At 40.6% G+C, this 144,179-nt stretch overlaps 5 protein-coding genes and 2 long non-coding RNA genes across 7 annotated transcripts in view; all 7 read right to left on the minus strand.

Moving 5' to 3' along the window:
• Window positions 1-11,283: 11,283 nt before the first annotated feature.
• LOC125381005 lies at window positions 11,284-14,275 on the minus strand. Its single transcript, XR_007221588.1, has 2 exons — window positions 13,957-14,275; window positions 11,284-11,881 (listed from the first exon to the last, which is right to left on the minus strand). It is a non-coding gene; the product is annotated as an uncharacterized LOC125381005 (long non-coding RNA).
• Window positions 14,276-26,763: 12,488 nt separating this feature from the next.
• On the minus strand, window positions 26,764-29,340 carry LOC125381006. Its single transcript, XM_048396916.1, has 2 exons — window positions 29,330-29,340; window positions 26,764-27,262 (listed from the first exon to the last, which is right to left on the minus strand). The coding sequence occupies exon 2, from the start codon at window positions 27,250-27,252 to the stop codon at window positions 26,893-26,895; it is 360 nt and encodes a 119-aa protein (XP_048252873.1). The 5' UTR covers window positions 27,253-27,262; window positions 29,330-29,340; the 3' UTR covers window positions 26,764-26,892.
• A 12,703-nt stretch (window positions 29,341-42,043) lies between these two features.
• Window positions 42,044-44,710, minus strand: LOC125381007. The gene is made up of 2 exons (XM_048396917.1): window positions 44,700-44,710; window positions 42,044-42,633 (listed from the first exon to the last, which is right to left on the minus strand). The coding sequence occupies exon 2, from the start codon at window positions 42,621-42,623 to the stop codon at window positions 42,264-42,266; it is 360 nt and encodes a 119-aa protein (XP_048252874.1). The 5' UTR covers window positions 42,624-42,633; window positions 44,700-44,710; the 3' UTR covers window positions 42,044-42,263.
• Window positions 44,711-56,031: 11,321 nt separating this feature from the next.
• On the minus strand, window positions 56,032-58,782 carry LOC125381009. The gene is made up of 2 exons (XR_007221590.1): window positions 58,564-58,782; window positions 56,032-56,630 (listed from the first exon to the last, which is right to left on the minus strand). It is a non-coding gene; the product is annotated as an uncharacterized LOC125381009 (long non-coding RNA).
• Window positions 58,783-65,163: 6,381 nt separating this feature from the next.
• LOC125381008 lies at window positions 65,164-67,847 on the minus strand. Its single transcript, XM_048396918.1, has 2 exons — window positions 67,838-67,847; window positions 65,164-65,760 (listed from the first exon to the last, which is right to left on the minus strand). Exon 2 carries the CDS (start codon window positions 65,748-65,750, stop codon window positions 65,391-65,393), a length of 360 nt encoding a protein of 119 aa, XP_048252875.1. The 5' UTR covers window positions 65,751-65,760; window positions 67,838-67,847; the 3' UTR covers window positions 65,164-65,390.
• A 16,394-nt stretch (window positions 67,848-84,241) lies between these two features.
• Window positions 84,242-95,223, minus strand: LOC124122220. The gene is made up of 4 exons (XM_048396686.1): window positions 95,126-95,223; window positions 88,121-88,201; window positions 86,946-87,106; window positions 84,242-84,553 (listed from the first exon to the last, which is right to left on the minus strand). The coding sequence occupies exons 2-4, from the start codon at window positions 88,175-88,177 to the stop codon at window positions 84,301-84,303; spliced, it is 471 nt and encodes a 156-aa protein (XP_048252643.1). The 5' UTR covers window positions 88,178-88,201; window positions 95,126-95,223; the 3' UTR covers window positions 84,242-84,300.
• A 44,612-nt stretch (window positions 95,224-139,835) lies between these two features.
• The window catches only part of LOC124120735, a 4,758-nt gene continuing 414 nt past the window's right edge, over window positions 139,836-144,179 (minus strand). The window contains exons 2-3 of the mRNA XM_046483620.2: window positions 140,711-140,883; window positions 139,836-140,146 (exon numbers count right to left, since the gene is read on the minus strand). Coding sequence (XP_046339576.2) covers window positions 139,894-140,146; window positions 140,711-140,883 — 426 coding nt within the window. The 3' untranslated portion in view covers window positions 139,836-139,893. The remainder of the gene's footprint in view (window positions 140,147-140,710; window positions 140,884-144,179) is intronic.

The raw sequence follows: 144,179 nt of genomic DNA on the forward strand, positions 1-144,179 counted from the left end.
AAATTGGCGGGGTGAGGCGGATGTTGGTGGGGGTATAAACAATAACACAGCGAAGTGGGTCGGCTTACTGGGACATTGTATGGGCACATGTGTCGCTGAGTAGCATCTCCCTTCGCTTTATGATGTTAGCGGCTTGTGTGAGTGTAGCGTGGTTGTCAGCGGGGTAATCGTGGAAAGGTGGCTTAGTTAACTCTCTGGGTCCAGTTCTACTAAGCGATCCTAGCTCTACGATTATCATAAGCCTGTGTTAAAGTATGGGATTGTCTCAGCGCTAAGATCGCTTTGTGGAGTGAGTGAGTGTGTATGGTTTTACGCCGCTTTTAGCAATATTCCAGCAATATCACGGCGGGGGACACCAGAAATGGACTTCACACATTGTACCCATGTCGGGAATCGAACCCGGGTCTTCAGCGTGACGAGCGAGCGCTTTAACCTCTAGGCTACCCGACCGCCCCTCGCTTTGTGGAACGGGGCCTTGGAAGCCGATGTATATTGTTGATGCACGTTTTTGTAAGTTCTGATCATGAGTGAGTAAGTTGGGTTTAACGCCGCTTTAACAGTATTCCAGTTATATCACGGCGTGTCAGTTTAATGTGGGAGGAAAGCCCGAAGTGATACAGATTTCCGGCGTTTACCACTTCCATGAAACCCACGACCACGGATGTGGTGCTGACAAACCTAGAAACATAATCGGAGCGAACCGGGATTCGAACCCACAATCATAGGTCAGAGATTTTGAAGATTGCATGTCCTAGCTGAGGCTCAAACTAAATGCAAGCATGTGATGAGAGTATTATGTCTTGTCAGATATTTTGTTATTCGTGGAACCACTTAGCATTTATGCTTTTATTCCCACACCGATAACAGGACGAAAATATATATTTGACTTTATGTAAACTGTAAGCGTTGTAAATACTGCCTTATAAACGAACAACCCAATGACAAATAGATTTGAAGTTTTTATATGACGTTACATATTCGATACAAAAAATAGCTTCTCTGGTTTGTTTACAGGCCGCCGACGCATGGCAGTTTAATGCTGATTGTGTGAGTGGCGGGTGATGTCGGTAGTGCAGGGTGTGCTTATGCCCTTTTCGCGAACACGTTGTGTCATCACGTATTTCAGCGATTCATTCATATAATTTCTATCGATATGTTGCCCCTAACGCCCAAGGGAATCAATTTTGGCTGATAATCGAGCCTGGTTATTCTAAATGATGAAAACCATAAAAGTCCAGTTTACACCCTTGCCGAACTAGGCTGGAATTCCTGGGCTCGATCGTAGCGCCACCAGTGATTATTATGCCTCTCCTATCGACCAATCAGATTCCGCCTCTTGTATCACTTGCATGTGCTTCAAAAAAAGGGGATGCCGAGTCATGACGATCTAAACAATAATCAAGATCTATATTGTGATAAAACGGGTCTTACATTGTAAAGTGCATGAAATCTCGTGAGCACCTTGAATAAAAACACGAAATATTTGAAAAAATATCTGTTGACGCCGAGTTGGCGGTGCACATGCTTTGCAAATCCTGCAATTGACTGAAACAGTTTACGAACCGGATTTCGATTTCCTTACGCGATTTGCATTGGACTATGCATAGACTCGTTAGTCCAGCCAAAACATATCTCCATAATACCAGCCTAGTTCGGCAAGGGTGGAAACTGGACTTTAAAAGTCAGTTAACTCTCTTGCCTTAGGAAGATGTCTATTTATGAATGCTTCAACCACTTTAAAATGGTACCAAGAAAAGAGACTGCTCATATTCCCCTGGTAGTCGACTTCGATGTCGGTGGGACCAAGCACGTGGGTGTGAGTTTGTGAACTTTACATGAACCATTTTTCAGCAGCATGCGATAATAAAGTAAACACAAAGTTAAACACTGCTGATATGTTACAAGACCTAATAGCTTTATATCAACTATGGGAAACCATGCAGCACGGCGGTCGAATATTATAACAAATTGCGCCAACACCAGCCACAGTGGTTGGACCGGGAAGCTAAACACTGAAACGTTCAAAATATGTCCTTATAGATAGGTTAAAATTACGAATGACGGTGAACATTGTAGAAAACATTTGAACACCAAAACGTGTTTTTTAAAGAAAAAATTGATTTTGGAAAGTCTGTCTCTGAAGAAGTGTATCGTATTGTCATGCACGAGACCTTTTAGCAAAATTCATGTATATTCATCGCCAAAACCACCCTTTGACGCCGAAGGAATGAAGGTGAAGTGGAGATTAATGCAATTGCATGGTGACGTGTGTGTCTGCTTGTACTAGACTAATGCCGTTTTTATGCCGCAGTTTAACATGAATACCCCTCTCAGACACAGAATACCGACTCTGAGCCGATCACTCCTTGTTATAGCTCCTTAATGCCGACCGCCAGGCAGGGTAACAACAAGTACCATTTTTTACGTCTTTTGGTATTGTCCAAGGGCGTAGATTTCGGCCCTCGGATGGTAGCTCAGGGTGATGACGGAGGACAAAACTCAGGGGTGAAGTTTAGACGACAGCAGCCATATTTATTGTAGATGGTTGAAATGAGTCGAAAAGGTACATGTTGATAATAACGTGACAGAACGCACACCGGGACCTAGTGGCCAATGTTCCCGGGTGTGAGAACCGTTCTGTCACTTACCTTCTGGCTCTTCTCTAGGCTGTCTCCCTAGCCTGACTGACCATGTCAGTCGGGTTTTGTAGAGCGAGGTATTACGTAACGTGTGGCAAGGTCATTGTCCCACGTGTATGTATAGACGTAAGATCCGGCGACGTTAGGAGGTGTTAATTGAAATTTATAGATAGCCCTGGAGATTAAGGGTCCTGCCCGGAGGGGCTTATGATAAGAGGGGATACGTCGAACGTTTGCTGAATATATTAAACAAAGGGCATAGAATTTCGGTGCACTTGGAAACATATTGAACCTGTTAGGTATTTAGACAAATGAAATGTTAAAAAAGTATTGAAATGGTTTGCACTATTTAAGTAAAAGTATTGAAATGGTTTGCACTATAACAATACCCCTGAACGTCGTGGAGCTTTTGTCCTCAAAAGCTTTTTTTAAAATAATGCCAATATGGAGTACAAGTACAAGTACAGATCAATGCAAATGACATCGACAGGTTGACAAGTGGTTGCTTCATGCAGTACACTTGACTGAGATGAATGAAATGACATTAGATAAGATATACAGGCGTGTAAAATTAAATAAGTGAATAACAACATTGTCAATATCGGTGAAACAACTATACACAACATTAACAAGTTGAGCGGAGGTGCCGGCTCGTACACACAAATTACAAAATACAGGTGAGCGGAGATTCCGGCTCATACACAAAGAACCTTGGACGAGTTTCCACAGAGCAGCACATCCTGCTCGCGGTCGCCCTTGCAGTCGGAATACCAGACTGCTAGATCACATGTATCACATTGAAACAGGCAATACACATTGATGAAGTAAAGTAGACGGATGACGTAGGGACAAAAACATAATGTCGGTAAATCGTTGTCGTTTGCATATGAAAGTAATATTTTCATGATAACAGTAAGATCTTTGAAATTGGGAGTCTTATATTGTGAGCCTAGACTCGACAAGGCTAGCAGATGTGAAGTGTGATCTGCGCTAAAAAGTAGAATGTGTATGCAAAACCTAACCAACTTCAAAAGTCTAAACTGGAATGTAATGAAAAATTCAATCATGTGAAATTGTCTCGAAGATATTTGAACGAATCGTATTTTGTGTGCCAGAGACCATTTACGGTTGATCGCACGAATATACATAATTTTCGCCGGTATCATAATTAAGCACAAAATCACGTTGGCAAAACGAAGAAGTAGGATATAGACTGTATATACAATCTCCACTGAATAAGCTTGGCAAGCAACGAGGCTCCCTAACTTATTATACTTCTACAATCGCTGCTACTACATCGATTTTATCAGTTTTCACAAAGAGTACCAATAATTTCAGTGCTCACATACTCAAAAAGGAATAAATGAAGATATAAGCAGGAAATTGTAGGGTATTGGATAACTTTTTGAAAGCTATTGTCTATAGTAATGGTTATAGGGCCACATATTAAAAGAAAAATCCTTGAAACCGGGAGTCTGATTTGTATGGGACGACTCGGAACCCGCAGATATCGTGGATCTGCACTAAATGCGTATAAGCGTAGAAAAGAGTAAGAGCCTAGCCGATTTCAAAAACTTAATCTGATCAGGATGTACCTCTGATAACAAATACATAGATTGCAATACATACTCATTATAGAGAAAAACATGACAAAATTTTAAGACAACGAAACAATAATGACTTGATTACATAACATACCTTATTTGAACAAGAATGTCCGTGAGAATACGTTTGAGCACAATACACGTTGAGAGTTGGAATGAAGGTTCAATTATATTGTCACACGCACATATATCGGTTGGTACTTGCTAAAGAATCTAGACGTGGGTCGACTTGATCTTGAGTGTTCGTAGCATGGTTACATGAATATTGTCTGGATGTCGTTGTTGCTGACATTAGGGTAGGCTGGGCTGCTGTTTGTTGCTGACGTTCGGGTAGGCTGGGCTGCTGTCTGTTGCTGACGATCGGGTTGGCTGGGCTGCTGTCTGTTGGTGACGATCGGGTTGGCTGGGCTGCTGTCTGTTGGTGACGATCGGGTTGGCTGGGGTGCTGTCTGTCGTCTTCTTCGTTTTCCCGTCAAGATGGCGGCTTGACGCTGCTTTCGTCTCCCATCACCTCTGAACTACAATTTGCTTTGCTGCGAGTTAGGGTAAGGGGGATCGTGCGTGAGTCACAGCAAACTCACGCTACCCGGATTATTCTCCATCATCTGTCCAAGGGCGTAGATTTCGGCCCTCGGATGGTAGCTCAGGGTGATGACGGAGGACAAAACTCAGGGGTGAAGTTTAGACGACAGCAGCCATATTTATTGTAGATGGTTGAAATGAGTCGAAAAGGTACATGTTGATAATAACGTGACAGAACGCACACCGGGACCTAGTGGCCAATGTTCCCGGGTGTGAGAACCGTTCTGTCACTTACCTTCTGGCTCTTCTCTAGGCTGTCTCCCTAGCCTGACTGACCATGTCAGTCGGGTTTTGTAGAGCGAGGTATTACGTAACGTGTGGCAAGGTCATTGTCCCACGTGTATGTATAGACGTAAGATCCGGCGACGTTAGGAGGTGTTAATTGAAATTTATAGATAGCCCTGGAGATTAAGGGTCCTGCCCGGAGGGGCTTATGATAAGAGGGGATACGTCGAACGTTTGCTGAATATATTAAACAAAGGGCATAGAATTTCGGTGCACTTGGAAACATATTGAACCTGTTAGGTATTTAGACAAATGAAATGTTAAAAAAGTATTGAAATGGTTTGCACTATTTAAGTAAAAGTATTGAAATGGTTTGCACTATAACAATACCCCTGAACGTCGTGGAGCTTTTGTCCTCAAAAGCTTTTTTTAAAATAATGCCAATATGGAGTACAAGTACAAGTACAGATCAATGCAAATGACATCGACAGGTTGACAAGTGGTTGCTTCATGCAGTACACTTGACTGAGATGAATGAAATGACATTAGATAAGATATACAGGCGTGTAAAATTAAATAAGTGAATAACAACATTGTCAATATCGGTGAAACAACTATACACAACATTAACAAGTTGAGCGGAGGTGCCGGCTCGTACACACAAATTACAAAATACAGGTGAGCGGAGATTCCGGCTCATACACAAAGAACCTTGGACGAGTTTCCACAGAGCAGCACATCCTGCTCGCGGTCGCCCTTGCAGTCGGAATACCAGACTGCTAGATCACATGTATCACATTGAAACAGGCAATACACATTGATGAAGTAAAGTAGACGGATGACGTAGGGACAAAAACATAATGTCGGTAAATCGTTGTCGTTTGCATATGAAAGTAATATTTTCATGATAACAGTAAGATCTTTGAAATTGGGAGTCTTATATTGTGAGCCTAGACTCGACAAGGCTAGCAGATGTGAAGTGTGATCTGCGCTAAAAAGTAGAATGTGTATGCAAAACCTAACCAACTTCAAAAGTCTAAACTGGAATGTAATGAAAAATTCAATCATGTGAAATTGTCTCGAAGATATTTGAACGAATCGTATTTTGTGTGCCAGAGACCATTTACGGTTGATCGCACGAATATACATAATTTTCGCCGGTATCATAATTAAGCACAAAATCACGTTGGCAAAACGAAGAAGTAGGATATAGACTGTATATACAATCTCCACTGAATAAGCTTGGCAAGCAACGAGGCTCCCTAACTTATTATACTTCTACAATCGCTGCTACTACATCGATTTTATCAGTTTTCACAAAGAGTACCAATAATTTCAGTGCTCACATACTCAAAAAGGAATAAATGAAGATATAAGCAGGAAATTGTAGGGTATTGGATAACTTTTTGAAAGCTATTGTCTATAGTAATGGTTATAGGGCCACATATTAAAAGAAAAATCCTTGAAACCGGGAGTCTGATTTGTATGGGACGACTCGGAACCCGCAGATATCGTGGATCTGCACTAAATGCGTATAAGCGTAGAAAAGAGTAAGAGCCTAGCCGATTTCAAAAACTTAATCTGATCAGGATGTACCTCTGATAACAAATACATAGATTGCAATACATACTCATTATAGAGAAAAACATGACAAAATTTTAAGACAACGAAACAATAATGACTTGATTACATAACATACCTTATTTGAACAAGAATGTCCGTGAGAATACGTTTGAGCACAATACACGTTGAGAGTTGGAATGAAGGTTCAATTATATTGTCACACGCACATATATCGGTTGGTACTTGCTAAAGAATCTAGACGTGGGTCGACTTGATCTTGAGTGTTCGTAGCATGGTTACATGAATATTGTCTGGATGTCGTTGTTGCTGACATTAGGGTAGGCTGGGCTGCTGTTTGTTGCTGACGTTCGGGTAGGCTGGGCTGCTGTCTGTTGCTGACGATCGGGTTGGCTGGGCTGCTGTCTGTTGGTGACGATCGGGTTGGCTGGGCTGCTGTCTGTTGGTGACGATCGGGTTGGCTGGGGTGCTGTCTGTCGTCTTCTTCGTTTTCCCGTCAAGATGGCGGCTTGACGCTGCTTTCGTCTCCCATCACCTCTGAACTACAATTTGCTTTGCTGCGAGTTAGGGTAAGGGGGATCGTGCGTGAGTCACAGCAAACTCACGCTACCCGGATTATTCTCCATCATCTGTCCAAGGGCGTAGATTTCGGCCCTCGGATGGTAGCTCAGGGTGATGACGGAGGACAAAACTCAGGGGTGAAGTTTAGACGACAGCAGCCATATTTATTGTAGATGGTTGAAATGAGTCGAAAAGGTACATGTTGATAATAACGTGACAGAACGCACACCGGGACCTAGTGGCCAATGTTCCCGGGTGTGAGAACCGTTCTGTCACTTACCTTCTGGCTCTTCTCTAGGCTGTCTCCCTAGCCTGACTGACCATGTCAGTCGGGTTTTGTAGAGCGAGGTATTACGTAACGTGTGGCAAGGTCATTGTCCCACGTGTATGTATAGACGTAAGATCCGGCGACGTTAGGAGGTGTTAATTGAAATTTATAGATAGCCCTGGAGATTAAGGGTCCTGCCCGGAGGGGCTTATGATAAGAGGGGATACGTCGAACGTTTGCTGAATATATTAAACAAAGGGCATAGAATTTCGGTGCACTTGGAAACATATTGAACCTGTTAGGTATTTAGACAAATGAAATGTTAAAAAAGTATTGAAATGGTTTGCACTATTTAAGTAAAAGTATTGAAATGGTTTGCACTATAACAATACCCCTGAACGTCGTGGAGCTTTTGTCCTCAAAAGCTTTTTTTAAAATAATGCCAATATGGAGTACAAGTACAAGTACAGATCAATGCAAATGACATCGACAGGTTGACAAGTGGTTGCTTCATGCAGTACACTTGACTGAGATGAATGAAATGACATTAGATAAGATATACAGGCGTGTAAAATTAAATAAGTGAATAACAACATTGTCAATATCGGTGAAACAACTATACACAACATTAACAAGTTGAGCGGAGGTGCCGGCTCGTACACACAAATTACAAAATACAGGTGAGCGGAGATTCCGGCTCATACACAAAGAACCTTGGACGAGTTTCCACAGAGCAGCACATCCTGCTCGCGGTCGCCCTTGCAGTCGGAATACCAGACTGCTAGATCACATGTATCACATTGAAACAGGCAATACACATTGATGAAGTAAAGTAGACGGATGACGTAGGGACAAAAACATAATGTCGGTAAATCGTTGTCGTTTGCATATGAAAGTAATATTTTCATGATAACAGTAAGATCTTTGAAATTGGGAGTCTTATATTGTGAGCCTAGACTCGACAAGGCTAGCAGATGTGAAGTGTGATCTGCGCTAAAAAGTAGAATGTGTATGCAAAACCTAACCAACTTCAAAAGTCTAAACTGGAATGTAATGAAAAATTCAATCATGTGAAATTGTCTCGAAGATATTTGAACGAATCGTATTTTGTGTGCCAGAGACCATTTACGGTTGATCGCACGAATATACATAATTTTCGCCGGTATCATAATTAAGCACAAAATCACGTTGGCAAAACGAAGAAGTAGGATATAGACTGTATATACAATCTCCACTGAATAAGCTTGGCAAGCAACGAGGCTCCCTAACTTATTATACTTCTACAATCGCTGCTACTACATCGATTTTATCAGTTTTCACAAAGAGTACCAATAATTTCAGTGCTCACATACTCAAAAAGGAATAAATGAAGATATAAGCAGGAAATTGTAGGGTATTGGATAACTTTTTGAAAGCTATTGTCTATAGTAATGGTTATAGGGCCACATATTAAAAGAAAAATCCTTGAAACCGGGAGTCTGATTTGTATGGGACGACTCGGAACCCGCAGATATCGTGGATCTGCACTAAATGCGTATAAGCGTAGAAAAGAGTAAGAGCCTAGCCGATTTCAAAAACTTAATCTGATCAGGATGTACCTCTGATAACAAATACATAGATTGCAATACATACTCATTATAGAGAAAAACATGACAAAATTTTAAGACAACGAAACAATAATGACTTGATTACATAACATACCTTATTTGAACAAGAATGTCCGTGAGAATACGTTTGAGCACAATACACGTTGAGAGTTGGAATGAAGGTTCAATTATATTGTCACACGCACATATATCGGTTGGTACTTGCTAAAGAATCTAGACGTGGGTCGACTTGATCTTGAGTGTTCGTAGCATGGTTACATGAATATTGTCTGGATGTCGTTGTTGCTGACATTAGGGTAGGCTGGGCTGCTGTTTGTTGCTGACGTTCGGGTAGGCTGGGCTGCTGTCTGTTGCTGACGATCGGGTTGGCTGGGCTGCTGTCTGTTGGTGACGATCGGGTTGGCTGGGCTGCTGTCTGTTGGTGACGATCGGGTTGGCTGGGGTGCTGTCTGTCGTCTTCTTCGTTTTCCCGTCAAGATGGCGGCTTGACGCTGCTTTCGTCTCCCATCACCTCTGAACTACAATTTGCTTTGCTGCGAGTTAGGGTAAGGGGGATCGTGCGTGAGTCACAGCAAACTCACGCTACCCGGATTATTCTCCATCATCTGTCCAAGGGCGTAGATTTCGGCCCTCGGATGGTAGCTCAGGGTGATGACGGAGGACAAAACTCAGGGGTGAAGTTTAGACGACAGCAGCCATATTTATTGTAGATGGTTGAAATGAGTCGAAAAGGTACATGTTGATAATAACGTGACAGAACGCACACCGGGACCTAGTGGCCAATGTTCCCGGGTGTGAGAACCGTTCTGTCACTTACCTTCTGGCTCTTCTCTAGGCTGTCTCCCTAGCCTGACTGACCATGTCAGTCGGGTTTTGTAGAGCGAGGTATTACGTAACGTGTGGCAAGGTCATTGTCCCACGTGTATGTATAGACGTAAGATCCGGCGACGTTAGGAGGTGTTAATTGAAATTTATAGATAGCCCTGGAGATTAAGGGTCCTGCCCGGAGGGGCTTATGATAAGAGGGGATACGTCGAACGTTTGCTGAATATATTAAACAAAGGGCATAGAATTTCGGTGCACTTGGAAACATATTGAACCTGTTAGGTATTTAGACAAATGAAATGTTAAAAAAGTATTGAAATGGTTTGCACTATTTAAGTAAAAGTATTGAAATGGTTTGCACTATAACAGTATGACGCGACAGGGGATCAAACCCTGATCTTCCGCTCTCTGGGCGCATGTTCTACCACTAGACCACAGAGGCGGTCGGAAACGAATGAAAAAGAAAACGTGCAGGCTCGCTCGCAGTGTGTATTTCTACCCCTGAAATGTTTTTCAGTCTCGTCATTTTTGTCTGCTTTGTTTTATATAATTGTTTTTGATTAACATATTGTAGATAACACATGTTTAGGTTTTGATTGGGTATTATTTTCGGTTTATTGAGGTAGTGAGTGAGTGAGTACGGTTTTACGCCGCTTTTTGCAGCAAAATCACAGCGGGCGACACCAGAAATAGGTTTCATACATTCCTTGTCGGGAATCGAACCCGGTTCTTCGGCGTGACGAGCGAACGCTTTAACCACTAGGCTACACGACCCCCCTCATTGAGCTATGAATCGAAAAAAACACATCGGTTTTTCGATTTTTTTCTACAATGAACGTCAAGGAATACAAAATCAATCCTTAATTAAACCAAATTTATGGCTTGATAACTATATTAATCAATGCATTAGAACGTCCATTTTCCTCCCTGTCACTTCTCAAACCAAAGAGAAATAACTCTAATCGTAAGCCTTGCTGATCGACAGGGTAACACACATTGGAATCCCCTCAACAGAGATATGGTGAGTGAGTGAGTTGGGTTTAACACCGCCTTTAACCGTATTCCAGTCTTATCACGGCGTGTCAGCTTAATGTGGGAGGAAAGCCCGAAGTGATGCAGGTCTCAGACATTTACCACTTCATTGAAACCCACGGGCACGGCTATGGTGCTGACAAACCTAGAAACATAATCGGGGCGAACCGGGATTCGAACCCACAATCATAGGTTTCTGGCGTGCCCAAGGGACGCAACTCTGCACAGCGAATCGCGGCGCCTCAGACGACCCCCCCCCCCCCCCCCCCCCCCGCCCCCCGACAGAGATATAGGAGAGTAGGTGTCACTAGTGAGCAGCATCTTATTTATTACAATAACTGAAATTAACAGCACGCATATTTTGTTAGCATGTTTTATTATCACAACCGATATAAAATATGACATCTTTGGTGTATAACATTATACAAAATATTTCAGCTTTTTGTTTGGATTAAAAGGAAGTGTTCTTGGATTTTTCCACTCAGCATACATCGTTTCCACCGTGTCTCGGTGTCAAAGGCGGATGAGCTTGAAAGCCTGTCCCATCAAAGTGGGTAAAGCGGAAGAACCCGGAAGTCCATCCCATCTCAGTGTGAAAAGCGGATGAAGGCTCCGAAAGGCGTTCCCTTGCACTTGACAGCCGGGGTGGCGAGATTGTTCCCCCATGGGACAGTGGAACCAAAAGTGGAGCTACCACACCCAATACTCCTCAGTCTGCAGCCTCTGGTGTCACAGGTTCTGGCCTCACAGCACACGAGTGTCCCCCCATTGCCAGTGACGCTGACTGAGTAGCGGACCCGGTGACCCGGACTCCCGAAAATGGAAGTGTCCGAACTGCACGTCGAGCCGAACACAAACGGAGGGGCCCAGCAACTTCCTCCATTGCCATGGGCGTAGGGCAGCACCAACAGCATGGCCATGGCAACAACGGCGAGGAGTTTTGTCATCTTTGGATAGCTGTGAATATAAACACATTATGTATATGATATACGTGTCATTTCAAGTTTGGGAAAGGGAGACGAGGTGGGAGACTGTTTGTAAAAGCTCCACCTCAGAGTGGACATGAGTATAACGTCAGTCTGGCATCAAGCACAACTGGAGCCGGCAAATCGGGATCACAAGCTGTTATTTTACGACAATGAAGAAAACCTAACTTGGGGAGTGAGTGAGTTATATCACGGCGTGTCAATTTGACGTGGGAGGAAAGCCCAAAGTGATGCAGGCCTTAGACGTTTACCACTTTGGTGAATCCACGGACAAACCTGGAAAGATAATCGGGGCGAATCTGGGTTTCCAACCCACGATCATAGGTTTCTGGTGCGTCTAAGGGACGCAACCCTGTACAGCGAATTGTTGCGCTTTCTAGCGACTACCTGTCGTGTTATGAATTTACATGAGAAAAGTATGACTATAAAATGGAGTGTATTTATTCCGAGACAGTATACAAACTGTTTCGAAATTCCGGAATTGTGACTGTAGAATTCGGTTTGACGTGAATATATAGCCCCCACCACCACCTCCACAAAAAAAAAAAATCTATTAATTAAGATATGTCAGTGGATAACTTTGATTGCTATTTTAGATTAGACTGATAGTTTAAAATTCATTAACAATTTTGCATTTACATGTACGTGCAATTCGTCTCGACATGACATAGTGGGGAGTCTGCTAGCCTGCTAACATTGTTTTAATTTGTCATTTTTCATTTTTCATTATTATAGGTGATTGCTTGATTGAATTATGAGATAAACGAGCTAAATTCAACATTTGAAACCTCACGTTGCGCGTTCGGTTCCAAGTTCAGTTTAGCGAGGTTAAATTTACAGGTAACCTAGCTCAACACTGAAAACACAGTATGTTTATCTCCATTCTACCATGACTATATACGGGGCGGTCGGGTAGCCTAGTGGTTAAAGCGTTCGCTCGTCACGCCGAAGACCCGGGTTAGATTCCCGACATGGGTACAATGTGTGAAGCCCATTTCTGGTGTCCCCCGCCCTGATATTGCTGGAATATTGCTAAAAGCGGCGTAAAACCATACTCACTCACTCACTCATGACTATATACAACGCGAACTCTTTGGTGTTAGCAAATCTATTGAGCGAAGCGGCACGGGTTGAATCTAGTGTTTTGAGTGGGTTGTCGATCAGAACACGGAATCACCGACAACTGCCATTAAACAGAATAGGGCGCTCTATATCACTGTATGTGCTCAAGCAGTTTGTTTACAGCCTAATACTTCACTCGAACCTATGACAGGGACATGAAAGCATGTAGCACGGCAACGTACTAAGCTAACATGAGGGGGGCACCCTGAAGAAAACTAAGCAAGCCTTGGAAAGGTTTTGTTCTACACCACACGTGACTATTATGGCGTCTTATCGCACATTCTGATCGCACATTCAGTCGTTTTTTGAAGAGTTCAAAATAGAAAGGTCTTTGTTGTCCTCAAAACTTGAAAACATTCTCTTTGTAGATTTCTAGAAATGTAGAAATATATTGGTACACATCCTTTGAATATTGAAGTTACCGCATCTTTGCATTTTGTAGCCTACAATTGTACACATGATTATTTAGATATACTACAGAAATAACTGTAAAAGAAGTTCATGTACTAGTCTAAAAATGAAAGATTCCGCGGCGATGCGGCCTTCAAGTCGACTGTTTCAATCAGAGGTGGTTTATTGTGATTTAATACCGCAGATTGACCTATCAAAATCGAGTATTTTCCAAATTCAAGGTAACCGCCTAATTCAGCATTAGGGTGGCTAATTTGTTTCTTAATAATATTTAAAAACTGATGTACACGCATGTCATGTCACTGCGAATTACACATACACGAAGCTACAAAATGGTTTATGCAAAGAAACAATGTAAGTTGTCCTGTGTATCTGATATATCATAACTCAACGTGTTAACGAGAAAAGAATCAACATCCAGGACATGCAGTTTGCCATAGAAACATCACCAACGAGTAAGAAAGAGAAAAACCCGAGCATGTATATGGAGTTGTGAATAAACATATATCTTACCTTGTTCTTGCAAAACGTGAAGTGTTTGTGATGGTGATGCTGCACTAGGGCTATATATACCTACATCTGCAGCTAGAAATCTAGGTTACTGCGACATTTCCTTGTTTCCAAGAAACGAAGTGAAGCCCAATACGACGAATTCAGGCTCACTTGTTTACACGCCCGTTCCGTACACAGTTTCGCAGCGTCAGCAGACTCTATCAACATCCTGGTTGAGATGCTTTGTTGTCATTAAAGTGACAAGCTTCAGTATGACCTTAAGTCTCTGTACCTTTAACATATACAGTCAAGTCAAGTCAAGTCAAAGATGTTTATTGTATCAAAGGCCATCGGCCCATATACAAGTTCAGATAAATACAGTGGGTGAGAATTTACAGATTGGGAGATACAAAAAAAATTATATAAATATAACATTCATTTAACAATCAGTGATAATCATGAGGCCTGGGCTTTCTAGGGTGAGGTAATTAAAATTATGAATTTCCACTCAACATGTTATTTCGTAGTTCCATCCCATGTTTTACAAATAAAGACAGTTTAAACATTACATCGGCATCATTCGATGACAAAATAGAAACAAAAGCTATTCTACTCGTCTTAGATAAGAAACATTCTGGTATATATTTAGTACGTAATTCTGCATAATAAGGACATTCAAAGGTAAAATGTATTTCGTCTTCTATTGCAGAGTTACAGAATGGACAAATTCTTTGTATTCTTTCAAGTGATATATTCCGTCCATAGTTAATCATAAGTTTTGACAAGCCAAGTCTGTATTTAATATATCCATTTCTTAGGTGACTATTTGTTAAAACTGATAGATATTTTTCTGGCTCTAATAGAGTCTTAAATGTTCTGTACAAATCATAACGTGAACTATTTTCCAAGTTGCATTGCCACCCTTGATAGAACATATTTATTGCTATTTTACGAAAATCATTTAGAAATAAATGTTGATCACCAACAGATTGGTTAAGCCATATATACCCATATCCATGTGAGAATAATAGTGTCCTAATATGCGATACCCATGTAACTTTACCGATACTATCTAAATGAAAGAGCATGTTATAAGCTTTTTTCGGAAGCCGATGTTCTGGCATACGGATGATATTAAACCAATATTTTAAACACTTTATTTGTGAATTAATGTAAAGTGGGTATCTTCCACATTCTCCATATATCATATTATTTGGTGTTGCTATTCCAACGCGAAGAAACTTTTTACATGCCAGTAGGTGAATTCTTTCTAAACATTCATATCTTCGGTAACCCCACACTTCAGATCCATACAATAAAATTGGCTGTATTTGAGTATCAAATAATTTGAAAAATACTTTTGGAGTAATAACTCCAAGTTTATGTGAAACAGACATTATATTAAGTGAAGCTCGTTTCCCTCGCAGTGATAAGTCAGATACACATTTGTTCATATTTAGTGTTGAATTAAACATTATGCCGAGATACTTATAACCATTAACTACATTAATTTGTTGTCCATTTAAGTACCATCTTTCCCTAAAATTTAAAGGACCCCCTTTTCTGAATACTATAATTTGTGTCTTATCTAAATTTACAGATAAATTCCATTCCTTAGTATATTTATCTAATACATTCAACTGATTCTGTAGACCAATAACAGTGTCAGATAGTAAAATAACATCATCGGCAAAAGGAGCATAAGAAGTTCAAGGATGTCAGGATACATCTGTATGCCATGCTTGCCGTTACTTGAGATTTCATAATATAATTCGCTTATGAAAAACGAAAATAACAGAGGACTCAGTATACATCCCTGACGTAAACCAGATGGGCAATCGATAAAATCAGTAACACCATAATCACTACGTACACATGACTTGATATTTGAATACATTGATTGTAGTATATTAAACATCTTCCCTTGTAGTCCAGCTTTTCTTAAACAACACCATAATTTATAACGATCAACTGTATCAAATGCCTTTTTAAAATCAATAAAAGCAACGTAAACCTTGTGTTTACGACGTGTTAGACATTTTTGAATTGCAGCATATAATGTAAAAATATGATCTATGGTTGAATAATTTTTTCTAAAACCAGCTTGAACTTCCGGTATCTTATCTCTCATATTCGCCCAGTTAGTAAGCCTGTTATTCAAAACAGAGGTAAAATTTTTCCCCAGAACACTCATTAATGAGATCCCCCTGTAGTTGTCAGGGTTTCTCGGATCGCCTTTTTTATGTAGAGGGACTATTTCTGAACAAGACCAACTGTTTGGAAATATTTGATTATCAAAGAGTTTGTTGAAACATTTATGAAGAAATGGCATAATATCTAATTGGGAACATTTAAGCATTTCTATCAGCACTTGATCGGGCCCGGCGGATTTTCCTTTTTTTAACTTATTTATTGATGATGTAATTTCATGTTCAGTTATCGTAGAATTTAGTATGAATGCATCAATATCTGTAAACTGATTAGGACTGAGTTCATTTTCATCATCTAAGTGAGGAGAAAAAACATTGTCATTTGCAAAAACCTCTCTAAAATGGCACAGCCATTCTGCTTTCGTTATATGATTCTTATCTGTTTCCAAAAGCTAGATTGACTATTTATGCTTCTATGCAATCTTTCAGCTGATTTCTTACGTGAAATGGATTTAAATTTTCTGCAACAAAATTTATAATGATTTCTTTGTCTACAGTACACAATTCTGTTAGCGACTGTTCTTTGTGTTCTAAATCTCCTAAGTGCCCTACGTGTTTCTCGTTTCGCTTGTCTACATTCTAGACTTAGTGGTTTGTGATTTGCAAATTGTGGATTATGTCGTATTGTCTTTTTCATGCAGCTAGCAGAGTCTAATACAATGTCGACAAAGTGGCTAATTGCGTTTTCAATAGCATTATCAATTTCTTTAAGGACCATTTCTTTGTTTTCAGTAAAATTATATCTCAGGTTATCAAGAAACAAACTGGAGTAATGATCATTCCATACAATTTTCTCTGATGCTTGTGGATCCATACATGAATCATTGTTGCACCTCTTACCCATATTTGGAAATCTACACATCAATTCTAATGGAAAGTGATCAGAATCAGATCGATCACCGACAGTGAACATATTGATAAACTGAAAAAAATCTGGTGAACTTATAAAATAATCGTTCACACTAGATCCATGTTGGCTACAATAAGTAAATTCCCCATTAGTATCACCATATACACGTCCATTTACGATGTAAAGTTTAAAAACATAGCATAAATCCAACAACATTTGACCAAATCTATTTACAACTGTATCCTGTGAAGTACGATCCTCAACAGGGTCATCCTCCTCCTCAGGGAAAGGGGAGGTATGATTGAAGCTATCATCATTATTGCTAATATCAGGGTTATTTCTCTCACCTGTTCTCGCGTTCATATCTCCACAGATTAAATTGTATGAATTTGAAAACATTTCATCATTATCTATTAAGAATTCTTCTACTTTTACAATGTTACTATTGGTGTTTACATGATTATAATAAGGAGACCCCATTGGAGGGATATAGGTACATAACAAATTCACATTTTTGTCAATTCTAAATAAATCTTTAGATAACGAGAGACCAATTATGTTGTCTCTATCTGCTTGTATAACATTACAGAAACTACTCAGTGATTGACGTACACACAGACAAATACCACCTGATAAACGTCCATAGTTGGATAACTTAACTGCAGGACAGTAAAAAGTATCATATCCATGTAGCCAATGTTTTCCTGGAATATTTACAACAAATGTCTCAACAAGGCACACAATATCAAATTTACTGATGTAAGTTAAAAAGTCAACATCATTTATTTTGCTGAGAAGACCACCAATATTCCAACACACAAAGGAGAACGCGTCTCTGTTGACATCAGTAACACTGTGAGCGCGAGTATCACCGGTGTGCACATCAGAGGTTCCTTGTCAAATCCCATACATTTGTATACTAATCGTCTATTAACATATTTCCGTCACATGATTTCTTGTTTGTGGCATTAATGTGTGTGCGTCAGTGTGGTGGAGCTAAAGACGTATTCCCGTATTCTGTTTCACAATGCAGGTACATGTTGAGTGGCTGCTGTAAAACAGCTTTGGTTATGTACCATTGCGTTATCTTTTCGTTAATATTTTGTTGCATGCTTCTTTGTCACAGCAACAATATAAATCGCTGTCCCTTCCCACCCCCTCTAATTTGGTATTAGCTTCAAAATATGCAGTACCTTTTTATTTAAAATTAATGACATAATACATCAATAGGATTGGATAAAGCTCAACGACATCTAGTAGTGTCCACACTTATCGCGTGATGAAGGGCGGTGGGGTAGCCGAGTGGTTAAAGCGTTCGCTCGTCACGCCGAAGACCCGGGTACGATTCCCAAATGGATACAATGTGAGAAGCCCATTTCTGGTGTCGACCGCCATGATATTGCAGGAATATTGTAAGAAGCGGCGTAAAACCATACTCACTCACTATCCCGAGATGATACACTGCTTGGCTTGTGACCCCCGAGAAAACGTGTGGCTATGCATTATTTCAGTAGTAATAAATAAAGCGATATTGTGCTTCATATTTTTGTTAATTCGTTTGCAATGTACAGGGACATAATATAATTATATACTGAAATATAAAATTTTCTATAGATGTTTTATGCTTCACAAAATCACTGAGGTAAACATTTGTTTTGGGTACAAAATCACATACACCCCCATGAGTTCCCCTCGGCACATTGTTATTATCAGCTGGTGGTGAGGTTTTTTTGCTGTTTGGATGACATGGGTCAGCATGTTGAAAATAACAACCACTTCTTTGTCTGACCCAATGCTGATTAGGTCTTTCCTGCGTAGCTGGACATGTACAAGCAAACAAACAAACAAACAAACAAAAAGCGTGGGCTGTATGACCTGCCGGATTGTGTGGGATCGTGCCCCGACTTCTCGAATCGTTACTCATGCTGTCAATCACTTGTTTGCCTGGATCGATTATATTTGTTTTTTGTATAACGCTGGACCGTTCAGCTATAAGGCGGCGTTCTGTAAATAATCGAGTCTGGACCAGACAATACAGTGATTCATAAGCATCGATCTACGCAACTGAGCTATACTATGACATGCATCAACCAAGTCAGCGAGCCTGACCACCCGATCCCCTTAGTCACCTCAAACCGCATGGGATGCTGAAGGCCAATTCTAACCCGGGGATGGCTCGATTATAGGATACAGCTGTAAAAATGCCGCTTAACACCTCCCTCACGTTGTGTTGCCATTCCACCCAACGTAAACACATTATTCTGAACAATGACGTATGCCTATTGACTGCTGGTTTTCAAAGTTGTGTTACAAAGTCAACTGTGTCAATTATTTGGAATGTTATCTAAAGAATTTTAAAAATTCTATGAAACTTGTTTTTGTTATTCTAGGAATTATCACAGGATATGTTATGTTATAATCATTGCCTCCGAATTTTCATCTCTTGTTTGACGTACGTCGACAATGAAACTTGATCTTGCACTAATCTTGCACACATTGGTAAACATGTTTATGGCTCTTGTTCCGACCTAGTTTTCTGACGTCCTCGGCAAAAACCAAGAGCATTGCTAGTACTTAAGGTTTTAACGTCCACTTCCGATTTTGAGTGAGTGTGAGTGAGTGAGTTTGGTTTAACGCCGCTTTTAACAGTATTCCAGTTATATCGCGGTGTGTCAGCTTAATGTGGGAGGAAAGCCCCAAGTGATGCAGGTCTCAGACGTTTACCACTTCGGTTAAACCCACGAGCACGGGCATGGTGCTGAAAAAATCTAGAAACATAATCGGGTCGAACCGGGATTCGAACCCACAATCATGGGTTTCTGGCGTGCCCAAGGGACACAACTCCGCACAGCGAATCGCTGTGCCTTAGACGACTGGGTCACCCGTACTCTCCGATTTCGAAAATTTATATTTCGGGGAGGAGGTCAGGTGGGGCTGATTTGATAATAAATAAGGCAATAAGGCAATAGTGTTACACCTGACCCAAAATATAAACTGTTGGGGCTGAGTGTATTGATGAAGAAATAGATTTATGTTAAGTTGTATATATTGAGATAAAAAAGGGGGAGTAAACAGACAAATAAACAAAACCACTAAATACAAACTATGCCAAAAAAACAGAATAGATTGTAGAATTATTATCAGTTAAGGTATTATTGAAATAATATACCTATAAATAAAGAAAAAGAGGAGAGAAAGTATCATTGCCTTAGTTGAGAAATTGGCGGGGTGAGGCGGATGTTGGTGGGGGTATAAACAATAACACAGCGAAGTGGGTCGGCTTACTGGGACTTTGGATGGGCACATCTGTCGCTGAGTAGCATCTCTCTTCGCTTTATGATGTTGGCGGCTTGTGTGAGTGTAGCGTGGTTGTCAGCGGAGTAATCGTGGAAAGGTGGCTTAGTTAACTCTCTGGGTCCAGTTCTACTAAGCGATCTTAGCTCTCCGATTATTATAAGCCTGTGTTAAAGTATGGGATTGTCTCAGCGCTAAGATCGCTTTGTGGGGTGAGTGAGTGTGTATGGTTTTACGCCGCTTTTAGCAATATTCCAGCAATATCACGGCGGGGGACACTAGAAATGGGCTTCAAACATGGGACATGACGAGCGAACGCTTTAACCACTAGGCTACCCGACCGCCCCTCGCTTTGTGGAACGGGGACTTGGAAGCCGATGTATATTGTTGATGCACGTTTTTGTAAGTTCTGATCATGAGTTAGTGAGTTGGGTTTAACGCCGCTTTTAACAGTATTCCAGTTATATCATGGCGTGTCAGTTTAATGTAGGAGGAAAGCCCGAAGTGATACAGGTTTCCGGCGTTTACCACTTCCATGAAACCCACGACCACGGATGTGGTGCTGACAAACCTAGAAACATAATGTAAGAGTTAAAGTTGTTATACACTATCAGAGCCTAGAAGTTCAGGCTCAATAGTGCCTTTAACAGGACATCATGAGAGCGAATCAGCATAGCGTGGGGGGAAAGCCCGAAGTAATGTAGCTCGCGATAGTCCTTTTGGTACTTCGAGGCAACCCATAACTGCAGGTCTGGTGCTAACGGACAATGGGTCAATATTCCAGCTATATGACGGCGGTCTGTAAATAATCGAGTCTGGACCAAACAATCCAGTGATTGATATCATGAGCATCGATCCACGCATTTGGGATACAATGACCTGCATCACCACCTGACAAACCGAACCCGTTAGTCGCCTCTTACGACAAGCATAGTCGCCTTTTACGGACAGCATTTGTTGCTGAAGACCTTTTCTATCCCGGGGGGCGACTCTGGGATTCTGGCGGGTCAGCTTGTACAGTGAGTGGGGACGTCATACACCACTGATGGACTATTATCTGGAGACAAATGCAGGATTCTTTGAGCAACAAGTTCTGTCCATGCTTGCATATTATTTTAGGAACTGGAAATAAACACATGTTTGGTATGAGTCTTCTATAAAATATATCAGGTATCGTTGTTTAGTGCACGTATGACTAAACATTTACACAGCTTTTCCACTGGACGAGAGGTCTGTCACGTGGCCGTGAATCTGATGCTCATCAGCGCACGAACGATACAGTTGACGCTCAAACGTTTTCCACGAGACTGAGGGCCAAACTGAATGAACGTCGGAGCTTCATGTGACCCAAAGATCAGAAACAACGCTTCTGTAATTATTCGTGCAAGGGATGCTAGGGAATCCCCAGGGGTTCCCCACAGGGATGTGTAAGGGATTTTTCAAGAATACAATCTCTATAAAACATATGAACGTCAAATGTGTCCTTCATACACTTATGAAATTCAGTTTCGCGGTCGTGTGACCGACCTCTTGTTTGATGGAAAAGTCGTATATCGTCAAGGCTTACTTTAAAAAAGTATATATATTTCAATAAACTCACACAAAGTGAATGTCATTTCCTAAATAGATAAAGTATATTTTAGTTTTAGAAATTTCACTGGCTGACGCGGAAAAAAATCTTTGTGTTTATGACTCTATGAAGCATAAAAAACATTAAGGAACACCCTCCCACACTTATTCGTCAAATAACTTTGCACACCACAAAGCCTAATCCGTAAGTGTAAGTTCTGGATGTGGTGAGAACAGGCCATCAAACCCGACTCCCTAGCCCCACCCATGCTTTTCTGTTCAGACGAATGTGTAACTCCTACCATTACAAGTATATCAATTAACATTATGTTAAATGTTCCCAGACAAAGGTCGGAATAGGTCTGTTCGTTTCACCATGCCAGCATCAATGAAACAAGTTTGCCAGGGTGGGACATTTGTCACATACGCGTCACGCTAGGTAACCGAAAACTTCTACATTAGGATTGTTTTATTCGTTTACAGGGGGACACTAATTTCGATGTTTATCTGGCAGGCATATATTGTATTTCCACATTAAGTTTTTCAGATTCTGACAATGCACAGATGAAACCAACTGACGAGTTGTTTGTATTTTCTGTATGTTTCTGTGTATAAATACGGCACATTCACGCACGAGATTAATATTTTCAACCGGTATGCTGAACTTCAAACAATGTGGATTGACTGCGTGTTTTACAGGTTTATCTGGCTGTGTGTAGTGGAATAATGCATATACGTCAATATGATATTGTTTACAGCTGGAAATCTTTACATAAATAAAAATAAGATTTGATATTAAAATGAAATATCTAGACATGAGTTGCATAAAGTTTAAATCAAAACAGTTAAGGACAAGCTACTGGTCTCCGTATCTCGGTAGGGGCGGTCGGGTAGCCTAGTGGTTAAAGCGTTCGCTCGTCACGCCGAAGACCCGGGTTCGATTCCCGATATGGGTACAATGTGTGAAGCCCATTTATGGTGTCCCCCGCCGAGATATTGCTCGAATATTGCTAAAAGCGGCGTGAAATCAAAATCACTCACTCACCCCGTATCTTGGTAAGGGAATTTTTGTTATAATGATTACATATTGTTAGAAGATGCAAAAAGAGCTGCTTCGGGATCCTAGAATTAACAGGCATGTTTTTAAAAATTTCATAACATTTTTTGCAAAAAAATTATTCACTTATTGAAATTGCACTTTTTCCTATCAGTATCGTTTGTATAAGAAGTATTTTGTTAGTAAATTGAAAAAAGGAAAAATCATCTTGATGATCACTTAAATACATTGTATAAAAATTAAATACTCACAATTCCATTAACGCCAAGAATCCAAGTTCCAAAACAAATGAACGCTGTGCTTGCAGTACTACCCTTCATGGCTGTGCTGCATCAACACAACGCCAGTATTATATAAAGATCAGGAGCGACGAGATCGACTCTGTCTGCAAGCACCCGGTGACAGCTGGTGAATAGTTTTTTACAAGGAACATGTGGCAGTGTACGTGTGTGTTACGATCTGCCTCGTTGATAACTTACAGACTGTCTATATTATACGTACCTATTACACAGTACAGCATCCAGTTACCGGCCACACGCTGTCCATTCCGTGTATCTGTCCCTGATTCATGACAAGATACAACACGTGTGAGGGTATCCTACTTTCATGAACTGTTGCGATAGTAACCTGTTCCCCGAATACACGCTCAGCTCGTATTGTGATGCGTTGTGCATGTACGTACATCTTTCGTTACATGGGGTGTTGTGTTGATCGTGATTACACTCGGTGGTAGATAACAGGACAAGGACATGAATTGTACACCGCAAACAGCTGCCGAGTTGCTGATTTTGGTGTCGTGGTTAGTTGACTGGAGGATGATAATCGGTTTCTGATCGATAAAAGTTTAACATAGAGGGTAAACAATAATTTTGGCGTCAAAGTCAAAACTGGTAAAACTTATATATATGGATCGATGAAAATCGGTGATGACACCAGGTGTTCTCGAAAAGGGTAAGCATGTCCTGTTCGACGGGTAGCACCGTCACTCACACAATTTGCATAAAAAGTATGTGTTTGTGTTGTTTGACGCCGCACCGCAGTACTCCTGCCATGCCACGGCCTGTAAACACTCGTGTTTTGACCAGACAATCAAGTGATCATGAACCAGACATTCTATCATTTCTAGAAGGATACATATCCTGGACATGGTGTCATGTTTTACTTATCGGCAGTAACAAGGCAGGAACAAGGCAGGAACAAGGCAGGAACAAGGTATAAATGAGATTTTGTCGTGCTACAACTACCAAGACATTCAGCTGATATAATAAAATCAACAACCCAGACAGTGATAAACCAACTACCATCAACTCGAACAGCTTTTGTTTTGTTAAATATCTCGGAATCTATACATCAGAAAAAGGTAAAACATTGATAGAAATCCTAAAATAGCCTAAAATTGACACACAATTGCTCAAATATGAAGTAATGATGTTGTTTTTACTCTATAGCGCAAGATAACCCCCAAAGTAAAGAAAGAAATATTGAACTTGTTATTGAGTGTCGGGAGCCCTTGCGTGCAAGATATAAGTAAGAGTTAGTTCAAGTTATAATGTAAAGGGTAAAAAAACTTGCCTAAACCATGCTCCATGTGCTCGGGCGAAATCACGTTTTACTGTCCAGCGAGAAAACGGTAGTTGCTACCTAACAACATCCGGTTTGGCATGGACAGCGCCAGTCGTGACCACTCGCCCCTTTCCGTAACCTGCAAGAAGACTCGTCCCCCTATCGATGAATGTTATGTGCGAAAATACGACAAACCAATCAGAATGCGCGTATGATTTCAAGTTCTTCGTCAAAGAATCCCTCAGAAATAATTTCTTTTTTTTACATATGTCTTGCATCTAAAATTATACCCAAGAAACAGTTAAATGTGTTCAATCATACTGTATAATTCCGCATGTCCAGATGTGCTTTAAATTGCATCTGAAATATATATAATATATGGGAAAATATATGTGAACCATTGCGCAACGAGTTGAAAATTATTTTAGGTATGCCCGTTTGCGCTAAGACGGAACCCGGTCGCAAAAATTGGCCACGAGAGGGGCACGAGTCGCTATTCGGCTTGTCCCGGAATAACACGAGTTGGTCATGAATGGGACAGCGCTTACCCACTGCGTATTATTTTATTTTACTGTTTATTTTATTAAACATATACGCTTTCATATTTTGTCAAGACAAGAAATTCTTTTAGTGGTGACTATGGAGGCTATGTTCACTATTGCGGAAGCGTTGCCATGGTACCCCGCACTATTGCAGTATTATTGTGAAAGTAATTATTACATTTGTGTTGTGTTCATTGTTATTCCTGCATTCTGATTAGCTGACTTGGTCACGCGTTATTGCACTAATTTCCCAATGAATGTACAAAAATGAAGCCACGCCCACCGAAGCGGACTTCTTTCAACACTGTGACAAGTCGGTGAACCCGTTTGTCGAGGGACTTCCATTTCTGCTTATCTGTATTGTCATGCACGGGACCTTTTAGCAAAATGCATGTATATTCATCGTCAAAACCACCCTTTGACGCCGAAGAAACGAAGGGGAAGTGGAGATTAATGCAATTACATGGTGACGTGAGTGTCTGCTTGTACTGGAATATTGCCGATTGTATGCCGCAGTTTAACATGAGTTCCCCTCTAAGACACAAAATACTGACACTGAGCCGATCAGTCCTTGTTTTAGCTCCTTAATGCCGAGCGCCAGGCAATGTAACAACAAGTACCATTTTTTAACGTCTTTTGGTATGACGCGGCAGGGGATCAAACCCTGATCTTCCGCTCTCTGGGCGCATGCTCTACCACTAGACCACAGAGGCAGTCGGAAACGAATGAAAACGAAAACATGCAGGCTTTCTCGCAGTGTGTATTTCTACCCCTGAAATGTTTTTCAGTCTCGTCATTTTTGTCTGCTTTGTTTTATATAATTGGTTTTGATTAACATATTGTAGCTAACACATGTTTAGGTATTTTACGCCGCTTTTAGCAATATTCCAGCAATATCACGGGCGGGGGACACCGGAAATGGGTTTCCCATGTCGGGAATCTAACCCGGTTCTTCGGCGTGACGAGCGAACGCTTTAACCACTAGGCTACCCGACCCCCCTCATTGAGGTATGAATCGAAAAAAACTGTGCAAACTTTTGTAAGAACTTTTCTTTGCACATCGGTTTTTTCGATTTATACCACAATGAACCTCAAGGAATTCAAAGTCAATCCTTAATTTAACCCAATTTACGGCTTGATAACTATATTAATCAATGTGATAGAACGTCCATTTTCCTCCCTGTCACTCTCAAACCAAAGAGAAATAACTCTAATCGTAAGCCTTGCTGATCGACAGGGTAACACACATTGCAATCCTCTCAACAGAGATATAGTGGGTGAGTGAGTTGGGTTTAACGCCGCTTTAAAACTGTATTCCAGTTATATCGCTGTGGGAGGAAAGTGATGCAGGTCTCAGACGTTTATCACTTGGGTTAAACCCACGAGCACGGGTATGGTGCTGACAAACCTAGAAACATAATCGGGGCGAACCGGGATTCGAACCCAACAATCATAGGTTTCTGGCGTGCCCACGGGACGCAACTCTGCACATCGAATCGCGGCGCCCCAGACGACTGCCCCCCCCCCACCCCCCCCCCCCCCCCTCCCCCCCCCCCCCCTCCGTGCCCCCCGACAGAGATATTGGAGAGGAGGTGTCACTGGTGAGCAGCATCTTATTTATTACAATAACTGAAATTAACAGCACGCATATTTTGTTAGCATGTTTTATTATCACAACCGATATAAAATATGACATCTTTGGTGTATAAACATTATACAAAATATTTCAGCTTTTTGTTTGGAATTAAAAGGAAGTGTTCTTGGATTTTTCCACTCAGCATACATCGTTTCCACCGTGTCTCGGTGTCAAAGGCGGATGAGCCTGTCCCATCAAAGTGGGTAAAGCGGAAGAACCCGGAAATCCATCCCATCTCAGTGTGAAAAGCGGATGAAGGCTCCGAAAGGCGTTCCCTTGCACTTGACAGCCGGAGTGGCGAGATTGTTCCCCCAAGGGACAGTGGAACCAAAAGTGGAGCTACCACACCCAATACTCCTCAGTCTGCAGCCTCTGGTGTCACAGGTTCTGGCCTCACAGCACACGAGTGTCCCCCCATTGCCAGTGACGCTGACTGAGTAGCGGACCCGGTGACCCGGACTCCCGAAAATTGAAGTGTCCGAACTACACGTCGAGCCGAACACAAACGGAGGGGCCCAGCAACTTCCTCCATTGCCATGGGCGTAGGGCAGCACCAACAGCATGGCCATGGCTACAACGGCGAGGAGTTTTGTCATCTTTGGATATCTGTGAATATAAACACATTATGTATATGATATACGTGTCATTTCAAGTTTGGGAAAGGGAGACGAGGTGGGAGACTGTTTGTAAAAGCCCACCTCAGAGTGGACATGAGTATAACGTCAGTCTGGCATCAAGCACAACTGGAGCCGGCCAATCAGGATCACAAGCTGTTATTTTACGACAATGAAGAAAGTGAGGGGAGTGAGTGAGTTATATCACGGCGTGTCAATTTGACGTGGGAGGAAAGCCCAAAGTGATGCAGGCCTTAGACGTTTACCACTTTGGTGAATCCACGGACAAACCTGGAAAGATAATCAGGGCGAATCTGGGTTTCCAACCCACGATCATAGGTTTCTGGCACGTCTAAGGGACGCAACCCTGTACAGCGAATTGTTGCGCTTTCTAGCGACTACCTGTCGTGTTATGAATTTACATGAGAAAAGTATGACTATAAAATGGAGTGTATTTATTCCGAGACAGTATACAAACTGTTTCGAAATTCCGGAATTGTGACTGTAGAATTCGGTTTGACGTGAATATATAGCCCCCACCACCACCTCCACAAAAAAAAAATCTATTAATTAAGATATGTCAGTGGATAACTTTGATTGCTATTTTAGATTAGACTGATAGTTTAAAATTCATTAACAATTTTGCATTTACATGTACGTGCAATTCGTCTCGACATGACATAGTGGGGAGTCTGCTAGCCTGCTAACATTGTTTTAATTTGTCATTTTTCATTTTTCATTATTATAGGTGATTGCTTGATTGAATTATGAGATAAACGAGCTAAATTCAACATTTGAAACCTCACGTTGCGCGTTCGGTTCCAAGTTCAGTTTAGCGAGGTTAAATTTACAGGTAACCTAGCTCAACACTGAAAACACAGTATGTTTATCTCCATTCCACCATGACTATATACGGGGCGGTCGGGTAGCCTAGTGGTTAAAGCGTTCGCTCGTCACGCCGAAGACCCGGGTTAGATTCCCGACATGGGTACAATGTGTGAAGCCCATTTCTGGTGTCCCCCGCCCTGATATTGCTGGAATATTGCTAAAAGCGGCGTAAAACCATACTCACTCACTCACTCATGACTATATACAACGCGAACTCTTTGGTGTTAGCAAATCTATTGAGCGAAGCGGCACGGGTTGAATCTAGTGTTTTGAGTGGGTTGTCGATCAGAACACGGAATCACCGACAACAGCCATTAAACAGAATATGGCGCTCTATATCACTGTATGTGCTCAAGCAGTTTGTTTACAGCCTAATACTTCACTCGAACCTATGACAGGGACATGAAAGCATGTAGCACGGCAACGTACTAAGCTAACATGAGGGGGGCACCCTGAAGAAAACTAAGCAAGCCTTGGAAAGGTTTTGTTCTACACCACACGTGACTATTATGGCGTCTTATCGCACATTCTGATCGCACATTCAGTCGTTTTTTGAAGAGTTCAAAATAGAAAGGTCTTTGTTGTCCTCAAAACTTGAAAACATTCTCTTTGTAGATTTCTAGAAATGTAGAAATATATTGGTACACATCCTTTGAATATTGAAGTTACCGCATCTTTGCATTTTGTAGCCTACAATTGTACACATGATTATTTAGATATACTACAGAAATAACTGTAAAAGAAGTTCATGTACTAGTCTAAAAATGAAAGATTCCGCGGCGATGCCGCCTTCAAGTCGACTGTTTCAATCAGAGGTGGTTTATTGTGATTTAATACCGCAGATTGACCTATCAAAATCGAGTATTTTCCAAATTCAAGGTAACCGCCTAATTCAGCATTAGGGTGGCTAATTTGTTTCTTAATAATATTTAAAAACTGATGTACACGCATGTCATGTCACTGCGAATTACACATACACGAAGCTACAAAATGGTTTATGCAAAGAAACAATGTAAGTTGTCCTGTGTATCTGATATATCATAACTCAACGTGTTAACGAGAAAAGAATCAACATCCAGGACATGCAGTTTGCCATAGAAACATCACCAACGAGTAAGAAAGAGAAAAACCCGAGCATGTATATGGAGTTGTGAATAAACATATATCTTACCTTGTTCTTGCAAAACGTGAAGTGTTTGTGATGGTGATGCTGCACTAGGGCTATATATACCTACATCTGCAGCTAGAAATCTAGGTTACTGCGACATTTCCTTGTTTCCAAGAAACGAAGTGAAGCCCAATACGACGAATTCAGGCTCACTTGTTTACACGCCCGTTCCGTACACAGTTTCGCAGCGTCAGCAGACTCTATCAACATCCTGGTTGAGATGCTTTGTTGTCATTAAAGTGACAAGCTTCAGTATGACCTTAAGTCTCTGTACCTTTAACATATACAGTCAAGTCAAGTCAAGTCAAAGATGTTTATTGTATCAAAGGCCATCGGCCCATATACAAGTTCAGATAAATACAGTGGGTGAGAATTTACAGATTGGGAGATACAAAAAAAATTATATAAATATAACATTCATTTAACAATCAGTGATAATCATGAGGCCTGGGCTTTCTAGGGTGAGGTAATTAAAATTATGAATTTCCACTCAACATGTTATTTCGTAGTTCCATCCCATGTTTTACAAATAAAGACAGTTTAAACATTACATCGGCATCATTCGATGACAAAATAGAAACAAAAGCTATTCTACTCGTCTTAGATAAGAAACATTCTGGTATATATTTAGTACGTAATTCTGCATAATAAGGACATTCAAAGGTAAAATGTATTTCGTCTTCTATTGCAGAGTTACAGAATGGACAAATTCTTTGTATTCTTTCAAGTGATATATTCCGTCCATAGTTAATCATAAGTTTTGACAAGCCAAGTCTGTATTTAATATATCCATTTCTTAGGTGACTATTTGTTAAAACTGATAGATATTTTTCTGGCTCTAATAGAGTCTTAAATGTTCTGTACAAATCATAACGTGAACTATTTTCCAAGTTGCATTGCCACCCTTGATAGAACATATTTATTGCTATTTTACGAAAATCATTTAGAAATAAATGTTGATCACCAACAGATTGGTTAAGCCATATATACCCATATCCATGTGAGAATAATAGTGTCCTAATATGCGATACCCATGTAACTTTACCGATACTATCTAAATGAAAGAGCATGTTATAAGCTTTTTTCGGAAGCCGATGTTCTGGCATACGGATGATATTAAACCAATATTTTAAACACTTTATTTGTGAATTAATGTAAAGTGGGTATCTTCCACATTCTCCATATATCATATTATTTGGTGTTGCTATTCCAACGCGAAGAAACTTTTTACATGCCAGTAGGTGAATTCTTTCTAAACATTCATATCTTCGGTAACCCCACACTTCAGATCCATACAATAAAATTGGCTGTATTTGAGTATCAAATAATTTGAAAAATACTTTTGGAGTAATAACTCCAAGTTTATGTGAAACAGACATTATATTAAGTGAAGCTCGTTTCCCTCGCAGTGATAAGTCAGATACACATTTGTTCATATTTAGTGTTGAATTAAACATTATGCCGAGATACTTATAACCATTAACTACATTAATTTGTTGTCCATTTAAGTACCATCTTTCCCTAAAATTTAAAGGACCCCCTTTTCTGAATACTATAATTTGTGTCTTATCTAAATTTACAGATAAATTCCATTCCTTAGTATATTTATCTAATACATTCAACTGATTCTGTAGACCAATAACAGTGTCAGATAGTAAAATAACATCATCGGCAAAAGGAGCATAAGAAGTTCAAGGATGTCAGGATACATCTGTATGCCATGCTTGCCGTTACTTGAGATTTCATAATATAATTCGCTTATGAAAAACGAAAATAACAGAGGACTCAGTATACATCCCTGACGTAAACCAGATGGGCAATCGATAAAATCAGTAACACCATAATCACTACGTACACATGACTTGATATTTGAATACATTGATTGTAGTATATTAAACATCTTCCCTTGTAGTCCAGCTTTTCTTAAACAACACCATAATTTATAACGATCAACTGTATCAAATGCCTTTTTAAAATCAATAAAAGCAACGTAAACCTTGTGTTTACGACGTGTTAGACATTTTTGAATTGCAGCATATAATGTAAAAATATGATCTATGGTTGAATAATTTTTTCTAAAACCAGCTTGAACTTCCGGTATCTTATCTCTCATATTCGCCCAGTTAGTAAGCCTGTTATTCAAAACAGAGGTAAAATTTTTCCCCAGAACACTCATTAATGAGATCCCCCTGTAGTTGTCAGGGTTTCTCGGATCGCCTTTTTTATGTAGAGGGACTATTTCTGAACAAGACCAACTGTTTGGAAATATTTGATTATCAAAGAGTTTGTTGAAACATTTATGAAGAAATGGCATAATATCTAATTGGGAACATTTAAGCATTTCTATCAGCACTTGATCGGGCCCGGCGGATTTTCCTTTTTTTAACTTATTTATTGATGATGTAATTTCATGTTCAGTTATCGTAGAATTTAGTATGAATGCATCAATATCTGTAAACTGATTAGGACTGAGTTCATTTTCATCATCTAAGTGAGGAGAAAAAACATTGTCATTTGCAAAAACCTCTCTAAAATGGCACAGCCATTCTGCTTTCGTTATATGATTCTTATCTGTTTCCAAAAGCTAGATTGACTATTTATGCTTCTATGCAATCTTTCAGCTGATTTCTTACGTGAAATGGATTTAAATTTTCTGCAACAAAATTTATAATGATTTCTTTGTCTACAGTACACAATTCTGTTAGCGACTGTTCTTTGTGTTCTAAATCTCCTAAGTGCCCTACGTGTTTCTCGTTTCGCTTGTCTACATTCTAGACTTAGTGGTTTGTGATTTGCAAATTGTGGATTATGTCGTATTGTCTTTTTCATGCAGCTAGCAGAGTCTAATACAATGTCGACAAAGTGGCTAATTGCGTTTTCAATAGCATTATCAATTTCTTTAAGGACCATTTCTTTGTTTTCAGTAAAATTATATCTCAGGTTATCAAGAAACAAACTGGAGTAATGATCATTCCATACAATTTTCTCTGATGCTTGTGGATCCATACATGAATCATTGTTGCACCTCTTACCCATATTTGGAAATCTACACATCAATTCTAATGGAAAGTGATCAGAATCAGATCGATCACCGACAGTGAACATATTGATAAACTGAAAAAAATCTGGTGAACTTATAAAATAATCGTTCACACTAGATCCATGTTGGCTACAATAAGTAAATTCCCCATTAGTATCACCATATACACGTCCATTTACGATGTAAAGTTTAAAAACATAGCATAAATCCAACAACATTTGACCAAATCTATTTACAACTGTATCCTGTGAAGTACGATCCTCAACAGGGTCATCCTCCTCCTCAGGGAAAGGGGAGGTATGATTGAAGCTATCATCATTATTGCTAATATCAGGGTTATTTCTCTCACCTGTTCTCGCGTTCATATCTCCACAGATTAAATTGTATGAATTTGAAAACATTTCATCATTATCTATTAAGAATTCTTCTACTTTTACAATGTTACTATTGGTGTTTACATGATTATAATAAGGAGACCCCATTGGAGGGATATAGGTACATAACAAATTCACATTTTTGTCAATTCTAAATAAATCTTTAGATAACGAGAGACCAATTATGTTGTCTCTATCTGCTTGTATAACATTACAGAAACTACTCAGTGATTGACGTACACACAGACAAATACCACCTGATAAACGTCCATAGTTGGATAACTTAACTGCAGGACAGTAAAAAGTATCATATCCATGTAGCCAATGTTTTCCTGGAATATTTACAACAAATGTCTCAACAAGGCACACAATATCAAATTTACTGATGTAAGTTAAAAAGTCAACATCATTTATTTTGCTGAGAAGACCACCAATATTCCAACACACAAAGGAGAACGCGTCTCTGTTGACATCAGTAACACTGTGAGCGCGAGTATCACCGGTGTGCACATCAGAGGTTCCTTGTCAAATCCCATACATTTGTATACTAATCGTCTATTAACATATTTCCGTCACATGATTTCTTGTTTGTGGCATTAATGTGTGTGCGTCAGTGTGGTGGAGCTAAAGACGTATTCCCGTATTCTGTTTCACAATGCAGGTACATGTTGAGTGGCTGCTGTAAAACAGCTTTGGTTATGTACCATTGCGTTATCTTTTCGTTAATATTTTGTTGCATGCTTCTTTGTCACAGCAACAATATAAATCGCTGTCCCTTCCCACCCCCTCTAATTTGGTATTAGCTTCAAAATATGCAGTACCTTTTTATTTAAAATTAATGACATAATACATCAATAGGATTGGATAAAGCTCAACGACATCTAGTAGTGTCCACACTTATCGCGTGATGAAGGGCGGTGGGGTAGCCGAGTGGTTAAAGCGTTCGCTCGTCACGCCGAAGACCCGGGTACGATTCCCAAATGGATACAATGTGAGAAGCCCATTTCTGGTGTCGACCGCCATGATATTGCAGGAATATTGTAAGAAGCGGCGTAAAACCATACTCACTCACTATCCCGAGATGATACACTGCTTGGCTTGTGACCCCCGAGAAAACGTGTGGCTATGCATTATTTCAGTAGTAATAAATAAAGCGATATTGTGCTTCATATTTTTGTTAATTCGTTTGCAATGTACAGGGACATAATATAATTATATACTGAAATATAAAATTTTCTATAGATGTTTTATGCTTCACAAAATCACTGAGGTAAACATTTGTTTTGGGTACAAAATCACATACACCCCCATGAGTTCCCCTCGGCACATTGTTATTATCAGCTGGTGGTGAGGTTTTTTTGCTGTTTGGATGACATGGGTCAGCATGTTGAAAATAACAACCACTTCTTTGTCTGACCCAATGCTGATTAGGTCTTTCCTGCGTAGCTGGACATGTACAAGCAAACAAACAAACTAACAAACAAAAAGCGTGGGCTGTATGACCTGCCGGATTGTGTGGGATCGTGCCCCGACTTCTCGAATCGTTACTCATGCTGTCAATCACTTGTTTGCCTGGATCGATTATATTTGTTTTTTGTATAACGCTGGACCGTTCAGCTATAAGGCGGCGTTCTGTAAATAATCGAGTCTGGACCAGACAATACAGTGATTCATAAGCATCGATCTACGCAACTGAGCTATACTATGACATGCATCAACCAAGTCAGCGAGCCTGACCACCCGATCCCCTTAGTCACCTCAAACCGCATGGGATGCTGAAGGCCAATTCTAACCCGGGGATGGCTCGATTATAGGATACAGCTGTAAAAATGCCGCTTAACACCTCCCTCACGTTGTGTTGCCATTCCACCCAACGTAAACACATTATTCTGAACAATGACGTATGCCTATTGACTGCTGGTTTTCAAAGTTGTGTTACAAAGTCAACTGTGTCAATTATTTGGAATGTTATCTAAAGAATTTTAAAAATTCTATGAAACTTGTTTTTGTTATTCTAGGAATTATCACAGGATATGTTATGTTATAATCATTGCCTCCGAATTTTCATCTCTTGTTTGACGTACGTCGACAATGAAACTTGATCTTGCACTAATCTTGCACACATTGGTAAACATGTTTATGGCTCTTGTTCCGACCTAGTTTTCTGACGTCCTCGGCAAAAACCAAGAGCATTGCTAGTACTTAAGGTTTTAACGTCCACTTCCGATTTTGAGTGAGTGTGAGTGAGTGAGTTTGGTTTAACGCCGCTTTTAACAGTATTCCAGTTATATCGCGGTGTGTCAGCTTAATGTGGGAGGAAAGCCCCAAGTGATGCAGGTCTCAGACGTTTACCACTTCGGTTAAACCCACGAGCACGGGCATGGTGCTGAAAAAATCTAGAAACATAATCGGGTCGAACCGGGATTCGAACCCACAATCATGGGTTTCTGGCGTGCCCAAGGGACACAACTCCGCACAGCGAATCGCTGTGCCTTAGACGACTGGGTCACCCGTACTCTCCGATTTCGAAAATTTATATTTCGGGGAGGAGGTCAGGTGGGGCTGATTTGATAATAAATAAGGCAATAAGGCAATAGTGTTACACCTGACCCAAAATATAAACTGTTGGGGCTGAGTGTATTGATGAAGAAATAGATTTATGTTAAGTTGTATATATTGAGATAAAAAAGGGGGAGTAAACAGACAAATAAACAAAACCACTAAATACAAACTATGCCAAAAAAACAGAATAGATTGTAGAATTATTATCAGTTAAGGTATTATTGAAATAATATACCTATAAATAAAGAAAAAGAGGAGAGAAAGTATCATTGCCTTAGTTGAGAAATTGGCGGGGTGAGGCGGATGTTGGTGGGGGTATAAACAATAACACAGCGAAGTGGGTCGGCTTACTGGGACTTTGGATGGGCACATCTGTCGCTGAGTAGCATCTCTCTTCGCTTTATGATGTTGGCGGCTTGTGTGAGTGTAGCGTGGTTGTCAGCGGAGTAATCGTGGAAAGGTGGCTTAGTTAACTCTCTGGGTCCAGTTCTACTAAGCGATCTTAGCTCTCCGATTATTATAAGCCTGTGTTAAAGTATGGGATTGTCTCAGCGCTAAGATCGCTTTGTGGGGTGAGTGAGTGTGTATGGTTTTACGCCGCTTTTAGCAATATTCCAGCAATATCACGGCGGGGGACACTAGAAATGGGCTTCAAACATGGGACATGACGAGCGAACGCTTTAACCACTAGGCTACCCGACCGCCCCTCGCTTTGTGGAACGGGGACTTGGAAGCCGATGTATATTGTTGATGCACGTTTTTGTAAGTTCTGATCATGAGTTAGTGAGTTGGGTTTAACGCCGCTTTTAACAGTATTCCAGTTATATCATGGCGTGTCAGTTTAATGTAGGAGGAAAGCCCGAAGTGATACAGGTTTCCGGCGTTTACCACTTCCATGAAACCCACGACCACGGATGTGGTGCTGACAAACCTAGAAACATAATGTAAGAGTTAAAGTTGTTATACACTATCAGAGCCTAGAAGTTCAGGCTCAATAGTGCCTTTAACAGGACATCATGAGAGCGAATCAGCATAGCGTGGGGGGAAAGCCCGAAGTAATGTAGCTCGCGATAGTCCTTTTGGTACTTCGAGGCAACCCATAACTGCAGGTCTGGTGCTAACGGACAATGGGTCAATATTCCAGCTATATGACGGCGGTCTGTAAATAATCGAGTCTGGACCAAACAATCCAGTGATTGATATCATGAGCATCGATCCACGCATTTGGGATACAATGACCTGCATCACCACCTGACAAACCGAACCCGTTAGTCGCCTCTTACGACAAGCATAGTCGCCTTTTACGGACAGCATTTGTTGCTGAAGACCTTTTCTATCCCGGGGGGCGACTCTGGGATTCTGGCGGGTCAGCTTGTACAGTGAGTGGGGACGTCATACACCACTGATGGACTATTATCTGGAGACAAATGCAGGATTCTTTGAGCAACAAGTTCTGTCCATGCTTGCATATTATTTTAGGAACTGGAAATAAACACATGTTTGGTATGAGTCTTCTATAAAATATATCAGGTATCGTTGTTTATTGCACGTATGACTAAACATTTACACAGCTTTTCCACTGGACGAGAGGTCTGTCACGTGGCCGTGAATCTGATGCTCATCAGCGCACGAACGATACAGTTGACGCTCAAACGTTTTCCACGAGACTGAGGGCCAAACTGAATGAACGTCGGAGCTTCATGTGACCCAAAGATCAGAAACAACGCTTCTGTAATTATTCGTGCAAGGGATGCTAGGGAATCCCCAGGGGTTCCCCACAGGGATGTGTAAGGGATTTTTCAAGAATACAATCTCTATAAAACATATGAACGTCAAATGTGTCCTTCATACACTTATGAAATTCAGTTTCGCGGTCGTGTGACCGACCTCTTGTTTGATGGAAAAGTCGTATATCGTCAAGGCTTACTTTAAAAAAGTATATATATTTCAATAAACTCACACAAAGTGAATGTCATTTCCTAAATAGATAAAGTATATTTTAGTTTTAGAAATTTCACTGGCTGACGCGGAAAAAAATCTTTGTGTTTATGACTCTATGAAGCATAAAAAACATTAAGGAACACCCTCCCACACTTATTCGTCAAATAACTTTGCACACCACAAAGCCTAATCCGTAAGTGTAAGTTCTGGATGTGGTGAGAACAGGCCATCAAACCCGACTCCCTAGCCCCACCCATGCTTTTCTGTTCAGACGAATGTGTAACTCCTACCATTACAAGTATATCAATTAACATTATGTTAAATGTTCCCAGACAAAGGTCGGAATAGGTCTGTTCGTTTCACCATGCCAGCATCAATGAAACAAGTTTGCCAGGGTGGGACATTTGTCACATACGCGTCACGCTAGGTAACCGAAAACTTCTACATTAGGATTGTTTTATTCGTTTACAGGGGGACACTAATTTCGATGTTTATCTGGCAGGCATATATTGTATTTCCACATTAAGTTTTTCAGATTCTGACAATGCACAGATGAAACCAACTGACGAGTTGTTTGTATTTTCTGTATGTTTCTGTGTATAAATACGGCACATTCACGCACGAGATTAATATTTTCAACCGGTATGCTGAACTTCAAACAATGTGGATTGACTGCGTGTTTTACAGGTTTATCTGGCTGTGTGTAGTGGAATAATGCATATACGTCAATATGATATTGTTTACAGCTGGAAATCTTTACATAAATAAAAATAAGATTTGATATTAAAATGAAATATCTAGACATGAGTTGCATAAAGTTTAAATCAAAACAGTTAAGGACAAGCTACTGGTCTCCGTATCTCGGTAGGGGCGGTCGGGTAGCCTAGTGGTTAAAGCGTTCGCTCGTCACGCCGAAGACCCGGGTTCGATTCCCGATATGGGTACAATGTGTGAAGCCCATTTATGGTGTCCCCCGCCGAGATATTGCTCGAATATTGCTAAAAGCGGCGTGAAATCAAAATCACTCACTCACCCCGTATCTTGGTAAGGGAATTTTTGTTATAATGATTACATATTGTTAGAAGATGCAAAAAGAGCTGCTTCGGGATCCTAGAATTAACAGGCATGTTTTTAAAAATTTCATAACATTTTTTGCAAAAAAATTATTCACTTATTGAAATTGCACTTTTTCCTATCAGTATCGTTTGTATAAGAAGTATTTTGTTAGTAAATTGAAAAAAGGAAAAATCATCTTGATGATCACTTAAATACATTGTATAAAAATTAAATACTCACAATTCCATTAACGCCAAGAATCCAAGTTCCAAAACAAATGAACGCTGTGCTTGCAGTACTACCCTTCATGGCTGTGCTGCATCAACACAACGCCAGTATTATATAAAGATCAGGAGCGACGAGATCGACTCTGTCTGCAAGCACCCGGTGACAGCTGGTGAATAGTTTTTTACAAGGAACATGTGGCAGTGTACGTGTGTGTTACGATCTGCCTCGTTGATAACTTACAGACTGTCTATATTATACGTACCTATTACACAGTACAGCATCCAGTTACCGGCCACACGCTGTCCATTCCGTGTATCTGTCCCTGATTCATGACAAGATACAACACGTGTGAGGGTATCCTACTTTCATGAACTGTTGCGATAGTAACCTGTTCCCCGAATACACGCTCAGCTCGTATTGTGATGCGTTGTGCATGTACGTACATCTTTCGTTACATGGGGTGTTGTGTTGATCGTGATTACACTCGGTGGTAGATAACAGGACAAGGACATGAATTGTACACCGCAAACAGCTGCCGAGTTGCTGATTTTGGTGTCGTGGTTAGTTGACTGGAGGATGATAATCGGTTTCTGATCGATAAAAGTTTAACATAGAGGGTAAACAATAATTTTGGCGTCAAAGTCAAAACTGGTAAAACTTATATATATGGATCGATGAAAATCGGTGATGACACCAGGTGTTCTCGAAAAGGGTAAGCATGTCCTGTTCGACGGGTAGCACCGTCACTCACACAATTTGCATAAAAAGTATGTGTTTGTGTTGTTTGACGCCGCACCGCAGTACTCCTGCCATGCCACGGCCTGTAAACACTCGTGTTTTGACCAGACAATCAAGTGATCATGAACCAGACATTCTATCATTTCTAGAAGGATACATATCCTGGACATGGTGTCATGTTTTACTTATCGGCAGTAACAAGGCAGGAACAAGGCAGGAACAAGGCAGGAACAAGGTATAAATGAGATTTTGTCGTGCTACAACTACCAAGACATTCAGCTGATATAATAAAATCAACAACCCAGACAGTGATAAACCAACTACCATCAACTCGAACAGCTTTTGTTTTGTTAAATATCTCGGAATCTATACATCAGAAAAAGGTAAAACATTGATAGAAATCCTAAAATAGCCTAAAATTGACACACAATTGCTCAAATATGAAGTAATGATGTTGTTTTTACTCTATAGCGCAAGATAACCCCCAAAGTAAAGAAAGAAATATTGAACTTGTTATTGAGTGTCGGGAGCCCTTGCGTGCAAGATATAAGTAAGAGTTAGTTCAAGTTATAATGTAAAGGGTAAAAAAACTTGCCTAAACCATGCTCCATGTGCTCGGGCGAAATCACGTTTTACTGTCCAGCGAGAAAACGGTAGTTGCTACCTAACAACATCCGGTTTGGCATGGACAGCGCCAGTCGTGACCACTCGCCCCTTTCCGTAACCTGCAAGAAGACTCGTCCCCCTATCGATGAATGTTATGTGCGAAAATACGACAAACCAATCAGAATGCGCGTATGATTTCAAGTTCTTCGTCAAAGAATCCCTCAGAAATAATTTCTTTTTTTTACATATGTCTTGCATCTAAAATTATACCCAAGAAACAGTTAAATGTGTTCAATCATACTGTATAATTCCGCATGTCCAGATGTGCTTTAAATTGCATCTGAAATATATATAATATATGGGAAAATATATGTGAACCATTGCGCAACGAGTTGAAAATTATTTTAGGTATGCCCGTTTGCGCTAAGACGGAACCCGGTCGCAAAAATTGGCCACGAGAGGGGCACGAGTCGCTATTCGGCTTGTCCCGGAATAACACGAGTTGGTCATGAATGGGACAGCGCTTACCCACTGCGTATTATTTTATTTTACTGTTTATTTTATTAAACATATACGCTTTCATATTTTGTCAAGACAAGAAATTCTTTTAGTGGTGACTATGGAGGCTATGTTCACTATTGCGGAAGCGTTGCCATGGTACCCCGCACTATTGCAGTATTATTGTGAAAGTAATTATTACATTTGTGTTGTGTTCATTGTTATTCCTGCATTCTGATTAGCTGACTTGGTCACGCGTTATTGCACTAATTTCCCAATGAATGTACAAAAATGAAGCCACGCCCACCGAAGCGGACTTCTTTCAACACTGTGACAAGTCGGTGAACCCGTTTGTCGAGGGACTTCCATTTCTGCTTATCTGTATTGTCATGCACGGGACCTTTTAGCAAAATGCATGTATATTCATCGTCAAAACCACCCTTTGACGCCGAAGAAACGAAGGGGAAGTGGAGATTAATGCAATTACATGGTGACGTGAGTGTCTGCTTGTACTGGAATATTGCCGATTGTATGCCGCAGTTTAACATGAGTTCCCCTCTAAGACACAAAATACTGACACTGAGCCGATCAGTCCTTGTTTTAGCTCCTTAATGCCGAGCGCCAGGCAATGTAACAACAAGTACCATTTTTTAACGTCTTTTGGTATGACGCGGCAGGGGATCAAACCCTGATCTTCCGCTCTCTGGGCGCATGCTCTACCACTAGACCACAGAGGCAGTCGGAAACGAATGAAAACGAAAACATGCAGGCTTTCTCGCAGTGTGTATTTCTACCCCTGAAATGTTTTTCAGTCTCGTCATTTTTGTCTGCTTTGTTTTATATAATTGGTTTTGATTAACATATTGTAGCTAACACATGTTTAGGGTGAGTGAGAACGGTTTTACGCCGCTTTTAGCAATATTCCAGCAATATCACGGCGGGGGACACCGGAAATGGGTTTCCCATGTCGGGAATCTAACCCGGTTCTTCGGCGTGACGAGCGAACGCTTTAACCACTAGGCTACCCGACCCCCCTCATTGAGGTATGAATCGAAAAAACTGTGCAAACTTTTGTAAGAACTTTTCTTTGCACATCGGTTTTTCGATTTATACCACAATGAACCTCAAGGAATTCAAAGTCAATCCTTAATTTAACCCAATTTACGGCTTGATAACTATATTAATCAATGTGATAGAACGTCCATTTTCCTCCCTGTCACTTCTCAAACCAAAGAGAAATAACTCTAATCGTAAGCCTTGCTGATCGACAGGGTAACACACATTGCAATCCTCTCAACAGAGATATAGTGGGTGAGTGAGTTGGGTTTAACGCCGCTTTAAACTGTATTCCAGTTATATCGCTGTGGGAGGAAAGTGATGCAGGTCTCAGACGTTTATCACTTGGGTTAAACCCACGAGCACGGGTATGGTGCTGACAAACCTAGAAACATAATCGGGGCGAACCGGGATTCGAACCCACAATCATAGGTTTCTAGCGTGCCCACGGGACGCAACTCTGCACATCGAATCGCGGCGCCCCAGACGACTGCCCCCCCCCCCCCCCCCCCCCCCTCCCCCCCCCCTCCGTGCCCCCCGACAGAGATATTGGAGAGGAGGTGTCACTGGTGAGCAGCATCTTATTTATTACAATAACTGAAATTAACAGCACGCATATTTTGTTAGCATGTTTTATTATCACAACCGATATAAAATATGACATCTTTGGTGTATAACATTATACAAAATATTTCAGCTTTTTGTTTGGATTAAAAGGAAGTGTTCTTGGATTTTTCCACTCAGCATACATCGTTTCCACCGTGTCTCGGTGTCAAAGGCGGATGAGCCTGTCCCATCAAAGTGGGTAAAGCGGAAGAACCCGGAAATCCATCCCATCTCAGTGTGAAAAGCGGATGAAGGCTCCGAAAGGCGTTCCCTTGCACTTGACAGCCGGAGTGGCGAGATTGTTCCCCCAAGGGACAGTGGAACCAAAAGTGGAGCTACCACACCCAATACTCCTCAGTCTGCAGCCTCTGGTGTCACAGGTTCTGGCCTCACAGCACACGAGTGTCCCCCCATTGCCAGTGACGCTGACTGAGTAGCGGACCCGGTGACCCGGACTCCCGAAAATTGAAGTGTCCGAACTACACGTCGAGCCGAACACAAACGGAGGGGCCCAGCAACTTCCTCCATTGCCATGGGCGTAGGGCAGCACCAACAGCATGGCCATGGCTACAACGGCGAGGAGTTTTGTCATCTTTGGATATCTGTGAATATAAACACATTATGTATATGATATACGTGTCATTTCAAGTTTGGGAAAGGGAGACGAGGTGGGAGACTGTTTGTAAAAGCCCACCTCAGAGTGGACATGAGTATAACGTCAGTCTGGCATCAAGCACAACTGGAGCCGGCCAATCAGGATCACAAGCTGTTATTTTACGACAATGAAGAAAGTGAGGGGAGTGAGTGAGTTATATCACGGCGTGTCAATTTGACGTGGGAGGAAAGCCCAAAGTGATGCAGGCCTTAGACGTTTACCACTTTGGTGAATCCACGGACAAACCTGGAAAGATAATCAGGGCGAATCTGGGTTTCCAACCCACGATCATAGGTTTCTGGCACGTCTAAGGGACGCAACCCTGTACAGCGAATTGTTGCGCTTTCTAGCGACTACCTGTCGTGTTATGAATTTACATGAGAAAAGTATGACTATAAAATGGAGTGTATTTATTCCGAGACAGTATACAAACTGTTTCGAAATTCCGGAATTGTGACTGTAGAATTCGGTTTGACGTGAATATATAGCCCCCACCACCACCTCCACAAAAAAAAAATCTATTAATTAAGATATGTCAGTGGATAACTTTGATTGCTATTTTAGATTAGACTGATAGTTTAAAATTCATTAACAATTTTGCATTTACATGTACGTGCAATTCGTCTCGACATGACATAGTGGGGAGTCTGCTAGCCTGCTAACATTGTTTTAATTTGTCATTTTTCATTTTTCATTATTATAGGTGATTGCTTGATTGAATTATGAGATAAACGAGCTAAATTCAACATTTGAAACCTCACGTTGCGCGTTCGGTTCCAAGTTCAGTTTAGCGAGGTTAAATTTACAGGTAACCTAGCTCAACACTGAAAACACAGTATGTTTATCTCCATTCCACCATGACTATATACGGGGCGGTCGGGTAGCCTAGTGGTTAAAGCGTTCGCTCGTCACGCCGAAGACCCGGGTTAGATTCCCGACATGGGTACAATGTGTGAAGCCCATTTCTGGTGTCCCCCGCCCTGATATTGCTGGAATATTGCTAAAAGCGGCGTAAAACCATACTCACTCACTCACTCATGACTATATACAACGCGAACTCTTTGGTGTTAGCAAATCTATTGAGCGAAGCGGCACGGGTTGAATCTAGTGTTTTGAGTGGGTTGTCGATCAGAACACGGAATCACCGACAACAGCCATTAAACAGAATATGGCGCTCTATATCACTGTATGTGCTCAAGCAGTTTGTTTACAGCCTAATACTTCACTCGAACCTATGACAGGGACATGAAAGCATGTAGCACGGCAACGTACTAAGCTAACATGAGGGGGGCACCCTGAAGAAAACTAAGCAAGCCTTGGAAAGGTTTTGTTCTACACCACACGTGACTATTATGGCGTCTTATCGCACATTCTGATCGCACATTCAGTCGTTTTTTGAAGAGTTCAAAATAGAAAGGTCTTTGTTGTCCTCAAAACTTGAAAACATTCTCTTTGTAGATTTCTAGAAATGTAGAAATATATTGGTACACATCCTTTGAATATTGAAGTTACCGCATCTTTGCATTTTGTAGCCTACAATTGTACACATGATTATTTAGATATACTACAGAAATAACTGTAAAAGAAGTTCATGTACTAGTCTAAAAATGAAAGCTTCCGCGGCGATGCGGCCTTCAAATCGACTGTTTCAATCAGAGGTGGTTTATTGTGATTTAATACCGCAGATTGACCTATCAAAATCGAGTATTTTCCAAATTCAAGGTAACCGCCTAATTCAGCATTAGGGTGGCTAATTTGTTTCTTAATAATATTTAAATCTGATGTACACGCATGTCATGTCACTGCGAATTACACATACACGAAGCTACAAAATGGTTTATGCAAAGAAACAATGTAAGTTGTCCTGTGTATCTGATATATCATAACTCAACGTGTTAACGAGAAAAGAATCAACATCCAGGACATGCAGTTTGCCATAGAAACATCACCAACGAGTAAGAAAGAGAAAAACCCGAGCATGTATATGGAGTTGTGAATAAACATATATCTTACCTTGTTCTTGCAAAACGTGAAGTGTTTGTGATGGTGATGCTGCACTAGGGCTATATATACCTACATCTGCAGCTAGAAATCTAGGTTACTGCGACATTTCCTTGTTTCCAAGAAACGAAGTGAAGCCCAATACGACGAATTCAGGCTCACTTGTTTACACGCCCGTTCCGTACACAGTTTCGCAGCGTCAGCAGACTCTATCAACATCCTGGTTGAGATGCTTTGTTGTCATTAAAGTGACAAGCTTCAGTATGACCTTAAGTCTCTGTACCTTTAACATATACAGTCAAGTCAAGTCAAGTCAAAGATGTTTATTGTATCAAAGGCCATCGGCCCATATACAAGTTCAGATAAATACAGTGGGTGAGAATTTACAGATTGGGAGATACAACAAAAATTATATAAATATAACATTCATTTAACAATCGGTGATAATCATGAGGGCTTTCTAGGGTGAGGTAATTAAAATTATGAATTTCCACTCAACATGTTATTTCGTAGTTCCATCCCATGTTTTACAAATAAAGACAGTTTAAACATTACATCGGCATCATTCGATGACAAAATAGAAACAAAAGCTATTCTACTCGTCTTAGATAAGAAACATTCTGGTATATATTTAGTACGTAATTCTGCATAATAAGGACATTCAAAGGTAAAATGTATTTCGTCTTCTATTGCAGAGTTACAGAATGGACAAATTCTTTGTATTCTTTCAAGTGATATATTCCGTCCATAGTTAATCATAAGTTTTGACAAGCCAAGTCTGTATTTAATATATCCATTTCTTAGGTGACTATTTGTTAAAACTGATAGATATTTTTCTGGCTCTAATAGAGTCTTAAATGTTCTGTACAAATCATAACGTGAACTATTTTCCAAGTTGCATTGCCACCCTTGATAGAACATATTTATTGCTATTTTACGAAAATCATTTAGAAATAAATGTTGATCACCAACAGATTGGTTAAGCCATATATACCCATATCCATGTGAGAATAATAGTGTCCTAATATGCGATACCCATGTAACTTTACCGATACTATCTAAATGAAAGAGCATGTTATAAGCTTTTTTCGGAAGCCGATGTTCTGGCATACGGATGATATTAAACCAATATTTTAAACACTTTATTTGTGAATTAATGTAAAGTGGGTATCTTCCACATTCTCCATATATCATATTATTTGGTGTTGCTATTCCAACGCGAAGAAACTTTTTACATGCCAGTAGGTGAATTCTTTCTAAACATTCATATCTTCGGTAACCCCACACTTCAGATCCATACAATAAAATTGGCTGTATTTGAGTATCAAATAATTTGAAAAATACTTTTGGAGTAATAACTCCAAGTTTATGTGAAACAGACATTATATTAAGTGAAGCTCGTTTCCCTCGCAGTGATAAGTCAGATACACATTTGTTCATATTTAGTGTTGAATTAAACATTATGCCGAGATACTTATAACCATTAACTACATTAATTTGTTGTCCATTTAAGTACCATCTTTCCCTAAAATTTAAAGGACCCCCTTTTCTGAATACTATAATTTCTGTCTTATCTAAATTTACAGATAAATTCCATTCCTTAGTATATTTATCTAATACATTCAACTGATTCTGTAGACCAATAACAGTGTCAGATAGTAAAATAACATCATCGGCAAAAGGAGCATAAGAAGTTCAAGGATGTCAGGATACATCTGTATGCCATGCTTGCCGTTACTTGAGATTTCATAATATAATTCGCTTATGAAAAACGAAAATAACAGAGGACTCAGTATACATCCCTGACGTAAACCAGATGGGCAATCGATAAAATCAGTAACACCATAATCACTACGTACACATGACTTGATATTTGAATACATTGATTGTAGTATATTAAACATCTTCCCTTGTAGTCCAGCTTTTCTTAAACAACACCATAATTTATAACGATCAACTGTATCAAATGCCTTTTTAAAATCAATAAAAGCAACGTAAACCTTGTGTTTACGACGTGTTAGACATTTTTGAATTGCAGCATATAATGTAAAAATATGATCTATGGTTGAATAATTTTTTCTAAAACCAGCTTGAACTTCCGGTATCTTATCTCTCATATTCGCCCAGTTAGTAAGCCTGTTATTCAAAACAGAGGTAAAATTTTTCCCCAGAACACTCATTAATGAGATCCCCCTGTAGTTGTCAGGGTTTCTCGGATCGCCTTTTTTATGTAGAGGGACTATTTCTGAACAAGACCAACTGTTTGGAAATATTTGATTATCAAAGAGTTTGTTGAAACATTTATGAAGAAATGGCATAATATCTAATTGGGAACATTTAAGCATTTCTATCAGCACTTGATCGGGCCCGGCGGATTTTCCTTTTTTTAACTTATTTATTGATGATGTAATTTCATGTTCAGTTATCGTAGAATTTAGTATGAATGCATCAATATCTGTAAACTGATTAGAACTGAGTTCATTTTCATCATCTAAGTGAGGAGAAAAAACATTGTCATTTGCAAAAACCTCTCTAAAATGGCACAGCCATTCTGCTTTCGTTATATGATTCTTATCTGTTTCCAAAAGCTAGATTGACTATTTATGCTTCTATGCAATCTTTCAGCTGATTTCTTACGTGAAATGGATTTAAATTTTCTGCAACAAAATTTATAATGATTTCTTTGTCTACAGTACACAATTCTGTTAGCGACTGTTCTTTGTGTTCTAAATCTCCTAAGTGCCCTACGTGTTTCTCGTTTCGCTTGTCTACATTCTAGACTTAGTGGTTTGTGATTTGCAAATTGTGGATTATGTCGTATTGTCTTTTTCATGCAGCTAGCAGAGTCTAATACAATGTCGACAAAGTGGCTAATTGCGTTTTCAATAGCATTATCAATTTCTTTAAGGACCATTTCTTTGTTTTCAGTAAAATTATATCTCAGGTTATCAAGAAACAAACTGGAGTAATGATCATTCCATACAATTTTCTCTGATGCTTGTGGATCCATACATGAATCATTGTTGCACCTCTTACCCATATTTGGAAATCTACACATCAATTCTAATGGAAAGTGATCAGAATCAGATCGATCACCGACAGTGAACATATTGATAAACTGAAAAAAATCTGGTGAACTTATAAAATAATCGTTCACACTAGATCCATGTTGGCTACAATAAGTAAATTCCCCATTAGTATCACCATATACACGTCCATTTACGATGTAAAGTTTAAAAACATAGCATAAATCCAACAACTTTTGACCAAATCTATTTACAACTGTATCCTGTGAAGTACGATCCTCAACAGGGTCATCCTCCTCCTCAGGGAAAGGGGAGGTATGATTGAAGCTATCATCATTATTGCTAATATCAGGGTTATTTCTCTCACCTGTTCTCGCGTTCATATCTCCACAGATTAAATTGTATGAATTTGAAAACATTTCATCATTATCTATTAAGAATTCTTCTACTTTTACAATGTTACTATTGGTGTTTACATGATTATAATAAGGAGACCCCATTGGAGGGATATAGGTACATAACAAATTCACATTTTTGTCAATTCTAAATAAATCTTTAGATAACGAGAGACCAATTATGTTGTCTCTATCTGCTTGTATAACATTACAGAAACTACTCAGTGATTGACGTACACACAGACAAATACCACCTGATAAACGTCCATAGTTGGATAACTTAACTGCAGGACAGTAAAAAGTATCATATCCATGTAGCCAATGTTTTCCTGGAATATTTACAACAAATGTCTCAACAAGGCACACAATATCAAATTTACTGATGTAAGTTAAAAAGTCAACATCATTTATTTTGCTGAGAAGACCACCAATATTCCAACACACAAAGGAGAACGCGTCTCTGTTGACATCAGTAACACTGTGAGCGCGAGTATCACCGGTGTGCACATCAGAGGTTCCTTGTCAAATCCCATACATTTGTATACTAATCGTCTATTAACATATTTCCGTCACATGATTTCTTGTTTGTGGCATTAATGTGTGTGCGTCAGTGTGGTGGAGCTAAAGACGTATTCCCGTATTCTGTTTCACAATGCAGGTACATGTTGAGTGGCTGCTGTAAAACAGCTTTGGTTATGTACCATTGCGTTATCTTTTCGTTAATATTTTGTTGCATGCTTCTTTGTCACAGCAACAATATAAATCGCTGTCCCTTCCCACCCCCTCTAATTTGGTATTAGCTTCAAAATATGCAGTACCTTTTTATTTAAAATTAATGACATAATACATCAATAGGATTGGATAAAGCTCAACGACATCTAGTAGTGTCCACACTTATCGCGTGATGAAGGGCGGTGGGGTAGCCGAGTGGTTAAAGCGTTCGCTCGTCACGCCGAAGACCCGGGTACGATTCCCAAATGGATACAATGTGAGAAGCCCATTTCTGGTGTCGACCGCCATGATATTGCAGGAATATTGTAAGAAGCGGCGTAAAACCATACTCACTCACTATCCCGAGATGATACACTGCTTGGCTTGTGACCCCCGAGAAAACGTGTGGCTATGCATTATTTCAGTAGTAATAAATAAAGCGATATTGTGCTTCATATTTTTGTTAATTCGTTTGCAATGTACAGGGACATAATATAATTATATACTGAAATATAAAATTTTCTATAGATGTTTTATGCTTCACAAAATCACTGAGGTAAACATTTGTTTTGGGTACAAAATCACATACACCCCCATGAGTTCCCCTCGGCACATTGTTATTATCAGCTGGTGGTGAGGTTTTTTTGCTGTTTGGATGACATGGGTCAGCATGTTGAAAATAACAACCACTTCTTTGTCTGACCCAATGCTGATTAGGTCTTTCCTGCGTAGCTGGACATGTACAAGCAAACAAACAAACAAACAAACAAAAAGCGTGGGCTGTATGACCTGCCGGATTGTGTGGGATCGTGCCCCGACTTCTCGAATCGTTACTCATGCTGTCAATCACTTGTTTGCCTGGATCGATTATATTTGTTTTTTGTATAACGCTGGACCGTTCAGCTATAAGGCGGCGTTCTGTAAATAATCGAGTCTGGACCAGACAATACAGTGATTCATAAGCATCGATCTACGCAACTGAGCTATACTATGACATGCATCAACCAAGTCAGCGAGCCTGACCACCCGATCCCCTTAGTCACCTCAAACCGCATGGGATGCTGAAGTCCAATTCTAACCCGGGGATGGCTCGATTATAGGATACAGCTGTAAAAATGCCGCTTAACACCTCACTCACGTTGTGTTGCCATTCCACCCAACGTAAACACATTATTCTGAACAATGACGTATGCCTATTGACTGCTGGTTTTCAAAGTTGTGTTACAAAGTCAACTGTGTCAATTATTTGGAATGTTATCTGAAGAATTTTAAAAATTCTATGAAACTTGTTTTTGTTATTCTAGGAATTATCACAGGATATGTTATGTTATAATCATTGCCTCCGAATTTTCATCTCTTGTTTGACGTACGTCGACAATGAAACTTGATCTTGCACTAATCTTGCACACATTGGTAAACATGTTTATGGCTCTTGTTCCGACCTAGTTTTCTGACGTCCTCGGCAAAAACCAAGAGCATTGCTAGTAATTAAGGTTTTAACGTCCACTTCCGATTTTGAGTGAGTGTGAGTGAGTGAGTTTGGTTTAACGCCGCTTTTAACAGTATTCCAGTTATATCGCGGTGTGTCAGCTTAATGTGGGAGGAAAGCCCGAAGTGATGCAGGTCTCAGACGTTTACCACTTCGGTTAAACCCACGAGCACGGGCATGGTGCTGAAAAAATCTAGAAACATAATCGGGTCGAACCGGGATTCGAACCCACAATCATGGGTTTCTGGCGTGCCCAAGGGACACAACTCCGCACAGCTAATCGCTGTGCCTTAGACGACTGGGTCACCCGTGCCCCCTCCGATTTCGATAAATTTATATTTCGGGGAGGAGGTCAGGTGGGGCTGATTTGATAATAAATAAGGCAATAAGGCAATAGTGTAACACCTGACCCAAAATATAAACTGTTGGGGCTGAGTGTATTGATGAAGAAATAGATTTATGTTAAGTTGTATATATTGAGATAAAAAGGGGGAGTAAACAGACAAATAAACAAAACCACTAAATACAAACTATGCCAAAAAAACCAGAATAGATTGTAGAATTATTATCAGTTAAGGTATTATTGAAATAATATACCTATAAATAAAGAAAAAGAGGAGAGAAAGTATCATTGCCTTAGTTGAGAAATTGGCGGGGTGAGGCTGATGTTGGTGGGGGTATAAACAATAACACAGCGAAGTGGGTCGGCTTACTGGGACTTTGGATGGGCACATCTGTCGCTGAGTAGCATCTCTCTTCGCTTTATGATGTTGGCGGCTTGTGTGAGTGTAGCGTGGTTGTCAGCGGAGTAATCGTGGAAAGGTGGCTTAGTTAACTCTCTGGGTCCAGTTCTACTAAGCGATCTTAGCTCTGCGATTATTATAAGCCTGTGTTAAAGTATGGGATTGTCTCAGCGCTAAGATCGCTTTGTGGGGTGAGTGAGTGTGTATGGTTTTACGCCGCTTTTAGCAATATTCCAGCAATATCACGGCGGGGGACACTAGAAATGGGCTTCAAACATGGGACATGACGAGCGAACGCTTTAACCACTAGGCTACCCGACCGCCCCTCGCTTTGTGGAACGGGGACTTGGAAGCCGATGTATATTGTTGATGCACGTTTTTGTAAGTTCTGATCATGAGTTAGTGAGTTGGGTTTAACGCCGCTTTTAACAGTATTCCAGTTATATCATGGCGTGTCAGTTTAATGTGGGAGGAAAGCCCGAAGTGATACAGGTTTCCGGCGTTTACCACTTCCATGAAACCCACGACCACGGATGTGGTGCTGACAAACCTAGAAACATAATGTAAGAGTTAAAGTTGTTATACACTATCAGAGCCTAGAAGTTCAGGCTCAATAGTGCCTTTAACAGGACATCATGAAAGCGAATCAGCATAGCGTGGGGGGAAAGCCCGAAGTAATGTAGCTTGCGATAGTCCTTTTGGTACTTCGAGGCAACCCATAACTGCAGGTCTGGTGCTAACGGACAATGGGTCATAATCGTTTTGTTTTATTTGGTTTGTTGTTTAACGCTGCAATCAGCAATATTCCAGCTATATGACGGCGGTCTGTAAATAATCGAGTCTGGACCAAACAATCCAGTGATTGATATCATGAGCATCGATCCACGCATTTGGGATACAATGACATGCATCACCACCTGACAAACCGAACCCGTTAGTCGCCTCTTACGACAAACATAGTCGCCTTTTACGGACAGCATTTGTTGCTGAAGACCTTTTCTATCCCGGGGGGCGACTCTGGGATTCTGGCGGGTCAGCTTGTACAGTGAGTGGGGACGTCATACACCACTGATGGACTATTATCTGGAGACAAATGCAGGATTCTTTGAGCAACAAGTTCTGTCCATGCTTGCATATTATTTTAGGAACTGGAAATAAACACATGTTTGGTATGAGTCTTCTATAAAATATATCAGGTATCGTTGTTTAGTGCACGTATGACTAAACATTTACACAGCTTTTCCACTGGACGAGAGGTCTGTCACGTGGCCGTGAATCTGATGCTCATCAGCGCACGAACGATACAGTTGACGCTCAAACGTTTTCCACGAGACTGAGGGCCAAACTGAATGAACGTCGGAGCTTCATGTGACCCAAAGATCAGAAACAACGCTTCTGTAATTATTCGTGCAAGGGATGCTAGGGAATCCCCAGGGGTTCCCCACAGGGATGTGTAAGGGATTTTTCAAGAATACAATCTCTATAAAACATATGAACGTCAAATGTGTCCTTCATACACTTATGAAATTCAGTTTCGCGGTCGTGTGACCGACCTCTTGTTTGATGGAAAAGTCGTATATCGTCAAGGCTTACTTTAAAAAAGTATATATATTTCAATAAACTCACACAAAGTGAATGTCATTTCCTAAATAGATAAAGTATATTTTAGTTTTAGAAATTTCACTGGCTGACGCGGAAAAAAATCTTTGTGTTTATGACTCTATGAAGCATAAAAAACATTAAGGAACACCCTCCCACACTTAATCGTCAAATAACTTTGCACACGACAAAGCCTAATCCGTAAGTGTAAGTTCTGGATGTGGTGAGAACAGGCCATCAAACCCGACTCCCTAGCCCCACCCATGCTTTTCTGTTCAGACGAATGTGTAACTCCTACCATTACAAGTATATCAATTAACATTATGTTAAATGTTCCCAGACAAAGGTCGGAATAGGTCTGTTCGTTTCACCATGCCAGCATCAATGAAACAAGTTTGCCAGGATGGGACATTTGTCACATACGCGTCACGCTAGGTAACCGAAAACTTCTACATCAGGATTGTTTTATTTGTTTACAGGGGGACACTAATTTCGATGTTTATCTGGCAAGCATATATTGTATTTCCACATTAAGTTTTTCAGATTCTGACTATGCACAGATAAAACGAACTGACGAGTTGTTTGTATTTTCTGTATGTTTCTGTGTATAAATACGGCAAATTCACGTACGAGATTAATATTTTCAACCGGTATGCTGAACTTCAAACAATGTGGATTGACTGCGTGTTTACTGGTTTATCTGGCTGTGTGTAGTGGTATAATGCATATACGTCAATATGATATTGTTTACAGCTGGAAATCTTTACATAAATAAAAATAAGATTTGATATTAAAATGAAATATCTAGACATGAGTTGCATAAAGTTTAAATCAAAACAGTTAAGGACAAGCTACTGGTCTCCGTATCTCGGTAGGGGCGGTCGGGTAGCCTCGTGGTTAAAGCGTTCGCTCGTCACGCCGAAGACCCGGGTTCGATTCCCGATATGGGTACAATGTGTGAAGCCCATTTATGGTGTCCCCCGCCGAGATATTGCTCGAATATTGCTAAAAGCGACGTGAAATCAAAATCACTCACTCACCCCGTATCTTGGTAAGGGAATTTTTGTTATAATGATTACATATTGTTAGAAGATGCAAAAAGAGCTGCTTCGGGACCATAGAATTAACAGGCATGTTTTTAAAAATTTCATAACATTTTTTGCAAAAAAATTATTCACTTATTAAAATTGCACTTTTTCCTATCAGTATCGTTTGTATAAGCAGTATTTTGTTAGTAAATTGAAAAAAGGAAAAATCATCTTTATGATCACTTAAATACATTGTATAAAAATTAAATACTCACAATTCCATTAACGCCAAGAATCCAAGCTCCAAAACAAATGAACGCTGTGCTTGCAGTACTACCCTTGATGGCTGTGCTGCATCAACACAACACCACTATTATATAAAGATCGGGAGCGACGAGATCGACTCTGTCTGCAAGCACCCGGTGACAGCTGGTGAATTGTTTCTTACAAGGAACATGTGGCAGTGTACGTGTGTGTTACGATCTGCCTCGTTGATAACTTACAGACTGTCTATATTATACGTACCTATTACACAGTACAGCATCCAGTTACCGGCCACACGCTGTCCATTCTGTGTATCTGTCCCTGATTCATGACAAGATACAACACGTGTGAGGGTATCCTACTTTCATGAACTGTTGCGATAGTAACCTGTTCCCTGAATACACGCTCAGCTCGTATTGTGATGCCTCGTGCATGTACATCTTTCGTTACATGGGGTGTTGTGTTGATCGTGATTACACTCGGTGGTAGATAACAGGACAAGGACATGAATTGTACACCGCGAACAGCTGCAGAGTTGCTGATTTTGGTGTCGTAATTGGTTGTCTGCAGCTGGAGGGCGGTGATGTGTTTCTGATCGATAAAAGTTTAACACAGGAGGTAAACAAGAATTTTGTCGTGAAAGTAAAAACTTGTTAAAATTATATTTATGGATCGATGAAAATCGGTAATGACACCAGGTGTCCTCGAAAAGGGTAAGCATGTCCTGTTTGACGGGTAGCACCGTCACTCACACCGTTTGTCAAGGTACTTCCATTTCTGCTTATCTGTATTGTCATGCACGAGACCTTTTAGCAAAATTCATGTATATTCATCGCCAAAACCACCCATTGACGCCGAAGGAATGAAGGTGAAGTGGAGATTAATGCAATTACATGGTGACGTGTGTGTCTGTTTGTACTAGACTAATGCCGTTTTTATGCCGCAGTTTAACATGAATACCCCTCTCAGACACAGAATACCGACTCTGAGCCGATCACTCCTTGTTATAGCTCCTTAATGCCGAGCGCCAGGCAGGGTAACAACAAGTACCATTTTTTACGTCTTTTGGTATGACGCGACAGGGGATCAAACCCTGATCTTCCGCTCTCTGGGCGCATGTTCTACCACTAGACCACAGAGGCGGTCGGAAACGAATGAAAAAGAAAACGTGCAGGCTCGCTCGCAGTGTGTATTTCTACCCCTGAAATGTTTTTCAGTCTCGTCATTTTTGTCTGCTTTGTTTTATATAATTGTTTTTGATTAACATATTGTAGATAACACATGTTTAGGTTTTGATTGGGTATTATTTTCGGTTTATTGAGGTAGTGAGTGAGTGAGTGCGGTTTTACGCCGCTTTTTGCAATATTCCAGCAAAATCACAGCGGGCGACACCAGAAATAGGTTTCACACATTCCTTGTCGGGAATCGAACCCGGTTCTTCGGCTTGACGAGCGAACGCTTTAACCACTAGGCTACACGACCGCCCTCATTGAGCTATGAATCGAAAAAACACATCGGTTTTTCGATTTTTTTCTACAATGAACGTCAAGGAATACAAAATCAATCCTTAATTAAACCAAATTTATGGCTTGATAACTATATTAATCAATGCAATAGAACGTCCATTTTCCTCCCTGTCACTTCTCAAACCAAAGGGAAATAACTCTAATCGTAACCCTTGCTGATCGACAGGGTAACACACATTGCAATCCTCTCAACAGAGATATAGTGGGTGAGTGAGTTTGGTTTAACGCCGCCATTAACAGTATTCCAGTTATATCACGGCGTGGCAGCTTAATGTGGAAGGAAAGCCCGAAGTGATGCAGGTCTCAGACGTTTACCACTTCGGTGAAACCCACGGGCACGGCTATGGTGCTGACAAACCTAGAAACATAATCGGGGCGAACCGGGATTCGAACCCACAATCATAGGTTTCTGGCGTGTCCAAGGGACGCAACTCTGCACATCGAATCGCGGCCCCTCAGACGAGTGGGCCTCCCGTGCCCCCCGACAGAGATATTGGAGAGGAGGTGTCACTGGTGAGCAGCATCTTATTTTATTACAATAACTGAAATTAACAGCACGCATATTTTGTTAGCATGTTTTATTATCACAACCGATATAAAATATGACATCTTTGGTGTATAACATTATACAAAATATTTCAGCTTTTTGTTTGGATTAGAAGGAAGTGTTCTTGGATTTTTCCACTCAGCATACATCGCTTCCACCGTGTCTCGGATGTCAAAGGCGGATGAGCTTGAAAGCCTGTCCCATCAAAGTGGGTAAAGCGGAAGAACCCGGAAGTCCATCCCATCTCAGTGTGAAAAGCGGATGGAGGCTCCGAAAGGCGTTCCCTTGCACTTGACAGCCGGGGTGGCGATATTGTTCCCCCATGGGACAGTGGAACCAAAAGTGGAGCTACCACACCCAATACTCCTCAGTCTGCAGCCTCTGGTGTCACAGGTTCTGGCCTCACAGCACACTTGTGTCCCCCCATTGCCAGTGACGCTGACGGAGTAGCGGACCCGGTGACCCGGACTCCCGATAATGGAAGTGTCCGAACTGCACGTCGAGCCGAACACAATGGGAGGAGCGTAGCAACTTCCTCCATTGCCATGGGCGTAGGGCAGCACCAACAGCATGGCCATGGCTACAACGGCGAGGAGTTTTGTCATCTTTGGATATCTGTGAATATAAACACATTATGTATATGATATACGTGTCATTTCAAGTTTGGGAAAGGGAGACGAGGTGGGAAACAGCGTTACATTTTACTACCATCTGTTTGTAAAAGCCCACCTCAGAGTGGACATGAGTATAACGTCAGTCTGGCATCAAGCACAACTGGAGCCGGACAATCAGGATCACAAGCTGTTATTGTACGACAATGAAGAAAAGCTAACTAGGGGAGTGAGTATTTCAGTTATATCACGGCGTGTCAATTTGACGTGGGAGGAAAGCCCAAAGTGATGCAGGTCTTAGACGTTTTCCACTTCGGTGAAACCCACGAGCACGGGTATGGTGCTGACAAACCTAGAAACATAATCGGAGCGAACCGGGATTCAAACCCACAATCATAGGTTTCTGGTGTGCCCAAGGGACGCAACTCTGCACAGCGAATCCACGGACAAACCTGGAAAGATAATCAGGGCGAATCTGGGTTTCCAACCCACGATCATAAGGTTTCTGGTGCGTCTAAGGGACGCAACTCTGTGCAGCGAATTGTAGCGCCTTCTAGCGACTACTTGTCGTGTAATGAATTTACATGAGAAAAGTATGACTATTAAATGAAAGTGTATTTATTTTGAGACAGTATACAAATTGTTTCGAAATTCAGAAACCCGGAATTTGGTTTGACGTGAATATATAGCCCCAACCACCACCTCCAAAAAAAATAAAAAAATAATTAAACTCTGTTAATAAAGTTATGTCAGAGACAGTGGGTAACTTTGATTGCTGTTTTAGATTAGACTGATAGTTTAAAATTCATTAGCAATTTTGCATTTACATGGATGTGCAATTCGTCTTGACATGACATAGTGGGGAGTCTGCTAGCATGCTAACTTTGTTTTAAGTTGTCATTTTTAATTTTTGATTAATATAGGTGATTGCGTGATTCAATTATGAGATAAACGAGCTCAATTCAACATTTGAAACCTCACGCTGCGCGTTCGGTTCCAAGTTAAGTTTAGCGAGGTTAAATTTACAGGAAACCTAGCTCAACACTGAAAACACAGTATGTTTATGATTATTTAGATATACTCCCGAAATAACTGTAAAAGAAGTACATGTACTATTCTAAAAATGAAAGCTCTATCAATCAGAAGTGGTTTATTGTGATTTAATACCTCAGACTGACCTATCAAAATCGAGTATTTTCCAAATTCAAGGTGACATTCTGGTAACCGCCTAATTCAGCAATAGGGTTGCTAATTTGTTTCTTAATAAAATTGTAAAAACTGATGTACATACGTGTCATGTCAGTGCAAATTACACATACATGTAGCTACAAAATGGTTAATGCAAAGAAACAATGTAAATAGTCTTGTGTCTCTGATATATCATAATTCAATAATAGCTCCTCGCTGATACATGGAAATTAAGGCACAATTCCCGATACCATGACTCTGAACACCCACGCACACACCCACACCCACACCCAAACCCACACCCACACACACACACACACACACACACACACACACACACACACACACACACACACACACGGTTTTCTCCTTCCCTGATGGGGCGGTCGGGTAGCCTAGTGGTTAAAGCGTTCGCCCAACCCGTGTTCGATTCCCGACATAGGTACAATGTGTGAAGCCCATTTCTGGTGTCCCCTGCCGTGATATTGCTGTAATATTGCTAAACGCGGCGTAAAACCATACTCACTCACTCTCCTTCCCTGATATGCGATCCTCACAATAATTCTATATACACCAAAATGTCTTTATGTTGAAACTATACATTTTCTAAAAATGTTTTTAGTGATCAGTTAACGAGAAAAGAATCAACATCCAGGACATGCAGTTTGCAATATAGAAACATCACCAACAAGCAAGAAAGAGAAAAACCCGAGCATGTATATGGAGTTGTGGAAATACATTTGTCTTACCTTGTCCTTGCAAAACGTGAAGTGTTTGTGATGGTGATGCTGCACTAGGGCTATATATACCTACATCTGCAGCTAGAAATCTAGGTTACTGCAACATTTCCTTGTTTCCAAGAAACGCAATAAAGCCGAATACGACGAATTCAAGCTCACTTGTTTACACGCCCGTTCCGTACACAGTTTCGCTGCGTCAGCAGACTCTATCAACATCCTGGTTGAGATGCGTTGTTGTCATTAATGTGACAAGCTTCAGTATGACCTAAAGGCTCTGTACCTTTAACATATACAGTAAAATCCCATACATTTGTATGCTAATTGTCTATTAACATATTTCCGTCACATGATTTATTGTTTGTGGCATTAATATGTGTGCGTCAGTGTGGTGGAGCTAAAGACGTATTCCCGTATTCTGCTTCACAATGTAGGTACATGTTGAGTGGCTGCTGTAAAACAGCTTTGGTTATGTACCATTGCGTTATCTTTTCGTTATTATTTTGTTGCATGCTTCTTTGTCACAGCAACAATATAAATCGCTATCCCTTCCCACCCCCTCTAATTTTGTATTAGCTTCAAAATATGCAGTTACTTTTTTATTCAAAATTAATGACATAATACATCAATAGGATTGGATAAAGCTCTAGTAGTGTCCACACTTATCGCGTGATGAAGGGCGGTGGGGTAGCCGAGTGGTTAAAGCGTTCGCTCGTCACGCCGAAGACCCGGGTTCGATTCCCAAATGGATACAATGTGTGAAGCCCATTTCTGGTGTCGACCGCCATGATATTGCTGGAATATTGTTAGAAGCGGCGTAAAACCATCTCACTCACTATCCCGAGATGATACACTGCTTGGCTTGTGCCCCACGAGACACGTGTGGCTATGCATTATTTCAGTAGTAATAAATAAAGTGATATTGTGCTTCATATTTTTGTTAATTCGTTTGCAATGTACAGGGACATAATATAATTATATACTGATCTATAAAATTTTCTATAGATGTTTTATGCTTCACAAAATCACTGAGGTAAACATTTGTTTTGGGTACAAAATCACATACACCCCCATGAGTTCCCTCGGCACATTGTTATTATCAGCTGGTGGTGAGGTTTTTTTGCTGTTTGGATGACATGGGTCAGCATGTTGAAAATAACAACCACTTCTTTGTCTGACCCAATGCTGATTAGGTCTCTCCTGCGTAGCTGGATATGTACAAGCAAACAAACAAACAAACAAACAAAAAGCGTGGGCTGTATGACCTGCCGGATTGTGTGGGATCTTGCCCCGACTTCTTGAATCGTTACTCATGCTGTCAATCACTTGTTTGCCTGGATCGATTATATTTGTTTTTTGTATAACGCTGGACCGTTCAGCTATAAGGCGGCGTTCTGTAAATAATCGAGTCTGGACCAGACAATACAGTGATTCATAAGCATCGATCTACGCAACTGAGCTATACTATGACATGCATCAACCAAGTCAGCGTGCCTGACCACCCGATCCCATTAGTCACCTCAAACCGCATGGGATGCTGAAGTCCAATTCTAACCCGGGGGTGGCTCGATTATAGGATACAGCTGTAAAAATGCCGCTTAACACCTCCCTCGCGTTGTGTTGCCATTCCACCCAACGTAAACACATTATTCTGAAGAATAACGTATGCCTATTGACTGCTGGTTTTCAAAGTCGTGTTACAAAGTCAACTGTGTCAATTATTTGGAATGTTATCTAAATAATTTTTAGGATATGTTATGTTATAATCGTTGCCTCCGATCTCATCTCTTGTTTCACGAACAACGACACTGAAACTTGATCTTGCACTAATCTTGCACACATTGGTAAACATGTTTATGGCTCTTGTTCCGACCTAGTTTTCTGACGTCCTCGGCAAAAACCAAGAGCATTGCTAGTAATTAAGGTTTTAACGTCCACTTCCGATTTTGAGTGAGTGTGAGTGAGTGAGTTTGGTTTAACGCCGCTTTTAACAGTATTCCAGTTATATCGCGGTGTGTCAGCTTAATGTGGGAGGAAAGCCCGAAGTGATGCAGGTCTCAGACGTTTACCACTTCGGTGAAACCCACGAGCACGGGCATGGTGCTGAAAAAATCTAGAAACATAATCGGGTCGAAACGGGATTCGAACCCACAATCATTGGTTTCTGGCGTGCCCAAGGGACACAACTCCGCACAGCGAATCGCTGTGCCTTAGACGACTGGGTCACCCGTGCCCCCTCCGATTTCGAAAAATTATATTTCGGGGACGAGGTCAGGTGGGGCTGATTTGATAATAAATAAGGCAATAAGGCAATAGTGTAACACCTGACCCAAAATATAAACTGTTGGGGCTGAGTGTATTGATGAAAAATAGATTTATGTTAAGTTGTATATATTGAGATAAAAAAGGGGGAGTAAACAGACAAATAAACAAAACCACTAAATACAAACTATGCCAAAAAAACAGAATAGATTGTAGAATTATTATCAGTTAAGGTATTATTGAAATAATATATCTATAAATAAAGAAAAAGAGGAGAGAAAGTATCATTGCCTTAGTTGAGAAAATTGGCGGGGTGAGGCGGATGTTGGTGGGGGTATAAACAATAACACAGCGAAGTGGGTCGGCTTACTGGGACATTGTATGGGCACATGTGTCGCTGAGTAGCATCTCCCTTCGCTTTATGATGTTAGCGGCTTGTGCGAGTGTAGCGTGGTTGTCAGCGGGGTAATCGTGGAAAGGTGGCTTAGTTAACTCTCTGGGTCCAGTTCTACTAAGCGATCCTAGCTCTACGATTATCATAAGCCTGTGTTAAAGTATGGGATTGTCTCCGCGCTAAGATCGCTTTGTGGAGTGAGTGAGTGTGTATGGTTTTACGCCGCTTTTAGCAATATTCCAGCAATATCACGGCGGGGGACACCAGAAATGGACTTCACACATTGTACCCATGTCGGGAATCGAACCCGGGTCTTCAGCGTGACGAGCGAGCGCTTTAACCTCTAGGCTACCCGACCGCCCCTCGCTTTGTGGAACGGGGCCTTGGAAGCCGATGTATATTGTTGATGCACGTTTTTGTAAGTTCTGATCATGAGTGAGTAAGTTGGGTTTAACGCCGCTTTAACAGTATTCCAGTTATATCACGGCGTGTCAGTTTAATGTGGGAGGAAAGCCCGAAGTGATGCAGGTCTCAGACGTTTACCACTTCCATGAAACCCACGACCACGGATGTGGTGCTGACAAACCTAGAAACATAATCGTAGCGAACCGGGATTCGAACCCACAATCATAGGTCAGAGATTTTGAAGATTGCATGTCCTAGCTGAGGCTCAAACTAAATGCAAGCATGTGATGAGAGTATTATGTCTTGTCAGATATTTTGTTATTCGTGGAACCACTTAGCATTTATGCTTTTATTCCCACACCGATAACAGGACGAAAATATATATTTGACTTTATGTAAACTGTAAGCGTTGTAAATACTGCCTTATAAACGAACAACCCAATGACAAATAGATTTGAAGTTTTTATATGACGTTACATATTCGATACAAAAAATAGCTTCTCTGGTTTGTTTACAGGCCGCCGACGCATGGCAGTTTAATGCTGATTGTGTGAGTGGCGGGTGATGTCGGTAGTGCAGGGTGTGCTTATGCCCTTTTCGCGAACACGTTGTGTCATCACGTATTTCAGCGATTCATTCATATAATTTCTATCGATATGTTGCCCCTAACGCCCAAGGGAATCAATTTTGGCTGATAATCGAGCCTGGTTATTCTAAATGATGAAAACCATAAAAGTCCAGTTTACACCCTTGCCGAACTAGGCTGGAATTCCTGGGCTCGATCGTAGCGCCACCAGTGATTATTATGCCTCTCCTATCGACCAATCAGATTCCGCCTCTTGTATCACTTGCATGTGCTTCAAAAAAAGGGGATGCCGAGTCATGACGATCTAAACAATAATCAAGATCTATATTGTGATAAAACGGGTCTTACATTGTAAAGTGCATGAAATCTCGTGAGCACCTTGAATAAAAACACGAAATATTTGAAAAAATATCTGTTGACGCCGAGTTGGCGGTGCACATGCTTTGCAAATCCTGCAATTGACTGAAACAGTTTACGAACCGGATTTCGATTTCCTTACGCGATTTGCATTGGACTATGCATAGACTCGTTAGTCCAGCCAAAACATATCTCCATAATACCAGCCTAGTTCGGCAAGGGTGGAAACTGGACTTTAAAAGTCAGTTAACTCTCTTGCCTTAGGAAGATGTCTATTTATGAATGCTTCAACCACTTTAAAATGGTACCAAGAAAAGAGACTGCTCATATTCCCCTGGTAGTCGACTTCGATGTCGGTGGGACCAAGCACGTGGGTGTGAGTTTGTGAACTTTACATGAACCATTTTTCAGCAGCATGCGATAATAAAGTAAACACAAAGTTAAACACTGCTGATATGTTACAAGACCTAATAGCTTTATATCAACTATGGGAAACCATGCAGCACGGCGGTCGAATATTATAACAAATTGCGCCAACACCAGCCACAGTGGTTGGACCGGGAAGCTAAACACTGAAACGTTCAAAATATGTCCTTATAGATAGGTTAAAATTACGAATGACGGTGAACATTGTAGAAAACATTTGAACACCAAAACGTGTTTTTTAAAGAAAAAATTGATTTTGGAAAGTCTGTCTCTGAAGAAGTGTATCGTATTGTCATGCACGAGACCTTTTAGCAAAATTCATGTATATTCATCGCCAAAACCACCCTTTGACGCCGAAGGAATGAAGGTGAAGTGGAGATTAATGCAATTGCATGGTGACGTGTGTGTCTGCTTGTACTAGACTAATGCCGTTTTTATGCCGCAGTTTAACATGAATACCCCTCTCAGACACAGAATACCGACTCTGAGCCGATCACTCCTTGTTATAGCTCCTTAATGCCGACCGCCAGGCAGGGTAACAACAAGTACCATTTTTTACGTCTTTTGGTATTGTCCAAGGGCGTAGATTTCGGCCCTCGGATGGTAGCTCAGGGTGATGACGGAGGACAAAACTCAGGGGTGAAGTTTAGACGACAGCAGCCATATTTATTGTAGATGGTTGAAATGAGTCGAAAAGGTACATGTTGATAATAACGTGACAGAACGCACACCGGGACCTAGTGGCCAATGTTCCCGGGTGTGAGAACCGTTCTGTCACTTACCTTCTGGCTCTTCTCTAGGCTGTCTCCCTAGCCTGACTGACCATGTCAGTCGGGTTTTGTAGAGCGAGGTATTACGTAACGTGTGGCAAGGTCATTGTCCCACGTGTATGTATAGACGTAAGATCCGGCGACGTTAGGAGGTGTTAATTGAAATTTATAGATAGCCCTGGAGATTAAGGGTCCTGCCCGGAGGGGCTTATGATAAGAGGGGATACGTCGAACGTTTGCTGAATATATTAAACAAAGGGCATAGAATTTCGGTGCACTTGGAAACATATTGAACCTGTTAGGTATTTAGACAAATGAAATGTTAAAAAAGTATTGAAATGGTTTGCACTATTTAAGTAAAAGTATTGAAATGGTTTGCACTATAACAGTATGACGCGACAGGGGATCAAACCCTGATCTTCCGCTCTCTGGGCGCATGTTCTACCACTAGACCACAGAGGCGGTCGGAAACGAATGAAAAAGAAAACGTGCAGGCTCGCTCGCAGTGTGTATTTCTACCCCTGAAATGTTTTTCAGTCTCGTCATTTTTGTCTGCTTTGTTTTATATAATTGTTTTTGATTAACATATTGTAGATAACACATGTTTAGGTTTTGATTGGGTATTATTTTCGGTTTATTGAGGTAGTGAGTGAGTGAGTACGGTTTTACGCCGCTTTTTGCAGCAAAATCACAGCGGGCGACACCAGAAATAGGTTTCATACATTCCTTGTCGGGAATCGAACCCGGTTCTTCGGCGTGACGAGCGAACGCTTTAACCACTAGGCTACACGACCCCCCTCATTGAGCTATGAATCGAAAAAAACACATCGGTTTTTCGATTTTTTTCTACAATGAACGTCAAGGAATACAAAATCAATCCTTAATTAAACCAAATTTATGGCTTGATAACTATATTAATCAATGCATTAGAACGTCCATTTTCCTCCCTGTCACTTCTCAAACCAAAGAGAAATAACTCTAATCGTAAGCCTTGCTGATCGACAGGGTAACACACATTGGAATCCCCTCAACAGAGATATGGTGAGTGAGTGAGTTGGGTTTAACACCGCCTTTAACCGTATTCCAGTCTTATCACGGCGTGTCAGCTTAATGTGGGAGGAAAGCCCGAAGTGATGCAGGTCTCAGACATTTACCACTTCATTGAAACCCACGGGCACGGCTATGGTGCTGACAAACCTAGAAACATAATCGGGGCGAACCGGGATTCGAACCCACAATCATAGGTTTCTGGCGTGCCCAAGGGACGCAACTCTGCACAGCGAATCGCGGCGCCTCAGACGACCCCCCCCCCCCCCCCCCCCCCCCGCCCCCCGACAGAGATTTAGGAGAGTAGGTGTCACTAGTGAGCAGCATCTTATTTATTACAATAACTGAAATTAACAGCACGCATATTTTGTTAGCATGTTTTATTATCACAACCGATATAAAATATGACATCTTTGGTGTATAACATTATACAAAATATTTCAGCTTTTTGTTTGGATTAAAAGAAGTGTTCTTGGATTTTTCCACTCAGCATACATCGTTTCCACCGTGTCTCGGTGTCAAAGGCGTATGAGCTTGAAAGCCTGTCCCATCAAAGTGGGTAAAGCGGAAGAACCCGGAAGTCCATCCCATCTCAGTGTGAAAAGCGGATGAAGGCTCCGAAAGGCGTTCCCTTGCACTTGACAGCCGGGGTGGCGAGATTGTTCCCCCATGGGACAGTGGAACCAAAAGTGGAGCTACCACACCCAATACTCCTCAGTCTGCAGCCTCTGGTGTCACAGGTTCTGGCCTCACAGCACACGAGTGTCCCCCCATTGCCAGTGACGCTGACGGAGTAGCGGACCCGGTGACCCGGACTCCCGAAAATGGAAGTGTCCGAACTGCACGTCGAGCCGAACACAAACGGAGGGGCCCAGCAACTTCCTCCATTGCCATGGGCGTAGGGCAGCACCAACAGCATGGCCATGGCAACAACGGCGAGGAGTTTTGTCATCTTTGGATAGCTGTGAATATAAACACATTATGTATATGATATACGTGTCATTTCAAGTTTGGGAAAGGGAGACGAGGTGGGAGACTGTTTGTAAAAGCTCCACCTCAGAGTGGACATGAGTATAACGTCAGTCTGGCATCAAGCACAACTGGAGCCGGCAAATCGGGATCACAAGCTGTTATTTTACGACAATGAAGAAAACCTAACTTGGGGAGTGAGTGAGTTATATCACGGCGTGTCAATTTGACGTGGGAGGAAAGCCCAAAGTGATGCAGGCCTTAGACGTTTACCACTTTGGTGAATCCACGGACAAACCTGGAAAGATAATCGGGGCGAATCTGGGTTTCCAACCCACGATCATAGGTTTCTGGTGCGTCTAAGGGACGCAACCCTGTACAGCGAATTGTTGCGCTTTCTAGCGACTACCTGTCGTGTTATGAATTTACATGAGAAAAGTATGACTATAAAATGGAGTGTATTTATTCCGAGACAGTATACAAACTGTTTCGAAATTCCGGAATTGTGACTGTAGAATTCGGTTTGACGTGAATATATAGCCCCCACCACCACCTCCACAAAAAAAAAAAATCTATTAATTAAGATATGTCAGTGGATAACTTTGATTGCTATTTTAGATTAGACTGATAGTTTAAAATTCATTAACAATTTTGCATTTACATGTACGTGCAATTCGTCTCGACATGACATAGTGGGGAGTCTGCTAGCCTGCTAACATTGTTTTAATTTGTCATTTTTCATTTTTCATTATTATAGGTGATTGCTTGATTGAATTATGAGATAAACGAGCTAAATTCAACATTTGAAACCTCACGCTGCGCGTTCGGTTCCAAGTTCAGTTTAGCGAGGTTAAATTTACAGGTAACCTAGCTCAACACTGAAAACACAGTATGTTTATCTCCATTCTACCATGACTATATACGGGGCGGTCGGGTAGCCTAGTGGTTAAAGCGTTCGCTCGTCACGCCGAAGACCCGGGTTAGATTCCCGACATGGGTACAATGTGTGAAGCCCATTTCTGGTGTCCCCCGCCCTGATATTGCTGGAATATTGCTAAAAGCGGCGTAAAACCATACTCACTCACTCACTCATGACTATATACAACGCGAACTCTTTGGTGTTAGCAAATCTATTGAGCGAAGCGGCACGGGTTGAATCTAGTGTTTTGAGTGGGTTGTCGATCAGAACACGGAATCACCGACAACTGCCATTAAACAGAATAGGGCGCTCTATATCACTGTATGTGCTCAAGCAGTTTGTTTACAGCCTAATACTTCACTCGAACCTATGACAGGGACATGAAAGCATGTAGCACGGCAACGTACTAAGCTAACATGAGGGGGGCACCCTGAAGAAAACTAAGCAAGCCTTGGAAAGGTTTTGTTCTACACCACACGTGACTATTATGGCGTCTTATCGCACATTCTGATCGCACATTCAGTCGTTTTTTGAAGAGTTCAAAATAGAAAGGTCTTTGTTGTCCTCAAAACTTGAAAACATTCTCTTTGTAGATTTCTAGAAATGTAGAAATATATTGGTACACATCCTTTGAATATTGAAGTTACCGCATCTTTGCATTTTGTAGCCCACAATTGTACACATGATTATTTAGATATACTACAGAAATAACTGTAAAAGAAGTTCATGTACTAGTCTAAAAATGAAAGATTCCGCGGCGATGCGGCCTTCAAGTCGACTGTTTCAATCAGAGGATGTTTATTGTGATTTAATACCGCAGATTGACCTATCAAAATCGAGTATTTTCCAAATTCAAGGTAACCGCCTAATTCAGCATTAGGGTGGCTAATTTGTTTCTTAATAATATTTAAAAACTGATGTACACGCATGTCATGTCACTGCGAATTACACATACACGAAGCTACAAAATGGTTTATGCAAAGAAACAATGTAAGTTGTCCTGTGTATCTGATATATCATAACTCAACGTGTTAACGAGAAAAGAATCAACATCCAGGACATGCAGTTTGCAATATAGAAACATCACCAACGAGTAAGAAAGAGAAAAACCCGAGCATGTATATGGAGTTGTGAATAAACATATATCTTACCTTGTTCTTGCAAAACGTGAAGTGTTTGTGATGGTGATGCTGCACTAGGGCTATATATACCTACATCTGCAGCTAGAAATCTAGGTTACTGCGACATTTCCTTGTTTCCAAGAAACGAAGTGAAGCCCAATACGACGAATTCAGGCTCACTTGTTTACACGCCCGTTCCGTACACAGTTTCGCAGCGTCAGCAGACTCTATCAACATCCTGGTTGAGATGCTTTGTTGTCATTAAAGTGACAAGCTTCAGTATGACCTTAAGTCTCTGTACCTTTAACATATACAGTCAAGTCAAGTCAAGTCAAAGATGTTTATTGTATCAAAGGCCATCGGCCCATATACAAGTTCAGATAAATACAGTGGGTGAGAATTTACAGATTGGGAGATACAACAAAAATTATATAAATATAACATTCATTTAACAATCGGTGATAATCATGAGGGCTTTCTAGGGTGAGGTAATTAAAATTATGAATTTCCACTCAACATGTTATTTCGTAGTTCCATCCCATGTTTTACAAATAAAGACAGTTTAAACATTACATCGGCATCATTCGATGACAAAATAGAAACAAAAGCTATTCTACTCGTCTTAGATAAGAAACATTCTGGTATATATTTAGTACGTAATTCTGCATAATAAGGACATTCAAAGGTAAAATGTATTTCGTCTTCTATTGCAGAGTTACAGAATGGACAAATTCTTTGTATTCTTTCAAGTGATATATTCCGTCCATAGTTAATCATAAGTTTTGACAAGCCAAGTCTGTATTTAATATATCCATTTCTTAGGTGACTATTTGTTAAAACTGATAGATATTTTTCTGGCTCTAATAGAGTCTTAAATGTTCTGTACAAATCATAACGTGAACTATTTTCCAAGTTGCATTGCCACCCTTGATAGAACATATTTATTGCTATTTTACGAAAATCATTTAGAAATAAATGTTGATCACCAACAGATTGGTTAAGCCATATATACCCATATCCATGTGAGAATAATAGTGTCCTAATATGCGATACCCATGTAACTTTACCGATACTATCTAAATGAAAGAGCATGTTATAAGCTTTTTTCGGAAGCCGATGTTCTGGCATACGGATGATATTAAACCAATATTTTAAACACTTTATTTGTGAATTAATGTAAAGTGGGTATCTTCCACATTCTCCATATATCATATTATTTGGTGTTGCTATTCCAACGCGAAGAAACTTTTTACATGCCAGTAGGTGAATTCTTTCTAAACATTCATATCTTCGGTAACCCCACACTTCAGATCCATACAATAAAATTGGCTGTATTTGAGTATCAAATAATTTGAAAAATACTTTTGGAGTAATAACTCCAAGTTTATGTGAAACAGACATTATATTAAGTGAAGCTCGTTTCCCTCGCAGTGATAAGTCAGATACACATTTGTTCATATTTAGTGTTGAATTAAACATTATGCCGAGATACTTATAACCATTAACTACATTAATTTGTTGTCCATTTAAGTACCATCTTTCCCTAAAATTTAAAGGACCCCCTTTTCTGAATACTATAATTTCTGTCTTATCTAAATTTACAGATAAATTCCATTCCTTAGTATATTTATCTAATACATTCAACTGATTCTGTAGACCAATAACAGTGTCAGATAGTAAAATAACATCATCGGCAAAAAGGAGCATAAGAAGTTCAAGGATGTCAGGATACATCTGTATGCCATGCTTGCCGTTACTTGAGATTTCATAATATAATTCGCTTATGAAAAACGAAAATAACAGAGGACTCAGTATACATCCCTGACGTAAACCAGATGGGCAATCGATAAAATCAGTAACACCATAATCACTACGTACACATGACTTGATATTTGAATACATTGATTGTAGTATATTAAACATCTTCCCTTGTAGTCCAGCTTTTCTTAAACAACACCATAATTTATAACGATCAACTGTATCAAATGCCTTTTTAAAATCAATAAAAGCAACGTAAACCTTGTGTTTACGACGTGTTAGACATTTTTGAATTGCAGCATATAATGTAAAAATATGATCTATGGTTGAATAATTTTTTCTAAAACCAGCTTGAACTTCCGGTATCTTATCTCTCATATTCGCCCAGTTAGTAAGCCTGTTATTCAAAACAGAGGTAAAATTTTTCCCCAGAACACTCATTAATGAGATCCCCCTGTAGTTGTCAGGGTTTCTCGGATCGCCTTTTTTATGTAGAGGGACTATTTCTGAACAAGACCAACTGTTTGGAAATATTTGATTATCAAAGAGTTTGTTGAAACATTTATGAAGAAATGGCATAATATCTAATTGGGAACATTTAAGCATTTCTATCAGCACTTGATCGGGCCCGGCGGATTTTCCTTTTTTTAACTTATTTATTGATGATGTAATTTCATGTTCAGTTATCGTAGAATTTAGTATGAATGCATCAATATCTGTAAACTGATTAGAACTGAGTTCATTTTCATCATCTAAGTGAGGAGAAAAAACATTGTCATTTGCAAAAACCTCTCTAAAATGGCACAGCCATTCTGCTTTCGTTATATGATTCTTATCTGTTTCCAAAAGCTAGATTGACTATTTATGCTTCTATGCAATCTTTCAGCTGATTTCTTACGTGAAATGGATTTAAATTTTCTGCAACAAAATTTATAATGATTTCTTTGTCTACAGTACACAATTCTGTTAGCGACTGTTCTTTGTGTTCTAAATCTCCTAAGTGCCCTACGTGTTTCTCGTTTCGCTTGTCTACATTCTAGACTTAGTGGTTTGTGATTTGCAAATTGTGGATTATGTCGTATTGTCTTTTTCATGCAGCTAGCAGAGTCTAATACAATGTCGACAAAGTGGCTAATTGCGTTTTCAATAGCATTATCAATTTCTTTAAGGACCATTTCTTTGTTTTCAGTAAAATTATATCTCAGGTTATCAAGAAACAAACTGGAGTAATGATCATTCCATACAATTTTCTCTGATGCTTGTGGATCCATACATGAATCATTGTTGCACCTCTTACCCATATTTGGAAATCTACACATCAATTCTAATGGAAAGTGATCAGAATCAGATCGATCACCGACAGTGAACATATTGATAAACTGAAAAAAATCTGGTGAACTTATAAAATAATCGTTCACACTAGATCCATGTTGGCTACAATAAGTAAATTCCCCATTAGTATCACCATATACACGTCCATTTACGATGTAAAGTTTAAAAACATAGCATAAATCCAACAACATTTGACCAAATCTATTTACAACTGTATCCTGTGAAGTACGATCCTCAACAGGGTCATCCTCCTCCTCAGGGAAAGGGGAGGTATGATTGAAGCTATCATCATTATTGCTAATATCAGGGTTATTTCTCTCACCTGTTCTCGCGTTCATATCTCCACAGATTAAATTGTATGAATTTGAAAACATTTCATCATTATCTATTAAGAATTCTTCTACTTTTACAATGTTACTATTGGTGTTTACATGATTATAATAAGAAGACCCCATTGGAGGGATATAGGTACAAAACAAATTCACATTTTTGTCAATTCTAAATAAATCTTTAGATAACGAGAGACCAATTATGTTGTCTCTATCTGCTTGTATAACATTACAGAAACTACTCAGTGATTGACGTACACACAGACAAATACCACCTGATAAACGTCCATAGTTGGATAACTTAACTGCAGGACAGTAAAAAGTATCATATCCATGTAGCCAATGTTTTCCTGGAATATTTACAACAAATGTCTCAACAAGGCACACAATATCAAATTTACTGATGTAAGTTAAAAAGTCAACATCATTTATTTTGCTGAGAAGACCACCAATATTCCAACACACAAAGGAGAACGCGTCTCTGTTGACATCAGTAACACTGTGAGCGCGAGTATCACCGGTGTGCACATCAGAGGTTCCTTGTCAAATCCCATACATTTGTATACTAATCGTCTATTAACATATTTCCGTCACATGATTTCTTGTTTGTGGCATTAATGTGTGTGCGTCAGTGTGGTGGAGCTAAAGACGTATTCCCGTATTCTGTTTCACAATGCAGGTACATGTTGAGTGGCTGCTGTAAAACAGCTTTGGTTACGTACCATTGCGTTATCTTTTCGTTAATATTTTGTTGCATGCTTCTTTGTCACAGCAACAATATAAATCGCTGTCCCTTCCCACCCCCTCTAATTTTGTATTAGCTTCAAAATATGCAGTTACTTTTTTATTTAAAATTAATGACATAATACATCAATAGGATTGGATAAAGCTCAACGACATCTAGTAGTGTCCACACTTATCGCGTGATGAAGGGCGGTGGGGTAGCCGAGTGGTTAAAGCGTTCGCTCGTCACGCCGAAGACCCGGGTTCGATTCCCAAATGGATACGATGTGTGAAGCCCATTTCTGGTGTCGACCGCCATGATATTGCTGGAATATTGTTAGAAGCGGCGTAAAACCATCTCACTCACTATCCCGAGATGATACACTGCCTGGCTTGTGACCCCCGAGAAAACGTGTGGCTTTGCATTATTTCAGTAGTAATAAATAAAGTGATATTGTGCTTCATATTTTTGTTAATTCGTTTGCAATGTAAAGGGACATAATATAATTATATACTGATATATAAAATTTTCTATAGATGTTTTATGCTTCACAAAATCACTGAGGTAAACATTTGTTTTGGGTACAAAATCACATACACCCCCATGAGTTCCCCTCGGCACATTGTTATTATCAGCTGGTGGTGAGGTTTTTTTGCTGTTTGGATGACATGGGTTAGCATGTTGAAAATAACAACCACTTCTTTGTCTGACCCAATGCTGATTAGGTCTCTCCTGCGTAGCTGGATATGTTCAAACAAACAAACAAGCAAACAAACAAAAAGCGTGGGCTGTATGACCTGCCGGATTGTGTGGGATCGTGCCCCGACGTCTTGAATCGTTACTCATGCTGTCAATCACTTGTTTGCCTGGGTCGATTATATTTGTTTTTTGTATAATGCTGGACAGTTCAGCTATAAGGCGGCGTTCTGTAAATAATCGAGTCTGGACCAGACAATACAGTGATTCATAAGCATCGATCTACGCAACTGAGCTATACTATGACATGCATCAACCAAGTCAGCGAGCCTGACCACCCGATCCCCTTAGTCACCTCAAACCGCATGGGATGCTGAAGTCCAATTCTAACCCGGGGGTGGCTCGATTATAGGATACAGCTGTAAAAATGCCGCTTAACACCTCCCTCGCATTGTGTTGCCATCCCACCCAACGTAAACACATTATTCTGAAGAATAACGTATGCCTATTGAATGCTGGTTTTCAAAGTTGTGTTACAAAGTCAACTGTGTCAATTATTTGGAATGTTATCTAAATAAATTTTAGGATATGTTATGTTATAATCATTGCCTCCGATCTCATCTCTTGTTTCACGAACAACGACACTGAAACTTGATCTTGCACTAATCTTGCACACATTGGTAAACATGTTTATGGCTCTTGTTCCGACCTAGTTTTCTGACGTCCTCGGCAAAAACCAAGAGCATTGCTAGTAATTAAGGTTTTAACGTCCACTTCCGATTTTGAGTGAGTGTGAGTGAGTGAGTTTGGTTTAACGCCGCTTTTAACAGTATTCCAGTTATATCGCGGTGTGTCAGCTTAATGTGGGAGGAAAGCCCGAAGTGATGCATGTCTCAGGCGTTTACCACTTCGGTGAAACCCACGAGCACGGGCATGGTGCTGAAAAAATCTAGAAACATAATCGGGTCGAACCGGGATTCGAACCCACAATCATGGGTTTCTGGCGTGCCCAAGGGACACAACTCCGCACAGAGAATCGCTGTGCCTTAGACGACTGGGTCACCCGTGCCCCCTCCGATTTCGAAAATTTATATTTCGGGGACGAGGTCAGGTGGGGCTGATTTGATAATAAATAAGGCAATAAGGCAATAGTGTAACACCTGACCCAAAATATAAACTGTTGGGGCTGAGTGTATTGATGAAGAAATAGATTTATGTTAAGTTGTATATATTGAGATAAAAAAGGGGGAGTAAACAGACAAATAAACAAAACCACTAAATACAAACTATGCCAAAAAAACCCAGAATAGATTGTAGAATTATTATCAGTTAAGGTATTATTGAAATAATATACCTATAAATAAAGAAAAAGAGGAGAGAAAGTATCATTGCCTTAGTTGAGAAAATTGGCGGGGTGAGGCGGATGTTGGTGGGGGTATAAACAATAACACAGCGAAGTGGGTCGGCTTACTGGGACTTTGTATGGGCACATGTGTCGCTGAGTAGCATCTCTCTTCGCTTTATGATGTTAGCGGCTTGTGTGAGTGTAGCGTGGTTGTCAGCGGAGTAATCTCGGAAAGGTGGCTTAGTTAACACTCTGGGTCCAGTTCTACTAAGCGATCTTAGCTCTCCGATTATCATAAGCCTGTGTTAAAGTATGGGATTGTCTCAGCGCTAAGATCGCTTTGTGGAGTGAGTGAGTGTGTATGGTTTTACGCCGCTTTTAGCAATATTCCAGCAATATCACGGCGGGGGACACCAGAAATGGGCTTCACACATTGGACATGACGAGCGAACGCGTTAACCACTAGGCTACCCGACCGCCCCTCGCTTTGTGGAACGGGGCCTTGGAAGCCGATGTATATTGTTGATGCACGTTTTTGTAAGTTCTGATCATGAGTTAGTGAGTTGGGTTTAACGCCGCTTTTAACAGTATTCCAGTTATATCACGGCGTGTCAGTTTAATGTGGGAGGAAAGCCCGAAGTGATACAGGTCTCAGACGTTTACCACTTCGGTTAAACTCACGACCACGGATGTGGTGCTGACAAACCTAGAAACATAATCGTAGCGAACCGGGATTCGAACCCACAATCATAGGTCAGAGATTTTGAAGATTGCATGTCCTAGCTGAGGCTCAAACTAAATGCAAGCATGTGATGAGAGTATTATGTCTTGTCAGATATTTTGTTATTCGTGGAACCACTTAGCATTTATGCTTTTATTCCCACACCGATAACAGGACGAAAATATATATTTGACTTTATGTAAACTGTAAGCGTTGTAAATACTGCCTTATAAACGAACAACCCAATGACAAATAGATTTGACGTTTTTATATGACGTTACATATTCGATACAAAAAATAGCTTCTCTGGTTTGTTTACAGGCCGCCGACGCATCGCAGTTTAATGCAGATTGTGTGAGTGGAGGCTGATGTCGGTAGTGCAGGGTGTGCTTATGCCCTTTTCGCGAACACGTTGTGTCATCACGTATTTCAGCGATTCATTCATATAATTTCTATCGATATGTTGCCCCTAACGCCCAAGGGAATCAATTTTGGCTGATAATCGAGCCTGGTTATTCTAAATGATGAAAACAGTGTTTGTATTCATGAGTAACCACACAGGTCCAACACAAATACCGATACACTTGGTACACTTGTACTACGTGGTAAACCAGGATCAGACGAAGAGGCGTAATGGCAGTCAAGACAATAGTGGTGAAGATTATTGTGTTGTGCCCTCTATGTACATCTTCCTGAGGCAAGGGAGTTAACTGACCATAAAAGTCCAGTTTACACCCTTGCCGAACTAGGCTGGAATTCCTGGGCTCGATCGTAGCGCCACCAGTGATTATTATGCCTCTCCTATCGACCAATCAGATTCCGCCTCTTGTATCACTTGCATGTGCTTCAAAAAAAGGGGACGCCGAGTCATGACGATCTAAACAATAATCAAGATCTATATTGTGATAAAACGGGGCTTACATTGTAAAGTGCATGAAACCTCGTGAGCACTTTGAATAAAAACACGAAATATTTGAAAAAATATCTGTTGACGCCGAGTTGGCGGTGCACATGCTTTGCAAATCCTGCAATTGACTGAAACAGTTTACGAACCGGATTTCGATTTCCTTACGCGATTTGCATTGGACTATGCATAGACTCGTTAGTCCAGCCAAAACATATCTCCATAATACCAGCCTAGTTCGGCAAGGGTGGAAACTGGACTTTAAAAGTCAGTTAACTCCCTTGCCTTAGGAAGATGTCTATTTATGAATGCTTCAACCACTTTAAAATGGTACCAAGAAAAGAGACTGCTCATATTCCCCTGACAGTCGACTTCGATGTCGGTGGGACCAAGCACGTGGGTGTGAGTTTGTGAACTTTGAAGTTAAACACTGCTGATATGTTACAAGACCTAATAGCTTTATATCAACTATGGGAAACCATGCAGCACGGCGGTCGAATATTATAACAAATTGCGCCAACACCAGCCACAGTGGTTGGACCGGGAAGCTAAACACTGAAACGTTCAAAATATGTCCTTATAGATAGGTTAAAATTACGAATGACGGTGAACATTGTAGAAAACATTTGAACACCAAAAAGTGTTTTTTAAAGAAAAAAATGATTTTGGAAAGTCTGTCTCTGAAGAAGTGTAAAAGCTGCTAAAAGTAAAGATTGTAAAGTATTTTGAAAAACAATTATAAAATATTGCTATAGATATGCTTTACGACCTTCACTGCTGATGATTGGTATGTCTGCTTCGGAGCAATGTTAAATCCGCACGTAAATTCAGACTACTGATTTGATTAAGAAATCGCAGATTTTCTAGAAAACCATCCTTTAATATATTTTGATGACTGTAGAAACTGTGTTGACCCACTCAGTGTGGAAATACAAAAACATGAAATAATAAATGCTAAATAGCATATGAAAACTGGCAAAACCCTTGGACATGACGAAACCCTGTGAAGGTAAATCATGGAATCTTAGACTTATTGCCCGATTACATACATCTGGCTCGACGGATGACGCTAATACGTGGTTTATTAGTAAATTTAGATTATTGACCAATCAGATTCCACCTCTCTTAACACTTGCATTTTGATACAAACAAAATGGCGGCGCCCAATGAAGACGATCTGATCAATAATTACTTACTTCATATAACTCCATAATTCCAGCCCAATTCGGCAAGAGTGGAAACTGGACTTTTATAGTCAGTTAACTCCCTTGCCTCGGGAAGATGAGATACACGATACTCTAAATGCAACTTCCCGAGAGCCCGTGAAGATCCGGGTTAGAATAGGTCTTCAGCAACACATGCTTGTCGTAATAAGCGACTTCCGAAATCATGTTGTCAGGCTCGCTGACCCGGCTGATGCATTTCGTCGTATCCCAATTGCATCAATCGATGCTCGATCACTGGATTGTCTGGTCCAGACTCGATATTTACAGACCGACGTCATACAACTGGGATATTGCTGAGTGCGGCGTTAAACAACAAAAAAACTTCCCAAGGCAAGGGAGTTAACTGACTATAAATTCTAGTTTCCACCCTTGTCGAACTAAGATGCAATTATGGAGTTACATTTTGGATGAACTAACGAGTCTACGAATAGTCCAATCAAAATCTGGTGACGAAATGTACATCCGGTTCATGAACAACATGGCGACTGCCATGCAGATTCAGGTCGATTGCAGGATTTGCAGAGCATGTGCACCACCAACTGGGTGTCGACAGATATTTGCCTAATCTTTTCATGTTTTTAATGAAGGTGCACAGGTTATTTCATGCTCTTCGCCAGGTAAGACTCGTTTTTTTTACAATCAAGATGTTATTAGCGATCAGTGTCAAGGGACACAACTCGTAATAGCCGCTTGTGGAGCTACAATCGAGCCACGAAATTCAAGTTAGTTCGTGTGCAATAACTGTACTTTGACAACCAATTAACTTTATTGCCTCGGGAAGATGCTCTAGATGATGACCAGGCCTACCAATAAAAACTGACAGACTGCAACAGAAAACTGTCTGCCTACAATTCAGGCACATTGTATTCCAAAATAATGTGTTGATTGTTCATTGATCTTGTGTGGTTATTTTCTGATTTCACAACATATTTCTGTACCGATTTCTGTACCGATTTCTGTTCCGATTTCTGTACCGATTTCGGTATGATTGTCCAGGACTACTTATCACAGATGCTGAAGACAATGAGTTCGTGGACTATGGCATCTACCCCATCTGGTTTTAATTAGGTTATCTCAGATTGTAAGACTCAATGAATTGTTACCAGGCGGCGTACGACGTTGTTCGTAATACCATGGACTGGTATGTTTGGATTTATATCAGAGAACCAATTTGTTGCTGAGAAAAAAATAATTGTCCTTAGGTTTTACGTAAACAAGTAAAGTTTTCGCTTGAAATTTCATATTTATTGACTCCGCTCTTTCATGTAACCAGGGAGTCTACAGAACTCTCCAACAGATTCCCTGTTGCAGCGGCAATTATCAGTAGGCCGTAAGTGACCAGTGAATGAGTGGTGCAATAGCAGTTTGAACAGTAAATGTTACATCACGACTTGTCATCTTAATGTGGGAGGAAAGCGCCAAGCCACGCATGTAGTCGATGTTTACAACTATGTGAGAAAACAACGTGCTGATACACTAAGGACCATGATTAAAGCGAAGCTTTGTTTCGAAGCCACGATCCTAGGATCCTGGTGCGCCTAAGGGACGTAAATCTGGGTCACCTCTGTATTCAATAACAGAAATCATTACACCAATAAAGAATAGATCGCTATTTTCATTTATTAACTTGGTGATATCATTTATGAAAGTCTTACATCTCAGCATGTATAACTCCACAGGGTCATTGGAACCTGGGAGGATCGAAAACCAAAATCGTTCTTCACAACTTTGTCAAAACGTGCACTTGTGGTGAGCTGGCTACCCGTTACAATGCCAACGTGCACACCGTCCCCGATGACGTCACCAACTTGTGCCGAGATCACGTGAGTCCAGCAAGACTCACGTTTCAAATAGCTTGAGTTTGGATTTCCCCACTCTCCTGCTCCGATGGGGCTCCATGTCCACCAGTGCCTGGAACACGAGTGAAATGAAAACGTTCAAGTTTATAACCAATGTAAATAAACACATGAATCCATATAATGAAAGACCATTCATCCTAAATGTGCAGGAAACAATTTCCATAATGTTATATGTTTATTGCTGCTCTATTGTTGCTGATGGTGAAGTTAAAAGGTTATTTATGATACAGGATTCGGGTTGGAGTGAGTGAGTGAGTGAGTTTGGTTTAACGCTTATTTTAACAGTATTCCAGTTATGTCGCGGCGTGTCAGCTTAATGTGTGGGGAACAACCGAAGTGATGCAGGCCTCAGACGTTTACCACTTCGATGAAACCCACGAGCACGGGTATGTGCTGACAAACCTAGAAAAATAATCGGGGTTCGAACCCACAATCACAGGTTTCCGGCGTGCCCAAGGGAGCGAATCGCGGCGCCTTAGACGACTGGGCCACCTGTGCCCCGATTCAGGTTGGAAGTATTAAGGAATGTCAAAGGTCTTACAGCTGCGATCAGTCTGGATTCTATCAATCTAAAGATATAAGAAATTGTTGAGCAGAATAAAAAGTCGAATATCACGGTATAAATTCTCCCTACAGCTGCTATCAATCTGGTTTCTGATTTAAGACATGCATTACGACAGTTACATTAATATGTTATATAATACGTTAGCAGAGTAATTTGAATACAAGTGAAATATCATGATGGATTATATTCTTCTTTACAAAAATGGTGAAATCAATAAGGTTTTATTTTTCGCATATTTTTTCGTCTCAAAACATTGAGTCGGTGTTCAAAATAAAATGAAAAAAAATTATTAGAGCGGTAAGGGTCTGAGGAATGAAAAAATCATAATTTCAAACCATTTCTTTGGCCATTTTTTAAATGCGGGACAGAGCCGGACCCGCCGCCAAATCTTGTGAGGAGATATGGAATTGGGTTTAACGTCGTGTCCAATATCATTGCACTTATATAGCGACGTGCATGCACCTGTGTGTGTGTGTGTGTGTGTGTGTGTGTGTGTGTGTGCGTGCGTGCGTGCGTGTGTGTGTGTGTGTGTGTGTGTGTGTGCGTGCGTGCTTGTACTAGTCCGGACTGATGCCTTTTTACAGTGCAAGCTCACTGAGATACCATGCCGCAGATTAACACGAATATCCCACTCAGACACAGTATACTGACTCCAAGCCGACCAGTCCTTGTTTTAAGACCCTTAATGCCGAGCGCCAGACAGGGTAACAACGAGTATCATATTTTAAGGTTTTTTTGTATGACGTGATCGGGCATTGAACCCTGGACCTTCCGCTCTCCTGGCGGACGCTCTACTATCAGACGTGAGAAAGAGGCGTTGAAAAACCCGGTGACCCCCGGAATAAAACGGATATGAAGTGGCAGGCGTGGAATTGTTTGGTGCTCAGACTATCAACCATTGGTTTTCTGCAACCATCAACATCTTTCTCGTTGTCGAGATCAATTTGATCCAAACACATTTCGTATTACACAGAAGGAATCCGACACTATGGTGATCATGTATTTATGAGCTGAATGATTCAAAATATGATTCTGTATTTCCTGATTAGCTAAATGTCTAAAATGCAGATGTTCAAATTTGCATGTGCCAAAAGGCTTAAATAGTGTGTTTTCAAACATATTAATCCCGGGTAAACTGACGGAAACATTCCAGATTTCCACTTACGAAAGAGAGTGAAATGCTAAAATGAGGTGGAAAGGTGGTGAGGCTGATTTAACCTCGCGTGCAAAAGTAATTTTATTATTATTATTGTTATTGTGCGTGTGTGTGTGTGTGTGTGTGTGTGTGTGTGTGTGTGTGTGTGTTCTTCGTACTACTCCGCTAAGGGGGTTGCATTAATAGAAGGAGTCTTCCTATCCAATATTACAGCAGATCGCACTGACTATTTCAGGTGTGCTCAACTCAACTGCGTTCGTTTGTTTGTTGTTTAACGCCGCACTCAGCAATATTCCAGCTATATGACGGCGGTCTGTAAATAATCGAGCCTGGACCAGACAATCCAGTGATTGACAACATGAGTATCGATCTTCGCATTTTGGATACTTGCATCAACCACGTCAGGAAGCCTAACCAACCGATCCAGTCAGTTGCCTCTTACGACAAGCATAGCTGCCACTCACAACAAGCATGGGTTGTTTGAAGACCTATTTCACTCGGATCTTCACGGGTGCATCTCACCTGTGAGGGACGTCGACTCCCGCCTCCTCCAAGACTTCCGCGACGAAGATGTTACACTTTTGGTGTTTGCCCCGGTTCTGTGCGAGGAGGCGTAGGACCAAGTGGTGCTGCCTATATACTTGTCAGCGATCCTCTGAATATCACTACCAGTCACCTGGCCCTTTGAAAACAGCCGTCGAAAAACATCTTTTACTGACATGTGCCTGCTCCCAATTCGCAGTTTAATGTGAAAAGTGCAATTAATCTATTGAGCTTGATACGTCGCTCAGCATGCTTTCCTGTGTTTTGACCCTGACATTGAGTTTTCATTCCTTCCTACTCACTGGCACATTATTTATTGAAAATTTGGGTGGCGTGTACTACCGGTAGGGAAGACATGTTTACCTTCTTTGCGAATACTGAGTATCATCAATACCAAAATGGATTTTTCTTGAAAATATGTTTTTTTGACATAACTGTCAGTAATCTCCCTTGTCGATGGTTTGGTTCAATTCTATGAGTATTGGAATACATACAGCTATCTTCGTTAATTAGTAATCACGATATTGCGTGATTCATATTTCAAGTGGGGAAGACTATAGACCCAAGTGTTCCCCCGTGTAATGAATACACAATTATTCTTGAGTTACAGCGTTGATAGAAAAGTGATGAAGGAAACACCTATCTACCTGCATGTAATTGAAATTTTAAACATGATGATGCGACATAAAATATCACCCCACTGACTAACAAATCTCGATTGATCACATAATTCAAGTCAGAACATGCCAGAGAAAATAAAACATTGCTTCTTAAATATACTCCTATTGATACGGTAAATTAATATTTTACTCTGAGATAAACACATAATTATATGTGGAATATTTCCTCGTTCGAAAATAAAATTTCATTCTTTATATCATAAAGCATGGTCATTGCGCCATTGTTCAAAGCGATGGGAGCCTGATGGGAGAAGATGCAACCTACCCATCCATGGCTAGGCACGACGACCGCCACAAGGAATATCAGGAACGTGGTCTTCATCGTCACTTCTTACGGCTGCGACAACTGCAGTGTGTTTCAAAAGGACACAATAAAAGATGGAATATCAGTGAAACCTAAATTTAAATGAGATTTAATGTTATTGATAATATTATCTTATCGGAGTAAAATTAAGACAAGATTTTAATGGATTGAATATTATGCACATATCACATAAAGCTCACATGGTAAGATTTCAAGAGCATAATTGTGGAAGATAAATATCTCGTCCTTGAACTATAGTCGTGATAGCCGTGACCGCCTCCGTGGTCTAGTGGGAGAGCGTCCGCCAGGATAGCGGAAGGTCCGGGATTCGATACCCGGTCACGTCATACCAAAAGACGTTAAAAGATGGTATTTGTTGTTACCCTGTCTGGCGCTCGGAATTAAGGGGTTAAAACAAGGACATGTCAGCTTGGAGTCAGTATACTGTGTCTGTGTGTGGTTTTCATGTTACACTGCGGCATGGTACCTCAGTGTGCTAACACTATAAATCGGCATCAGTCCGGACTAGTACATAGGACGACCAATGGAATACTTGAAGGAAAATTCTCGCGTGTTCGCTCTCTTTGCGCAGTTAACATTTTCTCAAAGGTCAAGATTGCGATAACGCGGGAATGTCCCTTACAGTATTTCATAACCCTCTCCTTCACTGAAGAAATAATTCCAGACATGAAGAGATCGTCCATTTACTGTCTGTCCTGAAAAGAAATGTTTTGTGGTTCGTAATGTGTTTTGCTGTGACAGAAAAAATATCCCAACTTGCTTACCTGGGTGTACGTTGAAATTCTCAAGCAGAGTGTTGCAAGTGCTCCGATCTGCTGCACTTTTATAGTATTATTGTGCACAGCTGTCGCAGTCTAGTCACACGGCGGACACATCGTGTACGAACGACCTTAATATGTAATAACTTAACACATTTTTGGTCCTTTGCGAGTACCGGAACTGCCTCACGTGGCTGATGTGTGCAGGAGGGGAGAAGCCGTGATAGAATACAAACACGGTAGTCGCTAACTAAATTTTAAATATTTGTAAATAAGCACTGTATACGGTACCGAAATTTTCCAGGTAATTTGAGTGCAGTGTAATAATCACTTCCTGAACTGTTTTGTTTTGTAAAGACGAAACACGTTGGATCATATTTTTTTTTTTTTTTTTTATAAAATCGCAGTCATATCTATTGAAATGAATAAATAAATAAAACAAGACAACAAGGAAGTGAGTTTATTAAGCTTCAAAGATTTAAATTGAATTTATTTTTTGACTAAAACACGTCACAAACATGTCACTTAATCCAGGAGGTGCCGGTTTGTTAGACCATATTTGTTCTTTCAGAATCTCTTTTCGAAGATCTATTTCCTTGGGAAGTACATGTTTGGCTGTATGTTGGAGGTAATTGTTTTGCTGTATATATGAGGTAATTGTTTGGCTGTATATGTGAGGTAATTGTTTGGCTGTATATGTAAGGTAATTGTTTGGCTGTATATGTAAAGTAATTGTTTGGCTGTACATGGGAGTTAATTGTTTGGCTGTATATGGGAGGTAATTGTTTGGCTGTATATGGGAGGTAATTGTTTGGCTGTATGTGCGAGGTAATGTTTTGGCTGTACATGGGAGGTAATTGTTTGGCTGTATATGTGAGGTAATTGTTTTTTTTATTGTTACTCTGGACAGCATTTGCGACATAGATTCGTAGCGGGAGTGACATCACCAGCTCCATCACTCCAATCTCTGACTAAGCACATACTTTCTCTCGCTCGTGAGAGTACTTTGATTGGACAGCTATCTTTAATACAGAGCTGTTCGAATCAGGCTCGAAACGAAGCTGGGGTAGTGAACTGCTAATGGGTATTTGTCAAAATGAAATAGAAATATGGTACTCTGGATAGTTGAGGATGCAGGCCCGGAACCATTCGCAGACTGGTGCCAAGTGCGCCATGTGCCCCCTGTATTCAAGGACACTAACTGATACAACAATAAAGTATAGATCGCTATTTTTTATTGTATCATCTTGATGACATCATCCATGAAAGTGTGGCATATCAGCCTTTATAAAAGGGTAATTGGTGTCTGGGAAGAAAGTAATCCAAAATCGTTCTTCACAACTTTATCTGAACGTGCACTTGTACCCGTTACATGATTAAAGCGAAGCTTTGATTCGAAGTCACGATCCTGGGATCCTGGTGCGCCTAATGGACGTAAATCTGCAGCGATTTACGGCGCCTCATACGACTAGAACGACTGTTTTCAATGGCACATACATTGACAAATACAACAATAAGAAATAGATCGCTATTTTTATTTATTGGAGATATCATTTATGAAAGTCCTGTATCTCAGCATGTAAAACGCCACAGGGTCATTGTATCCTTGGGAATTCGAAATCCAAAATCGTTCTTCACAACTTTATCAAAACGTGCACTTGTGGTGAGCTTGCTACCCGTTACAATGCCAACGTGCTCACCATTACCGATGACGTCACCAACTTGTGCCGAGGTCACGTGAGTCCAGCAAGAATCACTTGTCAAATATTCTGAGTTTGAATTTCTCCACTCTCCAGCTCCGATGGGGCTCCATGTCAACCAGTGCCTGGAACACGAGTGAAATGAAAACGTTCAAGTTTATAACCAAGTTTATAATTTCAAACCATTTTATTTCTATTTTGGCATTTTTTTAAAATACGGGACAGAACCGGGCCCGCCGCCAAATCTTGGGATGTCAGGAGAGACGAACTGCTAGGTTAAACGTAGTGTCCAATATTATTGCACTTATATAGCGTGCGTGTGTGTGTGTGTGTGTGTGTGTGTATGTGTGTGTGTGCGTGTGTGTGTGCGTGCGTGCGTGCGTGCGTGCGTGCGTGCGTGTGTGCGTGTGTGCGTGCGTGCGTGCGTGCGTGCGTGCGCGCGCGTGAGTGTGGGCGTGTTGTTGCTTGTACTAGTCCGGACTGATGCCTTTTTACAGTGCAGGCTCCCTGAGATACCATGCAGCAGTTTAACATGCCTACCCAACTCAGACACAGTATACGGACTCCGAGTCGACCAGTCCTTGTTTCAGCCCCTTAATGCCAAGCGTCAGACATTGTAACAAGTACCATCTTTAAACGTCTTTTGGTATGAAGCGGTCGGGCATCGAACCCCCGTCCTTCCGCTCTCCGGGCAGACGATCTACCACTAGACCACGAAAGTGGTCCTAGTCTTGTTAAGTGAGTGAGATAATGTTTAATTACGTTGCATCTGAATTGTTTTGGAAAAAGTGAAAAAAGGCGTTGAAAATACCGGTTACCCCCGGAAAAGACCAGATATGACGTGGCAGACGTGGCATTGTTTGGTGCTCAGACTATCAACAATTGGTTTACTGCAACCATCAGCATCTTTCTCATTGTCGAGATCAATTTGATCCAAACACATTTCGTGTTACACGGAAGGAATTCGACGCTATGGTGATCATGTATTTATGAGCTGAATGATTCAAAACATGATTCTATATTTCCTGATTAGCGATATGTCTAAAATACAGACGTTCAATACTGGCTTAAAAAGTGTGTTTTCAATTATATTAATCCCGGATTAACTGACAGAAACATTTCATATTTCCACTTCCGAAAGAAAGCGAAATGCTCTGTGTGTGTGTGCGTGTGTGTATGCATGTGTGTGTGTGTGCGTGTACGTGTGCGTGTTATTGTGCGTGTGTGTGTGCTTGGGCCGACCAATCCTTTTTACGTATTATGTGTATGACGCGGTCGGTGTTCGAATCACCGATCTTTCGCTCTCCAGACAGACGCTCTGCGTACTACTCCGCTAAAAGTAAAAAAGGGTTACCTTGACCTTGAAAATCGAAAATGGTTGCCATGCTTCAGCAAAGTCATTGGAAACAGGATCCTTGGCCAATAACGCAGCATATTTCAGAATCCATTGTCCAGAAATGCTTACTTGCCAAAACGGTATTCACAGCCAGCACTGCCTCAACATCTGAGTGATGCCAGAGCAAACTGCTCTGTAGAATCGAACACAGATTCTAGATTCTAGTGATTGTGACAGTGATTCCGACTCTGCATCTGATCGGTATGACACAGAGTAGGATGATGAACTGTGCACTAAAGTAAGGTTAGAAAAGCATTACTGGACAATGGATTCTGAAATAAGCTGCGTTATTGGCCAAGGATCCTGTGACTTTGCTGAAGCATTACAATTCTTCGTGCAGCCAACCATTTTCGATTTTCAAGGTCAAGGTAACCCTTTTTACTTTTAAAAGTTGCTTGGTTGAATTTGTCATGTCAGAAAACATATTATTAGACACTAAAATCATGACTATCGGACAATGTTAATTGTGTTTGTGAATTTTTCACCGACTGCCAAAAGTGCGTTGACCTTTCAACGTTTTTGGCCATAGCTACCCCATTTAAGGTCGGAAGTATAACAAACTATATTTTTCTAGGTTCCTTATGACTGGACGAGTAATTTGATGTGCATATCAACACAATTTTGAATTTTGACCCCTGTGTGACCTTTGTTGACCCTTCCACAAAATGCCCGGGATTTTCAACCGGGCAGCCCAAGTCAAAATTGTTCAGTATACATCAGGAAACTCAAAAACACTTTAAAACCTTTGTTTCCATGATTTTGTCACGTGACCTACAGGTTGGTCTTCTAGTATTAGTCGCCTCTTACGACAATACATGGGTATTTTCTAGGTTCCTTATGACTGGACGAGTAATTTGATGTGCATATCGACACAATTTTGAATTTTGACCCCTGTGTGACCTTTGTTGACCCTTCCACAAAATGCCCGGGATTTTCAACCGGGCAGCCCAAGTCAAAATTGTTCAGTATACATCAGGAAACTCAAAAACACTTTAAAACCTTTGTTTCCATGATTTGATCACGTGACCTACAGGTTGGTCTTCTAGTATTAGTCGCCTCTTACGACAATACATGGGTTGCTGAAGACCTCATTCACTCGGATCTTCACGGGTGCATCTTACCTGTGGGGAACCTTGCCTCCCGCCTCCTCCAAGACTTCCGCGACGAAGATGTTACACTTGTTGGTCTTTGCCCCGGTTCTGTGTGTTGAGGCTTTGGACCACTTGGTGCTGTCTATATAATTGTCAGCGGTCCTTTGAATATGACCACCAGTCACGAGGCCCTATGAAAATGAGATTCTTTTACTGTCATGTGCCTGATCGGGTTAACTTCCACTTTTTATCATCCAAATTCGCACTTCAATGTGAATAGTTCAGTTGATGTGTTAAGCATGACACGACGCTCAATATGCTTTTCCATGCTAAGACATTTACATGGAGCACCTTCTTCATCACTGGCACTTCAATTGAAAAATTTGTGGCGGTGCTATCGGAAGAACAGGACATGCTTACCCTGTTCGCGAAGAGCTTGTGTCATCACAAGTTTTCAGTGATCCATACATGTAATTGTTTTCGTTATTTTACCTTTTACACCCTATGAAATCAATTTTGATTGATTATCCTCTTGGTTTGACGTTTTGAAGTTATGTCTTAGCACGGAAGCACATGAGTCTATTTGTTTCTTGCCTGAAGAATGCAATAGTTGTTCTTGAACAAGGTTTGAGTCATGAATAAACCATTACTCACACATATCACATCGCTGTATATACAATGTAACTGCAAAATTGAATAAATCTCCAACACTCACATAGTTAGAATATTTCACTGCGAGCGGAAATAAAACTACTAGTTAAACATTCTTTTACTGATACCGTAAAATAATATGTGATGGATAAGATATATGTATGTGTGGATGATGAACTCTTTCGAAAATAGAATGACATCCTTTATATCATTAAAACCGTGGTTCCCGGTGTGAAGAATACAAAACTTGTTCTTGAGTTACAGCGTGGATAGAAACGTGATGAATGAAAAACACCTATCTCACGCCGCTGACTAACAAATCTCCATTGATTACATTGTCCAAGTCAGAAATATTCCTTGCAGAGTAACAAAACGTTCCTTCTTAAATATACTTATATTGGTAACGTAAATTCATATTTTACTCTGAGATAAGTTTATATGTGGGTTATTACCGCGTTCGAAAATACAATGTCAATGTTTTATAGCATAAAAACAGGTTCATGGCGCCAATGTTCAAAGAGACGTTAAGCCTGTTTGGACAAGATGCAACCTACCCATCCATGGCTAGGCACGACGACCGCCACAAGGAACACCAGAAACGCTGTCTTCATCGTTACTACTTATGTCTTCGACAACTGCAGTGGGATTCAAAAGTACACAATAAATGATGGAATATCATATGCGAGTGAAAGAACTAATTTGAATGAGATTAAATGTTATTGATGCATTAAGCTTACATGATATGATTTCATGACCACAACTAGGATTTTGTATCGAGATCAGATAATGTTTTCAACTACAGCTACAACACCAGATATTTAAAAAAAATTAAAACTTAAACTGAAGAAATACGTCCCATTTATCGAAACGGTTTTTAGACCTATTTCTTCAGTGTTTACATGCCAACAACAAACCGTTCAAATGAACTATTTACTACGTAACTTGAGGTTATCTATTCTACATTCTCACAAATATTCCTTCACAATATCAATGCCAAACTCAAAGGACTAATTAGAAGACAAATACTATGTGTTTGTCTATTTCCGGGATTTTATCTAGTATTTGCATCTTGGAAATTCATCTCGAAACCCGAAAGCGTTAGCTTGAGAGGCTCGAATGAAAATTTCCAAGATGCAAATACTCGATAAAATCCCGGAAATAGACACACACATAGTATTTATCGATTTTGTAAACCTATTGTTATCGATATTGTTAACCTATTGCTTGCTTCAGGGAATGCAAATAATATTTTCACCCTTTGACATTTGGTCATGTGACCCAAATTAGCCAATCACAGAAAACACTTTCTATAGGTTTACAATATATCTTATTCAGGCGGAACTCGTCAGGATACAACACTCGCTAACATCAGTGAATGTGCAGGATAATTGTACAGGTTCAGTTTTTACTTTTCAGGGGACAAGAAACACCAACAGACCCCCTGCACAGATGATTTACTAGAGCTGGTCATCTTTGCAGAAGTAAGAGCGGGCAACCTTTTCAATACATATACACTGAAAGGCAAAAGAAACGTCATGTGGAAGTATCATATAAATATTATCTTTATTTTCAAATGCAAGTAAAGACATCGGAGAAAGTCAGTGTTTGACCCACATGAAATTAACAGTCAGGGGAATGTTTTTGCGAATTGTGAATTTGGGGAGGCACCAGAAGACATCACAGCTGGATGGTTCGAAATCAGTACCTGGTGTGGCCACCACGGGCGTTGACTACAGCCACACATCTCCTGTACATGGAGTGGACTAGACTGTTGATGAAGGCCATTGGGATATGGGCCCATATCCTCAGGAACGCTACACGCAGTTCTGCTGCAGTTGTCGGCCTTGGGCGTACGTCGTTGAGTCGGCGTTGGATCTCATCCCACAAGTGTTCAATGGGACTGAGGGCAGGCCAAGGCAAGGCTGCTGGAGGAAGTCCCTGGTGACTCTGGCAGTGTGGGGACGGGCGTTGTCGTCTTGCTGAAAGGTTTGGTTTTGATGACGGGCAAAAATGCACGATATGAGGTCTGAGGACTTGGTCAATGTAGCGGAGAGCTGTGATGCCATTACCCCTGCCTGGACCAATATTCTGAAAGACCACGGGTCCCACTCTCTGGTTCAGTCCGATTCCAACCCAAACCATGATGCTTGGGCCGCCCCACGGGTTTCGTTCCATAACACAAGCATCAGCATAACGTTCGCCCCTCCTTCACCAGACCCTGACTCCGCCATCCACCGTTGAAACACAGTAGCGACTTTCATCAGTGAAGATGATTCTTCTCCATTGCTGTTGACGCCAATTTTGACGCTGCCTGGCCCATTGCAGTCGGGCCTGTCTGTGACGATCTCTCAGGATGGGTACAGGAGCAGGACGGTGGCATGAGATGTTTTTGGCAGTAAGACGACGTCGGACTGTACGATCACTGATGGCACGCTGGTGGTTGCCAATGGTTTGCCGAGCTGTTTCAGTGGCCATTCGGAATCGGTTCTGCAGATGTTGGCGTATCATGAACCGATCCTGTTTGGGAGTAGTGACTCTAGGACGACCACTTCGTGGTCGGTCGTCGGTGGTGTTGGTGGTGTTGTGGCGATGTTGCAAACGATATATCATTCTTACGTTGACACTGAATGCATTTGCAACGACCTGTGCGCTCTGGCCTCCTTGCAGTCTTCTGGTCGCTTGATGTCTCTCATTTCCTGATAATCTTGGCATGGCTGATGAAACGAAATAACGAAAGCCAGCTTAACAGTTTTGGGTGTCTGTTATACCCATACCATCCACGATATGCACGTGCATCATGTTTTTGACAAGACGTTTCCGCAACTGAGTCCCATTGCACTTTTGTAGGCTGCGTTTGAGCAAAGCACTCCATTTTAAGCTCAATTGTTAAATGGACCTTAAGGCAACAAAAAAGAAGCAGTAGAACGATAAATGAGTTTACTGACCACAGAACATGTAACTGCCAGTGTCTGTTAAGTTTTATCAGTATTTTCAGAAATGGTCTAATGAAGCCATTGAAGCTGTATCTGCAATAAAACAAAAGATTGGATTCAAGTTAGCCAATATAAATCATTTCTGGAAACATGAGGTTAAGAGATTCCATGACTGCGTGACAGAGGTAAGAGGGCAAATGAACAACAGATCGGAATCCTAGAGGAAAGCAAAACACTTCATAAAACACATACAAAAATATTAATGACCTGTTCAGGAATGCAATGAGAAAAGCTGCAAACGAGCACTTCAGTAGCCTTGACAAACCAGGATGTAGATCAGAAAGCTTTCTGAGCAGTGTTACAGACCTCGACCAAAGGGAGACAAATTACATCGATCTGGACTGATGATGAACTGACCACGGATCCTGTAATGTTATGGCTGGCATTTCTTCAGCAATATCCAGTAAGGGCACTTTGATTACACTTCAAGAGAAACCAAAGAGACAAAAGTCTATCAACTTCAAAGGGTTCTTGCAATTGGTTCCAAAGTCATGATGTGCACATCGAGCTGAGAGATTAAAACCTTGTGCATGTCCCCGAAAAACAATAAGGCTGCAAGAATTGATGACTTGTGTTATGAGCACTTGGCAGGTCCGATTTGTACAACAACGTCTAAGGGATGTTCAACAGACTCTTGATCACTGAATATATTCCAAAGCAAAGAGGTGTGAGACAAAGATATGTGCTCTCTGCCAAACTGTATATGTTCGAGATCAACGATATTCTCAAGAATCTGTCAACAGCAAAGAAAGGCTCCATGGTGCTTGATCTTCAAATCTAAGCACCAACTCAAGCCGAAGTTATCTCCCTTGTCAGCCTGATAACATTCTACCTCCAATTGATGACAACAACCTGTGAGAATTACAGCTCAAAGATGCGGTTCACCTTTACCCATCCAAGAGCTCTTTGATGACATTCCCTGAGTCAAATGACGTCCAGTGCTGCACAAAACTGTATGGCAAAGAACACAAAGCACGTAGGTGTTGAGCTAGATTCCAACTTGAATTCCAGGGAGAGAACGATAAATGCTTTTTCAAAGTGAAATCCTCAACGATGATGCATATTAAAATTTGTCTGCCACTCGAAAGGCCTTAATCAACTGACGAGCACATGTGAATCTTTGGCTCTCTGGCCCAACATATTCAAAGGTGAACAGATCTCTTGTAAGATCGCAACACTTCTGCTTCAAGATTTACCAAGGCATGTAATACACTTACAGGATGTCATTTTTTGGAATTTCATGTCAGCACAAGAAAATGTTTCTTTCTTGAAAACCATTTTGTAGCCAGACAGCTCTTCTTATCTCGTCTCTTCGCGTTCAAGAACACCTGAGAATGCACATGGTTTAATCCCGGATTTGTTTAACATTCTTGAGACATTTCTGCTTCTACCCTTCTTACATGCCTTCATGTTCTTCATGTTTTGAGTAACTTTAGTTCTTGATGTTACACTATTCCATATCCCATATCCGATAAAATCTCATCTCTGCTTAAAGCAGAGTCGATTGTACGATTCCGACGATATCAAGAGCATGTGTTTATGAATCACTATCAAATGGTTATAATACCAGGTGTTCGCGAAAAGAATAGCGTATCCTGTCCCAACGGCGGCACCCGTCACAAACACATGCAAAGACAAGTCAATTGTTCAACTGAAAAACAACAACACGGGAACACATAGATGGCACCCGTCACAAACACACACAAAGGCAAGTCAATTGTTCACCTGAAAAAAACATGGTAACATATGGTACAAGTCAAAATAGGGAATTGCATCGGACATAATTTTTGTCACTGATGTGTCAAATTTGAAAATGTCCTCCACATGTCTACCATAAAACTTTTTGAAAGCTTTACTAAGGCTTTGAATGTTGTAACCTTGATCAAATAGCTTCTGAGCAAGAGTCGTAAGACGCTCTTTGAAATCTTTGTAGAAAGATTCCACTCCACCAGAATGCTGGTTCATATCAAAAGCCCACCGAAACATCAATAAACAGTATGCGTTTATTGTTCACTTGTGTACCCTACACCATTACGATATTGTGACACACGTCCCGGGTAAACGTGCGACTTTGTATGACTGTGGTGTGACATCATCAACATTGGTTCTGTAGATCTCAGTGTCTAACTGCAAGCCAGATGTGACACTGATATTGTCTGCAGTCTCCTGTCCTGCCAAGCCCCTGTCTCCCTGTCCAACTGTGAAAACCATATTGTAAGATATGTGCAACTTCCAAAATGAGTGAGTGAGTGAGTTGGGTTTAACGCCGCGTTGGGTCTCAGCGCTAAGATCGCTTTGTGGAACGGGGCCTTGGAAGCCGATGTATATTGCTGATGCACGTTTTTGTAAGTTCTGATCATGAGTGATTGAGTTGGGTTTAACGCCGCTTTTAACATTATTCCAGTCATATCACGGCGTGTCAGCTTAATGTGGGAGGAAAGCCCGAAGTGATGCAGGTCTCAGACGTTTACTACTTCGGTGAAACCCACGAGCACGGATGTGGTGCTGACAAAGCTAGAAACATAATCGGGGCGAACTGGGATTCGAACCCACATACACAGGTTTCTGGCGTACCCAAGGGACGCAACTCTGCACAGCGAATTGCGGCGCCTTAGACAACTGGGCCACCCGTGCCCTTACTTCCGAAATGACTTAGAGGAACAAAAGCATGTATCATCCGAGTGAAAGGCCTGATTTTAGTGAGATTGAATGTTATATATGCGTCGCCTTAAGCTTACATGGTATGATTGCATGTACACAATTGTGAAAGATAAGTATTATAGACGAGGTAGCTGTCAATCATGATCAGTTAGAAATGTGTGTTAAAATTACGTCGATCAAGGAATACTACAAAGGACATTCTAGCGTTGTCTAGAGTCTTCTGAAATGATCAAGAGGAACCTGCTGCCACTCCCGATGCAATGTAGCCTCTAAAGCTGCCACATTTTGTACTGGTGTATTCATTGCCTGCAGCCAACATCCAAGAATGTCATAAACATGTACATGTTTCAATGGATTCAAATCTTGACTCATAGCGGGCCAAGACAAAAGGTCCATAGCGAGCACTTGCATAAATGGAGTCACAGCACGATAACGATAGGGTCTAGAATTGTCGCCGTACACACGGGTCGAGTGGCAAGTGCATGATTGTCAAAATGTGGCACAACATTGTTGAGGATGTCCTGGATGTGACAGTCGCCGTTGAGATTGTCTCGTACTGTTACCATGTCCAGCTTACAATCATGAGATATTGCTCTCCATATGACGGAGCATCCCGCATTCAGGACTGTTGGTACAATGTTCCAAGACATATACGCCGTGTTTCTGTGTCTCCTACCCCGCATTCGCCCATCTGTGAATCTGCGTTCATCAGACCAATGTATTCGTCTTCACGTCCTTAGATTCCAATGACGTCGAGCCATACACCGAGCCAATAGAAGACTCTGCTGATGAGCCTTTACGAAGGAACACCTGATGACCCTTCTTGACTTCAACCCAAATGATTTTGGCCCGTTTCGGACACTTCTGGTGGGCTGATGCCAGTGGGGCAGCCATTGCTCTTTCAGAGCTGTACTCGTAGCAAATGGTTGTCGCCTCACAAAACGTACACGTGCTAGAGCCCTGTCTTCCCATACAGTCTTCGGGATAGCCCAGCTCGTGGACGGTCCTTTACTTCTGTCGGTATTTTCTTACCGAAGGTATGCTGATGACATTGTGGTCATAGCCAACTTGACGTCCAATGGCTCTGAATGACATACCTGTGTCATGCATGCCAATACCTTACCAGCGGAGTACCCCTAAAAGCCTCCAGCGTGCCCTTGTTACATGTACCGACTAAACTTTATATATCCTTACTTGCATCAATTATTATTATATCAAAGTGCTTTACCTGAAACTCAAGGGTATCATGCTTCACGTTTACATGTCTTTTTGCATCATGAAGCCTGAATTTTTATGAATGGGTATATCACTGTTCTTTATTTTGTCATGGGGTGCTTAATTAATTTCTGTGTGTATTTATATATGGAAAGAAATGTGTTTTGGTTTATTCCTGTCAGGGAAGACGGCCTATGTGGTGTAGAGAAGAGAGCATCTGCCCCGAGTGCGGAAGGTCGGGGTTCGATCCCATTCCGCGTCATGCACATAATCCGTTAAAACAGGGTTTTTATTGTAACCCTGCCTGGTAATCGGCAATAAGAGGATAAAGCAAGAACTGGTCAGGTCGGAGTCAGTATACTGTGTCTGAGTGGGGTATATCATATACAATCACACACACGCGCACACACACACGCGCGCGCGCGCACGCACACACACACACACACACTAACACTAACACTAAGACACACACACACGCGAACACACACACACACACGCGAAAACACACACACATACACGCACACACACACGCACGCACACACACACACGAACGCACACGCACTGTTATGTACGTGCAGTTATGTTGAACGCGATGTTAAACCCCATTTCACCTGACCACCCTATTCCCCAAAATCAAAATCATCAAGCTGTGACAGAAATACTATGCTGCTTAAAACCCACATTTCTTACCTAAATGTGAGTGGAGTTTCTCCAGCAGATTGTAGCAAGAAATCCGATCTAATGTGTATAATTTTATCGTGTTCACGAGTCAACCATGCCTGTCATAGTCTCGTGACACGCTTGACACATCGTGCACGTACGAACATATTTTAAGTAACATCTTCCCCTTTGTGGAAGTCATATGTCACAGAACTGTCACACGTGCTTCCTGGTTGATTTAGAAGAGAAGCCGCAAAGGAATACATTCAAGGAGGTCGCTGGCTAATTGTTAAACATTTAAACATAAGCTCTGTATACGGTACCGAAGTTTCCAGAAATGGTTAGTGTAGTCCGGTGATTACTTCCTGAAACAATTGGTTCGTATAGATCTAAAAACCATAATTACTCGAATCTATATTTATTAGAAATGTTATGCTTCTTTGCTTCTTACGTAATACCCCCCCCCCCCCCCCCCCCCTCCCCAAGTTAAGGTAGTTAGTTTATTAAGTTTCAAAGTTTTGAATTGAAGTTTATGAGGTGTGTGTCAACAGACTATTCCAAATGATCACCACCAACTTCTTACTTTTAGAAAAAAAAGACATCCGACAAACATAACTCAGATCCTATTCAGGAAGGTAATTTCCCCCGGGGGTACATGTGTAACTGCTTTGCTCCATGTTGGAGGTCATTGTGTGGCTGTATATGAGACGTAATTGTTTGGCTGCATAGAGGACGTAATTGTTTGGCTGTATGTTGGAGGTAATTGTTTGGCTGTATGTTGGAGGTAATTACTTGGTTGTGCATGGGAGGTCATTGTTTGGCTGTACGTTCGAGGTAATTGTTTGGCTGCACAGGGGACGTAATTCTTTGGCTGCATGTTGGAGATAATTGTTGGGCTGTATATTGGAGGTAATTACTTGGTTGTACATGGGGGGTCATTGTTTGGCTGTATGTTGGAGGTAATTGTTTGGCTGTATATGAGACGTAATTGTTTGGTTCCATGTGGGAGGTAATTGTTTTGCTGTATAGTGGATGTAATTGTTGGGCTGTACGTTGGAGGTTATTGTTTGGCTGTATGTTGGGGGTAACTGTCAACTGTTGGGCTGTATATGAGACGTAATTGTTTGGTTCCATGAGAGAGAGAGAGAGAGAGATTCTTTATTTCCTCCAGAAGTTAATCCGAAGATTATGCATAATTAATCAAACGTATTCACACAAGCTCATATTACCTGTACATATATACAATACAAGGCAGTAGCACCAGTGTTATGCCATTCACACAGTACAAAAGGTTAGATCAGATGACATAATCAAGGTAAGGCTTTAGTGTAAGTACATAAGCAGAAAATATCAGTATAACAGATTCCCATGTAACTATATCACTACATTGTGAGAAGTGAGTATCAGCACCAAAGAAAAAGGACAACATATCTTCTTCATCTTGTAATACCAACTGGACAAAGGTTTCAACATCAAGCAGATCAATAAAAGTTGAAAACAGTTCATTTCTTTCCTGCAGTAGAGTTTCACAATGTAATATGATGTGATTATCATAATCAAAGGCATGCTTGTTACACAATAAACAGTTCCTGGAAGTTTTGTTTCGTGATGAAACTCCAACACAAAATGTTAAACTTGACCTCTGTTCTGGGTACATAGATGCTAGTTGCCATAATATATGGTGAGTAAGCTTTGTGTGTATTAGCATGAAGCGTGAAAGACCTGTATTGACAGAAACTTTTCTGCGCCACATATTTTCTTCATATTCATGAATGGTTTTATCAACCAGGACCCCGTTCCTCAAAGCGATCTTAGCGCTAAGGTGATCATAAGTCCCATACTTTAACATAGGCTTACGATCATCGTAGCGCTAAGAACGCTTTGAGGAACGGGGCCCTGTTGCTTCCAGTTTCTCTTTGTAGGAAATACACCACAGCTTATATATATATGTACACAGGTTGTTTCGTAGGTTATACTTGTCAAGAACTGATAATAAATCTCCACATACAGATTTAGGATTAGTTGGATTTGCAATGTATGCACAAAAAAGATGTTTAACAAAACTGTTACAGGTTAAGTTACATAAGCGGCCAAGCAGCTGAAGTTTACAGTTATCGATATAGCCGATCATTGTCCAGAGCCCAAGATTAGCAATAGTGGATTCTGATGGAGATCTTTTATCTAGTCCTTGTACAGTTCGCGCGAAATAGCGTTGAGTATTTTCAATGACATTAATGTTTTGACCCTTAATATCAAAGAGCAGTTCGCAGCCGTAAAAACTTGTTTTTAATATCATTATTAACCAGATTTGTACACTGGTAGCTGGATGTAGCTCAGAACTGTTGAGTCCCACAGATTTTAACGAATTAACACTTTCTCTTGCTTTTTGGCAACATTTTTCAATACTAGATATACATGACAGGTTATGCGTTAGTAGTATGCCACCATACATGACAGAGTCAGAGGTTGTTATATTTATATCAGCAAGTTTGCAGTTAATATCTAACCCCTTTTGTTTTGTCTTAGAGAAGACAACAACATTACTTTTTGAAGGGTTATACGTTAGTCGCCACTTTGAGGCATATGAATGTACTGTATCAAGTGCTTTTTGAAGCCCTCGTGGCGAGTTGCTCACAAGAGTTGTGTCGTCTGCAAGCAAAACAGTTGGAATATCTAGACCAAATACACAAATACCACTATTTGCTTGTCTAAGGGCTGTTATAAGGTCATTAATGAAGACTAAGAAGAACCAAGCAGAGAGAACTCTTCCTTGTCCGACACCTTGCCTTACATGGTATATATCTGACTGTTCACCCTGATAAGTAACAAAAGCATGGCTATTTGTATAGCTATGGTGTAATAACTTCCATGTATTTCCTCTGATACCCATTTGGTGTAATTTATAAAAAAGGCCGTCCTGCCATATTCTGTCGAAAGCCTTTTCATTGTCTAAGAAAGCAGCATATACTGTAGAATCTCGCTGTATGTAAAATTGAATACTTTCAATAAGGGTAAAAACGGACATTATTGCCCCATGTTCTTTCCTAAAGCCGAACTGGAGCATGTCAGGGAAATCAGGATTTGACTTTATCATTTTTAGTTCAATACGCTTAACAATAAGTTTTTCAAACAGCTTTCAAATGCATGAAGTTAAGGTTATACCTCTATAGTTTCGGGGATCCGATTTGTCATTCTTACCCTTGTATATAGGAATGACCATTCCTAGTCTATAATTAAAAGGAATGTATTGAAGTCTTAACATAGCATTAAACAGGGCACACAGATATCTTATCAAGGATTCACCCCCGTGAATTATATGCTCGTTGGTAACTTTATCAGGCCCAGGGGACTTGTTTCTACTCAGTGTTTTTACAGTTTCCTTTATTTCTACAGTGGAAAATTGTCTTTCTAGTTCCTCATCATGTGCCGCTATCTCTTCGTGAATACGTTCTAGGGAAGAAGATATTTCTTTTTGAAAATGTTCATCAAAAGTGTCTGAGCAATATGGCTGAGCTAGATCAGAGTAATATTTTCCCCACAATCTACAAATGTCCGAGGGTGTTGTGACACTCTCTCCCTCATAGTTGAGGTTTGTTATATCTGTAGTTTGTGACCTTTGCTTTCTTACAGTTTTGTAAAAGGAATGTATATCAAGTTCAGATGATTTTTCTATTTCTGTAAGGACTTCCTTCCTTTTACCTTTTTTGGATTTGCGATAAAGGCGTCTAAAAAACCGTAAGATATACGTTCGTTTGAATCTTTATCTCTCGATCTACCATTTTGAATCCAAGCTCTTCAAGCCACCCTCATACGATAGTGTGCGTTATCAAGACCATCTTGTCTCCAAAATGGTTTAAGAAAGGGCTTAAACACACTTTGTGGGATACATTTGTTACCTGCATGTATAAGTATTTTATTTATGATGTCACATTGGTTTTCTAAATTTTGTGGATCTAAGGAGTGGGGGTCTGGATTGCCATCATATGCACATTTAATATATCTATCAACTTCTGCTTGAAACATAGAAATATAAGTCTTATTTTTTTTCCCACTTAGGGATAACTCGCTTTATATTTTGATCGTGGCTAGTTAGCCCTTCTTGTGATATAGAAATATGACAAGGAAAGTGATCAGATATTTCATAAGGACAGCTTGCTATAATGTAACAGTCTGTAATGAAGTTCCGTAGCCATGACGGTACAAGAATATGGTCTATAAGGCTTCGTGACGTGTTATCTTTTGATCTGCATGTATATCCTGGTCCTCCGAATTGTACCATATTTACTGCATGTAATAGATGTCTATTTTCTATAACATTTCTAAGTAGCTTACCCCGTGCTGTTAGATTGGCCTTACAAACATCAGCATTTAAATCACCCAAGATAAAAAGTGTTCCTAACTCACACAGATTATCATATATATCCATCAGTTCACCAAGGGCATTACAATATACAGAGTTTAACACATTTGTAGATGGTAGTCGACTAGCTATTACATATACATCACAGTAGCCTGTTTGTGACAATTTAACACTTATTGCATAATCCGAGCTTATTGCTATTGGAATAGCTTTCCACTTGGTGTGGGTATTAGATAAGATAGCTAACCCATCTGACCCTCGTGCATAACTCGCATTTGGGAGTAAAGCTCTGTATGTGATTAAATTTAGGTTTTGAAATGATCTTAAACGGTCTACTTTATCAGACGATAGCCAGTGCTCTTGTAAGGCATCAAGGTCAACTGGCAGTGATAAGGTGTTACAAATACAATCTGTACCATGGAGGATCCCACGTACATTTCATGTTAATAAGGACAGACTCATTTGAACAAATGTGGATAGAGACATGAGATTAAGCATTCTGAATATAATATCAAAACTTCTAATATTTGTACGAGTCAGTCTGGCCATAGCCCATTCTGTGTTAAGGTACATAGTCTCTACTTCTGATGTCAGGGGGCCAAAAATCTGACTTACCAACCACGTTATTTTCATGGTCATCAACGTCCATGTTAACTTGCACAGTATCGGTATTCTGATGGTTATAGTTCATTCTCTTCTTCGTGAGTCGCACAAATGTCACGCGAACATGTTTGTCCTGGGCATAGTTGTATATCAGATCTTTCACAGTCTCAAAAGGTTCATCTGCTCTAATGTTATATAGCACAATCCGTTTGGTACGCATTCTTGGTACACCTTCAAGAGTTCGATAGGTTTTAGCTAAGGATTTAATAGGACAAGATATATATCCAGCTTGTTTACTTCCAGATTCATGTGCATCATTGTCTTTGCTTCGTTGTCTTTGTCTCACAGAGTTCCAGGAATCATTATTACTGTGTTCACCATTATAAGTAAAGTCGTACAGATAGTTTGTGTTGGTGAGATCAAGGCAGTTGTCACCTTTATCTGAAAGTGTTGATATTCCAGGATTTGCTGATATATGATGAACTTCATTTGTCTGCTGTCTATTTTCGGTGAGTATCATATGGGCGTCTTTATTTGGTTTGTCATGATTGTCTTTATGTTGGGCACCTGCACCGTAATTGTTTGGTTCCATGTGAGAGGTATTTGTTGGGCTGTATGTTGGAGGTGATTGTTTGGCTGTATGTTGGAGTTAATTGTTTGCTTCCATGTGGGAGGTAATTGTTTGGCTGTATATGAGACGTAATTGTTTGGTTCCATGTGGGAGGTAATTGTTTGTCTGCATATGTGAGGTAATTGTTTTAGTTCCATGTGGGAGGTAATTGTTTTGCTGTGTATGGGAGATAATGTTTTGGCTGTATTGTGGTTTGAGCATTATTGTCAAATGATCACCTTGATATATATTTCATACTGTAGGATAAGGGTTGGCGAATCTGTACACAAATAATCAATAATTTTTAATGATTTTCCCCTATATGTCTCCATAGTTAATAGTGAATTTGGAGCGGTAGGTAACATTTAACAAAAAACACATTTTCATATTTGAGCAATTTAATGGTCTAGAATTTAGAAGTACCTATCCTTGAGAAAGTCAAATATTCTGAAAACAGACCAGCAGACATGCTTAACTTGCAGCTCATGTGAGTGGTTGATAAGAGTAACACTTTATCTTGCTTTGGCTAAATGCTCGTTAATATTTATGCATCTTATACATCCACAAATCAAAACCCACTTGTGCCTGCATGTCACGTGCACATCTTCATTAGCTAAACGTTTCACGTGCAGAATAGTTTACCATGTACTTGTGTTTGTTGGGACACACGTGCAGAATAGTTTACCATGTACTTGTGTTTGTTGGGACACACGTGCAGAATAGTTTACCATGTACTTGTGTTTGTTGGGACACACGTGCAGAATAGTTTACCATGTACTTGTGTTTGTTGGGACAGACGATGCAAATTACCTTTAAACTCTTAATATAGCGCCGGGATAATGCTTTACACCCGATAGTGGACACATGTGTTTATTTTAATTTTGTTATAAATGTCTCTTCTGGATGTTTCACAAGTTTGAATATCAGAGTCAAATTGTGTGATAATTATTTCCAGCTTTATCCACATTCACAATGAGAAGGTCATGTTTCAGCATACTTAAATCGTTATCGTCCCATCTATTCTGGGGCGGTCGGGTAGCCTAGTGGTTAAAGCGTTCGCTCGTCACGCCGAAGACCCGGGTTAGATTCCCGATATGGGTACAATGTGTGAAATCCATTTTTGGTGTCCCCCGCCTTGATATTGCTGGAATATTGCTAAAAGCGGCGTAGAACCATACTCACTCACTCACTCTTGATATTCTATGTATTTTGTGTTATTACTACTCTCCCATCGCGCCTAATATTAAACGGAGAAGGGTGCAAACTTATATATGTTGATTGATGCAATAATCTAGAGTGTCCAGTGTATTGTGTCTCCAATTCATTATGACAAATACTCTGGAATCATTCTCCAACACAGTTTCTATGCTGGACTGATGTCATCTACATCACTCGAAGTTGTGAAGAGGTACTTACGCTCTCTCGCTCGTGAGAAGTTAGAGATAATGTTTTGGCTGTATTGTGGTTTGAGTATTATTGTTAAATGATCACCTTGATAGAAGTGAGAAGAACTTTGATCGTACGTCTATTTTAGCACCGAGCCATTTGACTGGGACTCAAAACGAAAACTGTCATGGCAGAGAATGGCTCCGGGGTATTTATCAAAATGGAATAGAGATATAATACACAAGATAAACAAGGATGTCCGCCCGGAGCCAAGAAGCTGCCACGAACAGAGAAATCTTTGTGTGTGGCTGTGTCTACTGAGACAGGCGCAATAATCAACAATATACAAACAGATGTCAATCTTAAGACATCGCATTTATGTCCTTGTTGGAATTCAGGCATTGTTTTTTTAAACTGGAAAATGTAGTGGTGCCCGACAGAAAATCACCGTAGCATTACGCCCTTCTTGAGGCTCAGCTAAACCTTTGGAAATAACGCCGCCGTAGCGATACGAATAGTTAAACGTCGGGTCCAGGAATATTGCACTTTTACAGCGACGTAACCTGATACTCTATGTCAGTCTGGTACTTAATGCTCGACTGGTATGTACTCTACAATCCAGTTTCAGACCCAAAATGCTTGTGTTCATGGGTTTCACCAAAGCGGTGAACGTCTAAACATGGATCACTTCGTGATGTCCACGACCCGTGAAGATCCGGTCTTCAGCAACTCATGCTTATCGTAAGCTTATCGGGTGATCAGGTTCGCTGACTTGGTTGATGTATGTAATCGTAATTGCGTGAATCGATGCTCTTGATGTCAAACACTGGATTGCCTGGTCTAGACTCGATTATTTACATATAGCCGTCATATAGCTGGTATATTGCTGAGGGGGGGGTTAAACAACAAACAAACATTACATTCTTTCACCATAAAACTACAAGTGTCTACATACTCTCAATTCAAGCATGCATTAAAGACGTCCCACTGAAGACATTCACATGCTTCACCTAATGTGTTTATTGACATAGAACACTATTATGCCTATATTCTCAAAACACCGTATCAGAAATACGTTTGTACAGGATTGACCCAGTCAAGCAAAACACACTAAAAGATCACAGGTGTATCAGGGAATGCGTTTAGATTGATACAATATATGTACCAACCTACCACATTATTGTGTCACATTACATGGTACATTAAACATCCCTTACATAGAACCATTTTCCTCTCCATCAGAAGTGTTTGGTCAGCTTGGTCAAAACCCACTAAAACATCAGATACGTATCATTGAAAGAGTAAAGATTTTTAGTAAAGAATTTCAACATAATATTGCCATAGATGGTTGTATTTAAACCAAACACGTTGCTTAAAGTGTAGCAATGAAAAATGATTGCAAACGGCCGATTCTTACCACTTTAAGATAAAATATAGCCATGAGGAAGTCTGTGACCCCAAATGAATATCTTACCATAAGTTTGTTTTGTCTTTCCCTTATTGTACTGACCCGTGAAGATTCCGGGGTACAATAGGTCTTCAGCAACCCATGCTTGCCGTAAAAGGTGACTATGCTTGTCGTAAAAGGCGACTAACGGGATAGGGTGGTCAGGCTCGCTGACTTGGTTGATGCATGTCATCGATCCCAATTGCGTGGATCGATGCTCATGATATTAATCACTGGATTGTCTGGTCCAGACTCGATTATTTACAGACCGCCATCATATAGCTGGAATATTGCTGAGTGCGGCGTAAAACAACAAACCAACCATCCAACCAACCTTATTGTACTAAGACAAAACAGCTTTGTTCATGTTCAAATATTATAAATACGTTTCCTGTAAACCTCAAATGTCAAACCTTTTATCGCTCAAGTTGCATTTCGTTGCATTTTACATTACTTTTAAATGTCAGTAGTTTTACATGGGCACACATACTACATTGAACTGTCGCACATGTGGGGGCCCACTTTAATATGAGGGGGCACGGGTGGCCCAGTCGTCTAAGGCGCCGCGATTCGCTGTGCAGAGTTGCGTCCCTTGGTCACGCCAGAAACCTGTGTTTGTGGGTTCGAATCCCGGTTCGCCCCGATTATGTTTCTTGGTTTGTCAGCACCATACCCGTGCTCGTTGGTTTCACCGAAGTGGTAAACGTCTGATACCTGCATCACTTCGGGCTTTCCTCCCACATTAAGCTGACACGCCGTGATATAACTGGAATACTGTTAAAAGCGGCGTTAAACCCAACTCACTCACTCACTTAAATATAATGTTGGCTGTGAAATGGGTCCTAACTTGGGTCTTTGTGGATCTCTTGGTATTTGTCCATCGGCTTCATATGGGTCCTGAGAAGCCAACATCGGATGTAGATGGGTTGTATCTGTGAATGTGTTTTTCTATGTGTGCTTATAATTTGCAACCCTTTTGTGGCATCACTATATATTCACATGTATTCACATGTATGTAAAATTTGAGGAATATATCCCATATTTCATGCTTATACGTGTATCATTTTCTATAACCCATTCTATAATTACTGTACAGGTCACTTTTAAATCATATCATGTAATATGTTACTCTTTTTCGGTCAAATGTTATGATTAAAATTCAACATTTCAATACTGTGTAATATTTCCTCTTCTCTAATTAAAACGGTCCAATTACAACGGTCTAATATAAACCATCTCTTTGATGAACAATATAGTTGTGTACGGACAAAATGAATACACTTCAACATATTTTACAAATGATCATGAATTCACCAGTGTCAAAGTAGTTTGTTATATATGAACAAAACACCCCTTATTTCACTCTAATAACACAACCATTCATGATAACATTTGTTTCAGTCAGCACAAAGAACAGATACATGTTTTGGTGGTAATTTGTTACTTTATCGACATCATTCATGCATATGTTGACCTTATCGTTCTAGTTTGATACTTTAAGCTTATCCATGAAACTCAGGATATGTTTGGAAATAATCTCGTATCAGTAAGTTTAAACCGTTTGTATAAAGGTTTCTGTGAAACAGTAACTGTATAATTTTATACAAATGTCGATTCATATATATTCTTCAAAAATGAAACTTGACACTGACTTTCAAAATGTAATATAATGCGATAGTTTCAAAATAGGACACAGAAACCATAATTGAAACACTGTTCGAAGATCAATGTACACAATGTTCAAAACATTAATCTTGTCACCTAGACGGACACACGTACACGATACAGTTAATGTCACAGGGGTACAGAAAATGCCAGTATCGGTTGTGCCCACCACGTGCATCAATCACCGCTTGACACCGACGACCCATGGATGCAATCAAGTTGTCACTAACACGCTGTTGGATGTGCTGCCATTCATGCTGAAGTGCATCAAGAAGCGCCGGAAGTGTTTGGGGCGGTGGATTCCTTCTGCGAACGTGTCGATCCAACTCGTCCCACTGATGCTCAATCGGGGACAAATCTGGTGACCGGGTTTGCCAAGGTAATGTCTGGATGTAGTTGTTGTGTAAGAAGTCCTGACAAACACGTGCAATATGCGGTCGAGCGTTGTCCTGCTGGAACTGTCCGCCATGAACGCTGACGTGAGGAAGAACGTAAGGCTGTAGGATCAAATCTCTGTAACGCACACCTGTCAATGCACCTGCCACATGCATGAGAGGCGTCCTACCACCGAGATGAATTCCGGCCCATACCATGACACTCCCGCCGCCTAATGGGACAACCTGCTGCACACAGTTGGGGGCGTAACGTTCACCCCGACGTCTGTAGACACGTGCGCGCCCATCAGCACGTGTGAGTAGGAAACGGGACTCGTCAGTAAACAGTCCATTTCTCCACCTTGCACGTGCCCATCTAACCCTCTGTTGGCAGCAAAGCAGACGGTCCGCCAGATGACGTGGGGTCAATGCATGACGTCGAACAGGCCTTCGTGCAAAAAGTCCAGCCTCCCTCAATCTGTTGTGTACCGTTTGATCTGATATTCTGCGTACCCCAGGGATCTGTGTGGTTGTAGACGTGGCTGTGGTAGTGCGGTCTCGGAGGTGTCGCAGCCGGATGTATCGATCTTGTGCTTAGGTTGTCATCCTTGGTCTTCCTGACCTTGGTCTGTCGTCAACTCTGTTGGTGTTGTTGTATCGGGTCCCCAGTGCGGAGATTGTCTGTCTGGATACGCCAAAGTGCCTGGCCACTTCTTGCTGAGTTGCTCCAGCTTGTAATCTCCCAATGGCGTTGTTCCGTTGAGCTGCATTCAGTCTTGGCATTCGGTCACCGCCTCTACTGCCGTTATAAGGACTGTATGAACAGCCGTTGATGTGGATTTTTATACCCATTCAGCAGGGGCCTGCATGCCTAAATGCAGGATCCTGTGCTGCACGTTTTTTTTTACAGGCGGTTGCGTTTGAATGAAGCTGTAAAATTGATCCCCAAACGCTACGTTTATGTGCTTTGCATGTGTTTTCGCGAATTATAGACACATCATCTTTCTGTTTGACTTATGTGGTTCTCATTTAATGTAATTATTTTAGATATTTGGCAAAAAGTGGTTTTACATCTATGTCAAGTTTCTTTTTGTGAAGAGTATATATTATGTAAGTAAATAGTCTCAGTTCTATTGACTTTCTGTTATAAATATGTCACTTGTTTAATGGTTTAACCGTTCTCATATAGCAGGAATAATACTGAGTGCGGCGTAAAACAACAACCAAACCAAAAATCTTAATGGTTTGGGTGTGTGTTGTATACACAAACCGTGTACCAATAACACCAATATTTCTGGATGTATCTGATCCAAGATCACCGCTACTACACATGTCCCGCATGTAACAGCTGTATATGACTTTTTTGCGAACACCTGGTGTAATCACCGCTTATCAGTAATCCATTTATGTGCAATCTCTACCCTTGGAAAAAGAATGTAACAAATAAAGACAAACACAAGGTGTACATAGCAAGACGTCCTGTATTATCAACCATAGAAAGCTAAAATACGATTATACCATTCCATATTCTCCAAATGCTGCAATACCATTCCATATCCTCCAACATACAACAATACCATAACGTATTGTCCAACATATACTCAACAACAAAAGTTCCTGTTACACCAATATTGTAGTGTATTTTTCAAACAAGTAAAGTTTGGTATTCAATATTGTAGTACATGTATGGAATCAAGTCACAAAAAGCAACTGCTACTGAAAAGCATGCATTCCATGCAAAAGTTGACTCTTATGCAAGCCCCATGCATTTCAGACAGACAGACAGATTTATTCAGTAATCAGGCCTCCAGCCCATAATACATGTTAACATAATGTAGATCACACATGCTTATATACTGTTGAAATGTGCTAAATTTGATTTCACTTTCAGCAAAGCATTCTCTTCTTGCAGTTCGGTATCTGTCACAGATTGACAATACATGATACTCATCCTTAATTAGAGTTAAACCTTTGGAGTGGCAATACATGCACACCCGTTCTTCATATGGGATTTTCTGGATGTCTTCCAGTTTCAACTGCAAGTTTAAAGTTGTTACACCTGAACATACATATTATTAATAATCTTTTATAATAAGCAGAGATTTCACATGATAAAAAGTATTTTTCTACATTAAGGAGAGATTTGTACTGTAAGTAATATTTGCATTTAGATGAGAGCTCTATGGAGACATGCCAGTTTTGAGAAAGACAGTCATACAGCCTGTTTAAATTTCATCATCAATAATTTGCTATCACCGCATTTCTGATTTATCCAAATAAAACCAAATCCCTGATGTGTGATGCCCATGTGGTTTTACCAGAGTCATCAAGTGACTTGAGCATACAATAGGACTGATATGGTAATCTTTGAGGCTCCATATGGATCACTCTGCACCAGTAACTCAATGCTCTGGATATATAATGATATTGAAGGGGCACTCTCCCACATTCTCCTAGAGGCATGTTGTTATTACTATATTTATTAAGTTTCAAATATCTTTTGCAAAATCTGTGATGCATTTGCTCAATAGTGTTACAGTAGTTAATTCCCCATACTTCAGATCCATAGCATAAAATGGGAGTTATCATGGAGTCAAAAAATTTAAAAACTTCTCCAACAGGAATATATCCAAACTTTTGTTGAAATTGTCGAAGTGAGAATAAAGCTTTAGTTGCTTGAGCGGCTAGACATATCTGTGTTTTAGTCCATGAAAGTTTCGTTGTGAAGAGAGTTCCCAGATGTTTATAACAACTCACTGTTTCTATTTGTTTACCTTTAAAATACCATTTCTCACATTTTCTCAGTGGGCCACCATTCCTAAACACCATAATTTTAGTCTTATTGAGATTTATCTTCATTCCTGTTGAATTACCAAAAAATTTTAGCACATTAATTTTCTGTTGAAGTTGATTTGTTGAGTCTGAAACAGCCGACACATCATCTGCATACATCAATGCGAATATATCTTGAATATCACTAGTTATAAAAATTCCTCTTCCACTCTTTTCCTCCAAGTTGGTTAATGAAAATCACAAAGATTTGAGGACCCATTATACAGCCTTTGCTGCATTTGAAATAATCAGACAAACCAGAATCTGTCCTCACACGAGCAGAAAGTTTGGTGTACATAGATGTAATAAAATTTAAGAAGTTTCCTCTGAGCCCTACATCATGAAGACTTTGAAAAAGAACATCATGAGTTATACAGTCAAACGCTTTACTAAAATCTATGAAGATGCAGTAAAATCTCCCCCCTTTCTTCAAAAGATATTTTGTTATCATTGCTTGCAGAGTGAAAATATGGTCCGCTGTTGAATATGTAGATCTAAAGCCGGCTTGCGTTTCTGATAGTATTTTGTGACAGTCACACCAGTCTTTGAGTCTATTGTTTAACACTGCTATTAATACCTTACAAAAGGAGTCAATGAGAGATATGCCTCTATAGTTTCCAGGCTCCTGCACCGATCCACTTTTATGAAGCGGACATATAATGCTCTGACCCCAAAGATCTTGGAATGTGTTTGTAAAAAACATCTGATTAAAGAGTTTTGTAAGTAGTGGAGTGATATAGTCTCTGGTTGACTTCACAAATTCATTTGCAATCCCATCTGGTCCAGGAGTTTTATTATTTTTCAGACTTCTAATGCAGTGATAAACTTCTTCTTCTGGAATAGGTTTGTTTAAGTCCAAGCATAGTATATCTTCTCCAGTGTCACATTCTAATTGCAGCTCTTGATTAGGGAAAGATGAAAAATTATAAACTGTAGGATTAAGTAAGTTCTTAAAATAGTTATGCCATGTGCCAGTGGTGATGTTGTTAGATGAACTACCTTTTTGTCTCTGATTCTTCAATAGCTTCCAAACTTGCTTAGGGTCTGAACAGGAAGAAGATAATAAATCTCTTTGCTTACTCAGATACATACTCTTTTTATGTGAAAATAACTTCTTAAAATACCTTCTTTCCTTTCGATACACATTTAAATCTTGGTCAAAGTCCCTATGATTTCTAAGTGCACGGTATATATTTTGTTTCACACATTCCAGTTCATCATCCCACCATGGCGGTTGTTTATTCTTAATACTTTGAAATTGTTTTTTGTAAACTTTTCCAAAACCTTCTCCTGCCTTGTGGTACATATTCACAATTGCATGAATGGCTTGATTAACACTGACATTGATCAATGCTGAAAATTCATCATCATTTTCAAGAAAAATACTCTGAAACTTTGTTAAAAAGTCTAAATGTCTATCTTCATTCCATGTGTATTTCCTCCACTCTTGTGAGTCATCATATGTAAGATCATTTTGGCTATTGATATTGTGCTGACAGTCATCATTCACATTTTCTTCCATATATTGAGGGTTTGTTTGGTTAAGGTTAATCTCACATGAAAGAGGAAAATGACAGGATTCATGTCTTTAAAGTACTTTAAAGTCACTAAAATATGGAAAGAGGTCAGACGAAGCTAGCACATAGTCTACTACACTTGCTCCATTATGGGTAATACAGGTGAAGTTACCAACTTTATCTCCAATAAACGCCCATTTAGGGCATGAATACCATAGGTAGCACACATTTCAGCAAGCTTTAGCCCATAGTTATTATGTCGCATGTTGTCTTTAGACTTCCTAAGCATATCAAGATTGTCTGATGGATAGTCTTCGCTATCATCATGGATAAATTCAAGTGTATCTGATGGGATGTAATCAAGTAAATATCTCATCTTTGCATTAAAATCACCAGATGATTATCATGAGTAGTAAAAGTAGTTTCAACATAGTGCATAAGGCGATCAATACCATCCATATCCATTGTGTGATAGATAGGTCAACTCTCTGGAGAAATGTAAACAAAAATGACGACAGTGTCTTTTCTAAATCCAAAAGCTGTTGTCAGAAACTGGAACACCACACAGTCTTCAAAGGATTCATATATTCTTCTGATGATCTTATTTTTCACTTATGACTCTTTGACGAACACTGTCACACCACCACTATATCTCCCTAATACTTTAGCTTTGGGTCTAGCACAGCTGAAAGATCGGTAACCAGTCAAGAAATTTACGAAATCGTTGGACTTTCTCACAAAAGATTCACAAAATCCTATTATGTCAAATGACGCACAAAAAACCTTAAATTCAGAATCATCAGGAAGACTTACATATCTATACAATCCTTCAATGTTCCACGATGGGATACAGAATAGTCTTGCTTCGGCCGTCTCCTATGCAAACTTCATAATATGTATGAAAAGTCATATTATCTCCGTTTACCATAACAATTATTAGTGTTGAATAATTCAGTTACACGAGTGATGTACTTTCGCGAGTGTTGTCAATACAATGTATTTACCATTGAATTAATCTAATATTTGTACCCATGCTTGCCGTAAAAGGCGACTATGCTTGTCGTAAGAGGCGACTAACGGGATCGGGTTGTCAGACTCACTGACCTGGTTGATGCATGTCATCGATTCCAATTGCGTGGATCGATGCTCATGATGTCAATCACTGGATTGTCTGATCCAGTCTCGAGTTTATTTACATTTACAGACCGCCGTCATATAGCTGGAATATTGCTGAGAGCGGCGTTAAACGACAAACTAACAAAAACAACATAATATTTGTAACGGTGGTTATATGATACTTTCACATGTATCATTCTTTTCTTGATTATTACGTTCTTCTATTTGGATTTAATCCTTGTCTTAACTCACATCACCGCCATCATTTCATCAGAAGTGTTATGAAGTGAATGACGTTATATGCCGCAGTGAACACTATTGCAGCTAGAGGGAGGCCTTAAAGGGGAAGTGTACACGCAAAAATCACTTTCTTTCTTTTTCTAAACAAAACGCAATTTTAGAATTAGTTAGTATCTGTGTTTGAAAATATGCACTCATTTTTTTCACAGTGAAAGTAGGAAGCTCACAATAGTGTGAAAATGATATGCCGTTATGAGGCCTTCGTTTTTCGAGCTAAACAGGCCTGAGTTATCCCCCTTAGATTATGACGTAATTGGTGCCAATTCAACTGGGTCCCTGTCTTTTCTGAACGCAAAAGATATCAAGTACCAGTTTGTGGTAAAACAACATGGCCTACGACACACTCCGGCGCAGTGATGACTCAGCATAACACTATGCTGGCTGGCATCTGAGACGCTAGAATCACACACCTGTACCTACACCACGTGAAGCGGCTCTAACAAAGGATGATGACGGCATAATGTTTATCAATTGGCACCAATGACGTCATATTGCAAGGGGCATAAGCCATGGTGTTTTTGTTATGGAAATAGAACACTTGGTAAATGTGAAAAATATAAATCGTTTTAATGCAAAACATATGTTAATTAATTGTGATATTTTTATTTTTTTGTCTATGACACTTCTAGGTTAACACTTTTATTGTGGAAAAAGTACAAGAAAATTAGGTTCATTTCCGTGTGAACTTGCCCTTTAAGTACTCGAGTGGGAGCCGGCAAAACTGTTGTTGATAGAATATGCCTGCCGAGGCACGATGACACGCGGTCAGCCAGGGCCAGGGACAAGTCGGACGTAGAGTAAACCTAGTGGTTAAAGTTAAGGCCCGGGTTCGACTCCCCACATGGATACAATGCGTGAAGCCAATTCCTGGTGTCCCTCAGCGACATGACACCTGTTGTATTCCTCTCACCTGGTTCTATCGTCCAGATACATGACGAAAAGCAGCGACTTGCGACTTGACACCTGTTGTATTCCTCTCACCTGGTTCTATCGTCCTGATACATCACGACAAGCAGCGACTTGACACCTGTTGTATTCCTCTCACCTGGTTCTATCGTCCTGATACACCACGACATGCAGCGACTTGACACCTGTTGTATTCCTCTCACCTGGTTCTATCGTCCTGATACACCACGACAAGCAGCGACTTGACACCTGTTGTATTCCTCTCACCTGGTTCTATCGTCCTGATACATCACGACAAACAGCGACTTGACACCTGTTGTATTCCTCTCACCTGGTTCTATCGTCCTGATACATCACGACAAGCAGCGACTTGACACCTGTTGTATTCCTCTCACCTGGTTCTATCGTCCTGAAACATCACGAAAAGCAGCGACTTGACACCTGTTGTATTCCTCTCATCTGGTTCTATCGTCCTGATACACCACGACATGCAGCGACTTGACACCTGTTGTATTCCTCTCACCTGGTTCTATCGTCCTGATACACCACGACAAGCAGCGACTTGACACCTGTTGTATTCCTCTCACCTGGTTCTATCATCCTGATACACCACGACAAGCAGCGACTTGACATCTGTTGTATTCCTCTCACCTGGTTCTATCGTCCTGATACATCACGACAAGCAGCGACTTGACACCTGTTGTATTCCTCTCACCTGGTTCTATCGTCCTGATACATCACGACAAGCAGCGACTTGACATCTGTTGTATTCCTCTCACCTGGTTCTATCGTCGGAATAATGGCAGTAGTCCGGGTCACAGCGTTGACATCCCATGAACGTGCACACAGTTTGTTGGCAGTTGGGAGGACAACCTGCGGCACATATTGTAATCTCTATGAGAGAAAGGACTACATGGAAGTACTGACTGCTCAATCTTCTAACTACAGACTTCTAAAGACAGATTAGAGAAGCTTGATGTAATATTTTTTAGTGATAATTGAGGTCACTCAACAACTTGTCTTAGAGGGAATGGACACGAGACATCTCAATACAACTCTCTAAAAAATATTAATTTCCAATAAAAATGATCATACTAAGTGTATAAGTGTATGACCAAAAGAAGAACACGATAACCGTTGCTGTTGCCTTTCAGTGTACATTGTCCGTTCCACAGAATGCAGCTTTGTGATAAATCGATGGAGCAAACCTTTTTGTTTCAGAACTGGTAATATTTTAGTCAAATCTTGTCACAAGATGGAGACTTGAAATGTCATAATTACCACATTTCTCTGCGAACATTGTCATAACGTATAGCCACGGGACGTCTGGCGACAGATTACCTAATTGTGTTATGGGTAACGGCGTCATATATTCGTTATACTTTATATATTAATATTCTTTTATTAGGTATCGGATGAAACATTATCAACCATTAATGTTTCCTCTTTTACTGTTATGGGAGTACATGTACTTCAGGTTGATTCAAACCGTTTTGTCGTAAGTATATAATAATATGCAGAGTTCTATATCAAAGCATTGTGTTCGTCAAATAGATATCATCTGGGTATAATATTAACTGAAAATGTCCTCGGCAAGCAAAGTCTGTTTTTATATATGTGACATCTAATCAGTACGATTGTCCAACTGAAACATCTTTGAGGTGTGATTAATTAATTTGTATATCTGCTGAAAAAGTATCTGGCCAGATCTGGTACAAAGAGACATTACGCCATTATGATGAGAATACAATGTCAAATGACGATGTATTTTGACTTGCGATGTCTTCACATCACATTTTCTTAAATTTCTTTATTTCACAGTATATTTACCATGTTCATATAGGTCAACTGTTTAAGGATTTAATAAAAGGGAGGAAACACAAACAACCAAACAAATATATACTTACTGTCACTTAACTATTATTATACAGGTGAGAAAATTGACACCGATCTTGTTTAAATAAATGAATCTTTAAGCTGAAATTTGTGCAGGAAAGACTCAAGTCACATTGTGTGTGATCCCCCCATAAAAAGCAAAATCAAAGAGTGTATTATAAAATTATATACGAGTGAGTGAATGAACATTGCTTAACACGAGTCGGCAATATTCTGGGTTAAAACGACGACAACGGGCTAGGCAAACCAGTGACAAACCATACACCTGCCATCGTTTTCATCAATGAATCTTTAAGCTGATATGTGTGAAGGAAATACAGGAGTCATTACGAATAAGCACATAATGAGTGATCCCCACATTAAGGGCAATGTCACAGAGTTCTGGCAAACTAGTGACAAAGTATACTTAAGAACCGGCGTCGCAGATGGCACGCAATCAGTCTGGTGAAGCATTGCTACCCCCGATCCTGAGCTTAAGTTTTCTTTAACATCAAGTGAGGATTACTGGAAATATATTTTGGTCCAGAAATCTCCGTAGGGTAAAATTATATAGTTAATATCGGTTTGAAAACATTGTTTGTTATGTACTCTTGCGCAGTACCTGGCTGTGTCTTGAAATGGCTGAAACGTACTCACCGACTACTTCTTTACCATGCGACTGCCTGTGTATGACGACCATTGTCAAATGTTTTAAAATATTCTTTAATATGGCACGCGATTCTTTTAAGTTTATTTACCCTTTCTTCATTTAAATATGAACTCTTGGTTGATGCATGTCATCAATCCAAATTGCGTGGATCGATGCTCATGATGTCAATCACTGGATTGTCTGGTCCAGACTCGATTATTTACAGACCGCCGTCATATAGCTGGAATATTGCTCGGTGTGACTTTAAACAACAAACAAACAAACTGCATAAACATTTAGCCAAAGCACATAAGAATGACCGTAACCTCATATTTGAACCCCCAGTGAATGTAAAGGTACACTTGACTTCTGCGCAGTAGTAGTTTATAACCCGTGTGTATTTTGTGTCTTATGTATTTGCTATTTATATTCAGTCTAAGCTGTGGGTATTTCGTCAACCCTACCATTCCCTTGATATGTATCTCAATGATAAAAATTTATAATCGAAATAGAATCAGATTCATATTCAGTGTCATCAAGGGTTTTGTTCTAAACATTTTGAGGAAATTGTTGCCACGTTTTCTGTGTTAATGTACAACTTGGAGCGACAGTTATCTCCATTTCGGGTTTACGTCAAGCGCATTTCTTTAACCCCACGTATTCACTCGGTTTGCGTTAATCCACACGCATAGTTTCCGTCTGTCATTGTATAATGGTTATTTTCAAGCTCACATCAAGAAACCGTTGTTTAGATCTCTCATATATTATGCATCTACTTATCGCAGCCTGGAAAGGATCAATGGTTCATGCGGTGTGCAGCCAAGACATAAATCCATTTCACAAAGATTATCTTAAAAAAACACAACAGGATTTAGTCATAATGAGGTGCGAAGTGCCCCCTGGTGGGATACTGATGACCAATGGGTTTCTTTTGCGGCCTCGGTAGCCTCCCTTGGGCTTGTCAAATACTATACTGATGCCGAGTGGGGCAACACGTTAAACTGCGACATGGTATCTCAGTGGGCTAGCACTATACAACTGACATGAGTTAGAACTACTACAAGCAGCCACACACATACTAGTACAATATTGTTTTGAAAGCGATGGTAGGCCCCATTTCACCTCACCTCTCAAGTTCCGTTTCCTTTCCACTGGCGATAGGTGAATAGGAAACATCTCGGGCTCTCCACGTTTAGGCAGCAAAGTCACACATCTTACCTTATATCTCTGTCGTCAAAACATTTCTGAAAACGAAAAGCGTTATTGCATCAATTTATTGATAAAACAGATCACCACTCAATCATGACAAATGCCAGAAGTCCGATGAAGTGTTCAGAGATTTCTTTCGTTTCCTTACTTCCGGCTGTCCCCCTCACTTCACTGCAAAGAAAAAGAAGTGGCAGTAGACCTAAGCCTAGGGGAGTTGAGAGCGAAAACAAGTGGATGCTGTGTTATGCCGCAGTCAGCAACACTCCGGCTGTATCAAGGCTTCCTGTAACTAATGGATTATGTTCCATTCGAACCAGTGGCTAACAGCATGAGCAGCGACCTACGCCGTCAGGCCACGACGACACACTCTTATCCAGGTTACACGTTTTTACTATCTCAGATTGAGAGAAGCGGTAATAAAGTATTCACTTTTACACAACAGGTGGACTTAGTGTAATACGGGAACAGGATTTTAGGTCCCTCTTCAAAGGAAAATTAGAAAAGAATTATGTCGACTACCTCTCATTTCAATCACAATGTCCATGTTTCACGTTCACTCTCGGAAAACCTTTGTGTAAATCATTGTAACATTAATGGGGTTCTGTGATAACTAAGGGACATTGTCACAACGTGGCGATAGATCAGCTAGATATTTATACTTTATATATTTATATTCTAGGAAAAACTATCACAACAGTAATATTACAGGATATTGCCTTTGCGCATACTCGTCAACTGTTTAGGGCTTTAATGAGAGAGAGAGAGAGAGAGAGAGAGAGAGAGAGAGAGAGAGAGAGAGAGAGAGAGAGAGAAATATACTTACTAGTCTCAACTGATCTGTACTTCTCTCACAGGCTGTCTATATACCCACGACAGTGCAGAACGCCGTCAAAATGACAGCGCGTTACTATGGAATACTGTTAGGGATACAGACGTATTGTGTTTCGCATCATTTAAAGACAGCAGAGAAGAGGCATATATTTGTTGGTGGTATGTCTATTAAAGGTCAAGGGTAATATATGAGGTTATTGTGAAATAAGATTGCATGATTTATTTCCAGTTACTGTTGCACTTTTACTTGTACAATCCTGATACCGGGGTAATTTATGGTTCTTAAGAAGGTGTCTTGAGTAAGTCACGCTCTGTAAGTAATAAATTTGTCAAGGACTGTAAGTGATGTTTTTTTGTGCTAGAAATACATGGTGGTAATTTAAGACTTTGAGCTTTGATAAAATGGCGGTGACGGGGATGCTTCTGTACTTGCAAACACCTGAAGCTAAAACGCCCTCCAGTTAACACACGTCTAAAACGCCCTCCAGTTAACACACGTCTAAAACGCCCTCCAGTTAACATACGTCTAAAACGCCCTCCAGTTAACATACGTCTAAAACGCCCTCCAGTTAAGATACGTCTAAAACGCCCTCCAGTTAACATACGTCTAAAACGCCCTCCAGTTAACATACGACTAAAACGCATGAACGCGAAAGAATGAAATCTCGCGTTCTCGCAACTTCGTGTCTTTGTGGTCTCATTTGACAAGTCGGGATTGCGAGATTTTACGTCATGTCCAAACGTCGCATTCTCGACTTTAGAGAGCATGTACTACATGTATGTACTATATATACGAGAACGGGAAATCATGCGCACTTGTTGAGCACTATTTGCATATTAGTTATGTTTCCAAATGTCGAGATTGTCAGAATATCTCTTCCAGAATGCCATACGTTAAAGATTACATCGTGTTAAGCTGTTCCAGAATACGACCCTTGCATACGCTTAACCTAATTTCTTGTACAAAACACAACCGCCTTGTCTAGATACTGATGCACGCGGTGGCATATATACCCTTACAGTCTAGATCACTGATGATGGGGAAGGTGTACTTAGAAGATATCTACTAGTTTAATACTTTCACTCAATCTTTTAAGGATTATGTTCACACAACATGATTGAAGTTCCCAGTTAAAATAAAACACAACCTGTCGGTAATCGGTAACCGCACACAAACACACTCGCAGGCAGGCAGGCACGCACACACACAAAAGCACTCCATGTTTTTTTTCTCTCTCTCTCATTCTCATTAGGCAAGCATACTAATGAAATAAAATGGTAGTTTAACTACTTGTAAGATAACTACTATTTTATATCATTGAATTTTCTGTTCCTTTTGACAATAATGTAATTTCAGGGAAAACATCGCAAATATGCTTTCGAAATGTCACGCTTGCGTCCCAAGTACCAAGTTGTCCGACTCCCCATTGTTCTTGGTGCCTCAGGTTTGTTGACTGACATTGGGAGTGTACCCGGGCTTGCTGCCAGGAATACAGCCCATCTCACAATCTGGGTAATGCAGAAGGCTGCATTGTTGGGGAGTCGTAACATTCTCCGTAAAGTTCTTGGTGGGTTTGACTAGGCAGCGCTTCATGGGAGAAGTCGCTATCTGGGCTGCGTGTAGAGGTGGCAAGGGCCCTGAGCTGATGATGAGCCTAACTGTGCCAGGATCATCCAACCCCTCTTTGCTGCATTTTATATTTTAATCTCCAAATACCAATGATAATCATCATCATTAACATCATCGCCATTAGACGGGAAGTGTGTCTGGTTTGTTTTTCATCTCGCTAAACCTTTGAATAATTCATTGGAATTGAATAGTTTAGAAATGTTTTCCGACCCTGTTCTTATAAATGGACTTTGGAAGTTGATATTTGTACATGAAATACACGAGTAATAACGAGTTATCACATATTTAGTTATCCTCACATTAAGGGCAATTAGTTCATTTCTGAGAGAGCAATACTCTTGGTTGTTACGGCGGCAACAGACCACGGAAACAAGTGACAAAGCATGGCCCCGCGCCGCATAGGTGAGATGACACGCAACCACGCAAACTTTGCTTACCCCGATACTCATTTAGGTTTTCTGTTACATCAAGCAGTGGTTACTCCTTATATATATTGACCCAGAATACCCAGGGGTAAAAGTATATTGTACATATCCGTTTGATAACATTGCTTTTTATATACAGTAAACTGCGGTTATAACTCAAAGGGACCCCTAAGTTCGTTATAAACGTAGTTCGTTATAAGCATATATACAGCATAGTTACAGCAAATAGTCGGGACAAAGAGTTCGTTACATCCGTCAGTTCGTTATAAGCGTGTTCGTTATTTCTGTATATTAACTGGATACACAAATAAATCATAGGACCTTAACCTCATATGAACCCCAGTGAATGTCAAGGTATTCCTAACCACCGCGCAGTGGTAGTTTATGACCAGTGTGTCTGTTGTCAGGTATGTATTTTCTATTCATATCTCATCTAATCTGTGGGTATTTTTTCAACCCCACCCTGGCCCTTGCTATGTCAGGAATTCGTCCCACCCTGTATATCAATGATACAAATATAATTTGGAAAACTCTAACCTCAAAATGCGCAAAATCAGTGTAAATAAATTATATGCTTTGACCTTATTATATTATTCCAATTGTTGACACTGAATATCATCGACTTCATGTAGAATTATACACTATTGCATAAAGACCTGCACAACCTATGCTGGGTACAACTTATGGATATCCACATCCTCTGCGACCACCTTTGTGGGGTATTCGATAGAGCATCTGCCCGGAGAGCGAGACGTTAGGGGTTGGAGCACCGGCGCGTCATGCCAAAAAGACGCTAAAAGAAGATACTTGTTGTTACCTTGTCTGGCGGATGGCATTAAGGGGCTAAAACTCGGTATCAGGACTGTCTCTGTGTGGGGTGTTCGCGGCGAAAGTGGCCAAGCTTCCGAGATGGGTTTGGCAGGGAATCAGGTAAGGGTGAAACGATACACCGATATTCCGATGCATCGCGATACTTGACCCACGATACGATATACGATAAACGTAGGTCCATTTATCGATACGCCACGATACGGAACGAAATCTCAAGTACAGCGTTTCCTCGCTATTGTGCCTTTCAATAAACCGCTAACTTGGTTATAGCGCGCGGTAACGCATGGCTCCCCAAAACGTACTTACAGTTTTAATAAGCTCAGGTTTTACACCGACAGATGTTTTTCCCCCTCTCATAAAAAACATTATCAGCTGATCCCCGCAAGCACATAACAATGGAAATACCTGTCAGCAAATCCAAACTGAAGTACGCAATTCAATACCATTATCATACTATCTTGTTATTAAAACGTGTTCATTGTATATCTGGACTTGTGTTTGTAATATTAAATAGTTTTTTTTCAGAATTTCATCTAATATTGTTTTCATTAAGTTATGTGAAATCGTGTGTGAAGAGATACAGCAACCACGGTCAGATTACCGCTTTTGACGCATTGAAACGAACTTTAGTTGCTAGTGAATGGATACATATATTAAAAATGCCATACTTTGACTCGTTAAAAGTAATATTTGTGGCAATTTGGCTTATATATGTCAACATAACGTTATCGCAATCGAAATACATGTAGCTCGGGAAGTCCCTAGGGTGACTGGTCAAATTGTTCCATGCATAAAAATATCCTGCAACAGCAATCACCAGTACCAAAATGCTACGCTTGTGGTTCTTAAACTTTAAATATATATATAGTAAAAGCTGCAACTAAGGTAGCGCGATATTGGAATATATTATTCCTGATAAAACAATAATTTCAGGTACAATTTCTTCGACCATTCCATCAAAATTCTTTGACGTTGTATCACTGGTGGAGCACATTAATTATTTTCTGGTGTTTGAACTTTGAATTGATTTTAAGGAAGTAGAGAAAGTTCCACTTTGAAGCTGAACAACTTCAGTAGTCTTGTTATTATAAAATAATTTTGACTGTTCCAAAATCATGAAAGGTTCAATCTTGACATGCTTTAAGTCTAGTTTTTTTATCATTGCGTATCGAGATACGTATCGTATCGTGACCAGAATATCGAGATGCGTATCGTATCGTGACCTTCCTGTATCGTTGCAGCCCTAGAATCAGGGATGAAGAAAGCTGGTTCTATAGCGATGAAAAACTGACGTGCAAATCGGTCGTCGAACTTTGGGATAGGGGCGCTCGGCATCGGCGTCAGTATGCTGTATTTAAGTGGAATATTCATGTTAAACTGCTGCATGATACCTCAGTGTGCTAGCGCAAGTACAAACAGTTTCACATACACGACACATGCAGAAACTGCGCCCCCCACCCCAACCCTACCCATTACATAGGACTTTAGCTTGAACTGTTAAAGGCGCAAAGGACTTCTGTTGGGCTCAACACGTGGACTAACCTCGATTACCGCTATCACCCCATATGTCAGGAAACCATGTGTGTTCATTTGACATAAATACTGTCCTTTGGATCATAGATATTTAGGTGTTATCTTTTTTAAAGCCCAAGCCAAGTCAAATACTTGGTTAATGCATATGCACTCCATTTTCCCAGTACTGTTAAGACAGTGTGTGTGTTGGGAGGGTCACAAGGGCAAGGACTTCTCCCTCTGTGATGCAAGCATGTGAGTAGACACAAGTACAGTACTATTAAGACAGTGTACGTATGTTCCATCTGAAGGTCTTGCCCTAATTCCGCTGATGAGCTTGAGTTAGTGAGCGTGAGTGGGTCGTGTGTTATGACAAGGAAGACGTCATGTATCTTCCGTCTATAGGTCTTGCCCTTATTCCGCTGATGAGCTTGAGTTGGTGAGCGTGAGTGGGTCGTGTGTTATCACAAGGAGGACGTCATGTATGTTCCATCTAAAGACCTTGGTCTACTTCCGCTGATGACCTTGAGTTGGTGAGCGAGCCAGTGGGTCGTGTGTTATCACACGGAGGACGTCATGTATGTTCCATCTAAAGGCCTTGTCCTAATTCCGTTGATGACCTTGAGTTGGTGAGCGTAAGTTGGTCGTGTGTTACGACAAGAAAGACGTCATGAATGTTCCATCTAAAGGCCTTCCATAATTCCGCCGATGACCTTGAGTTGGTGAGTGTGAATGGGTCGTGGGTTATAACAAGGAGGACGTCATGTATGTTCTATCTAAAGGTCTTGCCCTAATTCGCTGATGCCCTCGAGTTGGTGATCGAGCCAGTGGGTCGTGGACGTCATGTATGTTCCATTTAAAGGCCTTTCCCTAATTCCGCTGATGACGTTGAGTTGGTGAGCGCCAGTTGGCCTCGTGTTATCACAAGGAGGACGTCATGAATGTTCCATCTAAAGGCATTGGCCTACTTCCGCTGATGACATTGAGTTGGTGAGCGAGCCAGTGGGTCGTGTGTTATCACATGGAGGACGTCATGTTTGTTCCATCAACTGTCTTGTGGGGAGCAGCCTAGCGGATTGTGTGTTACCATAATGAAGACGTCATGTATTGTCTTGCCTTATCTTATTATTAGTTCTGTCATTAATATGACACTATCTTCAATCATTAATCACATGATACTTTCCAATGTTATAAGGCAGTGTATTGTATTGTTTATGTTGAGATTCGATAGACGCTCATTGCAGTGTGTTTGGGCAGTAATCAGTCGTCCGGAAGTTACTACATTTAGATGCAAGTGTGGTGTGTAAACTTCCGATCCGGTATACCGCGGGCGGTGACAGTAAGTTATGGAAATTTCTTTAATGATCTAGTACCGTTAGATTGGTGAGGGCACTGCCTAGAAATTTCCAGAAACCTGTTAGGCTGTATATATAGTGGGACAAAAGCGTGTTTACGGATCTCTCACGTATTTTCATCACATCGGAGCCAGCTTTCATGTGAGGATCGCTCATCATCCCTGCCCATCCCATCTTGGAAGCTTGACCACTGTCGCCGCTGGGTGAATATATATTATCACTGACTTTTGCTATCACCACTGTATTTGTGTATTTGATACTGACCATTGCCATCATATTATTTATAGCCATTGAATAGTGTACTGCCATTCTGTGCCATTGTAATTGATGTGCAGTAATTTGTCTTGATTTTAAAACTTAGTGAATTTTGAAACACATTTTTGTTGCTTGTAAACCACTTGTTGGTTATTTGTTGGTTTCACACTTAGTTCTTTTACGTACATTTCTTGGTTAACATAATGTTTAAACTGGGGAATCGACACGTAACATCAATAAAACAGGTTATGTTATTAGATGTGTTCTTGTTTGTATATTTGACTCTCTTACGATGTAAACAATTACAAATTTATTTCGCCAGGGTCAATACAGGCAACGATTGTTTAAAATAGCTATTTGAATTGGAAATATATTATAGTAAGAGGTTCTTAGTTCTTCCAGGCGCATAGGTGGTGTTTCTTTGATTTGTTTTACGCCGGATTCGGTAATATGTCATCAAACCAGTGACTGATATTATGAGCAACGATCCACGTCGTTGAGGCACAGTGACGCCAAGTCGCAAAGCCTCACCACCCGTTCCATAAGTCGCCTCCTACGACCAGCATAGCCTGCTGGGATCCTACTCTAACCCGGAATCCCTATGGGGTCAAGAAGTTAAAACCTCTTATTTATTATCCCAACCAGGATATATGGTCCTTGGCTCTGGAAATGGTGCAGCCAAAATATAAATCCGTATCACAAATTAACCGTTATCGTTGATAGACAGGTGGTAAATTCCACTTCATTTTAAACAATATCATTCTCAGGAATTACTCAAAGTGCGCCCAAGTCGGATAGAGATTAGTGGATGTTCATGAACCCTTAGTATACCCTTAAGGTTTCAAAATCTACAGCTCTCTACATTGAGGAAGCAAAGTAGCATAGTTTACTTATATAGTAATAAAATAATTCCAAACGAACAGTGTTTATTGCATCAATTGATATATTTATTCACTGACTTTATAAGCGATTAAACAGATCAACTCTCAATCATACTGAATGCCTGAAGTCCGATGAAGTGTTCGGAAGTTCCTTTGTCGTTCCTTATTTCCAGCAACCCTCTGTTAGCCTCGATTCCCTACAAAGAAAAGGTATTCAGTAAGTCTAACAGAGAGAGAGAGAGAGAGAGAGAGAGAGAGAGAGAGAGAGAGAGAGAGAGAGAGAGAGAGAGAGAGAGAGAGAGAGAGAGAATTTGTGGATGTTGTTTGATGTAATATGCCAGTGATGGCAAGGCAGCCTGTAAATAATGGATTCTTGGCAAGTCGAACCAGTGGCTCACAGGATGAGATGGGGATATAGTGTTACCTGTCCATCTTTATTATTGTCAGCTCCTTAACCTCTTTAAGTTTGTTCTGTAGGGTAAACTCCCCATTTACATTGAAGGGGTATTGTTGGTATTACGGTTGTGGTCATTAGGTAATGATTTTAGTCTTTAAGAAAAACAAAACAATATCAACGCCTAAATTAATTATGTATATCCGACAATAAGTCACTCCGGTACAGTGACAACGAGGCTGTGTCGCTAGACAAACCCACGTGTCTGTACATGTAGAATGTAGCACACGAGAATTATGTGTTGCGTACTCACATACAGGAAAACAACTGCCCCAAATAAGAGAAGCCGTCCTAAAATGTCCACGTTGTCAGTGTCGGCTTTGGGCGGGTCCTATAACTTTGTCTCATATTTTACCCAAACAAATGCATGACGTCCCTCAAAATGATGTTGTGAGAAAGCATTTTTCACGTTTTGAATCAGTGACTGAAAACTAGCACATAAGCACATAGTTTCATCTTTGTGAGAAGGCGGTCTACTTACTCGTACAGACGGTACCACGGTAACAGGACATTCCAACCGGGCAGGTACGGACGCATATGCCTATTCTGTGGAACAAAACAAATAACGTATTACCATCAGGAGATCAAGCAACAGTGAATTTACAGGCATCTTATCGTTATTTTGATGCAGCTTAATGAAACTTAATACGGAGGCTTTAAGTGTCAAATCTACGAATGTATACATCACAATTTCCTGTAATACAGCCTCATTTCCGTTTTACAATAACAATTAGTAATGTTTAATAAATAAGTTGCAAAAATGCTGTACATTCGCGAGTGGTGTCAATGCAATGAAGTCGCTATTGAATTCTTATTTAACACAAGTAACGATCGCCTTCAATCTCCGTTTTGGTTTTTTGAGTTTCACATATTATATCTAGCGTTATTATTACGTTTTTTATTTGGTTTAAATCCTTGTCTTAACTCGCATCTTCACCATCATTTCATCAGACGTGTCACGAAGTGATTGACGCTGTACGCGGCAGTCAACACTTTTGCGGCTAGAAGGGAGGCTGTAAGTACTGGAGTGTGAGCAGGCAAGTCAGTGTAGCCTGTTGAGGCACGATGACACACGGTCAGCCAGGCACACACTGCAACCCCGCACGTCGGCTTTCACGACAAGAAGTCTAGTGGTTAAAGCGTTCGCTCATCTCACAGAGGCTCGGTTCGATGCCCCACATGAGTGGAGAATGTGAAGTCTATTCTGGTGCCCCCCAACCTGATATCTGCCGACACGCAGTGGCGGAAAAGTACCTGAGTACTTAACCTGTTCTCTCGTAACGCCGAAGGCCCGGGTTCAATTCCCCACTTGAGTACAATGTGTAAACCAATTCCTGATGTACCATGAGGTATAGCGTACTTTATTCTGCCCAGGATATCACCATGGGGATAGGTATAGATACTCATGGTCAAGTCAGAACCCTTGATCCTGTATTCTTCTCACCTGGTGCTTGTGCAGTAGTATCGGCAGTAGCCAGTAGCGCACGTCCTGCCTGAGCACCTGGGAGGACAACCTGCGACACATAGTGTATTAACACTAACTGACTTCTAACTGAACAAAAAATCCTGTCAAGACAAGTTAGGCAAACATGATTATTAAGGGAATTGGTAGACTGACATCTCGTCTCTGAAATGAACATATCGTACAGAAAAAAACCAACAATTGTTAAATTATCTTTAAAAAATATTATAAAAAAGAGCCCAGAGACTCTCTTCATTTTCAGATACTGCAGTAATCTAGACTTGCCAAACATAATAGACTTGCATGGGCTGTATTTGATATATTTGTATCAGGGTCTGTAAGAAAGACTAGGAACTGGGGTCAGGTTCTTTACAATTTTCTCTCCTTAAATTATGTTTATTTCTTGTAAGGAATGGACAAAACAAAACATATAACCATGTTAAACTATTAATTTATATCAAAAGTTAATTGTACTTTTTTAGATGTAGAACGTCAACGCCAGAGAATATAACCAGTCTCGATTATCTGCCGAAACAGATTTCATTGGGTGGGAAGTCAGTGATGACATCAGGTGTTCGCGGAGCTGGTAAGTATGTCCTCGCATCCAAAGATTTTGTAGGTGTTCAAAGATTATCAGGTCACTGGGTTCCGTAGTTTAGTAAATATAGATATAAATATTAAGCGATTAGTACGAGAATACGATGTCATGCCGACATCAATTTGTAATTATTTATCATAGTTTATTGCCTTTGTGCATACACGTCAACTGTTTTAGGATTTAATAAGAGAAAAAAGCAAACTTATTACTTACGGACAGTAAATAGCGCCTCTGTTATTGCAGATATCGACAGCACAGTCAAAACGAGGACCAGCAATAACTTCGCCATTATCGTCGGAGATTGTGTCACAACAGGAGACTTGTCACAAATGAGCCCTTCACGTTGCACAGGCAATATATATATATATACCCACGACAGAACTATGGTGGCCGAGAGGGGACATCGCTTTCTCGCTTTCTCGCTCTATCGCTCTATCGCTTTCTCGCTCTATCGCTTTCTCGCGGTATAGCAATATTCCCTCTTGGCCACGATATGGGTCGCATGCGTTACGTGTTTTTTTACGATAAAAAGTATATACGTAAAACAACATTAATGAATTGTCCTCAGTGTGTGTGTGTTGGGGTGGGGGTGGGGTGGGGTGTGGGGTAGGGGCTGATGTGGGTTTTACTCATAAAAGAGAGCTGAGATTTTTCCAGTTGCATTTCAAATTATACATATGGACGGAATGTTGAAATTTTCTCACTATCTACTTAAATATAATTTAACAGTACATACATATGTGATTTTATAACAATCCACGTATTTCTGCGTAAAAAAGAATTTGATTGATTTATGGCCCTATTTAGCTATTGGATCCCCCGCCCCCGGGCCAAGTTATCAAAACAAATAGCAAATCACACCGCTCAATAGCGCTGAGTAGTACGTACTTCCTAAAAAGCAATAGTGTTTTCCTAAAAACAACGTTTATATCAATGTTTATTCTGTTTGCGGAGTAGATGTCATCAAAGTGGAAGTCCTCACCCAAGCAATTGTTATTGTTCTCAGTAACCGTAATGTGGAAATAGATAGTAGATTGGTTTTATATTCAAGTTGGTATTTCCGCTATTCAACGTGTTCAGTAAGGCCGTCTTATCAACAGTCATTTCTGAGACATAAATGCAAAGTTTAACTACCGTATTCAACGTAATAGGCGCCCCGCTCTAATAAGCGCCCACGGCGATATTTGCTAATATATTGGCTAGTGAACAATCCCAATTAGCACCCCTTCCGATTGATTAATGTACACAAGACTTATTTATTCGCGTATAATACGCACTGGTTATATGCACACTTAATTATGGGCAATTAAATTCGGGAAAGATATATCTGTTGTACATAAACATTTCAGGCTGTCTGCATAAACCACGAAATTAAACTTTCAACTCAACTTTTTTTCACCAAAATAATATTCTAATTTTGAGAGCGCCCTGGGCGCTTATTACGTCGAATACGGTAATTAAGTCTACGCTTATTATTTCGCATTTATAATTAACTCGAACGTTAATTTCAAGATTTATAGTACATACTATTCAAAAGAAGTTAAAGAACACCCGATTCCTTCATATGACTATGGTAAGTCATTAGAGGAAGCGATAGAGCGAGAAAGCGAGAAAGCGAGAAAGCGATAAAGCGATAAAGCGATAGAGCGAGAAAGCGATAGAGCGATAGAGCGAGAAAGCGATAGAGCGAGAAAGCGAGAAAGCGAGAAAGCGATAGAGCGATAGAGCGAGAAAGCGAGAAAGCGATGTCCCCTCTCGGCCACCATACAGAACAGGATGCCTTCTAAATGACGGGTCACGATATGGCTGAAATATTCTAAATGACAGCGCGTTACTATGGAATATTGTAAGGGACACATACCTACGGTGTATTTCATCATTTAAATATAGAAGGGAGCAAGCATATATTTCTTCTCTGTAGGTATCCTGGCGACAATACAATGACTTGGGTGGGGGGGGGGGGGGGGGGGGGGGGGGGGTGGGGGTGGGGGGGGGGGTGGGTGGGGGGGGGGGGGTATGTATGAAGCTGACGGGGATTTCAATTACTTTAAACTACGGTTATAACGAACTCAAAGGGACTACCAATTGTAGTTCGTTATAATCGTAGTTCGTTATAAGCATATATACAGCATAACTACAGCAAATAGTCGGGACAAAAAAGTAAGTTCGTTATATCCGTCAGTTCGTTATAAGCGAGTCCTGTATAAACTCTCAACAAGTAGACACCGTGTCTGATGTGGTCAAGCTGTATGAGGATACACTCCGAAATACGCTAGACAAACATGCTCCTATGAAAAAACGAAGGGTTACCGTACGCCACCAGACAGCCTGGTATAATGAAGATATTCGTTCTGCTAAGAAAATTCGTCGGAAGCTAGAGAGACAGATGCGCTGAACTAAGTTGACCATCCATCGTCAGATGCACGCTTTTTAACGAAACATCGTAAATAAATTGATTGAAGATGCAAAGAAATCTTACTTCACATCAACGATAACCAGCGCAGGAAATCAGAAAGAGGTTTTCCAAGTTGGATGTTCACTGCTCTTCAAGAAAAAGCAAAGTGCTCTCCCTTCTCATACAACAGTTGTTGAGCTCACCAACAGATCCATTAACTTCTTTACGGAAAAGATTGTAAACATCCGCAGTGTACTGTATGAATCACAAGACAGTAAGGTGTCAACAGGCGCTCGTGACCTTCCGGCTAGGCCGGTTGGCGTTCACTTGACATGCCTCCCACCAGCAAGTGAAGAAGAAGTAACAAAACTATTGGCAAAGAGTCCGACCAAATCCTGTTCTCTCGACCCATGTCCAACATGGCTACTTAAGAACTGCCAAAACGTCCTCATACCAACCATCACGGCTATCATAAACCAATCACTGTCTCAGTGCGAGGTTCCCTCTTCTCTAAAGGAAGCATTGATAACTCCACTCCTCAAGAAGAAAACTTTAGAGCAAGATGTTCTAAAAAACTATCGCCCAGTTTCAAACCTGCCATTTATTTCAAAGGTGATCGAACGTGCGGTAGCATCACGTCTTCATGACCATATGCATGCAAATAACCTAGGTGAAATTATGCAGTCAGCCTACGAGCACGGAAACAGCCTTGTTGCGTGTGCAGAATGACCTACTTCATGCTGTCGATTCTCAGGGAGCTGCAGTTCTTGTGCTCCTTGACCTATCAGCGGCTTTCGACACCATAGATCATTCCATTCTACTGACAACACTCGAATCACGAGTTGGCATTACTGGAGATGCCTTATCTTGGATTGCTTCATATCTCTCAGGACGCTATCAATCAGTTATCATTAATGGAGTAAGATCAAAGAAGTATGAACTAAAGTTTGGAGTGCCTCAAGGCTCTGTCCTTTGCCCAATACTTTTCACCATCTACACCCTACCAGTAGGAGATATAGCAAGATCTCACAATCTAAACTTCCATCTGTATGCTGATGATACACAATTGTATCTGGGATTCAGACCGTTAACTACATCATCAATAAGCACTACCTTTAAAGCAATCTCAAGCTGCATAGATGACATCAGATGCTGGATGAGAAGCAACTTTCTCAAACTTAATGATGACAAAACTGAGCTCTTGATCATCAGCTCTAAACAGATGCAGTCCAAAGTACGATTTCCTGGTTTGAAAATTGGGGACTGTACGGTTGAGCAAAACTCTTGTGCCCGAAATCTAGGCGTGATCATTGACTCAACACTCAGTCTAGATAACCATGTAAGCAGTATGTGCAAGACAGCTTACTTTCACATCAGGAACATCAGACGGATAGCAAGATACGTAGACACAGCATCAGTCAAGTGCCTACTCCATGCATTTGTAACATCAAGACTTGACTATTATAATAGTCTTCTGTGTGGTACCCAGCAGCAGCATCTTGATAGACTACAGCGTGTGCAAAACACTGCTGCCAGACTCATCACACGGAAGTCAATGCGTGAACACATTACACCCGTCCTGAAAGAGCTCAGTGGCTACCTGTGAGACTCAGGATCGTGTTCAAGCTGATCATGTTTGTCTACAAATCGATCCATGGGCTATCCCCAGTATACCTCCAGGAACTCACTGCCCTTTACCAACCTGGCCGAACACTGAGATCTGCAAACAAACTACAGCTTGCTGTTCCACCAACCAGCAGAACAACATATGGCGACAGAACCTTCCGAAAAGCAGGTGCAACTCTATGGAATTGATGTCAGGGGATCTGAAGATGTCAACACCTTTAGATCAAAACTCAAGACCATCCTCTTCAAAAGAGCATACGACTGAGCGCTCTTGAGCAGGCAGTTGTCTGGATAAGTAGCGCTATATAAATGCGTAATTTGATTTTAATTAATAAGCGTGTTCGTTGTAACCGTATATTACTGTATGGCATAAAGTACTGAGTATGTTGACGAGCGCTAAAAAGTTGGTCTGAGTGGGGTTTTTTTACAAAAGAAACTACAAGCCAGTATGTATCGTTTCTTATTACCCCATAGAGAAAGTCATTTGCATGTGATTGGCCAGTTATAATATTACTATGATGGCGTAATTACGATCTATGATGAGCGAGATGGTCACGATGCATAGCACACTAATTCTAAACTGTTACTCGTGAATAATTACAAACGATTATTGTCGCGGCTGAAAAATGTCGGTACTGTTTTGCAGATTCAGGTCAGCTTAATGATTGCATCATCGTAGCATTTTTCTTCCCTCCCAACTGTAAGTACATTTATTTGTTAAATAGTAAGGAATCTTTAATTTTTTAAAAAGGTGTACGAACTGTACAAATAGGATATGACTTCCTTACATTACATAGCTTGATACATAGTTACTAGTTGGTTTTGCTATACATTTATTAAGAATCTTGCAATTCCATTGGTTAATCCGCATCACGTGAAGAAACAATACATTTAAATGTAGACCCCCAAATCATGTGACTGACACTGAATATTGACTCGTCTGCTGGAAAACACGACGGCGTCTGGTATACTAACATTTTACGGTTCGCATCTTAGTTACTGTTATGAAACCGAGGACGGTTTAAAGGCTTCATAAACTTTAAAGTGACTTTCGGTATAACAAAACGAATGATTACTCTTGACGAGGTCAACATGCAAAAGCAAGAAGCCTCAGACCAAACCCCTCCGACGGTCTGACCGGACCGTCGGGTCCTCGGGTCCTCGGGTCCTTGTTTTCGCATATTATCATATTGTTGTTTTGCGTAAATAACATAAAAGGTTGCATTAACCCCCATTTGCATGTATGTGAAAGTTGATGATAACGTTGTCATGTTCAAACCAGACCAAGACCCCGTCAATCAACTATAGCATCACACGTTCTTGTCCAGGGTAATAGTTAAATGAAGACGTATGTCCTCATGCTGTTACCATGTATGCGGACAGCGTATAAAACGCAAGATCCGATAAAATTGAATGTCGCAGTCTCCAGTTCTCGCGATTTCGTGCGTTTGTAGCCTGATTTTGCAAGTCTGGATTGCGAGCTTGCGAGATTTGTTATCCTGTCCAAATGTCCATTCGCGACTTTTGAAAGAAATTACTACAAACTAAAATCTATGTTTTCATATTTATTGTTTCGTGGGAACGCGAGGATGTCCCTTCCAGTGTTCCATAGGTCAACGAGGCTGTTCCGGCTTTCCTAGAAAACGATGACTGGATACGCATGACCTAATTGTTTGTTACATAAGCACAGCGTGTCAACATGCCCAGATACAGATTGCACAGCCAGACACACACTTCCTCCTCCCAGTCCCCCTCTCTATCCTCCCATAAATAGACAACTGAAGGATATCCATGTAAGGTATTAAATTTGCATGTTTGATAAACATTACCAAGGCTAAATAAGTTTATGTCATCAATGATTTCCACAAACAAGATATCTACCAAATTGTCCCAAGTTAAAACACAGACCACAGTCGCCGGCATGTAGCATCTTCCCGAGGCAAGAGAGTTAACTGACTTTAAAAGCCCAGTTTCCACCCTTGCCGAGCTAGGCTGGAATTACTGGGCTCGATGGTAGCGCCACCAGTGGCTATTACGAGTTATGTCCTTTCTATGCCTTTCTTAACAGACCTTCTCATCTAATGAGGATATTTTTGGGAATATATTTCTTGTAAACAAACTAAAACAGATGTTCCTCGCTTTTGGGGGAACTATTTTATTCCGGAATGGCCTATTAAAGCTAATAGTAAGTCAAGGCACCATGCGCGTATATGATCTGTTATTATATGTGTTTAACAAATACGGTTTTGGGCGTTAATAAAATACACTGACGCAAGTATATTCTATTCAATTGGATAATTGGATAAATATTATGCTTTATGTTACATATTACATAACATCCCTACACAAAATTTGTACAGTTGCAGTAACACACTACGGTGATTGCATTAAACACCACTTTAAACAGTTTTCAGTTATATCACGGTGTATCAGACTGATGTTGGATAAAAGTCCGAAGTGGTTCAGGCCATCCAACGGGTGTTCGCGAAAAGGTGAGCGTATTCTGCCAGACAGGTGGCATCCATCACAAACACATGCAAGGACAAGTCAATTGTTCACCTGAACAAAGCACGGAAACACACATGGTCATGCTTCTTTCATGCTCTTTATTCTCCAAGTAGCATTTAGAAAATGTATGACTTGAACTTGAAAATGCTATGTCATTTACATACACAAAGACCCACGTAGAGTAGAGTAAACTCCTCTCCCTTTGGTACTGTTTTCTAAGTACTTTGAATTAAAACCCTCAACATGCTAAACATAATTTAACAAAAGAAATTGTGTACATGAATGTTCATGGATAGTTAAAACATTAAAGTGTGAGGAAGCTGGAAACAATATATCACTGTCAGTGAGAGAGTAAATATTGCTTAAAGCCACATCAGCAGTATTGCTGTATCAGTTACAAAAATAATCACATTATTATTCATTAAAACAAAATTCTCCAAGACCAATTTGTAGCATTCGGCTAAAATGAGATTGTCCGATGTTTTTATACGACACCATAGTCGCTAATTTAGGCCATACAAAATTGATTAATAGATTTTCAACCTTTCCCACCTGACTATAAAACATCCTTACATTATTCTATTGCCTCAAAGTTCCTAGAAATAGAAATATCGCTGATATGTGTGTTCCTATTCCGTGCACGTAGCCCCATTGAACACGCATGATGCATGTGAATCGCATCCTTCGACAGCAATTGTACACAGAACACAATAACATGTTTATACTGAATAAGTACCCCCAATATCCAGCCTGAGGGACCGGCATGGCTCTGAATAAGTGAGTGAGTTTGGCTCAACACCGCTTTGAACAGTATTTATATTTCAGTTATACCCTGGCTTGTCAGCTTCTAATGGGCACGCCCAAGGGACGCAACTCTACGTACACAGCGAATTGCGACGCCTCAGAGGACTGAGCCACTAGGTCACTGTCCAGGTAATTGGCAGAAAAACGCGAGACTGCGAGATCGCGACATTGGTCAAGTTTCGCAGTCTCGCGTTCTCGCGTATAACTGTATAAGCAATTGACACAAAAGCACAAGATCGCGAGATAGCGACATTGGTCAAGTGTCGCAAACTCTCGTTCTCGCGTTTTTGAAAATAGTTACATACAACTGCATAGGCAATTGGCACAAAAGCACGAGAACGCGAGATCGCGACATTGGTCAAGTTTCGCAATCTCGCGTTCTCGCGTATAACTGTATAAAGCAATTGACACAAAAGCACAAGATCTCGAGATAGCGACATTGGTCAAGTGTCGCAAACTCTCGTTCTCGCGTTTTTGAAAATAGTTACATATAACTGCATAGGCAATTGGCACAAAAGCACGAGAACGCGAGATCGCGACATTGGTCAAGTTTCGCAATATCGCGTTCTCGCGTTTTTGAAAAGAGTTGCATATGACGAAAAAGGCAATTGACACAAAAGCACGAGAACGCGAGATCGCGAGATATCAACATTGGTCAGGTGTCGCGATCTCGCATTCTCGCGTTTATTACGGTTTGAGTCGAAACATGCAGCGCTTGCCAATCAGAATTCGCATATATATACACACAATGACATGTTATAATAAACATTCTTCATTTGCACTGATAGTTACACTTATTTATTAACTGAATTGATTGTCTCTGAATAGTTTTTGTGTACTCCAACCCTGCATTGAAGCCTGCAGCAAAGTCGGTGAAAAACACGTTCCCTTCAAACAAACATAGGCATATTTTGATAAATGAAACATCTTCGTGTGCATAAATGGAATCCCAAATGTCTACTTCGTTTGCAGAATTCGTTCAAGATAATAATACTCTCTGTCAATGCGTTCAACATGTACATACATTTCATACATGATGTATTGACATAGTCCCAGCTGGCAAACAAGAGTTCTAAGAGCTTACTGTTTCGGCATAACTTCATCTATTCATCTGAGGCAACAGGTTCTTTTTGCAAACAACTGGGTCATCACTGATCCATGAATATATTCTAACCGCTATTGTCAACGTTGTCAGGAATTTGTTTCGTTGGCAAATCGAAATTGGTTATTCACTAGCATTCTCAAGCATTGATGTTTCATATTTCTATACAGGAGTATTGGTTGATAACAACATCTGGTGTCACATGACACCAAATAATAAGGCCTGGGGTATATCTGAAGTAAATAATATTTTATTCAGGAAACAATAGTTAGAATTAGTTACCCGACCAGACTAAATGTTTATATTTCCCTTTAAAATAATACGTGTTTCAACACACAAAAATGTTAAACAAACACACGTTTGTGTTTACCGTTATGCTTCCCCATGTAGCCGTCGTATACATGTAAAATATAAAAATGTTGTGTACAGACATGTGTGAAACTGAATGCAATATTGAAATAAGGAACGTGTTCATGAGGCGAGACATTTCAAAACAGTTTATATATATATATATATATATACTATATATATATATATATCAGTTTATATATATCTAAACTGTTTTGAAATGTCTCGCCTCATGAACACGTTCCTTATATTTATATATATATATAAATATAAATCAATTATATATATATATATATAATTGATTTACGATTTGCTGTCAACTTTCCCTGAACCACAACCAAGCATTCTCGCGTTGTCGACATTTGACAAAAAGTGCTATGTCCAAATCTCGCGTTCTCGCGATCTCGCATTCTCGTGTTTTGGGCATATTTAGCTCGTTTCCAAAGGTCGAGATCGCGAGAATGCGAGATCGCGAGAATGTCTCTTACAGTATTCCATAGGTAATATATGTCATACATTTGACAAAATGTATTGACTCAGAGCATTATTGTTAATCACAGCGTATAGACTTGGCTTGCAGATGAACTCATCAGCGCATTTTTACACTTTATCTTTTAATTGGCATGTTAGACTTCTATTTCATAACTCAGTTTTATTTGCACGGATCACTATGGAATCTTTGAAGGGACATTGTCGCGTTGTCGTATCGTCGCATTGACGCCCTTACAAAAACAAGCAAAACGTGTCAAAATTAACCAAATCGCAACAATTCGACAACGCAACATTTTGGCCATTTGTCGCATTGTGGCGTTGTCGCATTGTCGCTCTTTGAATATTTTAAATAATCTTTTTATATATTTTACAAAAGGGCGACAGTGCCTTAACGCGAGATTTTTCAATGTCAAAATATGTCTCGTTGTCGCATTGTCGCCCCATCACAAATATGTATAAAAGGCGTAAAGTTCAGTTAACGTTACAGTTAGGGAGCTTACCGTCGTAAGTTATATCTGTCGTAGAAGTTCAACCCTGATACATGTGCGTCTTGAATTGAAAACACAAGTCCGTCAGCGAGTCCATAACGTTTTTATGGTGAGCTCTTCTCTATAAGTGCTTAGTGTTCAACTCCCAGTTCCAAACACGTAGTACCTCGTCAACAATCCACATTCCTCTTGTGCAGTGACCGTATCAGACAACTGACGAGTGCACGCCTGACCTGTGACCTCGTTACACCCCCCATGAGGTGTTTGCCGAAGGGCGAGAGGTAGGAAATGTGTGCTCCTGCTCGCGACACGCTGTATACTGCATGTTGTATACGGTATATTGCAATTGATATACAGTATACTGCATGTGATACTGATTTGCGGAAAAGCTACAACTTTCAAGATTCAAGATTCAATTTGCATTTATTTCTGAGAGCGGCGTTAAAATAATTTGTTTTCAGAATGGAGCGCTGCAGTCATTTAAAATGGAACCGTATACATGTGAAGTACCAACTCAATCACTCTCTTTCGAATATTCAGCAGCAAAACTATATATTAACCAGCTGTGAGGAGAGATATAAGATTTTTATAAGCAGTCAAATAGGGATGATAAAGGACCCCTCACTGATTAGGTTCTTGTTTACTTAAGAGCAGAGTTGGCCACGTTAGATGATATAACCAAAATCCAGGAGCTCCGGCGGGGGGGGGGGGGGGGGGGGGGGGGAACTGGTCTTGTTATTGTGTGGTATGAGCTGTGACATAGACCCAAGAGTATAAAGTGAAAAAATGAGACCAACGGAAGGCTACAATGATTGGGAAAGTCTAGAGTTCCACAGCTCTAGCCTGAAATTAAGAATTGTTCTGTCCTCCTTTTTAATTTTTTAATTTTATTTTGTAGACATGGAGAGACCAACCAGGTTTGTGGTGTGTGTGTGTGTGTGTGTGTGTGTGTGTGTGTGTGTGTGTGTGTGTGTGTGTGTGTTGCTGATGCTGCTGTGTGCGCGGTTTGCGGTGTGTATGTGTGTGTTTGTCGCTGCTTGCATTTGTCTAGGCTAATGTCGACTGAAGTGTGATACCATGCCGCAGTTTTAACATGGTTACTCCACTTAGACACAGGACCTGCACGTGCAAAATATGCGTCCACCTACTTGAAACAAACCAAACCTGTTTGCCCAAATTCTGTTCAGTGCCAACTTGTCTCAAACGCGTTATGTGAGTTGGTTCAGCTTAGCCTGCTTAACCAGTAGTCTGTTTGTTTCTTTGTTTGTAAGTAAACACCGCAATTTTGACGGCGGTCTGTAAATAATCGAGTCTATACCAGACATATCATAAGCATCGATTCACACATTTTGGATACGATGGTATGAACCGAATCCGCCAGTCTGACGATTTAGTCCAGTTTTTACGACAAGCAACGTAGCCTCTTACGATAACCATGGGTTGCTGAAGACCTATTCTAACCCGGACCTTCACAGGTCAGTAGAAACAGTAGGGATCCTATTGATGAATATACCTGGGTTCCGTACTGTTAGCGCGCCTTAGTCATTTAATATTTAGAAACAATTAATTGAGGTTATTTACCACGACAAACGTAACATTGAATGAAACATAAACCTATTAACGTGTACACATTCGATTCAAAACTTGTCTCCGGAGGTCTCCATTTTTCCTCGTGGGGATCGGGGCGTGGAGAGTGGGGGCAGAATTCGTCACGTAAAACGGAGACCTGACTGACTGTTTCATTGTGCATCCAAGCATGGGTCGTTGCTCATGCTGTCAACCACGGGTATATCTGGGCCAGACCGCGGTGAAGTAGCAGGAAAATCACTGCTGCAGCAGAAAACAACAATAACTCGTGTCTTAACATTGAAGTCCATATAATACAGTATTGTCGACAATACTCATGTTGACACAACAGTGAAAGTAAAACTCAAAAACAACAACTGAACTGCCTAAACATCGCCATTAAATTCTTACAGTCCAACGAGTGACTTGTACACTGCATTCACTACATCTCTCCGTCCATTTCCAACTACACCAATCTCGAAGTCAACTATTAGGGACTGTCCCTTGCCATAAATCCCTTGATTCCTCATTCCGCCTCACCTCTCCACGTTCCAGACGTTTAAGTGACCACTCGCGTCTTTCCCGGAATAACACGAGCTGGTTACAAATGGCCCAAGAGTAATACGACAAGAGCAGATAACTCTAAACACGCTACTACACTCCTCTGCATGGCCACACGCACTGGGAAGTTTAACCTTACAGTTTGTTTGTTTGTTTATTATACAACGCCGCACACAGCAATATTCTAGCGATATGACGGCGGTCTGTAAATAATCGAGTCTGGACCAGACAATCCGGTGATTGACATCAGGAGCATCGATCCACGCAATTGGGATACGATGACATGCATCAACCAAGTCAGCGAGACTGACCACCCTATCCCGTTAGTCGCCTCTTACGAGAAGCATAATCGCCTTTTACAGCAAGCATGGGTTGCTGAAGACCTATTCTAACCCGGGAATTCACGGGTTAACCTTACAGTGATACAAATATAATAGAAAAGGCTAATCATATCTTCATCATATTTTATTCCCCGTTGAATATACTGCTTTTGTTCTTTTATCACCTGGCTAATTAGAATTGTCCACATCAAAATAAAGGACAATAAAGATTTTCTGTTCCCACACGCGCATTCAATCTAGGAAAAACAACGACGCAGAAATATCGATACCTCGCGTTTGCTTATATTCAGCTGTCACTGCAAGAAGAAATATCGATACCTCGCGTTTGCTTTTATTCAGCTGTCACTGCAAGAAGAAATATGGATACGTCGCGTTTGCTTATATTCATTTGTCACTGCAAAAAGAAATATGGATACGTCGCGTTTGCTTATATTCCGCTGTCACTGCAAGAAGAAATATCGATACGTCGCGTTTGCTTACATTCAGCTGTCACTGCAAGAAGAAATATGGATACCTCGCGTTTGCTTACATTCAGCTGTCACTGCAAGAAGAAATATGGATACGTCGCGTTTGCTTTTATTCAGCTGTCACTGCGAGAAGAAATATCGATATGTCGCGTTTGCTTTTATTCAGCTGTCACTGCAAGAAGAAATATCGATACGTCGCGTTTGCTTATATTCCGCTGTCTATGCAAGAAGAAATATCGTTACGTAGCGTTTGCTTTTATTCAGCTGTCACTGCGGGGCCCTTCCCCACTTCTTGCAGCCATATGTATTGTTATCGGTTATGGAATTAGGACAGTTCTATTTTATCGAGGGAAAAAGTTATACATTTAAAGCTTAAGTAGGGACCTGTAATTTATTATTTTTAGGGAGTCGGAAATAAAATACAGGCCTTAAACCAATCTCACCCTCACCCCCCAATAGTATATGGCCAGTCCATCACATCGTACAGTGCATATTTCCGTGTGCGTTGTTAATGCTTATTTTAAAAAAAATATCTCCTGAAATAGGTAATTACCTTTGTGGCGGAATTAAAGAAGAAAATGCCCCAGCTGTCCCCTTTGTAAAGACAAACCAATTATATTTTTTGTTGCGGGTGTCTTTGGTTTGTATGTGAAGAGAAGACAAATGGATAAAAAATATTATTGTCGGGGTTTCACAAATACCTACAAAAGCATTATTTTCAATCATTGACATAATTGTATACTTCATGTTAATAAAATTATTCATTTTACTTTTCTGTTGTTAAATACGTGCGACAAGACCCTTATAATATTTAAAAGAAATCTCTCCTGGAAACAGCGTCGATCGTACGATTCCAACAAAAGCTATGAATTGGTCGGACCTGACGGCACCGTAAGTTACATGTGCCTGCTACCAGGAAGGTTGCTAACCGGCAAAGGAAGAAGTACTCCAGACAAAAGAACGATTTCTTTGTTGATTGTGCTCACTCAGCACATAATGACTGCAGGTGTTTGTGCATTAGCAGACATAACGCCACAGAGTCATTGGTTTCTGGACGGCACGGAAACCAAAATCGTTCCTCACAATTTTATCCCGCCGTGCACTTGTGGTGTTCCTGCTGCCTGTTACTATGCCAACGTGTACACCGTCGCCAATGACGTCGCCAGATCTTGACGAAGTCGTGCTATTCCAGCAGGGGTCCTTTGTCAGGTATGTTGACCTGGCATTCCCCCACTCTCCTGCCCCGATAGGGCTCCAGGTGTACCAGTGCCTGCAACATGCGACCAGAGACAGGTGAAAGTTCGGTTTCATTTAGAGTAATGTTTGGAAGTTCAACTGTAATTCTCATGATTTGGAATATTGAAGGAGGGAAAACTCTACAACGCATTCAATTCAAGATACCATGCTTGGAGACATGATTTTTTACTTCCTTATTGTTTGTAACGACGTATCAGATGAATACTGAATATTTCACCGAAGTGGTTACACGTCTGAAACCTTCACCACTTCGGGCTTTCCTCCCACATTAAGCTGACCCGCCGCGATATAACTGTAATACTGTTAAAAGCGGCGTTAAACCCAACTCACTCGCTCATATAAAAAAAACCAAACATCGGTTCGTTTATTATTCTTCATGTAGAAGTGTACCTCGATTCAATATCATCTGCTCCTGCGGGTGATTGAGCTGTCAGGATACGCTGGTCGCACATTATATGACCCATTCCTGTGCTGACAATTACCATTTATGACCTTCGTGATTCATCTTACTTACATACCTTCAAATGCGCCGTTAATCACTCAATCAGTCACTCACTCATGTGGAATTTACGAATACCTTTGGGGAACTGTGGCTCCCGCCTCCTCCAGGACTTCTGCAACGAAGATGTTACATTTGTTGGTGTTGGCCCCGGTTTTGTGTGGGGAGGCGTAGGACCACGTGGTGCTACCTATGTACTTGTTAGCTGTTCTGGCGATGGTGCTGCCCGACACTTTAGACCTGGAGGACCACTGCAACCAAGCACAGGGCTAAGCATAGCTTAAGGCAGCTTTGGACAGCTCCAATCTGTGTATGCATATATTTTCAATATGATAAAGGTCAAATACAAGCGAACAAAACACCATTTCCATAACCATGTAGAAGGCCTTAGAAGTATCATTTCGGGCTTTTATCTGTAACTCTCTTAATAGCAACATTATATTACATCTATTAACTCGCCTTGTCTCGTTTCCAGATGAAGACACAAACTTGCAACTGTAAAACGTTAAAAGGCAAATGCACAATGTCCAAAGGTCATAAAGAGGTCCAGAGGTCATATTCAAGTATGATGACGCTAACCGAAAAGTACTATCTTTTCACGTCTTTTGGTGTGGATAGAATCATCAAGCTACCGCCCTCCGAGCAGAGGCCCTATCTACTAGACCACGGTACTAATAAAAACATAATACTCAACATTGGCAGCCTTGGTTTTGAGAATATTTTAATTGTCCGTTAAGCCTAGATGTACGTGTTCACTTTTGAAACTGTTTCACCCTTACAGTGCCAGACTGTATTATTAAGTATGGTGTGCATGTCTGCTTTCGGAAGAACAACTGGTATTGACAATAACACAATGTGTGTATGACTATTTCGGAAAGAAAGTGTGACTTAAAGTGTCGATGCATATGAAAAAGCGCCGGAGATAATAAAAACAGAGGGGAATTTCAACAACTATTCGTATTCACCATGCATTAACACTACTGTTGAACATTCTCTAATGACGAGAAAACTATACATGAACTAAGTATATCCTTGCCATCAGGATACTCCAAGAAATCCGTTTAAACATTGGTACCTCTTTCACAGACTTTCACAGACTTACACAGGCTTTCACAGACATATACATGTCATTGAGGGTATTCTGCATTTTCACACTCAACCTCAAGGCCATTGAAATGCTTGTGACAACGTATCTGCCGCACATGATGATTGCCGTGATGTGTTTTTTCTAGACTCAGTCCTGGTTTATACAAGATCTCTCGTACAAATTAAGAGATGCACACATAGATAATTGAAACATCACACCACCTGTTTATCTATCGTGACAACATCAGATACATCACTGATAGCTTCTGAAAAACATCATGTTAATTTCGATACAGATTTTGTGACATATGTCATCTACATTAACAGCACATGTCTTCTATATATTTCAGTCAATCGAACTTGCAACCTTCTTAACTGTAGGGGGCGGTCGGGTAGCCTAGTGGTTAAAGCGTTCGCTCGTCACGCCGAAGACCCGGGTTCGATTCCCTACATGCGTACAATGTGTGAAGCCCATTCCTGGTGTCCCCCGCCGTGATGTTGCTGGAATATTGCTAAAAGCGGCGTAAAACCATACTCACTCACTGTAGCCATGAGAGTGTGCCACCAGGCAACAGAGGCGCCGATAAACCACAAATTCTTTTTCCAAAAGTATATGGACGCGAGCAAGAGATATATTACGTCCGCTTCCTAATTATCATATTAGATGTTTTACAATGTGCATGAAGCGCCCGGAGAATCACCGTGTGACAGGGTACTGAAAATTCGAGAAGTCATCCAGAGACGCATCCATGTGACAACCCCTGTGGAGACTACCAGAGAGGTGAGTGAGTGAGTGAGTGGGTGAGTTGTGTTTAACGCCGCTTTTGACAGTATTCCAGTTAAATCACGGCGTGTCAGCTTAATGTGGGAGGAAAGCCGAAAGAGTTGCAGACGTTTACCACTTTGGTGAAACCCAGGAGCATGGGTATGGTGACGACAAACCTAGAAACATAATCGGGGCGAACCGGGATTCGAACCCACAATCATAGGTTCCTGGTGTGCCCAAGGGACGCAACTCTGCACAGCGAATCGCGGCGCCTCAGACGACTGGGACACCCGTGCCCCGACTACTAGAGAGGCCAGGAGCAACACAACTGATGCTTGTGAAATTGAAACACATACACAGTTATAAATATGAAGTAGTGAAAACTGGGAAAAAACACGGAAAACTAGTAAAATCATTATCTTGGAATTGTTTACAGAAACAAATCAGGGCAGTGCGAAGGAAACTACATTGTTATTTACAGATAAATAATGTTATAAAAATAATGGCTTGTTATGCACAAAGTGTTATAGACTATGTACTGAGTACAAACTGTACATTTGATTTGTTTAATCATTTTGAAATAAAGAACGAGGTCGAGTCGACCCATATGCCAGCTGTTTACAATCTGAACCTAGGTCAAACAGTATGTGAACAGTCAGATATTGATTGCAATCCACAGACCTAGATATGCATTGGGACGATAAGAGTGAATGTGTAAGTTCCACTTCAACGTTACATCGGCATTATTTCAACCATATAGTGACTACAATGTGTACATAAATAATAAATATATGTATTCGATATACAGTAAACTACGGTTATAACGAACACGTATATAACGAACTGACGGATATAAGGAACTTTCTTTTTTGATTACGACTGTTTGCTGTAGTTATGCTGTATATATGCTTATAACCAACTACGTTTATAACGAACTAAAATTAGTAGTCCCTTTGAGTTCGCTATAACCGTAGTTTACTGTAGATCCTGTAGACAAATATCAGCAAAACAACTAGAAACAACACAGATTTGCCTGTATTATATCACCGTGATCTGTAAATAATAGAGTCTGGATTATACAAACCGATGTTTGATCCACGATGAAAATTTATTCGCCTACTCGATCACATTTCTCAACATTGTAAGTGATTATATGTAAATAATTACTTGGTAGTCCTACTCTAATACTTCCAACGGGTTACTGAAAGTAAGTCTCTTCTGTTTCAAATGTTTATCTTTTGAAGCGAGAGAGAGACGATGATTTTGACGGAATCACTCGTACACCCCTAACTGTAGGGAGAATAGCCCGTGTTAAGCTTTTCGAGGTTGCATGATTAGAAAATACATTCGGCAGTCACTTTTCCGATCTGGTAAGCGACGCTCTGATTCGTATTTGAAAGGTAGTTATAACGTGATCCAGGGGGCACAGGTGGCCCAGTCGTCTTAGGCGCTGCAATTCGCTGTGCAGAGTTGCGTCCCTTGGGCACGCCAGAAACCTAAAATTGTGGGTTCGAATTCCGGTTCGCCCCGATTATGTTTCTAGGTTTTTCAGCACCATACCCGTGCTCGTGGGTTTCACCAAAGTGGTTAACGTCTGAGACATGCATCACTTGGGGCTTTCCTCCCACATTAAGCTGACACGCCGTGATATAACTGGAGTACTGTTATAAGCGGCGTTAAACCCATCTCACTCAG

This window comes from Haliotis rufescens, unplaced genomic scaffold, assembly GCF_023055435.1.
Source record: "Haliotis rufescens isolate VD_foot unplaced genomic scaffold, xgHalRufe1.0.p SCAF_16, whole genome shotgun sequence".
Lineage (NCBI taxonomy): Eukaryota > Metazoa > Mollusca > Gastropoda > Lepetellida > Haliotidae > Haliotis > Haliotis rufescens.

Excerpts from the sequence above, each read along its gene's own strand:
- LOC125381006 (XM_048396916.1), bottom strand. The coding sequence starts at position 27,252 with ATGACAAAACTCCTCGCCGTTGTAGCCATGGCCATGCTGTTGGTGCTG.
- LOC125381007 (XM_048396917.1), bottom strand. The coding sequence starts at position 42,623 with ATGACAAAACTCCTCGCCGTTGTAGCCATGGCCATGCTGTTGGTGCTG.
- LOC125381008 (XM_048396918.1), bottom strand. The coding sequence starts at position 65,750 with ATGACAAAACTCCTCGCCGTTGTTGCCATGGCCATGCTGTTGGTGCTG.
- LOC124122220 (XM_048396686.1), bottom strand. The coding sequence starts at position 88,177 with ATGAAGACAGCGTTTCTGGTGTTCCTTGTGGCGGTCGTCGTGCCTAGC. Across the intron at positions 87,107-88,120 it reads TCGTGCCTAGCCATGGATGG|GGCCTCGTGACTGGTGGTCA; the intron begins GTAGGTTGCATC and ends TCATTTTCATAG. Across the intron at positions 84,554-86,945 it reads GGAGGCAAGGTTCCCCACAG|GCACTGGTTGACATGGAGCC; the intron begins GTAAGATGCACC and ends CTCGTGTTCCAG.